This window comes from Rutilus rutilus (assembly GCF_951802725.1).
Source record: "Rutilus rutilus genome assembly, chromosome: 16".
Classification (NCBI taxonomy): Eukaryota; Metazoa; Chordata; class Actinopteri; order Cypriniformes; family Leuciscidae; genus Rutilus; species Rutilus rutilus.
In genome coordinates this window covers 35,358,295-35,502,473 of record NC_140224.1, presented here as the reverse complement: position 1 = coordinate 35,502,473, position 144,179 = coordinate 35,358,295, and the positions used below count along the sequence as shown (strand labels likewise).

At 38.5% G+C, this 144,179-nt stretch overlaps 8 protein-coding genes across 8 annotated transcripts; all 8 read left to right on the top strand.

The window, feature by feature from the left end:
• Positions 1 to 27,965: 27,965 nt before the first annotated feature.
• LOC311306293 (uncharacterized protein) lies at positions 27,966 to 38,717 on the top strand (the record flags this gene model as incomplete). Its single annotated transcript, XM_084434615.1, has 10 exons — positions 27,966 to 28,093; positions 32,921 to 32,944; positions 33,753 to 34,216; positions 34,774 to 35,169; positions 35,252 to 35,323; positions 35,586 to 35,978; positions 36,106 to 36,507; positions 36,601 to 36,690; positions 37,695 to 38,075; positions 38,152 to 38,717. 10 exons carry the CDS (start codon positions 27,966 to 27,968, stop codon positions 38,325 to 38,327), a joined length of 2,526 nt encoding a protein of 841 aa, XP_084290741.1. The 3' UTR covers positions 38,328 to 38,717.
• Positions 38,718 to 44,991: 6,274 nt separating this feature from the next.
• On the top strand, positions 44,992 to 93,794 carry LOC311306292 (uncharacterized protein; the record flags this gene model as incomplete). The annotated part of the gene is made up of 7 exons (XM_084434614.1): positions 44,992 to 44,995; positions 45,922 to 46,056; positions 47,969 to 48,382; positions 90,150 to 90,699; positions 91,032 to 91,354; positions 91,481 to 91,882; positions 93,787 to 93,794. 7 exons carry the CDS (start codon positions 44,992 to 44,994, stop codon positions 93,792 to 93,794), a joined length of 1,836 nt encoding a protein of 611 aa, XP_084290740.1.
• Positions 50,323 to 71,934, top strand: LOC311305925 (alpha-tectorin-like). The gene is made up of 27 exons (XM_084433960.1): positions 50,323 to 50,639; positions 50,737 to 50,826; positions 55,172 to 55,552; positions 55,628 to 55,711; positions 56,055 to 56,197; positions 56,380 to 56,658; positions 56,781 to 56,876; positions 56,961 to 57,114; positions 57,278 to 57,531; positions 58,333 to 58,479; positions 58,566 to 59,145; positions 59,265 to 59,848; positions 59,948 to 60,512; positions 60,621 to 61,225; positions 61,304 to 61,859; positions 62,028 to 62,233; positions 62,481 to 62,690; positions 63,204 to 63,392; positions 65,518 to 65,807; positions 66,305 to 66,576; positions 67,174 to 67,293; positions 67,415 to 67,599; positions 68,734 to 68,894; positions 69,063 to 69,308; positions 69,497 to 69,659; positions 70,868 to 70,970; positions 71,076 to 71,934. Exons 1-27 carry the CDS (start codon positions 50,342 to 50,344, stop codon positions 71,177 to 71,179), a joined length of 7,065 nt encoding a protein of 2,354 aa, XP_084290086.1. The 5' UTR covers positions 50,323 to 50,341; the 3' UTR covers positions 71,180 to 71,934.
• Positions 93,795 to 93,982: 188 nt separating the features above from the next.
• On the top strand, positions 93,983 to 100,180 carry LOC311306291 (uncharacterized protein; the record flags this gene model as incomplete). The annotated part of the gene is made up of 6 exons (XM_084434613.1): positions 93,983 to 94,373; positions 97,281 to 97,688; positions 98,185 to 98,640; positions 98,991 to 99,389; positions 99,557 to 99,958; positions 100,053 to 100,180. 6 exons carry the CDS (start codon positions 93,983 to 93,985, stop codon positions 100,178 to 100,180), a joined length of 2,184 nt encoding a protein of 727 aa, XP_084290739.1.
• A 1,175-nt stretch (positions 100,181 to 101,355) lies between these two features.
• On the top strand, positions 101,356 to 108,061 carry LOC311306290 (uncharacterized protein; the record flags this gene model as incomplete). Its single annotated transcript, XM_084434612.1, has 7 exons — positions 101,356 to 101,746; positions 105,161 to 105,571; positions 106,113 to 106,662; positions 106,775 to 106,803; positions 106,925 to 107,317; positions 107,444 to 107,845; positions 107,934 to 108,061. 7 exons carry the CDS (start codon positions 101,356 to 101,358, stop codon positions 108,059 to 108,061), a joined length of 2,304 nt encoding a protein of 767 aa, XP_084290738.1.
• Positions 108,062 to 109,959: 1,898 nt separating this feature from the next.
• LOC311306289 (uncharacterized protein) lies at positions 109,960 to 115,436 on the top strand (the record flags this gene model as incomplete). The annotated part of the gene is made up of 4 exons (XM_084434611.1): positions 109,960 to 110,350; positions 113,639 to 114,049; positions 114,582 to 115,133; positions 115,386 to 115,436. The coding sequence occupies 3 exons, from the start codon at positions 109,960 to 109,962 to the stop codon at positions 115,043 to 115,045; spliced, it is 1,266 nt and encodes a 421-aa protein (XP_084290737.1). The 3' UTR covers positions 115,046 to 115,133; positions 115,386 to 115,436.
• On the top strand, positions 115,313 to 119,332 carry LOC311306288 (uncharacterized protein; the record flags this gene model as incomplete). Its single annotated transcript, XM_084434610.1, has 3 exons — positions 115,313 to 115,784; positions 115,911 to 116,496; positions 118,952 to 119,332. 2 exons carry the CDS (start codon positions 115,313 to 115,315, stop codon positions 116,387 to 116,389), a joined length of 951 nt encoding a protein of 316 aa, XP_084290736.1. The 3' UTR covers positions 116,390 to 116,496; positions 118,952 to 119,332.
• A 98-nt stretch (positions 119,333 to 119,430) lies between these two features.
• Positions 119,431 to 133,943, top strand: LOC311305928 (alpha-tectorin-like). The gene is made up of 24 exons (XM_084433963.1): positions 119,431 to 119,509; positions 119,835 to 119,977; positions 120,919 to 121,197; positions 121,321 to 121,416; positions 121,501 to 121,654; positions 121,828 to 122,081; positions 122,187 to 122,333; positions 122,420 to 122,999; positions 123,121 to 123,704; positions 123,977 to 124,541; positions 124,657 to 125,261; positions 125,427 to 125,982; positions 126,725 to 126,930; positions 127,178 to 127,387; positions 127,895 to 128,083; positions 128,173 to 128,462; positions 129,299 to 129,570; positions 131,385 to 131,504; positions 131,603 to 131,787; positions 132,189 to 132,349; positions 132,721 to 132,966; positions 133,213 to 133,375; positions 133,545 to 133,647; positions 133,776 to 133,943. The coding sequence occupies exons 1-24, from the start codon at positions 119,494 to 119,496 to the stop codon at positions 133,883 to 133,885; spliced, it is 6,234 nt and encodes a 2,077-aa protein (XP_084290089.1). The 5' UTR covers positions 119,431 to 119,493; the 3' UTR covers positions 133,886 to 133,943.
• Positions 133,944 to 144,179: the final 10,236 nt, after the last annotated feature.

Below are 144,179 nucleotides of genomic sequence, written 5' to 3'. Positions count from 1 at the left end.
GATTTCCTAAAACCTCTAAAATGTGAAAAAATGACAGTGAACCTGACTATCAGGGTTGACTACACGAACAAAGAAATACACAGTTCTTCTCATGAGATGTTCATACTTTACTGTAGTTCAGAGGATGAAAAGTTCTTTATATCAGCGCCAAGTTAGAGCCAGATTTACTGTGTGTGAATTAAAACTTCTTAACTTTATACCTAATGCAATTAATACATTAACAAAAAACAAATAATTGATTTAATAATATTTAAAATACACTCCTGTTCATTAATTCATGCTTCATAATACATTGACTAACGTTAATTTATTCAGCTTGTGAAAAAATGTATAATATGCACAATTTAATACTAACCTGGATTTGCTGTAAACGCTGTTCACATAATGCATTAAACTCTTCCCATTTTGACAAGGGAGAATGTAAAATACATATTACATTTTTTTTTTTCTGATTGCTAACACACAATAACTGATACATTCACTATAGCAATTAATTAAATTCTTAAGACAACAACATTTCTCAAAACTATAAACACATTTCACTTGTTATCAAACACATTCCAATTTTTTCAACGTTTTCTGCAAAACTTTACACAAAAAGGCCCTTTTTTCACCATGGTTTAACCATGTTCACATTCAGAAGACAAAAGTACAGATTATAATTAACTCAAGCATTCACAATGTGAACTCAAATAACACAAATGTATCCATGCATAAACATTATAGAAAAAACTGATGATCAGAAGGTGAGAGAGAGCTGAAAAAAGTATTGGGAGGGGAGATTTATCTATCCATCTGTCCATCTATCCATCTATCCATCTATCCATCTGTCCATCTGTCCATCTATCCATCTATCCATCTGTCCATCTGTCCATCTGTCCATCTATCCATCTATCCATCTGTCCATCTGTCCATCTGTCCATCTATCCGTCTGTCTGTCTGTCTTCTGTAATGTTCAGATGAGGAATGTGGAACATTATTAAAGTGTCAAATTGTTTCTTCTCCGGTAAACCTGTGATTACAGTGTTCACTTCCTTAAACTTTCCAAGGCCAGAACCGATTCTTTACTTTCAATCAAATGATCAACCATGGGACGTGCATGTCTTATGAATGATGTTGTGTCAATTCAAACAATATATTAAATATACAGTAAACATTTATGACAATTATGAAATGTTCTCACTTTAGGAAAGTACCAGCTTTTGTCTGTTTGGCCTAATTTTATGTATTCTCTGCGGTCTTTGTAAATTAGTTTCCATGATTAGGATTTGTTGCTGTTTCTCATTGTCTTTTTCCTTCACTGTCGAGACCCAAATATTAGACACCCATTTGTCTAATGCTGATCTGCAAACGAGCATGCCGTTTCCCAGCTGTTTTAAAAGGCATTACAGTTTACTTTAGGGTTTAGCTTTGAGGTGGTAGTTGCTTTCAAAAAACATTTGAAATGTATGTTTTGCATTCCTGTTATGATCTTGTTAGTTTGCACAACTTGCAAACCTTGCCTTACTTGACCACTGCCTGCATCCTTCCAGATGTCTTAGGGATGAACTAAAGCTTTTAATGAGACCATTCTTTAAACTAATAATTAATTACCATCATTAAATTAACATGAATCTTTCCAGTGACCTTTGGATCACTCACTGTGTGTTTTAAGGTACTATTTTTGTACATTTGCTTTTGGAAAAACTGCTAAACCAATCAAACTGGCCCGTCATCATTCCATCTAGATTCACACCTATTCGATCACAGAGTGAAAGAATGTTTGTCTGAATGCAGGTGTACACAAGGAAACTGTCAGTTCAAATAACAAATATCTCAATGTCACATGAAAAAACTGGTTTAAGCTATTATTGAGAAATTACATCTAGTTCCAGTAAAGGTCCACCTACAGTTATTAAAGGCACTGATAAGATTGTGAGCGCTGCAGTTCAGCATCACTGTATTGAACTACTGAAGAGAGAATCTCATAGACCAGTCATCAATCTGAGTTTGCTCTGCAGCAGCATCTGACCTCAGGTAAAGTCACTTCTGTTTTATCCCTTTTGGTCACCAACTTTGGATGGATCTAAATTATTTTGTAAAGTTTGAATGTTTTCTATATTTTGTACAATTTGCCTTTAAGTATCTGTGAATTTTATAGTTGTTTTACTAATGTGCACAACAAAGAAAGAATAAAATACAACAAAATATAAGAAACATATTTCATGTGTGTGTATGTTGAATATGTGTGTGCAGGTGCCGTTCGTCACAATGAGGTTTCTGATCTCACTGTGTGTGTCACTGCTGCTGCTGATTAATGGTGAGTGCTTTATAATCTGTCTGTACAATTACTGAATATTATCACAATAATATATAATTATGCTTATATTGTGTTTTTAACAGGTGAAATAATCAATGGACAAACAACAGGTACAATAATTCTTTCACTTCATCCAATCTTCAGTTCATCATTTGTTTTCCATTACAAAACGTAGGAATAAAAGTAGTAGAAGTAATTAGGATGGTAAAAGTTTCTATTAATATAAAACTTCTCATATTATTTTAGCACAAATTGATATTCACATACTGTAAAATATAATTTTATTTTTTAACAGTAAAAGACTGCAAAAATGTGACAGTAAAAACTTGTTAATTGGTTAACACTAAGTTCCTGTACTATATGGGAAAACTGTATTTGATCTAACTTTACATTTTAGTAAATATTGTTAAATGTACCATTTTTAGAAATAAAAAGACCAATCTTCTTATAATTTACAGTGAAAAACTGTACACTAACATTCCCTAATTCATTTTTGAAATACTTCATTTTTGATGGTTTTAATTTTAATATTATGTTTCTTAGTAGTTTTTTTTTCTGATCAGTTATGTACATTTGGGTTTTATTTTACATATACTATGTTGTTAAATGCATGTTTATTGCATTATTTTAGTGTCATGTGTTGCCGTGATGGTGTTTTGTGTGTGTGTGTGTGTGTGTGTGTGTGTGTGTGTAAGACACTGCGTGCACCTTCTTTATTTTAGTATTTACCTCAGCTTGTGGAAAAGCTACTTGTGATGTTCTTTGATGCATCTTGTTGTTCTCTTTACCACCAGTGGTATTATGGTGGATGTCCATATATGCAATTTTTTCTCTTAAATTACAGTACTAAATTGTACAATTTACAGGTTTGCCATGGCCTCCCCTGTCTAGGGAAGCAACAAATAAAGAATTTAAATAAACTAAACAAATTTAACACTTCAGAGGCCCTGTCTCCCGTCCCAGCACTATTCAACAAAACTCAATCTTGCAAAATAAACCATAAAAATGATGGTAACATTTTAGAATAATGGTCATTAATAAGTAACTATGCAGGAAGTAATGCAGGACTAATGAGTAGTACTGCATTAACACTTTAGCTACTACTATTAACTTATAAACAAGCTTAACTAATCAGTAAATAATATCATAGTATTTAGGAGATAGTTCCTTATTGTGTAATCAATAATAACTTAATGAGACTAGCCTCATTAATAACTATTAACTAACTGACAATTTATAAGGAACATTATTGTGTGCCTGAGATGTAATCAGTCATCATTTTTACTCTGAATATAGTCATAAACTGCATTACTAACTCACTGACATTTTATAAGGAACATTATTGTGTGTCTGAGATGTAATCAGTCATCATTTTTACTCTGAATATAGTCATAAACTGCATTACTATAAACTGCAATACATAAATACATAAACTGCATTACTCAAATGTTACCTAGTGACTCTGCAGGAACTACTAGTCATCTGGACCATTATTTTAAAGTAAAAAAATATCAAAAAACATCTTTTCACTTTAAAATAATGGTCCAGATCACTAGTAGGTCCTGCAGAGTCACTAGGTAACACTTGAGTAATTTGAGATGCATTTTATGTCCACGTTGCGAGTAAAAAAAGACCATTGCTCAGATCTCAGACACATTAATGTTGTGATTAGTAATGAATTAGTAATTCTTTATCATTTATTGATTTACTGATTGAAAACGACACTCGGTTACTAACGTAACCTCGGTTCTCTCTAGAGAGGGAACGAGTGTTGCGTAAGTTTAGCTTATGCTACGGGAAAACTCCTTTTCTCGAGAATACTGAAGCAAAAAATTATCCTTAATTTTTAGAATGTAAAACGCATTTGCTGCAGCAGGCAGACATAGGCGAGGCAGCTCGCGCGCCTATTGGCTGCTCTGCGGCAACTGCTGCAACCTATCAGTGCGTCAGACATGACATCAGCGCCAATGAGAGGCTCGCCTCGCGCTGTCGTCATGGCCCGCCAAAAGGGGTGTGGCTTCAGCCAATAAAAACCCCTCGCCCAGGTTGCACAAGTGATTTCAGTTGACTGGAGGCGAAACCACAGTGCAGCACAAGCACGGCAGGCTACGCAACACTCGTTCCCTCTCTAGAGAGAACCAAGGTTACGTTAGTAACCGAGTGTCGTTCTCTTACTAGAGTACTCTCGTGTTGCGTAAGTTTAGCTTACGCTACAGGAACCCTATGTAAAGCACCGTGCGTGCTGAGTTTCCAACACTTATGTCCCAAGGGGCAGTAGCCCGGGGCTCATGTATAAGTGAAGTAATCGCAACGGCAGAATAGGGCGGGACGACTCGGTGTTATGAGATAGGTGCATACACGTATATACACAGTTAAGGCAGTATGACCACCTTAAAGGTGAACTAAGTAACTTTTTTACCTTAACCGAACAGCTTCGGAGTCATTGGAATAGTTATATGACTTTTTTCGGGTTGAATGGTGGTCGTCTCGCACCCCCCGAGCGTCTGTGAGCGGAAAAACCACCCTTGCAACTTTGGGCCGGCGGGGCGGCGGCCTCAGCGTCAGGAAGTATCGCGTGATATCAGGTCTCGCGATGTAACGAATTGCTTTACGGCACTGCACATGTATGAGTTCTTCACACTTTCGTCATGGCTGAACCGGTAAAAAAAGAAGCAGAAAGCTAGGAAAGGTTTGTCGTAGGACCAAAGAAAGCGGAAACAGCAGACTGACCGAGCAAGGAGTCAGACTCGAGTAAATATCGTTCTTGTTGATGGACTAGTAGACATCTTCAGAGGTTATGTGTGCCTGTTCGATGTCCGACGCTTTGTAACGCGTTTTGTCAGGCGGAAAATAGGGATAGCTGCTCACAGACTGGCTCACGGAGGCGATTGGCATCTCACAACTTGCCCTTTTTTCCCCAATCGAACTCGTGTAACTGTTTGTCACCCGTTCTACCGTCCACAGCTTTACTTGATAAACAAAAGTAGGATAAGAATGAGCATCAAACTGAAATAACACGCATACATGGGGTGTTCGAGGTGCACATACAATACAGACTGCCGACAGTTCAACAGGGCGCGCGCAGCTCTTAAAGGGGCCACACCTTATTTCCACTCATTACAGCTTAAATCCTACTGAACAGGTACCAGTATAGAGGGCGGAAGGGATCAGGCCGTGAGTGCAGAGACGGCTCTGCGCGAGTGGTATTTACGACAGTAATGTTAAATACAAGTACTCCACAGCGACTCTAGGGGTCGCTGTTTGACAAAAACGGAAAGCTGCATAGTGTGCCTTTAAACTGCATAAGCCCACAGGTCGTTGCAGCATATCAACAGTCTAATCAAACTGGGTTGGGCAGACAATGTTAATAGCATAATCAGACTGTCCATGCCCACGACGAGGCCATACCTCTAGTCGAGTGGGCCCTAACCCCCAAGGGGCAATCCAGGCCCTTGGACGCATCTACTATCCATCTGGACAGGGTCTGTTTCGAGACGGCTAGCCCCTTGACGCGGCCACCAAACGAAACGAAAAGCTGCTCTGTTTGCCTGTGACAGAGGGCTCTGTCACGATCGCGACAGCACTGTATTCACACATGCATATGATTCACTGTTCAACCGTTTGCATGTTTATCCTACCCTTGGGTGCACACTAGGGTCAGGTTAACGTTCCAGTTTAATACAAAACGCACTCATGACCACTCCATTACTACATCCTATCCTATATCCCTTAATAAACACACACAAACACCAGATAAGTTCAGCAATACATATTTATTGTACTTATCTGCACGTTATCTCGTCATTAGTTGTTTGTTTGTGTTGCGTCTTTGTCCATGTTACCGGAAGCAAATGGCAAACCCGCTCTGGTAACTGGACTGTCGTAAATGTTGTTTGTTTAGGGTTGAGTTAATTCATGTATGATAAGGAATGATGTTTATGTGCATATAGTATTTTATATATATATATATATATATATATATATATATATATATATATATATATATATTTAGGTGATGGATGTTATACAATGTGAATGTGTATATTGATGTTCTGACACTTATGTTATGTATATATAAAAATGTATGTAAAGCTATAATACTTACCTCTGTAAGAATGTGGATGACTCTATGTGGGTGGAGCTTCTGCTTTAAAAGCCAGCCTGGTTTGACTGTTCTGGGGATGGTAGTTGTGTGTACCGTAAAACTTCAAATAATAGCCCGGCTTTTATTTTCCCAAATCGCCGAACTGCACCGGCTTGTATTTGAGACAGGCGTCTATATGAGACAGGCCTTTAATTTAGTGTGTGTTGAGACTTCACCCTGTGCTGCAATATACATTTAGTTTTACATTCATTTACAGAAATCAGCTGGTTGAATGGAAACTGCTGATGTTATCAGATTTTCAGGTGATATTCTAAAATCATTCAGTAAACGGACGCTCTGAGGTAAAGTGAATTCAGACTGCAGACTTAGCAACGATTGTATTTGTACAGTACAATCATATAGTACAGACATGATCTTAATTCCATAATGTCCTTAAACATAACTATATTGCTGGCCATAAAATGACAAAGTGCGCGTCCGGTGCGGTGTGCGATACCTCGAGTGGTCATGAACGCGACGCGGCGCTTCTCGTCCGGTGTGCGATACCTCGGGTTGTCATGGACACGACGCGGCGCTTCTCGTCCGGTGCGATACCTCGAATAGTCATAGACGCGGCGCGGCACAGCGCTTCTCGTCCGGTGTGCGATACCTCGAGTTGTCATGGACGCGACGCGGCGCTTCTAGTCCGGTGTACCTCGAGTTGTCATAGACGCGACGCGGCGCGGCGCTAACTCTCTCTGCCTGCCTTGCTTGCGCTTACAGCTCCCGCCCAGATGCGCAGGGCTCTCTTGCGTGCGCAATCTGCACCATAGAACTGGCTTAAACCAACGATCTGACGGGTTTTAGAAGATTAAATACAACCCGAAACTAAAAAACAGACCGGGCCTCTATTAGAGACCGGCCTTTATTTATCCAAACCTGTACACACCAGGCGTGTAAAAGAGACAGGCGTCTATTTGGGACTCGGCTATTATTTGTAGTTGTACGGTACTTACCTTTCTGTAGAAGGATGTAACAGCCAAGGGCTGTCTGGATATTTTTATTTACCAGTATTAAATTATATTTTTATACCAGTTTCCCCATCTCGCCTATTTTTTTTATTTTATTATTATTTTGTATATATATATATTTTTTTCTCTTCAATAAAACAACTTGCAGAAGAAGTGCTATTGCGGCCTTGCCATTATTTTTTTGTGGGGGACCATTTTTCTATCACGCCTCATCACATTGCCTAAAGGCCTAAATCCTTAAAGCCCTTACTGGGCAAAGGAGGTTAACCCCAGCCTCACTGTCAGACGCAGGGAGGGCCGAGAGGGAAATAACTTGTCCTCTAAAAGGAGTCACAAGCACTTTTGGGATGTAACCGTGCCTTGATTTGAGGAAGGCCCAAATTCCAGGCACGTAGCGCTCACCAAGAGCACGAGCAGGTTGCCTACCCGTTTTAATGAGGCTAGTGCCAGCAGAAAAGCAGTTTTGAATGACAGGTATTTTAGCTCCACCACGTGTAATGGTTCGAATGGTCCACCTTTCATGGCCTCTAGTACCGTGGAAAGGTCCCACGCTGGAACCGAGGGTGGCCGAGGAGGATTCAGCCTCCTAGCACCCCTGAGAAAATGGATTATGAGGTCATTCTTTCCCAGCGACTGGCCATTTACAGGTTATGTAAATGCTGCTATGTCCGCCACATACACTTTGAGCGTGGATGGGGTTCTCCCGCTATCCAACAGCTCTTGTAGGAAAGAAAGCACCACCGTTACCTCACCATCCAGCGGGTTTAAGTCATGAGCTGAGCACCATTCAGCGAACACTGACCATTTGGACGCATAGAGCCGTCTAGTAGACGGCGCTCTAGCCTCTGTGATCATGTTCAGCACTCCCTCCGGGAGGTGAAATAGTGATAGTTGATCGCCCACACATGTAGGGCCCACAGCTCGGGGTATGGGTGCCAAATTGCACCCTGGGCCTGGGACAACAGGTTCTTCCTCAGCGGAATCGGCCATGGAGCTATGTTCCCCAGTTCCATCAGTTCTGGAAACCAGACTTGATTCTCCCATAGCAGAGCTACCAGGAGTATCGAGCATTTGCTCTCCCTGACTCGCTTGATTACCTGTGGTAACAAGGCAACCGGAGGAAATGCATAGAGAGGGCGTCTGGGCCAGTTTAGGGCCAGCGCATCTCTTTCTTTTGAAAAGAACATTGGGCAGCAAGCGTTGGTTTGCGACGCGAACAGGTCTACCTCTGCTCTGCCGAAAATGTCCCAGATGTTCCGCACCGTCAGGGGGTGCAGGGACCACTCCCCTGGGGAGAGTTTTTCCCTGGATAACATATCTGGGCCCACGTTCAGGACGCCCGGCACATGCGCCACTCTCAGCGAGCATAGATTGTGCTGGCCCCATATGAGGCGTTTTGCTATTGCAAGAAGGCTCCGGGACCTGAGGCCGCCCTGGCGATTTATGTAGGACACCAACGACGTGTTGTCCGTTCTGATCAGAACGTGGTGGTTCCTCAGTGTGGGGAGGAAGAACTGAAGGGCGTTTTCGACCGCTTTCATCTCTAGACAGTTTATGTGTAGACGCTTCTCCGCGTCTGACCACAGGCCCATTGAAGGTTTCCCTTCGTATAGGGCACCCCAACCCATGTTGGAAGCATCTGTCCAGACTACTTTGATTCGTGAAGCGATGCCCAGGTGGGCTCTCATCCACGGTTTCAGAGCTGCTACACATGTCTGATTCACCGTGAAACAAAGCAGACCTGATGTCCACGCTCGCGCTGGCACTCGCCATCTCAGCCACAGCTGAAAAGGGCGCATGTGCAGCAGACCCAGCTGCAGCACCGTCGAGGCTGAGGCCATGAAACCCATCATCCTCTGAGGGGGAGATTCTTCCCTACAGTGAATGTCGCTGCTAGGTGCTGGATCGCTGCCGTGCGTTCTCGTGTCAGGCGCGCCACCATAGAGCTGGAGTGCAACTCTATCCCCAGAAAAGATATTTCCTGGCTGGGGAATAGAATACTCTTGGCCCAGTTGACTCTGAGACCCAACTGTTCCAGATGGGTCAGCAGTAAAGCTTTGTGTAGCACCAGTTCCTCCTTTGACTGTGCTATAATTAGCCAGTCGTCCAGATAGTTCAGGACTCTCACGCCCCTTCGTCTGAGGGGCGCGAGCGCCGTGTCCATGCATTTCGTAAATTTACGAGGTGCTAAAGACAGGCCGAAGGGAAGGACGGTGTACTGATAAGCCTGGCCCTCGAAGGCAAATCTCAAGAACGGCCTGTGACGGGCTGCTATTTGGATCTGAAATATAGATATAAATATAAACCAGATATAAACCAGTCCCCCGGTCGGATTCGAGCATTTTGAACGAGCGCGTCATCAGCGCTTTGTTCAAACGTCTGAGATCTAGTTTAGGGACGGAGCCCGCCATCCTTCTTTGGTACTAAGAAGTAACGGCTGTAAAACCCCGACTCGCTCTCTGCCAAGGGGGCGGTTTCTACCGCCCCTTTCCTCAGCAAATTCACTATTTCGGTGCGAAGTAGGTGTGCTACTTCCTGATTCACCGAAGTTTCGACCCGGGCTGTAAAGCGCGGTGGTCTGCGAGCAAATTGTAGCGAGTAGCCCTGTTTCACTATCTTTAGCACCCATTTTGAAGCCCCTGGGATCCCTTCCCATGCTTTCGCATGAATGGCCAGGGGTAGAATGAAATCTGGGTTCACGTCGCTCGGATACGGGGACGCGGAGACCCGGCCATGATGACGTACTTCGTTCATCATGCTCATTTCGAATGGGGCAGACGGCACTGCATGCAGAGGCTCTGTAACTGGCACCCTGGCCATATAAACGGGGATATGCTTTATTACAGGCGCAGCTCTGTGGGCTCGCGGCTTTCCACAAAGTGTGTGCGCTGAGAGGCAGACACGCGATCTGCACTCAAGACACTGCCACCGCGAGCTGGGTTCATACGCTGAGGCGTTATGTGTGTGCGTAGCGCAAACACAGTCATATTCACAGGCAGGGGTGGGCGCTGTACAGCGGGCACATTTCCTACACTTAAAATATGAACGGCGTGAGCTTGTTTGACCGATATGGACCCTGTGGTGGTGTGAGACACTGCATGGGTAGTGCTTGTGTGTAGGGGTGAACACTGGGAAGTGGGCACTTCTCCTACACTTAGCGGTCGAGCGGCCTGAGCCAGCTTTATTGTTTTCGACCCTGGATGAGTGTGACACACAGAGAGGGTAGTGTTTGTGTGCAGGGTCCTACATTTAAAACACCTTCGGCCTGAGCCGGAATATGACCAGACATAATGCTCTTTTTGAGATTTATGTGGAACGGCGTTTGTGCGCTGGCGAGCGAGTTGAGGAACTGACTCGTTGGCTGCTGAATACACTCTTCGAGTCACCTCCGTTGAGGGAACTGAGAGAGCGGGTCGTGCTGATTTCGATGGCAGTCCGGCCGCGGCGGGACTTAACCATCGGCGCCTTCCTAGGGGGGCTAGGAAGACTTGGGAGGCTCAAAGCTCGGCGCAAGCTTGTGCCTGGGTCCCCGGGCGGGAGGTGGTCTGCGGCGGCTGGTAGAGCACGAGCGCTGACGTGTATCCCGAGGCTGGCAATGTTGCGAAGCAGGCGGAGGAGGCGGTGGGAGCGCTGTTTTCCGAGCGGGTGGCTGCTTCTTAGCGCGATCCACTGCGGAACTGGAGCGCCGCGGCAAAAAGTGTCTCATAGCCTGAGACGTTTTCTGTACCTCCGTGTATCGCTCCGCGAAGCCCTTCACCGAGGGACCAAAGAGACCGGCTGGTGAAACAGGGGCGTCCAGGAAGGTGGCGCGGTCAGCCTCAGACATGTCAGACAGTGTTAGCCACAGGTGACGCTCACTGATGGTGAGAGCGGCCATGTTGCGGCCGATAGCCTGGGTGGCGGCCTTAGTAGCTCTGAGAGCTAGGTCTATCGCGCTTCTCAGGTCCGTCACACCCTCCGCCGATGGGCCAGCCTCGTCCAGTGAACGGAGAAGGTTAGCCTGGTAAATCTGCAAAACGGCCATGGTATGCAGGGCGGATGCAGCCTGACCGGCAGCGGCGTAGGTGCGACCAATCAGCGTCAAAGTAGTCCGGCAGGCTTTGGTAGGCAGACTCAACTTGGACCGCCATCCCGCAGAGGGCGGACACAAGTGGGTTGCTACAGCTTCCTCAACAGGAGGAACGGAGAGATATCCCCTGTCCTTCGTGCCGTCAACCGCGGAGAGCGTCGAAGAGACAGAGGATCTCAGCCTGGCCGAAAACGGGGCTCCCCACGACCTGGAGAGCTCATAATGCAGCTCGGGGAGGAAGGGAGCGGGCCTCGAAACAGGTGCAGAGCGACGTCCTGGCAGGAAACAGCCATCCAACCTGTTAGGCCAGTCAAGGCCGAGGTCCTCCACGGCTTTTGTGAGGAGGTGGAGAAGCTCAGCGTTGACGGAAGCCCTCATGCTGGATTCCTGAGTTGACAGGGCGGGGTCAGGGATGGATCCCGACCAGTCCTCGCTCCCGGACGCCAGGATCAGACAGCTGTCGTCCTCCGCGACATCCCGCTCCATCTCTTCGGCCGCCGCTGCAGCGGGGCGTTGGCCGTCGAGGAATGAGACTATGCCTTTGCTCTTTTAGGTGAGAGAACGTGAGTGTCGCAGCGGCGAACACACACGGGGCAGTGAAAGGATATGAGCGCCGGATAGCGCAGCAGGTACGGCGGGCGAAGGCGGCGAATATCCAGCCGATGTCCTTGATTCGAGCTCGTCCCGCTGAGATGCTGTTCCACGGCGTTGCTTCTCACTCGAAGATTCAGCGAAGTCCTTCACTGAAAGGAGACGAAATCACTTGTGCAACCTGGTCAAGGGATTTTTATAGGCTGAAACCACACCCCTTTTGGCGGGCCATGATGACAGCGCGAGGCGAGCCTCTCATTGGCGCTGATGTCATGTCTGATGCACTGATAGGTTGCAGCAGTTGCCGCAGAGCAGCCAATAGGCGCGCGAGCTGCCTCGCCCATGTCTGCCTGCTGCAGCAAATGTGTTTTACAGTCTAAAAATTAAGGATAATTTTTTGCTTCAGTATTCTCGAGAAAAGGAGTTTTCCCGTAGCATAAGCTAAACTTACGCAACACGAGAGTACTCTCGTAAGAGAACTCAGCCAGCGTAGTTTCTCCAGAGCGGCTGCACGAGCCCTGGGCTGCGATCAGCCCCGACAAAAAGTTGCAAAACGTTTTTTGAACAGAAACAGTGGTGCGTTGAACACCCTGTTCTGATGACGCAAGAGTTGCATCTATGGCAGCTGAGAAGAATATTCTTTGTGTTCTTTCTGAAGAATTTTTGGAGCCTGATGAAAGGGGTATAAATACGTGTTTAATACTGCAAAATACGCTCAATGTTACAGTCAGTGCCATTGCTGTCCAGAATAGAGACAGAGCGCAACGCGTCATAATCTGAAGACCACGCCCACCGGGGGGGGGGAACAATCCAACCGTCTCAGCTGACTTTGCATTGCGAGAGGCTGCCTCCTCGTCATTTATGACTTATAACAAAAGACAGAAAAATGCCTAAAAGCTACTGTGTGACAAGGTGTACAGCAAACAAGCTAAAAAAACAGAAATACATTTTTATAAGCTTCCGAACCGTAAAAGCCAGCCTTTAAGGAGACAAAAGTGGAGACAGGCAATAAGACGTGAAGCATCAGCAGGAAGAATGGGTAAATTATGGGATCCTGACACTCAGTATGTCTACATGTGCAGTAAACATTTTGTCACTGGTAAGTCAAATATCCAAATGTCAGTTTTATATATTATATTTATGTAAGCTAAGCTGTAGCATTTTTTACAATATCATGTCGCGTTCCAGTGGGCGTAGTTCTCAGAGTAGTTCGAGAACTAGTTGCGCTCTGTCTCAATTGATCCACTTTTATGTCCTGAAACAACCGTTTTTTGGGGTCGACAGCTTATAAAAATTTATTTCTGGGTTATTTAGCTTGTTTGCTGTACACCTTACCTTACCTGTACACTCACATAGCAGCTTTTAGACATTGTTTTGTTTCTCTATAAAAGAGAACATCCCAATCGAGTGAAGGGATTTGTGGAAACTGTGGTTCCCTTTCGAGAACGTCCACTTCGTATTACGTAGCTATACGCAGAGGGAAAACTCCTTTTCTCGAGAATATTGAAGCCATTCATTTAAAAAGCAGTGCAGCTGCACAGCCAGCACAATGCAGAGCTGTCTAGCGCGCTGATTGGTTGGGATACGGTAACTGCACAAACCTATGGCGAAGCGTTGAGGAAGTGCAAACCTATCAGGACGCTTCCCGCGTCGCACGGACACGCTGAAGCTGCACTCACAAAAGGCGGCTGCTCTTTTTACTTCAGAGAGCGACACCGCCCCTCGTGCCCTCCTGTTTCCCGCCCCCCTCGAGCTGAGGAGGAAGAAACGGCGGGGTCAGAGGATGCCTGAGCATCTTGAGTTGAGCGAGCCCACGCCGGCTGTGTCCCCGTGTGCCTCGCTCACTCCAGAGAGAGATCCTTTGCCTGTCCTGTTCACGAAGACAGACCAGCGCCCCTCCATCGAAGTGGCCGGCCTTGTCTCGTTTGGGGGATCAGAGGAGGAACATGACGACAGCTTGTCATTGGCTGCATCAGAGAGCGAGGAGTGGCCGGGAGTCACAGACCCCGCCCCCCCCACTCAGTCAGATGCTGGCAGCGCCAAAGCGAGTGCGGACGCCAAACTTCTCCACGTCCTCACCAAGGCCATCGAAGACCTCAGCCTCGAGTGGTCTTCCCCAGAGGAGCCCACCAGGAGCCGCCCAGAGGTGCACAACGAGTTGACAAAGTCATGGCGCGCCCCCTACTCAGCCCGCCTGCACTCTTCAACCTCAGCCGTGCTGTCCACCATTGGCGGCGCTGAAGAGAGAGGGTATGAGAAGCTGCCCCCTCTAGAGGAAGCTGTGGCTATTAAGCTGCACTTCAGGTCTGTCGCTTCAGTCAAATTAACCTGATTTCCTATGGCGAAATGGACCACTTTATAGTGAGCAGCCACACCCATTCTGGCGCGCTTCAGCATCCTGATAGGTTCGCGCTTCCTCAACGCTTGGCCATAGGTTTGTGCAGTTACCGCAGCCCAGCCAATCAGCGCGCTAGACAGCTCTGCATTGTGCTGGCTGTGCAGCTGCTCTGCGTTTTAAATTAATGGCTTCAATATTCTCGAGAAAAGGAGTTTTCCCACTGCATATAGCTACACAATACTCGTTCCCTACTCTCAGGGAACCGAGGTTACGTTAGTAACCGAGTACGTTCCTAATTATTGTGAACCAACATTTGCCTCGCATTTCAGGATGAAAAGACAAACATTTCAGGTGAAGGATGATCACCTTCTTACCTCCGAGACTGTGTTATGATTTATATGACCTTATTATTTTTATTGTGAGTATTAGGCTTATCATTATTGCTGATCACTGTTGATATGCTATATTTTTATTATAAAACTCGACAAACATGATTGTCTTCTAATATCTTCAATTGTTGCGTATACCGAGCTGCAGCGGACACATTTGTAAACGACTTTACTTGGACCCATCGTGCAAGCTGTCTCTTTAATACTTAAATATTTACATGTTGCTGCTTCATGTTGCTGGTTTATATACATGTTGCTGCTGATTGGGCTGACATTTTTGACACACCCACCAAACAAGAGAAAATTTATCTCAAACCCCATTGCACACCGTTTCGAGGAAACATGTCTTTCAATCCAGAAATCGTAGCAAAAAGTTGTGCACTTTTTTTTTTTTTTTTTTTTTACAGAATTCAATATCAAGTTTTTGACAGATTTCTTTTACACATTTTCACTTTTGAATCACTTGAAACACAACTATAACTTAAATAAAAAAAAATCTTAAAAATAAAGGGCATCACAAACATATGTTAAATTCATTTAGCAGAGATACAGATCTTTTGGCTTTTTCGATTTTTTTTTTTTCTTTTACTTTACAGACTCTAAATACATTTTCAAAGGCTGCTTTAAAATGAGCAAACTTGGGTTTTGAGTTACTCCATTTAGTTTCATGAATATAACATTTTCCCAATAACAAAAACAAATCGAGAATATTGTATTGTCATGAATTCTATTTCTGCCAAAATTGTATCTCTATTCAGAAATCAGGGCACTTGGTGTAACACTGTAGGAAGTAAAGTCTCCAAACATTTGTTTTCAGATAAACTTGATTTAGGCTAATTAATGATAGGCCTAAATGCAGAAACCAATCGATTAGATCTCTTTTTGTTAATATCTCTTCTCCTCCATCTAAATTTGTTTGGGTTAATACGTTTCCCTCATTTGAGTAGGAACATTTTTGGGGAGGTCTTAGTCGGTATTGTGTAACAAATAAAACCAAAGAAGTGTCATTTAAAATTGCTCACAGAGTATATCCTGTGAAAGACACATTAGAGCGTTTTCATCTGAATATTGATTACAATTGCTGTTTTTGTAATTGTGAAAGAGAGTCTATTGTGCACTTGTTTTTTGAATGTCCCTGTTCTTCAGTCTTTTGGTATGAGATGTCTCAATTTCTAGGTGTTAAAATGATCTGCAACCTAGTATTAAATTTGTCATCTGTCTTACTTCATACAAATGAATATGACTTTTCTAAAAGAAAAATATAAGTTGCACACCGGTTTACATCACTGTACTAATCACTCTCTCTAAAAAGTATTGCATTACTTATTACTATTTACTTATATTTATTAGGCTACTATCACAACCTCAACCAGTCGAACAATATAAGGATAGACATGAAGAAATTTAAATTCTTTCAAATAAATAAAATTGCATAAATTATTCTTGAACTGACCAAAGTATCTGGGAGAAAGCTACATTAAAAACCGAATCATAAGAGAGAGAGAGACTCAAGAGCGCTGAATAACATCAGGTGTCACTACTCATCAGAGCGGAAACAAAGCAGACAAACAAACAGGCATACACAAAACAACATTATGATTAAGCATATTTTTAACGGAATAGAATTAGGAATTATACACAGATGATGATACATTGTGGAAAATAGAAAATGAAATATAGAATATATAACAGGAGTCCTTCAAAAAGCAATAACAGAGATAGAAAGATGGTCCATACATGGGTTTTAATTTGTCTGTTAGTAAATCAAACTGTATGGTTTTCTCAAGGAATAATATTCCTGAAAACATCAAATTATTTTTGTATGGGAATCCATTAGAAAGAGTGTCAGTATTTAAGTACTTAGGATTATGGTTTGATAGCAAATACACATGGAGAACACATTTAAATATGATAGAATATAAAAGCAAAAAAGTTATAAATTTGATGAGGGCTGTATCAGGATGTGGATGGGGTGCAGATAAAACAACAATGATTAATATATATAGAGGTATGCTAAGACCCATTTTTGATTATGGTTGTACAATATATAGAGCAGCAGCTAATTCAAACCTGAAAAAGTAGATTAGTTACTATGTACACATGTAGTTACCATGTAAGTTCACAGGTATTAGGGCTAATTAATATAAAGTAAGACCGTTAGGGGTAAATCTAAATAAGAATATAGAAATACATGAAAACAATAGTAAAGTATATATAGAGAAATACGTACAAGACAAATATTTTTCATATTTACAGACGGATCAAAGATACCAGAATCTGGGGTGACTGGTAGGAATATATATTCCAGAATTTGAAATAAGCATATTCAAAAGATTAGCAAATAATTTAGCAATATATACAGTAGAATTAGTCGCAAGAATGGTTGGACAGAAAATGTTAGACCAGATAAAGTAATTATTTGTTCACTCTATGTCAGCACTTAATAGTTTAGTATCAAATAAATCCATTAGAGAAGACATGTTAAACGATATGACATTAAATTTGTGAGAGAAGGGTATAAAGGATACACTTGTTAAAGGTTTAGTCAGTTTATCTAATACATCCCAATTTTACCACCTCAATATCTTCTCTTTCAGACAGACAGATGTTAGATGTTTACCTGTACTCTTGTTTTTGCCACCTCAGGGAATAAGTTATTTTTATAAGAGTCTTTTTTCTTTATTCCCTCAGAACCTACAACTTCCATCTCTGATCCATGCTATGATTATAACACTCTTGATGAATCCTGGAGAGACATACGGCAATACCAATTCTTTGGACATGATGACACCCTTGTTGAATGGAGTGGCTGGTATCGGCTGTATCTGAATGGAGAAAGTGCCCAGATGTCTGAGTGGTGTGTGAGTGATGCTGTATGTGGTGGTGAAACTGCACTGTATCTCAACGGTTCTCATCCAACACTTGAGGATGGAGTGGAGACCCGTGAAGTTGTGGGAACTAATGGATGGTGGTGGTGGTGGTATTCCAATCAGTGTGGCGCTTACAGTTCCACATCCATCCGAGTCAAAGCCTGTCCAGGAGATTATTACGTCTATGAATTGGTCAAACCCAACATATCAGCTCCAGCGCCTATGTACTGTGCAGGTACAATTTTAACCCTTTTCTTTGGGATAATTGTTATGATTATTTAATTCATTATAATGAGCTCTATCTGTTAGCTAATTTAACATTCATCTTTTGTTTTATAAAAATAAGCATGTTTTAACTAGTTATAATCAGTGGTGTGCAGTTCATTATCTATTCTGTATAGTAGGTTATGTTACAGATCAATAGCACCTAGATCTCTTTGTTACACAATTCCTCAAATCACACTTTGGGCCATTTGCTTAATAATTAATATGTATACTGTTTCTGAACACATCATAACATTACTCTACAGTCTCTTATTGCAGTCAAGTCTTTGTCAGAAAACTCTTATTTGCATAGCTTTTAGCAAATGTTTGCCAATGTTGCTCTGCCTCTACAGGCTGCTGTCAGCTACTGTAGACTTGCCCCATTTTGAGCCTGAAAGTACACAGCTGGTTAGAATATAATTGTTCAAAATTATGTAATTAACTGTCATAATAGGTTTTAGGATATAATACTCTTGTATATACAGTATAGGCAATATATTTAATAATACTTTTGCAAACTCCATGACAGTTGCTTTCCAAAGCATCAGCAGTGATCCCTGCTACAACTATGAGTCTCTGGATCGTCCCTGGAGAGCCAACAATGAAAGTGGAGATTTCATTTGTGATGAATCTTTCTCCTGGAATGGCTGGTATCGGCTTTTCTACTATGGAATGGACATCCGGATGTCAGAGACCTGTATTAGTTCATACACCTGTAACACAGACATCAATCTGTGGCTCAATGGTCCTCACCCTCAGATAGAGGATGGAGTGGTGACCAGGGAGGTCTGTGGAGGGACTTATTGGGGAAGCTGCTGTGGTTATAAGTCTAAACCCATCAGAGTGAAAGCGTGTCCAGGCAATTACTATGTCTATGAACTTGTGAATCCACAAGCATGGTGGTGTTCAGGATACTGCACAGGTACTGTGCTTTTCTCATTTATTTAAGTATTTCAAAACCTTTAAAATGATTTCTGTCATGACATGAATTCCCTTCTTTTTAGATGTCAACACTATTTCACTGCCAGTTTCCACTATAAGTCCAGATATATTCACTGGATCCAGCATCACCTTGAGTAAGCTGCAAATAATATATATGAACGAATATTTGAGTGTTATTGAAAATTATCTATTTTTTCCCCAATTAAAGATTTGCATTACAGTGTAAATGGCCATTTTATGCATAAACATTTCAGTCACATTGTGTATGAATGATTTAAGAATCTCATGATTATTACAGTGTTTGACTGATTCAGATTTTCACTTGTGAAGTTTCTCATTGTAATATAACTTGCTTGTTTTGGTCTCATCATCTCTCTCTAACAGATTATGATCCGTGTAATAACTACAACATGCTCGACAACTACTGGAGAAGCACACTCAATTACTGGTCTATGTTTGGATATATATCTGATCATGATGACACTCGTGTAGAATGGGATGGCTGGTATCAACTCTTCATTAATGGATCAAGTGCTCAGATGCCTGAGTGGTGTTTTAATTACATGTCATGTGGAGGTTATAGTTCTCTGTGGCTTGGTGACTCTCATCCTCAGCTAGAAGATGGAGTTGTTACTCGTGAAGTTTATGGTACTCACTATGATCAATGCAGTCACTACAGATCCGACCCAATCCAAGTCAAAGCTTGTCCTGGAAATTATTATGTCTACAGATTTACCAGGCCAACTCTTTCAATCCCAGCTCCTGTATATTGTGCAGGTATATTTATTCATCTTTATATCTGATGTGCTTATCATGATTTGTATTGGTTTGTATACATACAGTGGGTACGGAAAGTATTCAGACCCCCTTAAATTTTTCACTCTTTGTTATATTGCAGCCATTTGCTAAAATCATTTAAGTTCATTTTTTTTCTTCATTATTGTACACACAGCACCCCATATTGACAGAAAAACACAGAATTGTTGACATTTTTGCACATTTATTAAAAAAGAAAAACTGAAATATCACATGGTCCTAAGTATTCAATATGGGGTGCTGTGTGTACAATAATGAGGAAAAAAAAAAGAACTTAAATGATTTTAGCAAATGGCTGCAATATAACAAAGAGTGAAAAATTTAAGGGGGTCTGAATACTTTCCGTACCCACTGTATTATCATCTTGAATATAGTTAATCTTCAATATATAATGCTATCTTCCTACTTTTTCCTTAATAGTTCCTTTCTCCACCCCAAGTGTCGACCCCTGCTACAACTATACCAGTCTGGATGAGCCTTGGAGATCCACCAACAACTCTTACTATAACTATAACTACTATAGTATGTGTGATTTTAATGTGGAGTGGAATGGCTGGTACAGGATGTTCTACAATGGTGAAAATACTCAGATGCCAGAATCATGTGTAAATCAAGGCATGTGTGGCACTAGTGAACCACTGTCGCTCAGCGGCCCTCACCCACAGCTGGAAGATGGAGTGGTCACCCGTCAGGTCTGTGTCTCCTCATGGAGCGGCTGCTGTACTTACACATCCCACCCTATAAGAGTCAAAGCCTGTCCAGGAAATTACTATGTTTATGAGTTTGTCAAGCCAATGTTTTGTGGAGCTTACTGTGTTGGTGAGCACTTACTCGTATGATCTTCAATCATTTACTTTTCTGGATTTTAATAAAAAAATGATTGAAGTTGATTTAAAATGTTCCTAATACCAGAAGCCTCAAGTCAGTCCATCTCATCAGCGTCTACAACAACAGAGACGATCCCATCCATAGAATCCATTACTCCACCAATCACAACCACTGGTAAAGTCTGCATCTTTTTTGTTTTTATTAAACATGATCTCTTGAAATGTTCCTGTTGATGGAATTACGTAAATTCATAATAATTTCTGCAAAAAACACATTAGGAAGAAGCAATACAGCTCACAAATGAGTATGCAATCCAGACTCTATATATTAAAATGTAAACATAGAATGCAATTTTAGATAAAGTGAAGTACTGACACTTTATTAATAGTGAAAACTAAACCACCAGTGTTTCTCAAACTCAGTTACCCATGTTCACACACACCAACCATCAGAGACTGGGAATTACTGCATGTACACACACAAATATAAAAGAATCAGAGTGTAATTTGATGGCCTTTTAAACATTCATTCAATTTTATAGTGTAGTGTCGTTCTTTGTCTCAAAATTACTTGGGTATTACTATGGTTTTGGGTGATTTTTAGACCCCCTGGCTATCTTAGACTGACACTAGTTTGAGAAATACATGAAAAACTATGCAAAATGAACTAATTAGCAAATAATACATGCAAGTGTAATAAGCCATGAAATCAAGTATTTTTGCAGATTAGTTTCAATTTATGTTTTGTTTTTGACTGGGGAGGGAGTGTAAGCTCTTAAAGATGTTTTAAATCTGATTTTCAATCAGTCTATGTGTATTTATATAAATATAATTTGCAAATAAGTGTCAAAGCGTGTTTTGAAAGCATTGACTTCTTGAGGTCAAGTTGCTTGTAATCTTTGTGCTCAATTTGGCTGTTTTAACACTTGTTTTGTCAGCTAAATGAGAGGAGATGTTCTGAAAGTTCAAGACAAATTGTCTTCAGCTTTGAACTTAAAATGGGAATTTAAGTAAAGAGTGATCTGGAGATAACTATTTCATGACTACAAAAATGATACATAAAACAACATTCATTTATTAATTCATCAAAATGCATATTTGTAATATTTCCATAACAACAGCTCCCCCTGTTGACCCCTGCTACAACTACACTATCCTGGATGATTCATGGAGAGCCACCAACAATCAATATTCCTCTCAAATAATGTGTGACGCTTGGGTCAACTGGAACGGCTGGTACCGTCTCTTCATTCAGGGTCAGAGCGTTCAGATGCCAGACACATGTGTTGATGAGTTTAGTTGTGGCACTGCTGCTCCACTGTGGCTGAACGGAGGACATCCAACAGTTGAGGATGGAGTGGTCACTCGAGATGTCTGTGGTCACTGGAGCAATAACTGCTGCTATTTCCAATCCAATCCCATTAAAGTCAAAGCCTGTCCAGGAGATTATTATGTCTATGAGTTTGTGAGCCCAACTGATTGCTATTTGGCTTACTGTGCAGGTAAATATATTTACATGTGCACTTTGTTTATGTAAGAGATAATTGCTTTTTGTTTAATATTAATAATTTATTTCAGATTCAAGCAACATAAACACTACCACTACTACTGTCACGCCAGAGACAACCACAGATGAAACTACAACCATGGACACTACAACTGGTAATATAATATACAATGTTACACTCTGGAGGATTGATGTTTTGCATGAGCAGGAAGGAAGGGAGGGAGGAAGGGAGGGAGGGATGAACATAATTTTCCCTACAATTTGATTGGTTCTTCATAGACAAAACCTTCTGTTACTAGGTAGAAGCAAACTGTTTTAATGATTACTTCATAATCACAAGTTTTGAAACCTAGACATCTGTCTAGTTTAATTTCCCCTATTTGTTATTTATACACTCACACAACCAAAGTCACGAGTTTTGGGGAAACATACATTTAAAATTCAAAAGCATATGAATGTTGTTCCTGCAAGAAAAATAAATGTTAGATATGATTAATTAAAAAATCCATCACAGTATTGACACAGATTTCATGATTAGACTGCAGTTTTCAAGCTCTTTCTTTATTAATTAGGGCTGCAACTAACGATTATTACAACGGTCAATGATTAGCTCTTAACTGACTATTCCAACACATTTAAATGGACATATTGATTTTAGACTAACAAGTGATTTTTATACAAACTATAAAATGTGTCTTTTCATTGTGAGACTTTTTCTGTCGCATAATACTTAGTCATCATATTATTTTTCTTCATTTCTTAACATTTATATGAAAATCGCTTCTTCCAACCTCTATGACTTTCCCTCTTCTGCAGAAAGTTGTGAATTTTTGTAGCTTGCTTTTAATTTGTCACAGTCACTGGTTGCAGCACAAAGGAAAGTTGTCAGGGTCTTGATGCAGAAGTTTTTTTAATTAAACAAATGCATAACTTTACGAAACAGGAACAGAACAACCAACGTAACAATGACGAGGACAGACAAAGAACTGAACGAAACCCAGGGCTTAAATACACACCAAACAAGAGGAACGTACTCGGTTAATAACGTAACCTCGGTTCTCTCTAGAAGAGGGAACGAGTACTGCGTTTTTGTAAAAACGCTACGGGAAAAACTCTTTTTTCACGAAATACTGAAGCAAAAAATTATCCTTAATTTTCATACATGTAAAGCGCGTTGCGGCAGTGCTTAGCTATGGCGAGACGGCTTGCTCGCTCATTGGCTGCTCTGCAGCAACTGCATAAGCCTATCGAGCGAGGCCTGAGGTGACGTCAGGCCAATGAGGACGCTTCGCGCCCTCCTAGCCATTTCCCGCCGAGACGGGTGTGGCTAACCTCTATATAAGGAGCTCGAGAAGGCTGATTCACTTGATTTTCATCGCCGAAGCGAACCAGAGTGAACCGTACGCACGGCAGAGAACGCAGTACTCGTTCCCTCTTCTAGAGAGAACCGAGGTTACGTTAGTAACCGAGTACGTTCTCTTACAAGAGTCCTCTCGTACTGCGTTTTTGTAAAAACGCTACGGGAACCCCTTGTAAAACGCTGTGCGTGCTGGGATAAAGACACCGATCACTGGAAGCTAACCAGGTGTACAGTGCATAACCACCAGATAGACTCACAAAGAGTCTGGGATTAAGGGAGGGGAACCTTAATTCCCTATATTGCAGACGTAAAACATGACCTCACAGAGAGAGTCTAGAGACAAGAGGGGATTCCCTCTGCCCTTATATGGTTGCGTCAGCAGACGCGAATATGACATCACATAGACAGGGTGGGGGAACCTGAACTAAATGTGGGAAATGTGGGTCTTACACAGTTCTGCCCATAAGACAGTCGGCAGCGCGTTGCGCATGCGATTTCAGTGTTCTAGTTAGACAGCTGAATCGGCTTCACCGATAGTAGCTTAGCCTGCAAGGCGGGAACCTCTAGGTTGTAAAACCTAATAAATGTAGACGGCGAGGCCCAGCCCGCCGCCGTACATATATCCTGTAAGGAAATCCCGCTGGACCAAGCCCACGAGGAGGCAACGCCCCTCGTGGAGTGCGCTCTAACTCCCAACGGGCACTGGAGGCCCTTGACAGTATAAGCCAGAGCTATGGTGTCAACTATCCATCTGGATAAGCTCTGTTTCGAAACAGCCATTCCCTTGGAACGTCCACTGAACAAGACAAAGAGCTGCTCAGTCTGTCTGAAGACAGCAGAGCGGGACACGTAAGCTCTTAAAGCCCTAATGGGGCAAAGAAAACTTGAGTCCCCTTCCTCACTTGATCCCGGCAGGGCAGACAGGGAGATAACCTGAGCCCGAAACGGTGTGTTGAGGGACTTTGGCACATAGCCATGCTTAGGTTTGAGTTTGACTTTAGAGTCGTTAGGTCCAAACTCTAAGCACGCTGGGCTCACAGAGAGCGCGTGCAGGTCGCCTATGCGCTTCACCGAAGCGAGAGCCATCAAGAACACTGTTTTGAAAGACAAATGTTTGAGGCTAATAGATTGGATAGGCTCGAAAGGGGCACCTTTCATGGCCGCCAAAACCGTAGAAAGGTCCCACATAGGGACTGAAGGAGGTCTGGGAGCATTTAGCCTCCTAGCTCCCCTGAGGAAGCGGATGACTAAATCGTTCCTTCCTAGAGACTGCCCCAGCGTTGTTCCAGAGAACGCTGTAATAGCCGCCACATAAACTTTGAGCGTGGAAGGGGATCTGCCCTTATCCAACAGCTCCTGTAGGAAGGAGAGAACCTCCGTCACCTCACAATCGAGAGGTACACCAGCCGGAGAAAACCGACCACTTTGAGGCATAAAGCCGCCGAGTCGACGGCGCTCTGGCCTGAGTGATGGTATTTATCACTCCCTCTGCGAGGTCAACGGATAACCGTTGAGCGCCCACACGTGAAGGGACCACAGCTCCGGGTGTGGGTGCCAAATCGAGCCCCCGGCCTGCGAGAGGAGATCTCTCCTCAATGGCACTGGCCATGGAGCGATGTCTGCTAGCTGCATCAGGACTGGGAACCATGCTTGGTTCTTCCAGAACGGTGCTACAAGCAGCACTGAGCATTTTGTTTCCTTGACCCGCTCTAACACCTGTGGCAGGAGGGAGACGGGGGGAAAGGCATAAAGCGGGCAGCGCGGCCACATCTGGGACAGCGCGCTGTCGTTCTTGGAAAAGAACACAGGGCAATGAGCGTTTTCGCGGGACGCGAATAGGTCCACCTCCGCTCTGCCGAATCTTTCCCACAACAGCCGGACTGTTTGCGGGTGTAGGGACCATTCGCCCAGGGGAATGTTGTTCCTGGACAGTCTGTCTGGGCCCACATTCTGGAGCCCAGGCACATGCACTGCTCTCAGCGAGCGCAAATTGTGCTGAGCCCATATTAGGAGGCGTTTCGCCAGCCTGTACAGGGATGTGGATCTCAGACCGCCCTGGCGATTTATATAGGACACCACGGCCGTGTTGTCCGAACGGACTACGACGTGTTGGTCCTTGATTTGGGGACAAAAACGCGTTAGCGCAGTGTGCACTGCCAGCATTTCCAGGCAGTTGATGTGTTGGAGCTTTTCTCGTTTCGACCACAGGCCGAAGAACGGTCTGCCCTCGAGCAGCGCTCCCCATCCCGAGGTGGATGCGTCTGTCGACACCATCCTCACTCCCGAGGAAGTCCCCAGGCTTACACCTGATCGGTACCAGTCGCCCGCCAACCAAGGTATCAGGGCTGTCACACAGCTCTGATTGACCTTGAGACGTAACCGGCCGGACACCCACGCTCCGCGCGGTACTCGCGCTTTCAACCAGAACTGCAGAGGGCGCATGCGGAGCAAGCCCAGCTGAAGAACCGGTGATGCTGAGGCCATGAGACCTAGCATCCTTTGAAACGTCCTGAGCAGGGTAGTCGCGCCGCAGCGGAAAGATCTCGCCGCGCGCTGAATGTGCAGCACGCGCTGTGGCGACAGCCGCGCTGTCATAGACTGTGAGTCCAGAATGGTACCCAGAAACGAAATCGTTTGACTGGGGTTCAGTGAACTCTTCGTCCAATTGACCGTGATACCAAGATTCTCGAGGTGATCGAGTAAAATGGTTCTGTGCTCCACGAGCTGTGATCGTGATTGAGCTAGGATCAGCCAGTCGTCCAAATAGTTCAGCACTCGCATGCCTCTGAGTCTGAGAGGAGCGAGCGCTGCGTCCATGCATTTCGTAAATGTACGAGGTGCCAGGGACAAGCCGAACGGCAGGACTGTATACTGGTATGTCTGACCCTCGAAGGCGAATCTCAAGTATCGCCTGTGATGTGACGCTATCTGTATTTGAAAATACGCGTCCTTCAGATCTATTGACATGAACCAGTCTCCTCGGCGAACATGCGCGAGGATTTTCCTGGTCGTGAGCATTTTGAAACTGCGTTTCACTAATGCTTTGTTCAGCCGTCTTAGATCCAGTATGGGTCTGATACCACCGTCCTTTTTGGGGACTAGAAAGTATCTGCTGTATAGCCCCCCTTCGCTTTGAGCTAGGGGTACATGCTCTATCGCCCCTTTGCTTATCAGTTTTGATATTTCGGCGCGAAGTAGGTGTGCTACTTCTAAATTGACCGTAGTTTCGACGCGCGCTGTGAAGCGGGGAGGGCGTCGACAAAACTGTAGCGAGAAGCCTCTCTTTATAATGCCTAGCACCCAGTCCGAAACCCCTGGAAGCGCTGCCCATGCTTCTGCATTGCTGGCTAAGGGCTGGATGCGAAGCGCGCTCTGTTCGCCGTGCGACAGAGGTGCTTCGGGGTGCGATAACATAGGCGTTATGCCTGTGGCATTCGAGGCGGGGGGCGCGCTTATTACAGCGGGCAGAGCGCTCGTCCTCGACCTTACTACAGTGCTTAACTGAGTGAGGGAGGGCTGAGCGAGTCTCGCGGGACTCATGTCTGCAAGTAAATGTGGGCGGGAAGCGGGCACATTCACTGCTTTGGACGCGCTGCCTGCCTGAGCAGAGCGAGTGCGCACAGGTCTCGTTTTTACAGAGAGCCTGTGGTCTGTGAGACATAGTGTATGTGGGCACTGGGAAGTGGGCACTTTCACTATATTGGAAGCGCAATCGACCTGAGTCGATTTTATGTGCGCGAGCCCTAAGTGTAGGGCTGTGCTTGTGTGTAGGGATGGGCACTGAGGAGTGGGCATCGACACTACATTTATAGCACCATCGGCTGTGGCCGGGACACCAGAAAATACACTCTTTTCGGGATATATCTGGGTAGCCGTGAAAACGGCTTTTGTGTGCAGGCAAGCGGGCAACTGTGCGGGCTTGCGTCTTGCAGAAAACGCTGGAACAGTCGCAAGTCTTGGGACTGAAACAGCGGCGCGCTTGGGTGAGAGACCGGCCGCAACGGGACTCACACACCTGCGCTTTCCTAGGAGTGCTAGGACTTCTTCGGGGGTTCCGGATTTACCACAATCCTCGGCCGCGGCCCGCGCTGAGCGGGGCGTCGGCTGGTAGAGCGAGAGCGGGACCTAGAGCTGTGCTGCTGTCGCTGCTGTCGCTGCTGTGAAGATGTGGCAGAAGGCGGGGGCTGAGGCTGAGAACTCCGCGGAGTCTGTTTTTCACGACTCGCTGCAGAACCGGAGCGCTTCTGGAGGAAGTGCTTGAAGGCTTGAGACGCTTTCTGGGCTTCGGTAAATCTCTCCACGAACTCGGAGAGAGAAGAACCGAAAAGGCCAGCGGAAGACAGCGGGGCGTCGAGAAACGCGGTGCGCTCGGAATCAGCCATCTCCGTGAGCGTAAGCCATAGATGTCTCTCAGCAACAGTGGCGGAAGCCATACATCTTCCCATGGCTTGTGCAGCAGACTTGGTAGCGCGGAGTGTTAGATCCGAAGCGCTCCTCAAATCCGCGATGCAGATAGCTTCAGGTCCCATCTCATCCAACTTACGGAGGAGATCACCCTGGAATATCTGCAGCGTAGCCATGGTGTGTAGCGCTGACGCAGCCTGCCCAGCGGCGGAGAAAATTCGCGCAAGCAGCGTCGACGTCATGCGGCAGGCTTTAGAAGGCAACACCGGTTTAGTCCGCCGTCCAGCAGAGGGCGGGCAAAGGTGGGTCGCTATCGCCTGTTCCACCGGCGGAAGTGAAAGGTAGCCTCGGTCTTTTGCATTATCCAAGGAGGAAAATGCTGGCGACACAGACGAGCGCGTTCGCGCAGAGTAGGGCGCATTCCAAGCCTTCGCAACTTCTTCATGAAGCTCAGGAAGAAAAGGGGCGGGCTTAGATTCCGGAGATTCATTGGCCTGACGTCACCTCAGGCCTCGCTCGATAGGCTTATGCAGTTGCTGCAGAGCAGCCAATGAGCGAGCAAGCCGTCTCGCCATAGCTAAGCACTGCCGCAACGCGCTTTACATGTATGAAAATTAAGGATAATTTTTTGCTTCAGTATTTCGTGAAAAAAGAGTTTTTCCCGTAGCGTTTTTACAAAAACGCAGTACGAGAGGACTCTCGTAAGAGAACTAATGAGACACACCTGAACAGAACTAACTCAATCACTTAGTAACCATAGAAACCAACAGGTGGGGGACGAGGAAGATAAAAACAATAAACAGATTAGAAGAACAACAAAGAAACTCAAATATGAACAGAACAGAGAAACATTAAAAAAAAATGAAAACCTGATATTTTCTGATCTTTGTAATTTATTTTACAGAGCATTTGTTTTACAATATATACAGTATTACTGACTCAGGGATGATAATAATAAAAATATGATATAATTTAATTATTACAATTACTATTACTATTATTATAGCCTATTCTAATTGCTTGGCTTCCTAAAACCAGTGTAAATGTAATGGAGACACTATATCACAACTAAAAAGATGTTTGAGTCCACTTAAGTCCATGTATAAGTCAATGCAAAGACTTTTTACCGTTCCATTTGCCGTTCCTTATGGGTTTAAAAGGTCAGCTGCAAAGATAACTGTGTCTTTAGTAAATCCGGACAGTAGTTTTTAAGGCCAAAAGAGGGTTTGCACTAACGCAAGTTGTTAGTAAATCTGGCCCAGAACCTGTCCTTTCAACTATAGGCTACACTCTGATTTATTGGCTTTTTTTTATATTATTCAAACAAATGTAGAGAGAAGGGTGTACGTTTGTACAGTTAAAATTTGAAATCATAAGTGTGCTAAAACAGTCTATTGCTCTCTCTTGACCCATTTTGTTGGATAATTTAGTATTTAGGCAACAACAACAAAGAAACTTTAGGCAATGTCTCACTTCAACTTAGAGAAAATGGGCAGTTATACTGTAATAATAAATAGTTATTTCACACATAGAAGATCGTGGTTCAAGTAAATAAAATTTGAATCAGGATGGGACAATGGTTTTATAAGAGAATTTCCTAGAGAATCTCTAAAACACCAAGAGTGCAAAACAGACCAAAAAAAACAAAAAAAAAAACACACACTTATACACACAAAAACACACAAATGACGCGCTTGACTGTATTATAAAGTAAAACTGGCACTTCAAATTACCATTTAAACCAACCAAACAAACAAAAAACTTGGCAAAAATAGTCTTTGAGAATCTATTATTATATATTAAAATCAACAACCTGAAAAAAATAGGCACATATGTGCAAAAATCACTAGAATTCACAAGCCTTTCTACAGAGAGCTGTAAATCCATATAGTGGTTAAAATATGATATTGCACGATAATTATGCTCACTACATCCACCAGATGGCACCAATCTGACTTCAAAAATTGTTTTCTATAGGCCTAGTCTCTACTTTAACCTGAAATACAGCATTAATAATAATAAAAAAAATAAAAAATAATTCTATTATATTCAAAGGGAAAAAATGGATCATAATTATTGCATAAATATTAATTATTATTATAAAATTCTCTCAAAACACCAAAGAAAAAAAAAAGAAAAAATAATATTGAACAAAAATACATTTAATTGATTTTAGTAAAAAAAAAAAAGTATCTTAATCGCGCCCTCCCGGCCATTTTTGACCCATAGGTCCTGAGTGTGAGTCAAAAATGAGGAACCCCAGAGGGTTAAGTACTTTAAAAATGAATTACCTTTGTACTTTTACTAAAGTAATTTTGAACCTGAAATTTTTAATAGGCCTAATCATAATTTTACTGGAGTAATATTTCATTGGGGTATCTGTACTTTTACTCAAGTAGCCTACTTGATTTGTGTACTTCAACCACTCCACTGCAAAAACAAACTACTAGTGACTACTGTGTATGACTGTTCATTATAGTAACTTCATAGTTATTTTTCTTGAACCTTAATTAGTAGATAATTAATAGTAGTTCTTCAGGAGGTATGAGAGAATTCAATAGTTATTAACTAACTGTTACTTAACACAATCATAAAATTCCATTACATGCTGACTAGTTAACACATCTTCCTTAGTAGTTAACAGTAGTGACTTAAGTGTTAATGAAGAATTACCTATTAGTTCTTCAGTAATTTCTTATTAGTTATGCAGTAAGTGGGTCATTCTATGGACATGTCCATTTTTCTGTCCCAAGCCTTTACAGAAATATTACACTTGAGAAACACTTTAGAGTTACAATTTCTTTACATTTTAAAATAAAACAATGTTATTTGACCAATTACACATAAAAATCACACTGATGATATCACTTGACTTCATTCTTCCAAATTCCTGAATATCTATGAAGAAAGGCCCATAGTAAATCATCTGTCTCTTTTCAGTTATCAGAAATTGTGTCATGATTTATCTCATGATTTCATATGAAACTTTTAGTTGAACTGGTATGACTACTTTATTTATCTGGCAACCCTGCAGGCTTACACTGAAGTCTCACAGCAGCCAATCACAGCAGTGGGCGTTTACACTGAAGTCTCACAGCAGCCAATCACAGCAGTGGGCGTTTACACTGAAGTCTCACAGCAGACACGCCCCTTCAAACAGAGCGTTCAAATCAGAGGCTAAAATCAGGCTAGGAAAAATGCCTTTTATTTCTAAATTATAACAAATTTTGATCTAAAAAACATATTAACATTATAAGGGCACCCCAGGAAACATTCTAAAATAATAAAATAATCCATGCAAGGGCACCTTTAAAGGATTGCATCATAACTTGATAAAGTTTTCAAATATTTTTAATGTTATAGCAAAACATGTTTCCGCAAATGAACTAACATCATTCAAGCAATTTTAACAAACCTGATTAAAATAAATAAAACATAATCTCCTTATTTGTTGCATTATTATTATATTCTGTAAATCTGACTACATGTGCTGAAAAAAATAGAAATAATATTTCATAAAAACCTTTAATATTGCCAAAGAAGTAAAAAAAAAAAAAAAAGTACATGCGGTCTTTTAATAAATGCACAAACAATATAGAAAATCATTAAGCTGTCATTTACGTGTATTCATAAAGTCAAAGGGTAATCTAATAATGTGGTCTAAGTTTAAATGTTAGAAAAAGAAATACATTTTAAGACATCTTGCCATACCAAAAGTGCACGTTTCTGTAGAATGACTCAAGTAAGAAACAGTATTCTAAAGTGTTACCCATTATTGTTAACTCAAATAACTCATAACTCCTGTTTTCTGTCTATGATTTCCCTCTGTTGTTCAGGCTGAACAGATAACTGTATACTTGTCACGGGTGGTTGCAGGAAGTTAGTTAGAAGTTAGACTTGCTCTGGGAGAAAGCTACATTAAAAACCGAATCATAAAAAAGAGAGAGACTCAAGAGCGCTGATTAACATCAGGTGTCACTACTCATCAGAGCGGAAACAAAGTAGACAAACAAACAGGCATACACAAAACAACATTATGATTAAGCATATTTTTAATGGAATAGAATTAGGAATTATACGCAGATATATATGCATTGTCAAAAAAAGAAAGTGAAATATAGAATATATAACAGGAGTCCTTCAAAAAGCAATAACAGAGATAGAAAGATGGTCCATACATGGGTTTTAATTTGTCTGTTAGTAAATCAAACTGTATGGTTTTCTCAAGGAATAATATTCCTGAAAACATCAAATTATTTTTGTATGGGAATCCATTAGAAAGAGTGTCAGTATTTAAGTACTTAGGATTATGGTTTGATAGCAAATACACATGGAGAACACATATATGATAGAATATAAAAGCAAAAAAGTTATAAATTTGATGAGGGCTGTATCAGGATGTGGATGGGGTGCAGATAAAACAACAATGATTAATATATATAGAGGTATGCTAAGACCCATTTTTGATTATGGTTGTACAATATATAGAGCAGCAGCTAAATCAAACCTGAAAAATTGGATATAATACAAGCTAAAGCTTTAAGAGTATGTACCGGAGCACTTCGACATACTCCAGATAATACCTTAATGACAGCAACAGAAGAACTGCCACTAGATATAAGAAGAAACAAATTATCCCTGGCATATTGAAGTAGATTAGAAAGCAATAAACAAGAACATCAAACTAAGAGAGTACTAGAAGACTATAAAATAAATACAGGAAGGGATTTTGGATGGATAATAAAAGGTGAAGTAGATAAATATAAAGGTCCCACTTTATATTAAGTGGCCCTAATAACTGTGAACTTACATGGTAACTACATGTGAACATGTAACTACAGTGTAAGTACACATTGGTACACAGTATCTACAGCTGTAATATTTGTGTAACTACACATATGTAACAACCCACAGAATGGCATGTTTAAGTAAAAATGTGTAACAGGAATTATGTAACTACAATTTTGTAACAATAATTTGTATTTACAAAAGTTGTTCCACTTCCACATGCAATCTTAAATACTGCAGTTACTAGTTTGGATATACATTTATTTAATTTCAAACCATGTCAGTGTGTTAAAAGCAGATTTAGTTTCACAGTGGCAGAGTTTTTCTATTTTCTGTTTTAGGCAGTCTAAAGGACCCAGCTGCAGGTACACTAAAGTTTGACTAAAGAATCTGTTACACTGTTGACTGTAATGTGTATCAATAAACAATGTTTAGCTTTACAATAGTTTTCTCTTTTTGCAGTCCTCTATACTTTATTTACTGAGAAGTGATCAATGTTTAATACTTAGTAATTTCACCCATGCAATTGTTAAATTAATTTTAAGTGGGAAGTTCCTATGACATTATCATGTAATGACACTGATGGTACACAGCAATTACCTTAACAATCACACTTTATATTGAGTGGACAGTTCCTGAGAAGTTACCATGTAAGTACACTGGTATCACAAGGGGAAATTTTAGTTGTAATTCAACATCAGTCCTGCCAGTCATAAATACATGGTATACACATAGGAATCATCATCGTTTCCATAAAGTTTCAGTGTATTCCAAACTGGTAACTGCAGAATTTAAGACCGCTTGTGGAAGTGGAATAACTTGTGTACATACATATTGTTGTTACAAAATTGTAGTTACATAATTCATGTTACACATGTGTACTTACTGAAGTGAAAAAAGTGTTGTTACTTACACATATCATTCTGTGGGTTGTTACATATGTGTAGTTACACAAATATTACAGCTGTAGATACTATGTACCAATGTGTACTTACACTGTAGTTACATACTATGTACACATGCAGTTACCATGTAAGTTCACAGGTATTAGGGCTACTTAATATAAAGTAAAACCGTTAGGGGTAAATCTAAATTAGAATAGAAATACATGAAAACAATAGTAAATCATATATAGAGAAATACGTACAAGACAAATATTTTTTATATTTACAGACGGATCAAAGATGCTTTTTTCTTTATTCCCTCAGAACCTACAACTTCCATCTCTGATCCATGCTATGATTATAACACTCTTGATGAATATTGGAGAGACATACGGCAAAGCCAATATCAGTACTATGGATATGATGACACTCTTATTGAATGGAGTGGCTGGTATCGGCTGTATCTGAATGGAGAAAGTGCCCAGATGTCTGAGTGGTGTGTGAGTGATGTGGGATGTGGTGGTGAAACTGGACTGTATCTCAACGGTTCTCATCCAACACTTGAGGATGGAGTGGAGACCCGTGAAGTCGTGGGAACTACTTCATGGTGGTGGTGGGGCTGGTGGGGGTATTCCAGTCAGTGTGGCGCCTACAATTCCACATCCATCCGAGTCAAAGCCTGTCCAGGAGATTATTACGTCTATGAATTGGTCAAACCCAACATATCATCCCCTCGGCCTATGTACTGTGCAGGTACAATTTTAACCCTTTTCTTTGGGATATTTGTTATGATTATTTAATTCATTATAATGAGCTCCATCTTTTAGCTAATTTAACATTCATCTTTTGTTTTATAAAAATAAGCATGTTTTAACTAGTTATAATCAGTGGTGTGCAGTCCATTATCTATTCTGTATAGTAGGTTATGTTACAGATCAATAGCACCTAGATCTCTTTGTTACACAATTCCTCAAATCACACTTTAGGCCATTTGCTTAATAATTAATATGTATACTGTTTCTGAACACATCATAACATACTCTACAGTCTCTTATTGCAGTCAAGTCTTTGTCAGAAAACTCTTATTTGCATAGCTTTTAGCAAATTTTTGCCAATGTTGCTCTGCCTCTACAGGCTGCTGTCAGCTACTGTAGACTTGCCCCATTTTGAGCCTGAAAGTACACAGCTGGTTAGAATATAATTGTTCAAAATTATGTAATTAACTGTCATAATAGGTTTTAGGATATAATACTCTTGTATATACAGTATAGGCAATATATTTAATAATACTTTTGCAAACTCCATGACAGTTGCTTTCCAAAGCATCAGCAGTGATCCCTGCTACAACTATGAGTCTCTGGATCGTCCCTGGAGAGCCAACAATGAAAGTGGAGATTACATCTGTGATAACATTTTCTCCTGGAATGGCTGGTACCGGCTTTTCTACTATGGAATGGACATCCGGATGCCAGAGACCTGTGTTAGTTCATACACCTGTAACACAGACATCAATCTGTGGCTCAATGATCCTCACCCTCAGATAGAGGATGGAGTGGTGACCAGGGAGGTCTGTGGTGGTAATTATTATTGGGGAAGCTGCTGTGATTATAAGTCAAGACCCATCAGAGTGAAAGCGTGTCCAGGCAATTACTATGTCTATGAACTTGTAAATCCACAAGCATGGTGGTGTTCAGGATACTGCACAGGTACTGTGGTTTTCTCATTTATTCAAGTATTTCAAAACTTTTTAAATGATTTCTGTCATGACATGAATTTCCTTCTTTTTAGATGTCAACACTATTTCACTGCCAGTTTCCACTATAAGTCCAGATATATTCACTGGATCCAGCATCACCTTGAGTAAGCTGCAAATAATATATATGAACGAATATTTGAGTGTTCTTAAAATGATCAATTTTTCCCCCCAATTAAAGATTTGCATTAAAGTGAAAATGGCCATTTTTATGCATAAACATTTTCACTATTACACAGTCACATTGTGTATGAATGATTTAAGAATCTCATGATTATTACAGTGTTTCACTGATTCAGATTTGCACTTGTGAAGTTTCTCATTGAAATATAACTTGTTTGTTTTGGTCTCATCATCTCTCACTAACAGATTATGATCCGTGTAATAACTACAACATACTCGACAACTACTGGAGAAGCACACACAATTACTGGTCTAGTAATGGATTCATATCTGATCATGATGACACTCGTGTAGAATGGGATGGCTGGTATCAACTCTTCATTAATGGATCAAGTGCTCAGATGCCTGAGTGGTGTTTTTATTATATGTCATGTGGAGGTTATAGTTCTCTGTGGCTTGGTGACTCTCATCCGCGGCTAGAAGATGGAGTTGTTACTCGTGAAGTTTACGGTACTCAATATGATCAGTGCAGTCGCTACAGATCCGACCCGATCCAAGTCAAAGCTTGTCCTGGAAATTATTATGTCTACAGATTTACCAGGCCAACTCTTTCAATCCCAGCTCCTGTATATTGTGCAGGTATATTCATTATTCTTTATATTTGACGTTCTTATCATGATTTGTATTAGTTTGTATTCATATTATCATCTTGAATATATTTAATCTTCAATATATAATGCTCTCTTCCTATTTTTTTCCTTAATAGTGCCTTTCTCCACCCCAAGTGTCGATCCCTGCTATGACTATACCAGTCTGGATGAGCCTTGGAGATCCACCAACAACTCTTACTATAACTATAACTACTATAGTATGTGTGATTTTAACGTGGAGTGGAATGGCTGGTACAGGATGTTCTACAATGGTGAAAATGCTCAGATGCCAGAATCATGTGTAAATCAGTACATGTGTGGCACTTATAACCCACTGTCGCTCAGCGGCCCTCACCCACAGCTGGAAGATGGAGTGGTCACCCGTCAGGTCTGTCTCTCCTCATGGTGGGGCGGCTGCTGTACTTACACATCCCACCCTATAAGAGTCAAAGCCTGTCCGGGAAATTACTATGTTTATGAGTTTGTTAAGCCAATATTTTGTGGAGCTTACTGTGTTGGTGAGCACTTACTCGTATGATATTCAATAATTAACTTTTCTGGATTTTAATAAAAAAAATATTGAAGTTGATTTAAAATGTTCCTAATACCAGAAGCCTCAAGTCAGTCCAACTCATCAGCGTCTACAACAACAGAGACGATCCCATCCATAGAATCCATTACTCCACCAATCACAACCACTGGTAAAGTCTGCATCTTTTTTGTTTTTATTAAACATGATCTCTTGAAATGTTCCTGTTGATGGAATTACGTAAATTCATAATAATTTCTGCAAAAAACACATTAGGAAGAAGCAATACAGCTCACAAATGAGTATGCAATTCAGACTCTATATATTAAAATGTAAACATAGAATGCAATTTTAGATAAAGTGAAGTACTGACACTTTATTAATAGTGAAAACTAAACCACCAGTGTTTCTCAAACTCAGTTACCCATGTTCACACACACCAACCATCAGAGACAGGGAATTACTGCATGTACACACACAAATATAAAAGAATCAGTGTAATGTGATGGCCTTTTAAACATTCATTCAATTTTATAGTGTAGTGTCGTTCTTTGTCTCAATATTACTTGGGTATTACTATGGTTTTGGGTGATTTTTAGACCCCCTGGCTATCTTAGACTGACACTAGTTTGAGAAATACATGAAAAAATATGCAAAATGAACTAATTAGCAAATAATACATGCAAGTGTAATAAGCCATGAAATCAAGTATTTTTGCAGATTAGTTTCAATTTATGTTTTGTTTTTGACTGGGGAGGGAGTGTAAGCTCTTAAAGATGTTTTAAATCTGAAAGAACAATCTAAATCTGATTTTCAATCAGTCTACGTGTAGATCACCACTTGAATATTTATATAAATATATTTTGCAAATAAGTATCAAAGCGTGTTTTGAAAGCATTGACTTCTTGAGGTCAAGTTGCTTGTAATCTTTGTGCTCAATTTGGCTGTTTTAACACTTGTTTTGTCAGCTAAATGAGAGGAGATGTTCTGAAAGTTCAAGACAAATTGTCTTCAGCTTTGAACTTAAAATTCAAATAAAAAAGGGAATTTAAGTAAAGAGTGATCTGGAGATAACTATTTCATGACTACAAAAATGATACATAAAACAACATTCATTTATTAATTCAGTAAAATGCATATTTGTAATATTTCCATATTTCCAAATATTTCCAACAGCTCCCCCTGTTGACCCCTGCAACAACTACACTATCCTGGATGATTCATGGAGAGCCACCAACAATCAACATTCCTCTCAAATAATGTGTGACGCTTGGGTCAGCTGGAACGGCTGGTACCGTCTCTTCATTCAGGGTCAGAGCGTTCAGATGCCAGACACATGTGTTGATGAGTATAGTTGTGGCACTGATGCTCCACTGTGGCTGAACGGAGGACATCCAACAGTTGAGGATGGAGTGGTCACTCGAGATGTCTGCGGTCACTGGAGCAATAACTGCTGCTTTTTCCAATCCAATCCCATTAAAGTCAAAGCCTGTCCAGGAGATTATTATGTCTATGAGTTTGTGAGCCCAACTGGCTGCAGTTTGGCATATTGTGCAGGTAAATATATTTACATGTGCACTTTGTTTATGTAAGAGATAATTGCTTTTTGTTTAATATTAATAATTTATTTCAGATTCAAGCAACATAAACACTACCACTACTACTGTCACACCAGAGACAACCACAGATGAAACTACAACCATGGACACTACAACTGGTAATATAATATACAATGTTACACTCTGGAGGATTGTTGTTTTGCATGAGCAAATCAGATCTATGTTATGTGTTTGTAATGCATTTAAATAATTGACAGAAACAGGTCCATATGATTTTACAACTCTGTCTGAGGGGATAGAGAAAGGGAGGGGGAGGCCAATGCATAGCTGGAGACTAGTGCCTCCGTTGGTAAAAAAAAAAAAAAAAAAACCTAATCACCATCAAGTTTTTCATTTACAGTGATTAGGAGTGTTGAGAAAAGTAAGATGGCAGAGGAGGCTAGCCTCCCTAGATATATCGACCAATCAGGAAGGGATGGAGGGAGGAAGGGAGGGAGGGAGGGACGAACATAATTTCCCTACAATTTGATTGTTTCTTCATAGACAAACCCTTCTTTTACTAGGTAGAAACAAACTGTTTTAATGATTACTTCATAATCACAAGTTTTAAAGCCTAGACATCTGTCTAGTTTAATTTCCCCTATTTTTATTTATACACTCACACAACCAACGTCACGAGTTTTGGGCAAACAAGTCAAGTCAAGTCAAGTTAAGTCATCTTCATTTATATAGCTTATATGTAGATTGTTCCAAAGCGGCTTTACATTGATAAAAGGAAATTTAAGTAACAGAGATTGTTTCGGCTTTACAGCAGCTCTAGAATAAAGTTATTGTCCAGCTAAAGTTAGTTTGATTGATTCACTTCCGTCGCAACGATCATTAGTTATTAACTTAGGGGCCGCTAACACTACACCTTTTTAACAGAAAACTCTTAAGTACTTTCTGCGCACACTTCAAAAACGCGAACCAGTGAGAATGCCGATGGCGTGCACATGCGTATTACGAGTTCAGTCTATGGGTATGTGCATCTGAATATATGTGCGCAGGCGTGTAGTCCTTCGCTACAAATCGACCCTAAACATACTACTTGTCTGGCCTTAAAATTAATAATACAGAATTTGTAACACTTCCACGTAGTCACGCGAACTGGAATTATCCCGACAACGCTTTATCTCTAGAGAGGTAAAGGGAGGGAGGGAGGCCTTCACAGGGGAGAGACTAGAGACTGCGCTGTCGTCGTGTTCAGGCGCAGGTCCTTCATCAGATCTGGATACGGCCTGGATCCGGCAGACTGCGGTAAACCTCTGGATAAACAGAGAGACTAATATTAGCGTAGACGCCATTCTTCTTATGATGTAACGAGTACATCAGGATTTATGGGAAGTGTTCCCGGTTCCGGCTGACCTGATGCAGCCTAACATTGAATTATAGAAGTCTATAATGTGTTATGTGTATGCTAGGCCAAAGAGATGTGTTTTTAGTATAGCTTTGAACTGACAGAGTGTGTCTGCTTCCCGGACAATGTTAGGAAGACTGTACCAAAGTTTTGGTGCTAAATAGGAGAAGGATCTACCGCCAGCAGTCGATTTTGATATTCTAGGTATTATTAACTGACCAGAATTTTTAGATCGCAATAGACGTGAAGGACTATAATGCGTTAAGAGCTCGCTCAAGTACTGCGGAGCTAAACCATTTAGTGCTTTGTAAGTAATCAGCAATATTTTAAAATTAAACATACATTTAAAATTCAAAAGCATATGAATGTTGTTATTGCAAGAAAAATAAATGTTAGATATGATTAATTAAAAAATCCATCACAGTATTGACACAGATTTCATGATTAAATTGCAATTTTCAAGCTCTTTCTTTATTAATTAGGGCTGCAACTAACGATTATTACAATGGTCAATAATTATCTCTTAACTGACTATTCCAACACATTTGAATGGACATATTGCTTTTAGACTAACAAGTGGTTTTTATACAAACTATAAAATGTGTCTTTTCATTGTGAGGCTTTTTCTGTCACATAATACTTAGTCATCATATTTTTCTTCATTTCTTAACATTTATATGAAAATCGCTTCTTCCAACCTCTATGACTTTCCCTCTTCTGCGGAAAGTTGTGAATTTTTTAAGCTTGCTTTTAATTTGTCACAGTCACTGGTTGCAGCACAAAGGAAAGTTGTCAGGATCTTGATGCAGAAGTTTTTTTTGACCGAAACCCAGGGCTTAAATACACACCAAACAAGAGGAACTAATGAGACACACCTGAACAGAACTAACTCAATCACTTAGTAACCATAGAAACCACCAGATGGGGGACGAGGAAGATAGAAACAATAAACAGATTAAAAGAACAACAAAGAACCTCAAATATGAACAGAACAGAGAAACAGATAAAAAAAGAAATGAAAACCTGATATTTTCTGATCTTTGTAATTTATTTTACAGAGCATTTGTTTTACAATATATACAGTATTACTGACTCAGGGATGATAATAATAATAATATGATATAATTTAATTATTACAATTACTATTACTATTATTATAGCCTATTCTAATTGCTTGGCTTCCTAAACCCAGTGTAAATGTAATGGAGACACTATATCACAACTAAAAAGATGTTTGAGTCCACTTAAGTCCATATATAACTCAATGCAAAGACTTTTTACCGTTCCATTTGCCGTTCCTTATGGGTTTAAAAGGTCAGCTGCAAAGATAACTGTGTCTTTAGTGAATACGGACAGTAGTTTTTAAGGCCAAAAGAGGGTATATGCTAACACAAGTTGTTAGTAAATCTGGCCCAGAACCTGTCATTTCAACTATAGGCTACACTCTGCTTTATTGGCTTTTTTTTTCTATTATTCAAACAACTGTAGAGAGAAGGGTGTACGTTTGTACAGTTAAAATTTGAAATCATAAGTGTGCTAAACCAGTCTATTGCTCTCTCTTGACCCATTTTGTTGGATAATTTAGTATTTAGGCAACAACAACAAAGAAACTTTAGGCAATGTCTCACTTCAACTTAGAGAAAATGGGCAGTTATACTGTAATAATAAATAGTTATTTTTCCAATACCTTTCACACAAAGAAAGAAGAAAGAAGATCAAAGAGTGGTTCAAGTAAATACAAATTTAATCAGGATGGGACAATGGTTTTATAAGAGAATTTGGGTCCTTCATATTCACACAGGGCCCAACAGTAACATAAGTTCCAGGGAGCCCTCATAGTCCATGAGCCTTGTTTAAAAAGGCATTGTATAGGCTATGGGACACATATATACAAGCATAACATTTTTTTTAAAAATTTAAAACAAAAAATTTAGTTTTCTGAACCAAACTGGATCGCGCGGCCTTATTCAGATATAGTTGCAGACCACCTTCAGTAGCAGGTTGAAGTGTCCAAACCAGACTTGATGCGATAAGAAGGACCTGGCTACAGCCTGCAGATACCTACCCTGATTGGCTCGATCATTTTTCATAGGCATACATGATAGAAAATGTGTCCGTAGTCGGTGTAGGAATGAGTATTTCATTTTAAAAAAAAACTGGAAAAGCTATACAGTTTCACAAAGCCTTGTAGTGAGCCTACGTGTAGTGAGCCTATGTGAATTCACTCCCCTACAACAAACCAGAGCGTTATCCCACCAGCAGAGCTAGTTGATAGATTAAACTTTTGCTGTATCTGGTCGGCAAAACTACGAACACATCTTCCTTTTTTAAGAATGACTTAAGTGCCGTTCTTTGTTCTTTTCTCAAAGAAAAGCTTAACTCCAAGTCCTCCAGAGTCGCGGCCAAAGCCGATTCGAAAGTTTTCAAGTAGCAGGGAACCGTCGCAACTCTGCCGTCATTATGTTAAGCCCGCCCACCGACTCTATATATATACAATGTGATTGGCCGGACTAGAGTTTGGTTTTTCCAGCTCAAAAGCCAATGGAGAGTTGCTAGACCACCCTGGCTGCAAAATAAAATGTTCTGCCATAGGGTGCGTCTAGATTTCTAGGCTAGAATTACCACATACTTCTGACTCAGATCAAACTTACTGTAAAAAAACCCCACTATTAACGTTATCATCTAAACCTTTTTAAAATACATGACAATGACTCGTTTAGCCTATGATATCTTCCTTTATTTCAGATGAGAACATTTCTTAATACAGCATATATTTTATTTCGTTTTAACATGTACAATACTGCCTACATTTAAACTCGTTTAACAAACATTCTAGGATCAAAAGTTAAACCTTTAAAAGCAATTCAAGTGTAATCAACTGGTCTCTGTTCTCCCGTTTGCACGGTAGTGGTGCTGGATCTCTTGCGGGAGCTGGGCTCGTGTTCGGCGGGGAAACTGCTTAACTTCAGACCGCCGCCTGCGTTTCATTCATTACCGAAAGATGCTGTGACTGACTCCATAACCTGCCCATAAACAAACAGTGCACAGCTCTGACAAACGTCTGAAGTAATTATAGATTTAGTAGGCTATCTTTAGAAATAAAATAATTTGTTTTATGCAAGGGATAACGCAAAAAAGACCAATGCAACACTAGTTAGGTAACTGACATCACGTCTTTGTATGTTGCCTTGCATTAACCCTCTGGGGTCCTTCGTTTAACAGTCACACTCAGGACCTTCGGGTCCAAATGGACCCGGAGGGCGGGATTAATATATATATAATAAATCTTTTTTTTTTTTTTTTACTTGTTTTTTATAATATTTTTTCTTTTCTTTTTTGGTGTTTTGAGATAATTTTATGATTTTAATTAATATTTATTCAATAATTATGACCCATTTTTTCCCATTGAATATAATAGACATTTTGTATATATATATTTTTTTTTTAAAAATTTTTATTAAAAAAATGTGTGTGTGTGTGTGTGTGTTTTTTTTTGTACTCTTGATGTTTTAGAGATTCACCCCTTCACCGTTGAGTCCTTTTTTTCTGCATCCTGGCTGATTTGTAGATTGTATGCACAAAAAAATTCTGTGTTTTCATATTTTTGACAATTTCCCATTCATTTCCTATGGGGGTAATTTTTGACCAAAGAGCAGAAGTGTGACGTGCTTGGATCATGACCCCAATATTTTTTGTGTGTTCACATACCTAATACCATAAAAGTCAACAAGTTTCGGAAAATTCCGATGAAGCTGTGATTTTTAAAAATTCTAAACAGATTTTTGTAATCTGAATTTATTAGTGTGTATGTGTATAAAAGTGTGTTTGTGTGTGTGTGTGTGTGTGTGGATGTGTCTGTTTTGCACTCTTGATGTTTTATAGATTAACCCCTTCACTGTTGTGTGCTTTTTTTCTGGATCGTGGCTGATTTGTAGATTGTACGCACAAAAAAACTCTGCATTTTCACATTTTTGCCAATTTCCCATTCATTTCCTATGGCGGGTCCATTTGGACCCGAAGGTCCTGAGTGTGACTATTTTTTTTACAACCACTTAGACTATTCAAATCCTGTCCCCAATTTTTTTGGGTGTTCATATACCAAGTACCAACAAAGTCACCAAATCTCGGACCATTCCAATGAAGCTATGATTTTTAACATTTTTTTATTTAAACGCTTCGGGTCCATTTGGACCCGAAGGACCCCAGAGGGTTAAATAAAATGATTTACAGCACAGTAATGATTTTATAGATTAAATAAAACATAGAACAAACCTGTAGGCCTATTTCGCAGAAGAAATGCACCAAATCAGCAGTGCTGAGAACTCTCCAAATGCCCGCGCTCTTGCATCACCAAATCACTGTAAAATGTAGGCTTCCGCGATATTGCCGGAACTTGAATGATGAAAAATAAGTTTAAACTATATAAGTAAGAACCAAGTATAAAAATAAGGTGTAATGCACATTATGATAAGTTTTGCTAATGAAATAAAAAAGTTTGCTTATTTGTAGATCAATAGGTAAATGTCTGCACTTATCTTTCTTATTAGTGCTGAAGAATGACTAAAACTGGCTAGAAAAAAAACAAAAAACATTGATTAGTGCTTTTTACTTTTTAAGTACTTTAAAAATGAATTACCTTTGTACTTTTACTAAAGTAATTGTGAACCTGAAATTTTGAATAGGCCTAATCATAATTTTACTGGAGTAATATTTCATTGGGGTATCTGTACTTTTACTCAAGTACTTGATTTGTGTACTTTAACCACTCCACTGCAAAAAAAAACAAACAAACAAAAAAACAAGCAAACAAACAAACACATTATTGTAGTGACTACTGTGTATGACTGTTCATTAGTAGTAACTTCATAGTTATTTTTCTTGAACCTTAATTAGTAGATAATTAATAGTAGTTCTTCAGGAGGTATGAGAGAATTCAATAGTTATTAACTAACTGTTACTTAACACAATCATAAAATCCCATTACATGCTGACTAGTTAACACATCTTCCTTAGTAGTTAACAGTAGTGACTTAAGTGTTAATGAAGAATTACCTATTAGTTCTTCAGTAATTTCTTATTAGTTATGCAGTAAGTCTTCTATGGACATGTCCATTTTCTGTCCCAAGCCTTTACAGAAATATTACACTTGAAAAAACACTTTAGAGTTACAATTTCTTTACATTTTAAAATAAAACAATATGTTATTTGACCAATTACACATAAAAATCACACTGATGATATCACTTGTTCCAAATTCCTGAATATCTATGAAGAAAGGCCCATAGTAAATCCTCTGTCTCTTTTCAGTTATCAGAAATTGTCTCATGATTTATCTCATGATTTCATATGAAACTTTTAGTTGAACTGGTATGACTACTTTATTGTTAGGGAATTGTAAAAAAAGTTAGTATACCATGATTGACAACATGTGGTTTGATACCTTGCAGCAGCCATTTTGTAAAATGATTTTTTCATGAAAATTGTCACTGGTGTTACTGTCACTGGTGTCACCTTCCTTATGGGTAACACCAGTAATACTAGTGACTCCTATTTATAGATCAACTTTATTCAAAGCTATTCATTTAGATTGTATGCCAAATGTAACAATTTAGTCTCATTATAGTTGAAGAATAAGTATCTTTGGTCTTATGCATGTTATTGGTGATTCATTGTGTCACTGGTGTTACTGTGTTTTTTTTTTTTTCTGTCACATTAAATAAAATGTCACATGATAATAATTTTACATCCATTTAATTCTGCTACACTCAAAAGTTAAGATTTAAAGGATTGCATCATAACTTGATAAAGTTTTCAAATATTTTTATTGTTATAGCAAAACATGGTTCTGCAAATGAACTAACATCATTCAAGCATAATTTTAACAAACCTGATTAAAATAAATAAAACATAATCTCCTTATTTGTTGCATTATTATTTTTTTTCTGTAAATCTGACTACATGTGCTGAAAAAATTTGAAATAATATTTCATAAAAACCTTTAATATTGCCAAAGTAAAAAAAAAAAAAAAAAGAAAAAAAAAAGAAAAAGGCACATGCGGTCTTTAAATAAATGCACAAACAATATAGAAAATCATTAAGCTGTCATTTGTGTGTATTCATGAAGTCAAAGGGTAATCTAATAATGTGGTCTAAGTTTAAATGTTAGAAAAAGAAATGCATTTGAAGACATCTTGCCATACCAAAAGTGGACGTTTCTGTAGAATGACCCAAGTAAGAAACAGTATTCTAAAGTGTTACCCATTATTGTTAACTCAAATAACTCATAACTCCTGTTTTCTGTCTATGATTTCCCTCTGTTGTTCAGGCTGAATGAGTAACTGTATACTTGTCACGGGTGGTTGGGGGAAGTTAGTTAGAAGTTAGACTCGCTCGAGGGCTCAACTTCCGGGGGGATTGTGAGCACTGTCCTCTTATCCTCTGGCTCTAGCTCACTCGTCGCGGCGGGTGGTCTCTCAGTGTCTGCGGGGGGCTCTCACACATTCTCCGCGGTCGAAGGTGGTAACTTCAGCTCTGGGTCTGACTGGGTTCTGGATCGGGGTCCTACGCTCTCCAACTCAGTCTGGTGGTGTCTGTTATGGAAGCTTGTTTCCACCAATGAATAATAAATAAATAATAATAATTGCGACTTTTTATCTCACAATTCTGACTTTTTTTCTCACAATTGCGAGATATGAAGTCAGAATTGTGAGAAATAAAGTCGCAATTCTGAGAAATAAAGTCGCAATTGCGAGATATAAAGTCAGAATTGCGTGTTATAAAGTCGCAATTCTGAGAAATAAAGTCGCAATTGCGAGATTTAAAGTCAGAATTGCGTGCTATAAAGTCGCAATTCTGGGAAATAAAGTCGGAATTTTGCGAGATATAAAGTCGCAATTCTGAGAAATAAAGTCGCAATTGCGTGATATAAAGTCGCAATTCTGGGAAATAAAGTCGCAATTGCGAGATATAAAGTCGCAATTCTGGGAAATAAAGTCGCAATTGCGAGATATAAAGTCGCAATTCTGGGAAATAAAGTCGCAATTGCGAGATATAAAGTCGCAATTCTGAGAAATAAAGTCGCAATTGGGAGATATAAAGTCAGAATTGCACGATATAAAGTCACAATTGCGTGTTATAAAGTCAGAATTGTGAGATATAAACAATTCTGAGGTAAAAAAATATAATGTCATTATATCATTAAATATAATATAATGATATAATGTCGCAATTGCGAGAAAAAAAGTCCGAATTCTGACTTTATAACACGCAATTCTGACTTTATATCTCGCAATTCTGACTTTATTTCACGCAATTCTGACTTTATATCTCACAATTCTGACTTTATATCTCACAATTCTGACTTTATAACACGCAATTGCGACTTTATTTCATGCAATTCTGACTTTATATCTCGCAATTCTGAGAAATAAAGTCAGAATTGCGAGATGTAAACTCGCAATTGTGAGATAAAAAGTCGCAATTATCTTTTAAAATGTTTTATTTTGTGGCGGAAACAAGCTTCTATAGTCTGTAAGGTTGATGGGGTTGTGGAAGTTTCGCCCTGATCCAGAACAGGGTCTTTAGGGTTTCGTCGTTGAGCGCGCTGGTGACGGCAAGACGAAAAAAACGTAGCAGTGAAAGCATAAATTGCGCTCATTCTTCCGTATTTAGAGGTGCGGTCTTCTGTCACGGGTGGTTGCAGGAAGTCAGACGAAGATGAAGAATAAAGTCTACTAAAACGCACCAGGGTTCGATAGAATCAAGTCGAGTGTGAAACCAGACCAACACTGCGGGGGGCGCCGGGAACAATCGCGCTCGGGCTCGGACCGCAGCAAACAAACCCAGTGTGAAAGCAGCCTTAATGGAACCGGCGTGAAAAGGATAGGATAGTAGGAAATGTCATATATTACAAATATATTGAAAATAAAGAAAATATATATTTGGTCTTATCGAGGGAATGCGCTGAATGTAGTATTTAATCTGGATGGGAAAAAGCATGAAATATATGATTTTACAAACCCTTATTATTTGTCCTTTACATTTGTATTGTTATTTATTAATTTGCTTATTTTAAGTTTATTTTGAATTGTTCATACAGTAAGCATCACACTCTTTAATTATCTGATGATGATCTTGAATGTAGTTCCTTTATATGTTTTGTTTCAATGGGAAAATAATTGTACCTAAATTATTGAATTTCACATTAAGTTCCATAAAAGTATAACTTTGTCATTTCTATTTGGTGAAAACAAATATGAATACTGTTCCTAGAAATCACTCAGTCGAGATCAAGGGTCAATTATTTTTAAATGTGTGAAAGAAGGATATAAAGGATACACTTGTTGTAGGTTTAGTCAGTTTATTTAATTCATCCTCATTTTACCATCCCAATATGTTTTCTTTCATACAGACACAGATGTTAGATGTTCACCTGTACTCTTGTGTTTGACACCTCAGTGAATGAGTGAATGAGTCATTTCTCTTTATTCTCTCAGAACCTACAACTGATCCTTGCTATGATTATAACACTCTTGATGAATATTGGAGAGACATACGGCAAAGCCCATATCAGTACTATGGATATGATGACACTCTTGTTGAATGGAGTGGCTGGTATCGGCTGTATCTGAATGGAGAAAGTGCCCAGATGTCTGAGTGGTGTGTGAGTTATGTGGGATGTGGTGGTCAAACTGGACTGTATCTCAACGGTTCTCATCCAACACTTGAGGATGGAGTGGAGACCCGTGAAGTCGTGGGAAATAATGAATGGGGGTGGTGGTGGGGGTATTCCAATCAGTGTGGCGCCTACAGTTCCACATCCATCCGAGTCAAAGCCTGTCCAGGAGATTATTACGTCTATGAATTTGTCAGACCCATCATATCATCCCCCCAGCCTATGTACTGTGCAGGTACAATATTAAATCTTATCTTTATAATTTTTTATGTCAGTATGAAGTGTAAATGCTCTAGCTATTAGATAATTTAACATTCATCTTTTGTTTTATGAAAATAATCATGTTTTAACTAGTTATAATCAGTGGTGTGCAGTCCATTATCTATTCTGTATAGTAGGTTATGTTACAGAGCAATAACACCTAGATCTCTTTGTTACACAATTCCTCAAATTACACGTTATGCCATTTGTTCAATAATTAATATGTAAACTAAAAATGTATATGAAAACATTGTGATATTACTCCACAGTCCTCTTGTGCCTATCTGAAGTTAAGTTTTTTTCCTCAGATTAAAACTTTGCACAGCTTTTGTCGTGTAGACTTGCCCCATTTTAGCCTGACAGTACACCACTGGTTAGAATATAATTGCTCGAAATCATGTAATTAACCATCATAATTGGTCTTATGGTATAAAACTCTTATGCTCTTTAGGATGTAATATATTTTAACAGTACTTTTGCAAACTTCATGACAGTTGCTTTCCAAAGCATCAGCAGTGATCCCTGCTACAACTATGAGTCTCTGGATCGTCCCTGGAGAGCCAACAATGAAAGTGGAGATTACATTTGTGATGAACGTTTCTCCTGGAATGGCTGGTACCGGCTTTTCTACTATGGAATGGACATCCGGATGTCAGAGAGCTGTGTTAGTTCATACAGCTGTAACACAGAAGTCAATCTGTGGCTCAATGATCCTCACCCTCAGATAGAGGATGGAGTGGTGACCAGGGAGGTCTGTGGAGGGATTTATTGGGGAGGCTGCTGTGATTACAAGACAAAACCCATCAGAGTGAAAGCGTGTCCAGGCAATTACTATGTCTATGAACTTGTGAATCCACAATTCTGGTGGTGTGCAGGATACTGTACAGGTATTGTGCTTTTCTCATTTATTTAAGAATCTCAAACCTTTTTGTAAATGATTTCTGAATGACATGAATTCTTCCTTCTTTTTAGATGTCAACACTATTTCACAGGCAGTTTCCACTATAAGTCCAGATATAACCACTGGATCCAGCATCACCTTGAGTAAGCTGTAAATAATATGAACGAATATATAAGTGTTATAAAAAAAAATAAAAATAAGAATAATTCACTGAAAGATTTGCATTACAGTTTAAATTGAGATTTTTATGCATAAACATTTTCACTCTTACACAATCGCATTGTGTCTAAAATGGTTTATGAATCTCATGATTATTACAGTGTTTCACTGATTCATATTTGCACTTGTGAAGATCATCATTCTAATATAACTTGTTTGTGTTGGTCTCATCATCTCTCACTAACAGATTATGACCCGTGTAATAACTACAACATGCTCGACAACTACTGGAGAAGCACACTCAATTACTGGTCTAATTATGGATTCATATCTGATCATGATGACACTCGTGTAGAATGGGATGGCTGGTATCGACTCTTCATTAATGGATCAAGTGCTCAGATGCCTGAGTGGTGTTTTTATTACATGTCATGTGGAGGTTATAGTTCTCTGTGGCTTGGTGGCTCTCATCCTCGGCTAGAAGATGGAGTTGTTACTCGTGAAGTTTACGGCTCCCGTGATTATCAGTGCAGTCGCTACAGATCCGACCCGATCCAAGTCAAAACTTGTCCAGGAAATTATTATGTCTACAAATTTACCAGACCAACTCTTTCAATCCCAGATCCTGTATATTGTGCAGGTACATTCATTCATCTTTATATCTGACATGCTTGTCATGAATTATATTGATTTATATTCATATTATTCATTTGAATTTATTTAATCTGCAATATATAATGTTCTCTTTCTATTTTTTCCTTAATAGTGCCTTTCTCCACCCCAAGTGTCGACCCCTGCTACAACTATACCAGTCTGGACGAGCCTTGGAGAGCCACAGACAACTCTTACTATAATAACTATAACTACTATAGTATGTGTGATTATAATGTGGAGTGGAATGGCTGGTACAGGATGTTCTACAATGGTGAAAATGCTCAGATGCCAGAATCATGTGTAAATCAGTACATGTGTGGCACTTATGAACCACTGTCGCTCAGCGGTCCTCACCCACAGCTGGAAGATGGAGTGGTCACCCGTCAGGTCTGTGTCTCCTCATGGTGGAACGGCTGCTGTGACTACACATCCCACCCTATAAGAGTCAAAGCCTGTCCAGGAAATTACTATGTTTATGAGTTTGTCAAGCCAATGACTTGTGGAGCTTACTGTGTTGGTGAGCACTTTTATGATTTTCAGCCATTTACTTTTCTGGATATTGTTTGAAGTGAATTTAAATGATTGTTGTTAATATAAAATGTTCCTAATACCAGAAGCCTCAAGTCAGTCCAACTCATCAGCGTCTACAACAACAGAGACGATCCCATCCATAGAATCCATTACTCCACCAATCACAACCACTGGTAAAGTCTTGCTTCCTTCATAAACTCTCTTGAGCATCTTTTTGGACATGTATTTTTATTAAACGTGATCTCTTGAAATGTTCCTGTTTATCACATTAAGTAAATTCATAGCTAAATTAATTTCTGCAGAAAATATTTACAAAAATCACATTAGTAAAAAGCAATACAGCTCACAAATGATTATGCAAACTCTACTGTATATATTTAAATGTAAACAGAATGCATTTCTAGACAAAGTGATAGACAGTATCTCACAAAACTAGACCTGAATTACTCTGGCTTAAAGGGTTAGTTCACCCAGTAATGAAAATTCTGTCAGTAATTACTCTCCCTCATGTTGTTCCAATCCCGTAAGACTTTCGGGTAACGCTTTAGATTACAGCCCGGAAAGTACTGCGTAATTAAAATGAAAGTACAGTGTAACTTTCGGTAATTACAGTGTACCTATAAAGTACTTACGTGTAAGTATAGGGGAACAATATGTAAAGTCTTGGGAATAAAGGTGTAACAACCAGGAAAATACTGCGTTATTAAAACGAAATTTCAGTGTAACTTTCGGTAATTACAGTGTACCTATAAAGTGCATACGTGTAAGTATAGGGGAATAATATGTAAAGTTTTGGGAATAAAGGGGTAACAACCAGGAAAATAACAAATTATTTAGGCAAATTATTTAGACTAAGTATTTTAGAATCTTGGGAGCAATTTAGCGAGTACATACACTGCACCTTTTTGTAATAATAGTGTATAAAAATACATAAAGGCTTTTTTTAAATTACGGGGTACATATCAGTGCATTTATAGGCTAATTTGTTATTATTGCAAAGGTGCACTGATTAAGTTTCAAGGCAAGTAAAACTATTGCAACTTTTTTTTTTTTTAAATGCTGGGAAAATATACTCTTGTTCCATGTAGTTACAGGGTAAGTATGAAATTGCGGGCTGTAAATTAAAGTGGTGTTTCTTACCCTCTTGTTCCGTGTAGTTACAGGTTAAGTATGACATTGCGGGCTGTAAATTAAAGTGGTGTTTCTTACCCTCTTGTTCCGTGTAGTTACAGGTTAAGTATGACATTGCGGGCTGTAAATTAAAGTGGTGTTTCTTACCCTCTTGTTTCATGTAGTTACAGGGTAAGTACAATAAAAACACATGTACACACACACAATCTGATATCACTCGGAAAACTTTATTTGAAAAACAACTTATTTCAAAACGGATTTACAGCACTTTGTTTCTCTTGCTTGGTTTCCTCCTCATCTTGTTCCTCTTCTTCTGAAGTGAAACGATAAGCGTTTGTAAGAAAAATACCAAATATTTAAAATTTTTAAACTGTAGACTATCGCTTCCGACCAACTGTCACCTGCGCGTTCATGAGAGGGTTGAGAGAAAGTATAAATACAAGTTGTCCGCGTCCGAGCTGTGCGCAGCTGTCGTGTACGCGTCCAAACTGGAGTATAACAGAGGCTTAAAGCGTGACGTAAGCGCACCGAAAAACCAATGTTGAATTATTATTATTTTTTTTATGTTTTTATTATTGCTCACAACAAAATACAAACAATAACAGATAATAATAATGAAAAACAAACCATGCAGAAGAACAGAGACACCAGTTCTCGCGCACGTTTCACATCAAACTCCCGCGAGAATGCAATGAACGCTAAGCTTCACCAAACGCGAAGCCATTCAAGCCGCCCCTATGAAGCCGACTCTCATGCACTCGCTGGTGAAAGTTGGTCGGTAGCGAAAAGATGAGTAAATTATGAGAACATTTCTGGGTGTACTGTATTTTCTTTTAATACATAATACAGAATAGAAAAAGACTCCTTAAGATTAGGCTAATCAGTGGAACGATAGAAAAAGAAGAGGAGGACCAAGAGGAGGAGGAAGCCATGCAAGAGAAACAAAAAAGGACAAAACATGCTACTCTATGTCAGGACTTTAGAATTTGAAATGAAAAGTTGATTTAAAAAAAATGATAATAAATTAAATAAATAAGAAGTGTAATATGTTGTAAATCTGTTTTGAAATAAGTTGTTTTTCAAATAAAGGTTTTCCAAGTGATGTCAGATTGTGTGTGTACATGTGTTTTTATTGTACTTACCCTGTAACTACATGAAACAAGAGGGTAAGAAGCACCACTTTAATTTACAGCCCGCAATGTCATACTTACCCTGTAACTACATGAAATAAGAGGGTAAGAAACACCACTTTAATTTACAGCCCGCAATGTCATACTTACCCTGTAACTACATGGAACAAGAGGGTAAGAAGCACCACTTTAATTTACAGCCCGCAATGTCATACTTACCCTGTAACTACATGAAATAAGAGGGTAAGAAGCACCACTTTAATTTACAGCCCGCAATGTCATACTTACCCTGTAACTACATGAAATAAGAGGGTAAGAAGCACCACTTTAATTTACAGCCCGCAATGTCATACTTACCCTGTAACTACATGAAATAAGAGGGTAAGAAGCACCACTTTAATTTACAGCCCGCAATGTCATACTTACCCTGTAACTACATGGAATACTTACAGTCTAAATAATTTGCCTAAATAATACATGTGTTTTTATTGTACTTACCCTGTAACTACATGAAACAAGAGGGTAAGAAGCACCACTTTAATTTACAGCCCGCAATGTCATACTTACCCTGTAACTACATGGAATACTTACAGTCTAAATAATTTGCCTAAATAATTTGTTATTTTCCTGGTTGTTACCCCTTTATTCCCAAAACTTTACATATTATTCCTCTATACTTACACGTACGCACTTTATAGGTACACTGTAATTACCGAAAGTTACACTGTAATTTCGTTTTAATAACGCAGTATTTTCCTGGTTGTTACACCTTTATTCCCAAGACTTTACATATTGTTCCCCTATACTTACACGTAAGTACTTTATAGGTACACTGTAATTACCGAAAGTTACACTGTACTTTCATTTTAATTACGCAGTACTTTCCGGGCTGTAATCTAAAGCGTTACCGACTTTCGTTCATCTTCGGAACACAAATTAGACATCGTTAAAATAAGCCAAGTGACTACAGTGGCTCAACCTTAAGTTTATCAAGCAACGAGAATACTTTTTGTGCGCAAAAACCCCCAAAGATAACGACTTTATTCAACTCTTCATTTTCTTCTGGGTGGGCCTGAGTGAGTTCACGTAGTGTAACAGCGCAGCGCTTCTGGGTTGTACGTCAGAACGTACTCGGTTACTAACAGAACGTAGGCTCACTATTGGCCAGCATCACACACATGACCAGTGTTGGCCAGTAGTGAGCCTACGTTCTGACGTACAACCCAGAAGCGCTGCGCTGTTACACTACGTGAACTCACTCAGGCTCACACAGAAGAAAATGAAGAGATGAATAGTTGAACAACATGAGGGAGAGTAATTACTGATAGAATTTTCATTTTTGGGTGAACTAACCCTTTAAAGTTAATCAAAGAACAAAGATCATTGCTCACTGCTCTTGACTAAATAACTTTTGTAGCTTTAATAAGGATTAGTCTATATTTAATTTATAATTTATGCAATGCAGACTGTTTGATAACTTTATTCAATTTCTGTAAATGTCCTATCTGTTAGACAGGTAGGAAGGGCAGAGGTAAATAAGACATTTATTATTGGTTTATGTGAGGATTGTTTTAAGTTCACTTAAATAAAAATTTGTCTTTTTTTTTTTAAGCCTAATAATTGTAAAACAAAACTGGTTGCTTTCAATTACACTGTTGAATGGCTGTAATTCAATATAACTTGGAGATTAACTGTGGAATTATTACATTATAAAATATGTAAAAAATGTATAAAAACATAAGTGTTTTTAATCGTGATTAATCACAGAAAAAAATGTGATTAATCTAGTTATTTTTTTAATCCATTAACAGCACTTATGGCTAAAAAAAAAAAAATATAGCACTTTATAAGTGCTGTCAATTGATAAAATAAATAAAAATAAAACGTTTTAAAGTTGAAAGAACAAACAAAATTTTCATTTTCAATCAAGAGTCTGCAGACCACCACCACGTGAGAATGATGTTTTTGCAAATAAGTGGAAAAGAGTGTTTTGAAATCACTGACTTCTTGAAGTCCATTTGCTTGTAATACTCAGATTTGGCTGTTTTTATCTCGTTTTGTCAGCTAGATAAAAGAAGTTGTTCTGAAAGCTCACGACAAATTGTCTTCAGCTTCAGCTTAAAATGTAAATGAAACAGTGAGCTTAAGTAAAGAGAGTAAACTGTTTCATAACATAACCACTACAAAAAATACACATAAAAAACATTAATTTATTCATTCCGCAAAATATATATTTTTAATATTTCCATGACAACAGCTCCCCCTGTTGACCCCTGCTACAACTACAATATCCTGGATGATTCATGGAGAGCCACCAACAATCAACATTCCTCTCAAATAATGTGTGACACTTGGGTCAGCTGGAACGGCTGGTACCGTCTCTTCATTCAGGATCAGAGCGTTCAGATGCCAGACACATGTGTTGATGAGTATAGTTGTGGCACTCATGCTCCACTGTGGCTGAACGGAGGACATCCAACAGTTGAGGATGGTGTGGTCACTCGAGATGTCTGCGGTCACTGGAGCAATAACTGCTGCGCTTTTCAGTCCAATCCCATTAAAGTCAAAGCCTGTCCAGGAGATTATTATGTCTATGAGTTTGTGAGCCCAACTGCCTGCAGTTTGGCATATTGTGCAGGTAAATATATTCACATGTGTTTATGTAAGAGATAATTTGTTTCTTTTTTAATCTAATAATTATAATTTATTTCAGATTCAAGCAACATAAACACTACCACTACTACTGTCACGCCAGAGACAACCACAACAGAAACTACAACCATGGACACTACGACTGGTAATATGATGTATTGTGTTACAATATGGAGGATTATTGATTGGCATCAGCAAATCAGATTAATGTTATGGGTTTGTGATGCATGTAAATAATTTTAAATAATTTATAAAGCTATATAGGATATTATATTATATTATGTTATCATATTAAAGTGATTCAGCCATAGGCAAGAGGTCAAAGGTAATCACAGCCATGCAGATTTAGGTCATAATGCTGTATCAGATGTATTTCATTATGCATAGATTGCAAATATTATGATGGGAACATTAAGGTAAATGAAATTTAAAAATGATGACTATGGTATTACTAATAAATGTTCAATACTGTTTTGTTTTTCTCTCAGACAATGGCATCAATATTACGAGCCGATTTTATCCATTTGGAACTGGAGACTCAGTAAATGGACGCATTGATGATGGAAGTTCATCTGTTATATACCTCCAGCAGCCATTTATATTTTTTGGGCAAACATACAACCAAATTTATGTAAGTCAATCTGATATGAAAGGATATTGGATTATGAGTGTCTAATACATATGTCTATAAACTCTCTTTGAGAAAAGGTAAATGGGAAAATGACCATCACTGCTGTTTAAAATACTGTTGCAAATAATTTTGCATATTTTATAAGTATCCTCCACATGATAATAATACCTCTTCTATTTCAGGTTAACAACAATGGACACTTGACTTTTGACGGGGCATGGTCCAGCTACTCTTCATACCAGTTCCCAGCTTATGGAGGGAAAGACCTCATTGCTCCATTCTGGACAGATATTGACAACCGTTGGAATGGTGTTATCTCATATCAACAGTACACCTCTGGCAGTGTCCTTACACAGGCGACCCAAGACATAAACCAATACTTCCCTGACTTGAGTTTCTCTGCTTCATGGGTCTTTGTTGCAACATGGGATAGAGTTGCATACTTCTCCAATTCAGGAACAGTAAGTAGAACAATTTGATACCATGGAGACCGTCATGTGCCCATTTAAAAATAAAAATCGTATCCAACATGTTTTCTTGCTTCACTAAAATTTTTTTATTATTATTATTTGTCTTTTTTAAGGAAACATCATTTCAAGTGGTTTTGATTACAAATGGCCATCTCTCATTTGTTGTAATGAACTACGGTGCAATCGCTCCAACTCAACGATATGTACAGGTAGGCACAAGATGACATTGATATGATGTATTGAACTGTTTATTACTAAATAATCAGAAATCTGAATGTCTTCCTTATCATTAGGCTGGTTATGACACCATCGACTCAAGTCACCATTTCTCAATTACTGGATCACTCCAGAATGACATCACAAGCCTACCATACAGCAGCAATGTCAATGTGCCAGGCAGATGGGCCTTCAGAACAGATCATGGAACACGTGGTTGTCAATTTAATGGTAAAACTGCTTTTCTGATTGCATGAAATATTTGCTAATTTCTGGAAGACTATGAATGACTTATTCAAATGTAATTATATCATGCTAGTGAGCCATAGGTGAAGCCTTCCAGTTTTGGTGCACATTACTTTTGGTGTTTACATCCATAAACTCTTTGTTATAGGTTTTCCAGTGCAGCTGGGAGACTCCTTCTGGAGTGATTCCACCTGTCAGCAGAGATGCTCCTGCACCAGAAGTGGCATCCAGTGCAGCTTTGAGTCCTGTACTTATTCCCAAGCTTGTCGTCCAGCTGCTTTCCAATACTCTTGTCAGAACATTCAGAGACAAACATGCACCATCTCGGGTGATCCTCACTACTACACCTTTGACAATCAGATATTTCACTTTCAAGGAACCTGCACATATGTTCTGTCAGAGGTTAGTAATGGTAGCCTAGAAATCTAGACGCACCCTAGCGGCAGCAAAATGTATTTTGCAGCCAGGGCAGTCTAGCAACTCTCCTTTGACTTTCGAGCTGCACAAACCTAAATTGGGTCAGGCCAATCACATCGTGTATAGAGTAGGCGGGGCGGGCTTAGCATAATGACGACAGAGAATGGCGGCTGCTGCTGGAGAACGTTCTGGTTTTATGAGACGCCGTCTAGGGCTTAAATCAAACTTCATTCACGCACACATATATGAAACGCTTGCATACACATATACTAAGTAGTACTAACAGTAACACACGAGACGCGCGGAACTCTCCGCACACATACTCATCTGAGTTTGTGTGTGTGTTCGTGTCTCAGATGAGTATGTGCGTCTCGTGTGTGTAGAGTTTGCGTGTGTGTGCGTGAGCGACTTGTGTGACGTTGTGCATTTCATATGTATTAGTTTGAGCATTCAGCAGTGTACATGTATGTGTGACTACTTAGTATATGTGTATGCAAGCGTTTCATATATGTGTGCGTGAATGAAGTTTGATTTAAGCCCTAGACGGCGCCTCATACTGGTTGGTTGAAGCGCTGTCCTATTGCGTGCAGAGGGAATTTGAAAGACAGCCGTTTATCCCGCCCCACGGATTGAGCCGTGTCTATGGAGAGTTGCCAGACCCAACATCTTGATGTAGGTCTGGCTTGCCAGGCTATAGTAATGGTGCTATGGGTTTCCATTTATTGTAGAACAGAATAAAAAAAAAAAAAAATCTTTTACTTATTCTGAATTTTTGTCATTGTTTAGGCTTGTGGAAATGGTTTGCCGTACTATCGCATTGAGGGGAAAAATGAGCATCGGGGTAGTACTCATGTGTCATGGACTCGGATGGTCAGAGTATTTGTCTATAATGAAGAAATTGAATTGGTCAAAGATCACTATTATGAGGCAAAGGTAATAATCACTGTATTGCTGTAGTGTTGAGTTGAGTTCAGCCATCCATCCATCTTCCTAATTTCTTTTTTATCAACATTGTCAAGGTTAATGGGACCTTTCTAGCAACACCATTCACCCTCCACAATGGATCCATCCAAGTCTATCAGTCAGGGTTTTCCTTGGCCATCAGCACAGATTTTGGTCTCCTAGTGACCTATGATGCATATAGCTATGTCACCATCTCTGTACCTTATGACTACCAGAATGCCACATGTGGTCTGTGTGGGAACTATAACCTACATCCTGGAGATGACTTCCGTTCAGTCTCTGGAGAGATCTTGAGCTCAGATGTTGATTTTGCCAACTCTTGGAAGGTAGAGGGGGACACCGATCCTGAATGCCATGATGTCAGGTGCACAGGTCTCGCTTGTGCGGTTTGTACCAGCAGTGAAATGAGCCTTTACAGTGACACAAATCACTGTGGAATCCTGGGAGATGTTTCGGGGCCTTTTGCATCTTGCCATTCTGTGTTTTCACCACAGACCTACATAGAGAACTGTGTCTATGATCTTTGCTTAGGAGGAGGTTACCAGCCTATTCTTTGCCAGGCTCTCAATGTGTATTCTGCTCAATGCCAACAGCAGGGTGTACAACTTGGACAGTGGAGACAACCAGGCTTTTGTGGTAAGTGCCATCTTTATTATAAGTAAGTCTGGCAATCAGCTTAATATAACTGAAATATTTGTGCAAAGTAAAAAATCCAGAGTTTGATGCATATTCTTATTTCTGCTTTCCATTTCCAGAAATCTTATGCCCTGAGCGCAGTCATTTTGAGTCTCATGGAACAAGCTGCCCTGCAACTTGCAGTAACCCAGCTGCCCCAATATACTGCCCCTTGCCCAATCAAGAGAGCTGTATTTGTGATGATGGGTACATCCTCAGTGCTGGACAATGTGTGCCTGAAGTGAACTGTGGTTGCACATTTGAGGGCTTCTATTACTCTGAAGGACAGTCAGTAGTGTTGGACGAGGACTGTGGGAGACAATGTGTTTGCAGTAGAAGGTCAATGGTCTGCTATCAGCACCAGTGTGGTCCAGCAGAGGTGTGTGGACTCCATAATGGTGTGAGGGGCTGCCGACCCATCAGTTATGCTACCTGTTCGGTTGAAGGCCTGGGTTCATACCACACATTTGATGGACAAACTTTCAGATACCCAGGAGCTTGTGGACTGACCCTTGCAAGAGTGATGGGGCCATCCCAGCTACCATACTTTGTTTTGACAGTGGAGAAAGTACCCAGAGGCCTTCAAGACTTTTCCAGGTTCCTGAATTTTGAGGCAGGAGGAACTCATGTTTCCATTGAATTGGGAGAAGGTAGCAATGTACAGGTTAGCTAAAGAATCTTAGCATGTCATTTATTTGGAGCAGTTTAACTAAATTATTTAAAACTAATATGCTAGATCAATTAACTTTTATATTGTCCTCAGGTGGATGGACAGATGGTTGGCCTTCCCATCAGTGTTGGTTCCAGTCAGATCCACATCTATCACAGTAGTGTGAAGGGTTTTGTGTTGGAGACAAACTTTGGAGTGACCGTTAGAGCTGACTGGCCGCACATTGTCCGAATCACGGCTCCAACCACTTACAACGGTACACTTGGAGGTCTGTGTGGGAACTTAAATGGAAACACTAATGATGAATTCTACAGCCCAGATGGGGTCCTGCTGGATGACTCCCAGCTATTTGCAGATAGTTGGCGTGACGGATCCCTATCAACCCACTGTGAGGACCCAGCTGACATTTGGGAACCAGGACTTTATCAGAACAGAAGCGAGTTCAGTGAACTCTGCAGCATCATGGCAATGAACGATGGACCATTTGCTGAGTGCAGAAGAACACTAGACCCTTGGCAGCGGATTGAAGACTGCATTCAGATGCTGGAGCGGACGGAGGGTGCCAGGGAGGCTCTATGTGAAGCCCTGCGAGGGTACACACTACACTGCCAACAGAATGGCATTGCAGTTGGAGAGTGGAGGACCATCACCCACTGCGGTTAGTATCTTGTGATGTGATAAGATTTCAGAATTAAAAGTATATATCTTCTTCAAAATTCTGATCATTCATTGCCTTTTCCATCCCGTTTTGTTTTAATTATCCCAGATCCCAACTGTCCAGCAAATACCCATTTTGAACTGTGTGGCACATCCTGTCCTGCGTCCTGCCCTAGCCTCTCGTTTCCCTTCCAGTGCGCTCTGCCATGCCAGGGGGGATGCCAGTGCAATGATGGACTAGTGCTGGATGGAGATCACTGTGTTCCCCCCACTGGTTGCGGCTGCCACTATCATGGCCGCTATCGGCAGCCTGGAGAGCAGTTCTGGCATGGTGAAGAGTGCCAGTTCCAGTGTGTCTGTGATGGAATCACTGGAAATGTCCGTTGCACACCATCATCTTGCAGTGACCAAGAAATCTGCAGTGTGGTGGAGGGGGAGTATGCCTGCCATCCTCGTCCACATGGTAGCTGTTATGCTGCTGGAGATCCACATTATAAGTCCTTTGATGGAACCTACTTTGACTTTCAAGGCACATGCCGATATGTGCTGGCCACAGTATGTAATGATACTCGTGGACTACCACACTTCCAAGTGGAAGCAAGAAATGAAGCATGGAATGGATGGCCTGTGTCAATAACTGTTGAAGTTTTTGTCAATGTCTCTGGGCATCTTGTTCACATGTCACAGGATATGAACGGTTATTCTTCTGTTAAGGTAAGCAAGTCCACTGTAATCAATGTAATTATTGATAAGAATGGTTGAATAAACAAGCTCAACTTTTTCTTCAATTAGGTTGATGAAGAGATCAGAAACCTCCCTGTCTATCTTGACTCTGGTCGAGTGTCTGTCTACTCCACAGGACAGTTTGTCTATGTCTCAACTGACTTTGGTTTCAGTGTCGTTTATGGTGGTTCCTGGGTGGTAAACATTGTTGTGCCAGCAGACTACAGTGGAATTATGTGTGGCATCTGTGGTAACTTTAATGGCCACCCGGAGGATGACTTCCTCACTCCTTCAGGTGCTCTGGCACCTTCAGCAGATAAGTTTGGGGCAGAATGGATGGTTGAAGATGACATGTCATGCAATCATGGCTGTGGGGACCATTGTCCTTTGTGCCAAGATGAGAGCACAACTCAAGCCTTGTGTGGGATCATCAGAGACAATCAGGGCCCCTTTAGCTTCTGTCATGGTTCTGTAGATCCACAAGCCTACTTTGATAACTGTGTGTTTGATGTGTGCATCTCTGGGAACCATAACGATGTTTTGTGTCGCTCTGTCCAATCCTATGTGAGTGCTTGTCAATCTGTCAATGCCATGGTCTACCCCTGGAGAGAACTTGCATCGTGTGGTAAGTGACTGAAGATGTGGATGAGATTTTTAAAAAGACCAGTGCAATTAAACTAAATGTTTATTTATTTCCCTTATTCAAGGTGTTTTCATTTAATCTCAAATATTTTATACATATTATTAGTAACATTTATGTTTCATGTACATACTTTTGTTGTTACATTGCCAGTCATGGACTGCTCATCAAACATCCCAAACAGTCATTATGAGGTGTGTGGAACAGACTGTGGCCACACGTGCGCCAGCAGCATCGATGCTAGTTGTGAACACACATGCTCAGAAGGTTGTTTCTGTGATGAGGGATTTGTGAGGAGTGGAGGACTCTGTGTACCAGTGGAACAATGTGGCTGCTTATATGATGGATTCTACTATCATGTGAGGATTAAAACATCATGTTTTTATGTTAAGACTTATTATACAGGGCACTGGATAAGGGCAACATACATCAGCTCAAACAACTGTGGTATTGCCATGGTACAAAGATGGTATCATCATAATACTTGCGTTTACATTCACTCCTAAAAACTACATGGTGATACCATGATTTATTTATTTTTGTAAAAATACTCACTGATATTATGTTATGGAAATGTAAAGTTTGTTGTCATTGTTGATTTTGTAGATTGGTGACCAGTTCTGGGATTCAACATGCTCCCAACGCTGTCAGTGTTTTGCTCCAAATGATCTACGCTGCACTGCATCTTTCTGCCCAGCGGCCATGGAGTGTGCGGTCAGAAATGGACGTCGTGACTGCTTCAGTCCAATGTCCACATGCACAGTCTGGGGCGACCCCCACTACATCACCTTTGATGGGGCTGTGGCCCACTTTCAGGTATAAACTGGTAAACTGCTGTTTTTTGCAGACAATTACCTTAACTGTTGTTTTGTGTCCCAGTAGACAAATTAAAAAACTAACAAAAAAAAAGGTTATTCTAAGGATGGTTATTGGTTTTAGAGTATCTAAACAGGGTTGGATTTTAAATGGACTTCATAAATCGAAGAATATTCATATATTTATGAATTTATGCAATGTCTTACAAGATATTTATGTAAATAAAGTGAAAGAAATAATGAAGACTATGGCCTGGTTTCACAGACAAGGCTTAGATTAAGCCAGAATTAGGCTTTAGTTTAATTAGGACATTTAAGTAGCTTTTATAAACTTGCCTTAGAAAAAAACATTAGTGTGTGTATCTTGAGTCAAAACAATGACACTGACATATTTTATGAAATGTCAGTGCAAGTTGCTTTCAGTTAAAACAGCTCAAACATGCATTTAGTCTGGGACTAGGCTTAAGCCTTGTCTGTGAAACCGGAGGTAAGTGTATTGTGTTAATCTTACCAGGGCACGTGTTCGTATGAGATTGCCCAGACCTGTGGTAATGTTACGGACAGTGATCTGCAGTTCCGTGTGGTGGCCACCAACAGGCACCGGGGGAACATGGTGGTGTCATTTGTGTCTGCAGTGGATGTTTGGTTGTCTCAGCATGAACAACATATGCACATCAGTATTGGGCAGAACAGGAGAGTAAAGGTAAGTTACACTTTAAACGTACACTATGTAATTTTTTTTTGCCGCTAGGGGTCGCTAACCTCTTACAATAACAAAGGCGTAGTTTGATGACGCAACACTTGCTAAGAATTATGGATCTTGTCGTCAACGTCAAGCCGACCAATCTAATAATGTTTATGGATGAGTAAATACATCGATGTTTTTATCATGACTGTGATATGAAGCAGTTCGGGATTGCTAAAAGACCGCTATCAGCTCCACACGCGACACGAGTCCCGCGGATATAAAAGGAATATGGACATTTCATTCTACCGAACTACACGCAAGTGCAGAATTACTACTTACAGGTCAGTTTATTAGACAAATTAAACTTGTTAGGTAACGCAGCGCAGTGTTTCCCCTACCATTATATAAGGGGGGCGCCCCGCCCTCCTAACGGCTCCCCCCGCCCCCCTTGGAGGTCAAGTAAATTTGATTTGATTTTCTTTATAGCGACAGATTACAATTTGTTATTTTATAAAAAAAAACCCTAAATGGCCCTTAAGTAATATGTTATTTATCTTATTTCCACGATGGCATGTCTTTTCTGTCTGTGTTTACAATTATCCCAATGAGTGCGCACACTCACACACAAACAAACACTTGCGTCACATACAGTTGAGCACTAGCGGACAGAGAGCGCGCGGCTGGAAATGTGTCGCTGAACTGAAGATGGCAACACTCGCTCTACTGCGAGTAGCAGCCGGAGTAGCTCTCCTGCTCCAAGTCTAACGCCCGTTTCACATATATTTCGTTTGCGGTGAGTATTTTTTTTCCGTACCCATGTTAACAGAGCTTTCACACTGCACGAGGATGCAGTCCGTCGATGATCGATCTGTTCCAGTTGCGGTGCGTATACAGCAGTGCAGAGATCGTTTCTGCACCGAGTCTATTTCTGCTGTGCTGCAAACGCTGAATTAAAGTGACAGCGCATGTTTCGTGGTCAAAATGAACACCACCGATTGACCTGAAAATGTAGTAATTTCACCATAAGTGCGATTAATTAAATAAAATGTAGTAATCTCACCATAAATTTATTTAATTAATTACTACTTTTTTTCACTTTAAGACTGAGTTAAAGCAAGGAAAACTACAATTTACCTCAACAAGGCGACATAATGAACAACACTCGTCTTGTTCGTGGAGGTGGAAAAACAAGTTCTTTGTGACATGCAAGATTTATTGTATTAAAATTTAAATACAAAAGATTTTAATATAAGTACATGGTTAAATATTTTACCACTTGCTTGAGCAACTTAATATATAATTATATAGCAGTAATGTATTGAATAATACATTGTTTAAATTGTGTTTACGTGAACGCGCGTTCACAGCAGTGGTGCGTCTGACAGGATTATTCTCTCCAATAAATGCATCATAGAAATAAAAACTTCTCATAAAAAAAGCCCATTTAAAATTTATATATATATTGGTTAGTATTTATAAATCTTTTTTTAGTTGTTAGTTAAAAAATAAAACTATTTAAGCTCTGGTCCATTAATATTAACAAATACTTCTATACATTTAACAAAGGTTATTTGCAAAAGTCAATTTTAAAAAGATTTAAATATGTTTATTTATTTTTTTAAAGAGATATCTTATGTTAACATTTTTTAACTTTTACAAACCATTACCCTCCCTGTCAACTATGTGACAGATAGATAGATAGATAGATAGATAGATAGATAGATAGATAGATAGATAGATAGATAGATAGATAGATAGATAGATAGATAGATAGATAGATAGAGATAGATAGATAGATAGCGTCTGTGTCAATTTTCCCCACTGCTATGGCAGTACGAACGGAAACCAGGGATAATGCGGATATGATGCCATTGACGGCAACAAAACGGAAATAAAGAAACGGGACTAATTAAACGTGTCTTCGAATTAAATTACAAATTTCTCCTAGTTTGAAAGTTGTTGGAAACAGTCGGGATAATGTAAGTACACAACTAAAAAAAAAATATAAGATAGATATAGTGATTTGTGCTATTTTTAAAGCAAAAAAGTTACATATTGTACCTTTAATTGATGCCAATATAAATACATATTTCACTTTTTGTCTCTTTTCTTATGTTGAAATTTTCTGATTCTCCTCCAGGTTGATGGAAATGCTATTGACACACCAGTCTATCAAATCAATGATCTTGTAGAGGTACATGAGGATCAGGGATTTGTAATTCTAAATGCATTCAATGAATTCATTGTCCATTTTGATGGACATAGCAGCCTTCTAGTCAGAGTGAGTGAAAGATTCTCTGGATCTCTATGTGGAATGTGTGGAAATTTCAATGGTAACCCTGCGGATGACAAAGTGCTGCCCAGTGGAGAACTCGCTTCTGATGACATTTCCTTTGGCCACAGCTGGAAATCAGACACCAGCATTCCAGGGTAAGAACCGCAAGACTTTAGGACTGTCATTTTTACCTGGTTGTTTGTGATCCAAAAATGTGTCTCAGGTTTGTTTTGATGGAGTGGTGGACAGGGAAATAGTTTAATGTGATTTGTGGAGTTCTTGCAGCTCAAACAATAGGGCATGGCACTATCAATGCAAGGCCATCATTTGATTCCCAGGGAATAGATGAACTGATAAAATGTATGTCTTGAAAGCAATGTAAATCATTTGCTATTAAAGCCTCTATCGAATGCATGGAGTGAAATGTAATTATTTGCTGCTGACAGAATGAAACACTGCATACATTTAACATTTGCATTTACAAATAAAGAGATAGAGAGAATGGCTTCCAAATATTTATTTCATGCTAATGTTCAATTTTACTACTTTTATTTTGTTTACTTTTAGTATTGTGTTGAGTTCTCAAATTAAAATCTCTCTGATGAAATAGTATAAGCATATAATTGACCTGAAGTTTCCTTGTATTCTTCAGCTGTGGTGCCAGAGACCAGACCGGTAATGTTGATGAGTGTCCACACAGGCAGAGGTATTCTGATCTCTGTAGTATCATCACCAACACCACTGGCCCCTTCCAGAACTGCCATCTTCATGTTGACCCGGCACCTTACTTCTACTCTTGTGTGTATGATCTGTGTCTCTACACACGTGCAAATGGCATGCTATGTTCAGCTGTTGAGGCCTATGAGACAGCTTGTGCCATCTTGGAGACACAGATCCCAGAATGGCGCTCGGGTCTCCGGTGCGGTAAGTCAAAATCACATTTCAGCACAGATTATTTTGTGATTTTTGTCACCAGCGTTGGGGGGTCTATAGGATTCAAGTTTGCTGTTACTGTTTTTAGAGAAACTGGTTCCAAATTATTCAGAGGATGAATGAGTTGATTTTGATCTAACCTTTAACTGATTTTTCTAAACTAATAGAAAAGAATGACAATTTAAAAACAAGATTAATTGACTAACTGACTATGATTTTAATAGCTATGATTTTAAAAAATAGCAGCACTACCATTAGGCTATTTTTTAGCAATGCTACTGCCCAAAACTGCATGTCACAATGAGCCAGCAGTACCGATATTGGACTTGGCAATGTAACCGTTGCTACACATTAACCCCCCCCCCAAATGTAATTATTATGGTCAGGTGGATGGAAAGTGTACTATCTGTGGATCTCAGAGGAAATTATTAAAAATTAAATGACCCATTGATTCCACTAGAAAGAATAATTTATTAACTTGAGGAAGACAGAGCAATGTTCAGGGGACCAGAATTTTAAGCTCTGATTCTGTTAACATGACTCAGTGTCTTTGTGTTGTAGTTCATCTATCTGTGCTTTTCCTCTTAGATGTGAGAGATCGCTGTTCTGAACTCAGCTGCTCTGAGGATGAATGGTGTGGGAAGAAAAATGGTGTTTATGGCTGTTTATGTAACGATGACCAACCCAGACCACAACCTAACTCTTTTGGTTGGTATCATTCAACAAAAAAACAAATATAAATATATATATATATTTTTTTTTTCGTCATTAGTTGCCTTTTTCTTTTTTAACAATTCTGACAATCTTTTGTCTTTTTATCCCCTCTCAGAGTTCTCAGAAACCTGTGAAAGCAGCTCTGGCTCCATATCTGTGTCTCGCTGTCAGCTCTTTGAGGCTGGTTTTCCAGCTGATGTCTTACACCTCAATGATCCCAGCTGCAAAGGAACGGTCCGGAATGGCAGAGTGGAATTCCATTTTGATAACGATGAACACATCTGTGGTACAAATCTTCTGGTAGGTTTAACTATGTATAATCTATTCAGTACACAATCTAAATATTTGTAGTGTCTGATAGAACCAACAGAAGTTTATCTGACCACTTGGGGAATCTCTTTTAGACTTTGAGAAGTCTGTAGAAAGGTCTGTAAGGGCACTGAATAATCAATCTGTAACAACCAAAGGAAGGTCCCAAACAGACCTCCCTATAGACTTCTCAAAGTCTCAAAGAGATTCAAAGGGGAAGGATACAGTACACCACAACATATACACCACATAATGCCACAAAAGACACTGGAACTTATGCCCACATTCTTCACAATTAATTTGCCGTTGACATACATTTTGGGCTTTGTAGTTTTTAATGATATGTATGATGTTGAGTTACAAAACAAAAAGGTTTCTATTTACTCCAAGTGCATAGCTCGGCAGAGGCTGTTTACACTAATGGTCCTTGCACACTGAGTCCGAATTTTTCGTATGCTTTTTTTCGTGTTCGTGATTCGGTGGCTCTGAATTGTCAAAACACCATTCAAAATGCTTGCTACAGATGCGAAAACACAGAAAATCGAACCTGATCCGAATTATTTTATGACGGATGAAAGTTTTGAAGACAGTGTGCAAGCGTGATTGACAAAACATTTATTTGTATTTATTTTTTAACGTGCGAAAATTTCGGATGCGAATTTTGCACTCAGTGTGCAAGGGCCTTAACTCCACCCAGGTCTTTAATTGGCCTATAATTTAAATTGGATATTGTGTCTTCGCGTTGATCCGACAGGCTGAGACATTGACTCGACACGTGCAGCTCTTATTACCACACTCAAAACCATGGCTCCCTTCCTGGACCTTCGAGGACCTTTACTGATCAGCAGATTCAATATGATAGGGTCAGGGGAAGGTGTAGTGTGGGCTTTAGGGACAGAGACAAGTAATGTCCCAGTAAGGTAGCATCATTAATAATTATTACTACAATACCCTAAGATTCAAATAGTAAATGCCACTATTTGCACGAAGTATAAATAGCATCTAACTACTTTTTTTTACTTAGTGCAAAGAAAATACTGCTGTAGTGCAAATGACTGCTGCCTTTTTAAATACCTTGAATTCAATTTAGGCTAAAATACAAAATGTTATATTTGTTGTCCACAGGCTAACAGCACCCACTTCATCTATGATAACTTTATTCTGGGGACACCGAGGTCAGAAGATCTCATCATCAGCAGAGAGAAAATCCTGAAGCTTTCTTTCAGCTGTGCTTATCCTCAATCACAAACACTTTCCATGAATGTGGAAATCAACCCACTGGAGAGGTGCGAGTCAAATACAAATTCTGGTTTCAGCAACACTACTGTTATTAAAGGAGTAGTTTACCAAAACTGAATATTGTGTGTTTGTGTTTAATATATGCTACTCCTAAAGCAGAATTTTACCCATAAAACAAAGAGGTTTTAACACAGATATATCCATTATTTCAACAGCATTGTGAACAAGACTCTTCCCGCTGGTGAAGGCAGATATCTGGTCCGGATGATTCCATATGAGGATGATGAGTTTACCCGGCCCTTCACTGGTAGTGTGGATGCAGAGCTCAACCAGGAGATGCATGTGGAAGTTCGTGTTGAGGGGGTCGACAGCCGCCAGTTTGCCCTGGTGATGGACACGTGTTGGGCTACACCTGTGAATGATCCTGATTACAGCCTCCGCTGGGATCTCATCCTTTCAGAGTAAAGCAGGGCTTCTTTCTATTTTTTTAAGCCTTTAGCTTTTACTCAATGTAACATTTGAATAAATAATCATTTAACTTTTAGCATAGCCTTACATGCTTTGTCTTTCAGTATTTCAGAACTAAAGCATGAGATCATTTGAAACAGTTTTTTTCTGAAACAGAATTTGTCATTATCAATATTCTCAGGTGTCCCAATCCACATGACGACACAGTGAAGCTGCTGCAGAACGGCGTCTCGACATCCAGCCGTTTCTCCTTCAGGATGTTTATCTTCACTGCAAACTCCACTAAGCTTTACCTGCACTGTGCTGTTCACCTTTGCCTTCTGTCAAGCAATCGCTGCTCAATGGTGAGTTTACAAAACCTCTCATAGCTCATAAATTTGTGATACATTTTCAAGAGTAGCTTTAGTACTGTAGTTGTGAAATAATTTTTCAATGTATGTGCTGAACATCAATCTAATAGCCAATGTCCCTGTCTGTGTATATATATGGAGTATCTATAGTAACATTTGATGGGTAAATGTAAAGGTTTATGAATCTGCAGTTTATAAACCCTTATTGATCAAACTCTAATATAAATAAGGTTGGTATATTTTAAGGTTTAGGGCCAGATTTACTAAACAGGTCAAATAAGTGTGAGACACACTAAAGAACACGGATGCAGTCAGTTAATTTACATAATAACCAATGCAATCTATTCAGAGGAGTGAAGATTTGTGTAGGGGTGCAAAAAAGCAGAGCCACTGATATGTCAAAATGACAATACATTACATCTTCCCTCCTAAGTATGAAACAAGAATGCAAACATAATCACTTTACATACATATGCAGATATTGTAAACATTATATACATACAGCTGTTTACTTTAACTCTGGAATTTGCATAAAACTTGCACATCCAAATAATAATAAAGAAACATTAGCACATATTGTATGCAACTTAGTCAATGACACAATCTATCTCAACAATGAACTGGTGTAACTAGGAAGGAGAGGTTACTAGCACCTCACTTCCACAAGGTGTCTTTACTACGCCTTTCCTTGACTACAAGCAGAGCCTGTCAGGAGGCTTCACAACTCTGCCTTGTCTAGTAGTGCACTGCCCAGTTATTAAAGTCTGCTTAGCAGCCCTGAGTTCTGTAGGTGATGTTTGGGATGAACTAGGATGATCCCAGCGATCTTGGGGTGATCGAACTGTGATGATGCCATTCTTTCCTTTTTATCTGTTCTTGACAGACTTCTGACACCATGATGACACAGAGCTTCAGTACACAGCCATGCTCATACTTTTTACCTAATAGATAGATGCCGTGCACATACAAAGTAGGAGGGGACATAGGTACAACTACAGAGGCCAGAGCGTCACTTAAAAAAACGTCAAAATGACAATAAATTAGAAATGTCAAACGAGGTTTTGTGCTGGCTCTATCTGTTAGTAAATCTGGACCTTAATGTTCAAGGCTGCCCTCTTCTGGAGACATTGTGCTCTCCTTTATCTTGTTGTTCAGTGATATTTAACAGGGATTCACACAGATTTTGCTCTTTTCTCTATTAGAACTGTGCCTCTGGACACCACCGGAGAGAGGGCAGGTCTCTGGACTTCCATGACAGTGCTTCCATATCCATGGGTCCTCTGGTGTTGTCTGCAGGGAACACAGGTGAACATTTAATTTATTTTAATCATTTGTAAATAAAGGTTTCTGTTGGTGTATATTGTGAATACATTATATTTCACTGCATTTCATTATATCCCCTGTTCACAGATAAGTGGGTCCCAGAACAAGTGAAGGTATCTGAGGCTTCTTGTCTGTGTGGTTCTCTGATGCTGATACTTGTTCCTCTGATGAGTGTCCTGACACACTTTTAGCTTAATCCCACAACATTTTACATGCATATTGTTTAATGCCATTTTAATTGGCCACACTGGTTTTGGGTTTCTAAATGTTTCTTTATTTCATACCTGTTATTTGATGTAGCATAATAGATTTATTGTTCAATAATTTGCATGAATTGTTACTACATTAATACATAGATCAAAAGTGCCTAATGTTACTGAATGAAATGTCGACCCAGGACGAGCTATAGGACTGTGAAGCTTTGGAAGTGTTGATGGACTCGATCTACTCCATCTACGTTTTGATTCCGATCCAGATTCTGTCTTTGACAAAAACGTGATTTTCTTTTTGTTTAAAATGCAAAGTTTCTTCTTCTTCTTCTTCTTCTACTTCTTCTTCATCTTCTTTTTAAAGCAGAGGGTCTGTTCTTTCCTTTGATATATTGCATGTTCAGACATTCATGCAACAAAATATTCTTTGTTTGAGTTTATTTGACATAAAAAGTAGCAATACAACTGCGTTGCGCATTATTGCTCAAGGATAACACAATAAAGTTGCATTCATTTATTTCCATTGTGGTCCTTGATTTTAGAGAGTAATTCTCATTTATTTTCTTTAAAAATGTTTAATATTTTATTCAGGTAATTATTATAAGGCATGTATGAAAAGGGTCTTAATGATCCAAAAGGTAAATAAGAAAAAGAAAAAAGAAGAAAAAAAATGGATGGTTGGCCTTTTCCTTTTGTATTTTTTTTTCTTTCAGTAAAAGTATGAGAATGTTTAATGATCATAGTGCTATCTTTTTACTACTATCTTTGCAATCGTTTTACTTATTTTCTATTGTGAAGTTATGACAATATGCAAGAGAATATGCATGAGAAGAGTCTTGCTATTTTACTTTTAATTCTAAAGGCTTTGAAGAATTGTTCAGTTGAATTGTTCTTTCCAGAAAGCAAGATGTGGTGAAGTTCAGTCAGTGTTCAGATTACAATTTTATTTTATTTTATTGTACTAGTTTTTTAGTTATAGAAGGTGAAGAGAAAATGAAGTTAAAGAGCCAGTAGGACAGAGAGCAAGTTCACATTCAGGCAGTCCTCTGACACTGTCCTCGATCGAGAGCGTAATATTAATAACTGTTATTGTTATTAATACCATTGTGAATGTGTTTCTATTATTAAATATGTTTGGATTTGACAAAATATTACAGATCATATACTTAGACGATATCTACATTTGAGCATAAACAATAAGCAGTATGCCAGTAGTCAATAACCATATTGTGTGATTCAGATTGCAAATTCCTATCAAACATGTTAAGATAAATATATGAGCTATTATACATGTATGATAAAGTAGAAAGTAAGATAAAGTATTAACTGCTTTTATATGTAGTTTTAACCTATGAAAGGTATTGATTGTGTTCCAGTTGGTCTCTAAGGGTTAACATGCTGAACATGTGAAAGACTCTTTGGCCTGGTGTGTCATGCTGTATTCAGGCCCACATTAAGAACAGCCATATTTTTAACACAAATATAGAATGTATTGTATCTACAGTATACAAATCATGAAAATATTCCAGGTTACAACATATTAAAAGCATAAATGCATTAACACCAAATATGAGGTCAAAGCAAACAGGTTTCCAGAACAGCAACAACATTTGCGCATACAGTGCTATGCATAAGTTTAGACACCCATGCTAAAGTTGACTAAAAAAAAGGAATAAAAAAATCATCTTTTGGAAATTGAACTTAATGCCTTAATTAAAAAAAATAGGAAAAATCCAACCTTTAAGGACACCAATTTTCTTTGTGAATGAATAATGTATCGTAAATAAATGTTCTTCCTTAAAATACAGGGTGCATAAGTTTGGACACCCCTATGTTAAATTCCCATAGAGGCAGGCAGATTTTTATTTTTAAAGGCCAGTTACTTCATGGATCCAGGATACTATGCATCCTGATAAAGTTCCCTTGGCCTTTGGAATTAAAATAGCCCCACATCATCACATAACCTTCACCATACCTAGAGATTGGCATGGTTTTATTTCAGTTAGCCTAATAGCTGGTTTGATTTGCATTGAGAGATGATCTTATGAAAAGTACAAAGACTTTTGCACAGTACTGTGTGTCATATATATATATATATATATATATATATACATATATAAAGTTCTTAATTCTCCTTTGTAGTTTTCCTAATGAAAAGTTGCCATAGTTACGGCATAGAATCCGGAGTTTAAATGTAAGTTCAAGACACAGCTAAAAACCAAGCTCCTCATTACCATGGTTTAATGGGTTCTATGGAAACAACAACAATACTAATAATAAACTATAGTATTTGTAATTAAAAACATCTTAAACACTATAAAACAACCTCTATAAAAGTGACTTGTTTGCCCTAATATTACCCAATATTTAATGTAAAACTAATAATGTTAATATTAACAATAAATAACGTAATGTCATACTTCTACACCTTTAGTAGCTGCATGGTAATTTCTGTGTGTATTGAAAAGCTTGTAATTATGTTGTACAGTTGACCTCAAAACTTTCACAGTTTACATGGAGCTGTTTGATCTGGTTTCGGCTAGTTTTACCACAGAGCAACTAGTTTAGCCGGTATATTCAGTATAACAGGTTTTTAAAGGGCACCTATTATGACTCTTTTCACAAGATGTAAAATAAGTCTCTGATGTCCCCAAAGTGTGTATGTGAAGTTTTAGCTCAAAATACCCAACAGATCATTTTTTACAGCATGTTTAAATTGTCATTTTTGGGGGCTCAGAAAAACGCGCTGTTTTAGTGTGTATCCCCAGAGAATGTCTAATAAGGCGAGAAGTTTCACTCTCAGCAAAGAGTATAGAAGCCCAAGAGGCGAAACTCTGTTGTGTTATGGGTAACAGTCTGTAGATGGCGCTGCGGAGGCGAATCCGCCATTATGGACTGAAAGCTGCTGGAATCGTTAGCGCCAGTCAATGGCAAAATCCATTTTAGTATGTGTTAATAGTTCATGTGTGCACTGCTAGATTGCACATCTTTTTTGTACCTTTCCGCCTGTAATAGGACATTCATAGTTTTTTTTTTTCTTGCCATTGAAACGTTCACTGTGTAAAATATTAACTGTCTTTAGAAATGTTCATTTATAATTTTTTTTTTTTCCAAATCATATATATGGTGATGTTTACTAATTTCAAAATCAACATTTGAATAAATATCTTATTACTTATATCTAATTACTGTGTATCTGCCTATAGACAAGCGAACATATATTATTTCATGAATTTCTGTTAGTCATATAACAAGGAAAATGCATAATAGAACATAAATATTGATAGATTAAAGTTTTGCAGTAATTTTATAATTGTATCTTTGCAAACCGTAAGTGGTAGGCTAATGAAGCCGATTCGGTGGGGATACCCTTACTAAAAAGTACTAAGGAATCTTATAGTATTTTGGGACAAAATAAATGTTTTTTATTATTATTGTTTTCATATTTATAGTATTTTGGGACAAAATATTATAGTAATCTTATAGGAATACTATAGTAATTTGGGACAAAAATATTATAGAGAGGCTATACAGAACATCACAGAAGTATGTTATGTTCTGTAATACCTCTATAATATCCTAGAGCCGCTATAGTATTTCTATAGTAGTCTTATAGTACTTCTATAGTAATATTTTGTCCCAAAATACTATTTTCCTAACCAACACATATACGTATATTTTCTGTCATTTAACGTCATTTAACGTCGGTCATCCTCATTAATGTATTTTAAATTGGTTTCATATTTAGATATGACGGGCAGAAAAAATTAAGCTATGTTAAGTTTTTGTTATTTTAAGTTTTTCAGTGCCATTGACTCCCTTTATTTTTCGGCGTTTTCCTTCAGTTTTCAGTCCATAATGGCGGCCGCGCCGTCAAGTCATGGGGGCAACTGTTGCTATGGGGCGTTCTATTGAGTTTCGCCTCTTGGGCTTCTATACTCTTTGCTCTCAGTACACTTCCGGCTTCTGAACTGGTTGCAGTTCCTCTCTGATTCCATATGAGGGCGCTCACAGGACGAGTGCAGAATGAATGGAGGTCTATGGCGCTATACCAATAAAAATCCACTTTTCTCAGGATATAATTTTTTGTCTAGTAATTTGAATGTTGTATTAGAAAGGAGATGCAAAGAAATTACACATTGCTGGGTGTTAGATTTTTTAGAGTCACTTATTTGCTTTAAAAAGTATTTTAAAGTGTCAATGACGTCATACACATGTACGACCAGAGATACTGCTTCACGGCAATCCTTCAGTCACTTTGGTGCTTTCGCGCTCTGCACTTTCTTTTCTCTCGAGGCATCGACAACACAGCTGATACAGGGAAACACACGTGCTAGAAGAGTTTTTGTTTTGTTTGTTTCTGGTCCCGCTTCGGATGTCACGATGCCATCAAGCGGTATCTCTGGTCGTAATCAGTCCTTCACTGACCAATCAGCGTTCATTAGCAGAATGCTAGCGTGTTATGGGCAACAACAACTCAACCTGTAAGAAATCAAAAGGACATAAGTACTCGTTCATTCAACTTTCGACCTATAACCCATGTTGAACTTGCAAAATCGACAATCAAATCTGAGATTTCTCAACTGCAATCGGGTGAAAGAGACAAATTTAGCCGTCTAGCCCCATTGACTCCCATTCATTTTGCACTCATGGCGATCGCTCCCAGTGGAACTCTGGTGGTACTACAACCAAAATTCGGTACAATAGGACTTAAAGGAGTCATAACCTGCAAATTTCACTTTTCTACAAGAATCAATGTATGTTATGATTGCATAATGATTATACACTGGCCAGGAAGCCGATATTTAAAAGTGAAGCGTTTGTTTACCTCAGGGTTTGTAAAATAGCCCACGTGCACGCGCACTAAAAAGACGGCACTTGTTGACGTCAAGACGGGGCAGGATATACCATATATGGACACCGCAGCAGGAAGCCCGCCCTTCCCCTCTCACCCTCATATTCAGTTCAGTCGCGAAAGATGGAGAAACCGAGTGCACACGTGAGTTGCTCTGTGGTTGACTGCCAGAAACAACATGCAAATGTGTTTTCTATACCAAAAACGGACCAAACTATCAGGGACCAGTGGATAAAATTCATTTTTAATGACGCTGTCCCAGCAACACTTTCAACTGGCTTATTGTTCGGGTGTCTGCGCTAAACATTTTACGCTGGAATCATTCACAAATTTGGCCAATATCAGGCGAAGTTGGCCACGAAGCTCCGTTTGAAAAAAGGTGCCATTCCAACCATCCGGGACTTGCCTGAAATTGAAACGGTAAGACTGTTTTTATTGCTCTACTGTGTGTAACAAACAGCAGCAAACTACTAATGCGGCTATATATGTAACGTTAGCTTCGAGGTAAACACGGGGAATGGACTCTACGAATGCTAGCCATAATCTTTCCACTTTGTTTTACACTACAGTAGTGATGGTACAGGAGTCCATGCTCAGTGTCTAAAACTTTAACTGAAAATGATACAGCTATATTTTCATCGAATTGTATATTATATAACTATGACAACATATCATTGTATTGATTTTTTTTATAGAATAGATAAGGATAGATAAATAAAACAAACAGTCAAGTAATAAGAAACTTATAGAAAAACATCATGTTGTCTGTAGAAGAAAAATATTAAATGTCTAAAAAACCAGAACGTGAAACAAGGCAAAAACACCACATGATAGCAAACGTTGATCTCAATAACCACTGTAAGCTGATAAAAAAATTCGACTACATCTCCGTTAATGTAATCTACATTAAATAAAAGGTAAACCGAGAAATTAGCAACAAATGTTTTAGCTCGTTAGTCAAAATGATTGTCTTTACCATTCAGAGACATCTTGATGTAGACGTCCTTCCAACAACTCTACATCTTCCCTTTCCAGCTCAGAGTCTGGCTCAAACATATACGTTTGAATTCCGTTGGTCGCGACCAGGTCGGGTTCATTGACAACTTGCGCCATGATGTCAGTTTGTAATGATGCTGAAGTTACCTGCGGTGTCAACCCCCCTCCTTCCTGCAACCAATCAACGCGCCCCTCATTTGCATTATTAAAATGACCGTCCACGTCAGCCAAAACATCGCATCAGATCTCGCGAGACAATAATGCCTTCAGAAATAAAGGTTTTAGGAGCTCTGTTTTTATTTTTTTTCCACTCTTCTTTTTTAGAAGGGCATGAAAGACTATAATACAGCAGTAGGTATCCAAATTAAGACTAGGTTATGACTCCTTTAATAGGGAGTGGGCAGGCTCTCCGTAGACGGGCTCTGGTATCCCTTTAAATGCAAATAAGCTGCTGCTGCATGGCACAGGGGGCGGAGCTTCACGAGCTCGCGCTTCAGTCAGGACAATCTCATCTGATAATATCAGAACAGAAACTCTCAGTTGCGGTGTTCATTTCGACTCGGAGTCGGACAATAATGCCTACAGAGCCAGAGAATATATGCTGTATGGAGATACAGGTATAGGTAGTTTATATAGTTTACTTTAATTATGGTTATAACTTATTTGTCATCTGCTTTTATCCACTATTAATACAAGCCTGCTGTAGCAGACCCTGTCCGAATGATGACCAAAATATACTGATATAGCCTACTGAAATATACTGAGTTCAGTGAAGTTTATTGTACATCACACAAAAGATGAAGCGTTAGTTTTACTCCAGAGAATCACAGTAAGAGCTGAATAAACACAGTATAAGAAGTGAGCATTAAAGTCTTATCCATAAACTCTCTCTCTCACCCTTTCATTATCATCAACATACACAGCGAAGTACACAAAACCCTCATTACAACTAACAGTAAACAAATATATACACACCTTTTCAGTGGGTGCTTAATAAACTGGTAAACCTTATATCCGTAAAATGACTGGATGAGCTGTCATAAAGTGCGCGCTCTCACTTTCATTTCTGCCGTGGTCAGTAACGTTAGTCCTGTCGCTCTGAAGACCGTAAGCTGGATCACAAACAGTACAGATCCATCCTCGAGTAACAACGAGAGTAAATGAAGACTGCTATGTTCATTCTTACATCCAACAACAAACACCTCAATCGCTTAGGAGACATTCTTGTCTACAGTTGCTCAAGCGTCGAAACAATGGCGGTCTCTGTGTCCAGCTCACTCAGGGCGGGTCTATGCTCAAACTGCAGTGTCAATCAACAGTCGTGGGAGGGGCCTGTGCAAAGTGACGTCACATTGGCCCGAATCTGAGAACAGCTTGTTCTGAGACAGTGCTTATGATTTATGGGGATTATAAAAAAAGCACTGGGTGGATTTTTATCATTATAGGGTGGTTGTGTGCACACACTGCCAACACACATTTATGTTCAAACACCATGCGAAAGTGAATTTTGCATAATAGGTGCCCTTTAAATGTGTCAGATATACATTTGCTTATCTTTCATTACATCCATTTACCTTAGGCATACAAAAGCTTATGATGAACATTTGGGTCAAATTAGTATCCATTTTATTTCAATGAGATGCTAATCAGAGATTGTTTAGGGAATAATTAGATACTATTCATCCTCTTCAGTGCGTCTCTATAACACTTTTATACATGAGGTTTGAGCTTCACTGAGAGCCAGTATACGATCAGCTCCTAATAATGTTCAGGTTTCATGCTGTACATTCATACATTTCATTCTGTTTGTCTTTATTGATGGTTAGATAATCTCGTCATAATTTTTAACGCTTTTACTTTTCATCACATGATCTACTGCATTCTTATGACTGATTTTAACATGATTATTTTGCCAATTTGTAATAACATGTAGAAACTGCAATCATCATATTTGTCGTTGTGTGATAATGCAAAATAAAATAAAAAGACTGTTGCAGTGGTGACAGTCACGTACTGTAAGCAGTTTGAGGGATTCTCGATCAACTGCATTTGCAACAATTACTGGAAAAATCCACTTTGGAGACTTGATAACAATCATTCATTGTCTGGAATCCGTCCTGTTGGTTCAGAGCCTAAAAGCTCTGAAATGTGTAAAAATGAGAGTAAACCTGAATATCAGGTTAGGAAACACACAGTACTTCTCATGAGATGCTCATACTTTACTGTAGTTCAGAGGATGAAATGTTCTTTATATCAGTGCCAGATTTACTGTGTGAATTCAAGCTTTTCGTGATCCCCATTTTGACAAGGGAGTATGCAAATGACATAATAATGTCATGACGAATTAATCAAACCTTACTGTTCAATTCTTTACCAAAAACTCTCGACATACATATACAAAGCATTGCACATTTGATAACTGGTAAGAATAGAGAGCCAAATCAACATGGTGAGACATCTAGTTTAAATATTACTGCTTATTTAGGCCTAACTATATGTGTAAATGTGTATACAAATACACACGATTGTACATATGTACATTTACAAAGGGGACACACTGTCAGGACACATTAAAGTGTGTCACAGGCTTCTTTGAATGATGTTGAAGTCTTTGTGCACGTGAGGAATTGTTGCTCCTCCGGGTAAACGGAGAACATAATGTTCACTTCCTTAAATTCTTTAAGAGCAAAGGCTAGAGTTACAGGTCTTATGAAGGGCACCGTCAATGCGAAAACTATATATAAAACATATAGGCCTATGTATATGACATGTTCTCATTTAGGAAAGTACCAGCTTTTGTCTGTTTGGCCTTATTTTATGTATTCTCTGCGGTCTTTGTAAATCAAGTTCCATGATTAGGATTTGTTGCTGTTTCTCATTGTTTTTTCCATTAATTGTCGATACCCAAATATTAGATATCGATTTGCCTAATTGATTTGCAAACTAGCATCCCGTTTCCCAGCTGTTTTAAAAGGCATTACAGTTTACTTTAGGGTTTAGCTTTGAGGTGTTAGTTGCTTTCAAAAAACATTTGAAATGTATTTCTGCATTTCTGTTATGATCTTGTTAGTTTGCACAACTTACAAACCTTGCCTTACTTGACCACTGCCTGCATCCTTCCAGATGTCTTAGGGATGAACTCTAAAGCTTTTAATGTGATCATTGATTATTTAAACTAATAATTAATTACCATTATTAAAATAATTAATGATTTTTTTTCTTGTGACACTTGGATCACTCACTGTGTGTTTTAAAGTACCATTTTTGTACATTTACTAAGTACTGAACTAATCAAACTGACCCATCGTTATTCCATCTAGATTCACATCTATGTGAACAAAGAGTGAAAGAATGTCTTTCTGAATACAGGCGTACACAAGGAAACTATCCGTTAAAATAACAAATCTCTTGATGTCAAATGAAAAATTAAAAACTGGTTTAAGCTATTGTTATCTAGTTCCAGTAATGATCCTCCCACAGTTATTAAAGGCACTGATAAGATTGTGAGCGCTGCAGTTCAGCATCACTGTATTGAACTACTGAAGAGAGAATCTCATAGACCAGTCATCAATCTGAGTTTGCTCTGCAGCAGCATCTGACCTCAGGTAAAGTCACTTCTGTTTTATTCCTTTAGGCTCTAATGAGTTTGGCTATTTCTTATATTATGTAAAATTAGTGTGTTATTTAAATATTTAAGTGAATGTTATAGTTCTTTTACAAATGTGCACAACAAAGAAAGAATAAAATACAACAACATATAAGAACCATATTTCATGTGTGTATGTTGTATATGTGTGTGTGTGTGTGTGTGTGTGTGTGTGTGCGCAGGTGCAGTTCGTCACAATGAGGTTTCTGATCTCACTGTGTGTGTCGCTGCTGCTGATTGATGGTGAGTGTTTTATAATCTGTCATATAAAATTACTGAATTATTTTCTCAATAATAAACAATTGTTCTTATATTGTATTTTTAACAGGTGAAATAACCACTGGACAAACAACAGGTACAATAATTCTTTCACTCCATCCAATCTTCAATTCATCCTTTGTTTTTCATTAAAAATGTTGAAATAAATGTAGTAGAAATAATTAATATGATAAAACAGTTTTCCTATTGATATAAAACCTTCTCATGTTTTAGCACTTTCTTACACATCGATTTTAACAGGAGAATCCAAAAGAAAAGAAAAAAAGTTTATTTGGAGTCACAGGAGATTTTTACAAAATGTATTTATATATATATATATATATATATATATACACATTTATATATAATTATTTATATATATATATATATATATTTTTTTTTTCTTTTTTTTTTTTTTTTTTACTTTATGTATTATTAAATATACACTGCAGTTCTATTGTAACATACAAGTTTTGAGACAAAACCCCCAAGCCAGGCACATTGTGTTTGGAATTTGTGACATTTATGAACTGCACAAATCTCAAACACTTGCTTGTTTTGCGTTCAGTCATTATAGCGAAACAAAGCCCTCGCAACACACTCATGTCATTTCCATCCAAATGCATTAAATAAATAAATAAATAAATAAATAAATAAATAAATAAATAAATAAATAAATGTCTGACAATCTTTATATCTCACAATTGTGACTTTGTTTCAAATGTTTTATCTCACCTACTGTGCAGGTAAATATATTTACATGTGTCCTCTGTATATGTAAGAGTTATTTTTTCTTTTATGTAATAGTCTATTCTCTCTCTCTTTTTTTTTTTTTTAGTTGAAAGTACTACTGTTATACCAGAGACAGCCACAACCCAAACCACGGAAACTACAACGACTGGTAATAAAATATGCCATATTAGTCTGGAAGATTATGTATTTATTTAGGAGGCTTAATATGTCATATAAAATCTATGGTAGCCTAAATTAAATAGGAAATTAAATATAAAATGCCATGTGTTACAGTTGCATTTTATTTTGCATTTGTAACATATTCCAATACTACAATTTGATATGTATATATATACACACACACACAAATAAATATATATATATATATATATATATACAAATAAAAAAGTATATACAGTATATATAATATATATATATATATATATATATATATATATATATATATATATATATATATATATATATACGGTAGTTTGCCGCCGAGGGGAAGCCATTCTCAGGGATTTTTTTTAAATTAATAATAATAATAAATAATACAAATTGCATAGTGAGACATCTAGTTTAAATATTACTGCTTATTTATGTACACACATATACTCATGTACATATATCCGCTTACAGAGGGGACACACTGTCAGGACACATTAAAGTGCGTCACATAGGCTTCTTTGAATGATAATGAGCTTCTTGTGTAATGTGCAGGTGAGGAATTTGGAACAATTCTGAAGAGTGTAACAGTAAACTCGTGAATATAATAATGTTCACTTCCTTAAACTCTTCAGAGTTGCTTGTCTTATGATCGGTGTTTATGAACTGCACAAATCTCAATCACTTGCTTGTTTTGCGTTCAGTCATTATAGCGAAACAAAGCCCTCGCAACACACTCATAGTATGGAAGTAAAATAATGCCAAATGTTCTTGAAACAAAAAAGCCTGTTGAATTGCACTACTTGTAAAAATAGGCATTGCATTAACCCTGCTTGCATTTTAATGCATTGTATTTTTAGAGCTTGCATTTTTATGGGCTGAAATTCAGCATGGTTGAATATTTAAGCTGTGAATATTTCAATTCAAAACAGTTTCATTATAAAAAATCCAATAATCCATATTCACCTTTCATATTTCACTTCCAAAATATTCAAACTGTTTAAAAATAAAATGCAATTTTCGGTCCATTTTATTTCGCTTTGCAAATTTGCTTCCACAAATTCAGTGGTTAAAATTCGACAATAAATTCAACATTGACATCCAGGAACTGCAGGAAAAGCAGTAGATTACCGAGCATACTCTCCATCTGCTGTTAGTCGATCTCACCAGCAGGAGGTGCAAAAGCGTGTGTTGTTGATGAAGACCAGCAACAGTTAGAGCAAGCCATTCATTCATAAAACCAAAGCCCATCTACGGAAAGCCTGTTCACTCCAACGCCCTATTAAGTCCTATTGGTTGTAGTTCCAATCAGAGTTCCACTGGGGGCGATCGCCCATGAGTGCAAAATGAATGGGAGTCAATGGGGCTAGACGGCTAATTTTGTCTCTTTCACCCGATTGTCGTTGAAAAATCTCAGATTTGATTGTAGATTTTGCAAGTTCAACATGGGTTATAGGTCGAAAGTTGAATGAACGAGTACTTATGTCCTTTCGATTTCTTACAGGTTGAGTTGTTGTTGCCCATAACACGCTAGCATTCTGCTAATGAACGCTGATTGGTCAGTGAAGGACTGATTACGACCAGAGATACCGCTTGATGGCATCGTGGCATCCGAAGCGGGACCAGAAACAAACAAAACAAAAACTCATCTAGCACGTGTATTTCCCTGTGTCAGCTGTGTTGTCGATGCCTCGAGAGAAAAGAAAGTGCAGAGCGCGAAAGCACCAAAGTGACTGAAGGATTGCCGTGAAGCAGTATCTCTGGTCGTACGATGTGTATGACGTCATTGACATTTTGAAAGACTTTTTAAAGCAAATAAGTGACTCTAAAAAATCTAACACCCAGCAATGTGTAATTTCTTTGCATCCCCTTTCGAAAACAACATTCAAATTACTAGACAAAAACTTATATCCTGAGAAAAGTGGATTTTGAGGGGTATAGCGCCATAGACCTCCATTCATTCTGCACTCGTCCTGTGAGCGCCCTCATATGGAACAAGAGTGGAACTGCAACCGGAAGTTTCCCCTCATTAGACTTTCTCTGATAAAACTCATTTACAGCAATGTAAGTGTAGGCTATTTGTGATTATTATGACGGCTGTTTTATGTTAAATTCAGTGTCCTCACGGTTACTTTTCCTGTGTAGCCTACATGCATCTTTCTCTACCGTGAACGAGATTATAATGTTATTCCCCGATGCGGATGTACAGATCCAATGTTACATTTTTGAGGTTGACATAAATTTCTCTTGGTTGTTTAGTTGCCTTAACTTTATATTGTGGCGATGTGCCTCATGCAGGCTATTAGGGTTTCCCTCAATACTTCAGGATTCCCCTGCTGGACATATAAAACGCTTAACGTAGCTTAATGGACTAATTACAGTGATATAAAAGACCAAACTCGCAGGCAAGCAGATGGACTCAGAATAACGCGCAAAGTTTAATGCTGAGCGTTTCCCAGTGACAGACTGGCATAAAGTTGGCTTGACATTGGACATTCGCACATTTAGGGACCGTCTCTAAAGTGTAAACGACATTGGTATACACGTTTCTAACTTCAATAGCATTTGAATAGAACGACTTACAGTCATAAAACCAACAGTAAAGTGTTCATGTAGTTGTCAGGCATAATGTGCACCCTTTGGATTTTTAATATTTATTCAAATAAATTGAAGTTTGCTATTGAAGTTAGAAACGTGTATGCCAATGTTGTATGCAACTTTAGAGACGGTCCCTAAAAGTGCGAATGTCCAATGTCAAGCCAATTTTACATTTAGTCATTTAGCAGACGCTTTTATCCAAAGCAATTTACAGTTAAACTAACAATAGGAGGACAACAATATGCAAGTGCTATGACTCTTCCCAGTTTAAGCTAATGCAGTACACGTAGGCATACTATATATATATACTATAGAGTGAGAGAGGAAGAGAAGAGAAGAGAAGAGAAGAGAAGAGAAGAGAAGAGAAGAGAAGAGAAGAGAAGAGAAGAGAAGAGAAGAGAAGAGAAAGTGTTAGCATTGATCAAGTGTTGATTTTATGCCAGTATTTCACGAAACGCTCAGCATGAAACTTTGCACGTTAAAGGGATAGTTCACCCAAAAATGAAAATTCTGTCATCATTTACTCACCCTCAAGTTGTTCCAAACCTGTATGAGTTTCTTTGTTCTGCTGAACACAAAGGAAGATATTTGGAAGAACGTTTGTAATCAACAGATCTCGGTCCCCATTGACTACCATTCAGTAGTAGGACAAATATATACTATGGTAGTCAATGGGGACCGAGATCTGTTTGGTTACAAACATTCTTCCAAATATCTTCCTTTGTGTTCAGCAGAACAAAGAAACTCGTACAGGTTTGGAACAACTTGAGGGTGAGTATACAATGATAGAATTTTCATTTTTGGGTGAACTATCCCTTTAAGTTCATATTGCTTGCCTGTAGCCTATAGTAGCCTACATCCACAATAAGGTGCGAGTTTGGTCTTTTATATCACTGTATTAGTCCATTAAGCTACGTTAAGCGTTTTGTCTCGACGAAAGGGGAATCCTTGAGTATGATGAGGTATTGAGGGAAACCGATTATAATCCTGTTCATGGTAGAGATAGCTGATAACATGTAGGCTACACAGGGAAAGTAACAATGAAGTTATTGAATGAAACATAAACACAACTTTTGTGTCTTTATCATCTTTTCCGCATATGACACAGATAATCATTTTCATTTTATGAATGAATGGCTTGCTCTAACTGTTGCTTGTCTTCGTCAACAACACGCGCTTTTGCACCTCCTGCTGGTGAGGTCGACTAACAGCAGATGGAGAGTATGCTCGGTAATCTACTGCTTTTCCTGCAGTTCCTGGATGTCAATGTTGAATTTACTGTCGAATTTGAACCACTGAATTTGTGGAAGCGAATTTGCAAAGCGAAATAAAATGGACCGAAAATTGCCTGTTGAATATTATAGGTTGTATTTTTAAACAGTTTGACTATTTTGGAAGTGAAATATGAATGGTGAATATGGATTATTGAATTTTTAATGATGAAAATGTGTTTGAAATGTTTTGAATTGAAATATTCACAGCTTAAATATTCAACCATGTTGAATTTCAGCCCATAAAAATGCAAGCCCTAAAAATACAATGCATTAAAATGCAAGCATGGTTAATGCAATGCATATTTTTTTTTCAAGTAGTGCAATTCAACAGGCTTTTGGCATTATTTTACTTCCATACTCATGTCATTTCCATCCAAATGCAATAAATAAATAAATAAATAAATAAATAAATAAATAAATAAATAAATAAATAAATAAATAAATAAATAAATAAATGTCTGACAATCTTTATATCTCACAATTGTGACTTTGTTTCATATGCAGCCGAGGGGAAGCCATTCCCAGTGATTTTTTTTATTAATAATAATAAAAAATAATACAAATTGCATAGTGAGACATCTAGTTTAAATATTACTGCTTATTTATGTACACACATATACACATGTACATATATCCGCTTACAGAGGGGACACACTGTCAGGACACATTAAAGTGCGTCACATAGGCTTCTTTGAATGATAATGAGCTTCTTGTGTAATGTGCAGGTGAGGAATTTGGAACAATTCTGAAGAGTGTAACAGTAAACTCGTGAATATAATAATGTTCACTTCCTTTAACTGTTCAGAGTTGCATGTCTTATGATCGGTGTTGTCAATGCAAGCAATATATAAAACATATAGACTTACATATATGACATATGCAACATGTTCTCGCTTTAGGGAAGGACCAACATTTGTCTGTTAGCCTAATTTTATGTATTCTTTGCGATCTTCCTAAATCACGTTCCATGGCTAGCATTTGTTGCAGTTTCTCTCTCTCTTTCTCTCTCTCTCTTTTTTCTTCATTGTTGGTACCCAAATATTAGACACCCATTTGCTTAATGCTAATCTGCAACGTAAGGAACAATCTGGGCTGCGTTCCCAAAAGCACCGTTAGTAAACTATGGTGGCAAGTTCAGCTGTTGCCAACACAATTCAACAATTCAGTGTTTCCTGAAACCACAGTTCCAACGAACATTCGCAAACAGCATTGCAAGGTTGAATGGTTGGAATTAAAGCTCTTGACACGTGGTTGGAAGTATAGTTTCTTACTAGTATGACATTTAGAAAGAGATCAATACTGAGCAAAATAAGCGAGCTAACATGCAGTACAATCTGTATCTTTCATTATACGTATACAAATTTCATTCTACTTTCTTTAGTTTGTCAAGAGAATGAAAGCGCCATTTTTGAAGATTGATCATGTGCTCTAGTAAGCCGGGGACCCCCGAGTATAACGTAAGAGGGATCCCATGATTGAGTCAAACATCTAGAAATAATTAAGCAAAATAACAGGTATTCCTCAGATACTGTGTTGATACTATTCACGAGTTACGTCGTTGTTCTGGAAATGCTCCTCTGGCTGAGAATCACTGAAGAAAGCAGGTATCCACATTGGAAAGTTTGCTATATAAACGCAATAAAAAGCATTTCCAAAATTGGGTACTATGAGATGACACTGTTCTACATTAAAAGGACATTTAAAATTGTAAAAGCATTAAAAAATGACTAACAGACCATAAATAACCTCAAAAGCTCAATTATTTCTGCAGCAATATTATAGACGTGTTAAATATCACTGTAGTGATATATGTCTGTATTATGTAACATATGTTGCCTTGATCAAAATTGTTCATTAACTGGAACATTAACTGATAATATTTGTGTGTATATATGAGTTATTTACATTATTTACTTGAAAGACAATATATATATTGTATTTATTAACCTGCTTTAGAAACATTCAAGTAAACACAGCTAATAGGGATTAGAAGTGAAAAAGGTAGACAATTACATTTTAAAGCATCCATGTGAAAACAAACCTGGAAAGAGACGTGATGATTTAGGGAGGAAAACGAGAAATTCTTAGTGCATTCCAGTAAATTATTCATGGGATAAATCATAAATTAAATGGAGAGAGCAGACCACAAATGTGCAGGATATGTTGTATTTTGTCATACTATTACAGCGGAATACAAAGAAAAAAATAATCAGGAGGAAAAGAAAGCAGTGATTGAAAAGAGTTTTTGACATAAATATTCTTGTTGTAAGCTACCACATCACATTAAAATACCAAGTGTTAAGTTATTCTGCTGATGTTTGAAAATAGAACATGAAGAAAATTTGACAGCTCATTCAGTAAAATTGACAGATATAAGGATTATTTGTAGCGGCTTACAGTGCGTGTCCACTGGCACTGAACGAGCGGAGCGAGCGTTTTCAATTTATTTCTATGGAAGTCCAGGTTTTTGGGATTGACAGCGGACCGGAGAAAGCGTTGAAAGCGGCCGAGAGCGTCAAAAGGTTGAGCCGTTACAAAAAGACGCTTGACGCAAAGCATCAATTTGTAAACAAAATGTTTTACACACTAAATCCAGCATACACTCTCAATAGAGACACAACCCGAACCTCACAGTGATTGGCTGCCGACCGCGTTGTTCGCTTGATATTTGCATACGTCGGCCCAACCTTTTGACGCTCTCGACCACTCTCAACTTTCTCCAGTCCGCTGTCAATCCCACAATGCACTGCGCGAGCGTGAAACTCGACTTCCAATGTAATGAATTGAAAGCGCTCGCTCCGCTCCGTTACATGTTGTATAAAACATATGGTGTTCAATGGGAAATTTAATAGGGAATGTCATATATCACAAATATATATATATATATATATATGTACTGAATGTACAGTAGTTTGCGGTCTGGATGGGAGAAAGTGTGAAATATATGATTTTACAATGCTTTATTTTTCCTTTACAATTGACAGTTATTTATATGATTTTACAAACTCTTATTTTTACTTTACATTTGTACTGTTATATATTCATTTGTTTATTTTAAGTTTTATTTAAAATTTTTCATACAGTACAGCATCACAATCTGTAATTATCTGAGGATGATCTTAAATGTTGTTCCCCTTTTGTATATTTTGTTTCAATGGGGAAATAATCGTATTTAAATATTTGAATCTCACTTTTGTCATCAAAGTTCCAACACTAAGTTTAACATTGTTATTCAAGTGGGTGAAAATAAAGATACAGTTCCTTAACACTCAATTATGATCAAGGTGGCAGCTCTTTTTTAATTAGTGAGAGAGGGATATAAAGGATACTCTTGTTGTAGGTTTAGTCAGTTCAATAATAATAATCCATTTTCAGTTTACCATCCCAATATCTTCTCTTTCATACAGACACAGATGTTAGATGTTTACCTGTACTCTTGTGTTTGACACATCAGTGAATGAGTCTTTTTTCTTTATTTTCTCAGAACCTACAACTGATCCTTGCTATGATTATAACACTCTTGATGAATCCTGGAGAGACATACGGCAAAACCAAGATCAGTACTATGGATATGACGACACTCTTGTTGAATGGAGAGGCTGGTATCGGCTGTATCTGAATGGAGAAAGTGCCCAGATGTCTGAGTGGTGTGTGACTGATGTGAGATGTGGTGGTCAAACTGGACTGTATCTCAGCGGTTCTCATCCAACACTTGAGGATGGAGTGGAGACCCGTGAAGTCGTGGGAACTAATGTGTGGTGGTGGGGGTATTCCCGTGAGTGTGGCGCCTACAGTTCCACATCCATCCGAGTCAAAGCCTGTTCAGGAGATTATTACGTCTATGAATTTGTCAAACCCATCATATCATCCCCCCAGCCTATGTACTGTGCAGGTACAATATTAACCCTTGTCTCTGGGATTTTTGTTAGGATTTTTTATTTCACTATAATGAGTAAACGCTCTATATATTAGATAATTTAACATACATTTTTTGTTTTATGAAAATAATCATGTTTTAACTAGTTATAATCAGTGGTGTGCAGTCCATTATCTATTATGTATAGTATGTTTGTTACAGATCAATAGCACCTAGATCACTTTGTTACACAATTACTCAAATTACACGTTACGCCATTTGTTCAATAACTAATATGTATACTGTATATGAACGTATCATAATTTTACTCTACAGTCCTCTTGTGCCTATCTGCAGTCAAGTTTTTGTTTCAGAAAGAATCTTATTTTCATATATTTTTTATATATAGTCCCTGTTGCTTCTGCAGGCTGCTGTCAGTACTGTAGACTTGCCTCACTTTGAGCCTGAAAGTACACTACTTGTTAGAATATAATTGCTATAATATAGTTAGAATATAATTGCAAGTTAGTATATATATACAACTAATACTTTTGCAAACTCCATGACAGTTGTTTTCCAAAGCATCAGCAGTGATCCCTGCTACAACTATGAGTCTCTGGATCGTCCCTGGAGAGCCAACAATGAAAGTGGAGATTACATTTGTGATGAACGTTTCTCCTGGAATGGCTGGTATCGGCTTTTCTACTATGGAATGGACATCCGGATGTCAGAGACCTGTGTTAGTTCATTCACCTGTAACACATACTATAATCTGTGGCTCAATGATCCTCACCCTCAGATAGAGGATGGAGTGGTGACCAGGGAGGTCTGTGGTGGGACTTATTGGGGAAGCTGCTGTGATTATAAGTCTAAACCCATCAGAGTGAAAGCGTGTCCAGGCAATTACTATGTCTATGAACTTGTGAATCAAGCATGGTGGTGTTCAGGATACTGCACAGGTACTGTGCTTTCCTATAATTTATTTAAATATTTCAAACCTTTTTTTTCTTTTTTTTTTCTGCATGACATGAATTCCCTTCTTTTTAGATGTCAACACTATTTCACAGGCGGTTTCCACTATAAGTCCAGATATATTCACTGGATCCAGCATCACCTTGAGTAAGTTGTAAATAATATATATGAACGAATACATGAGTGTTATTAAAAATTAAATAAAAAAAATTCAATGAAAGATTTGCATTTCAGTTTAAATGGAAATGTTTATGCATAAACATTTTTACTATTACACAGTCACATTGTGTATGAATGGTTTATGAATCTCATGATTATTACAGTGTTTGACTGGTTCAGATTTGCTCTTGTGAAGTTTCTCATTGAAATATAACTTGCTTGTTTTGGTCTCATCATCTCTCAATAACAGATTATGACCCGTGTAATAACTACAACATACTCGACAACTACTGGAGAAGCACACACAATTACTGGTCTAGTTATGGATTCATATCTGATCATGATGACACTCGTGTAGAATGGGATGGCTGGTATCGACTCTTCATTAATGGATCAAGTGCTCAGATGCCTGAGTGGTGTTTTTATTACATGTCATGTGGAGGTTATATTTCTCTGTGGCTTGGTGGCTCTCATCCTCGGCTAGAAGATGGAGTTGTTACTCGTGAAATTTATGGCACTCGCAATGATCAGTGCAGTCGCTACAGATCTGACCCGATCCAAGTCAAAGCTTGTCCTGGAAGTTATTATGTCTACAAATTTACCAGACCAACTCTTTCAATCCCAGCTCCTGTATATTGTGCAGGTATATTTATTCATCTTTATATTTGATGTGCTTGTCATGAATTGTATTGGTTTGAATTCATATTATCATCTTGAATATATTTAATTTTCAATATATAATGCTCTCTTCCTACTTTTTCCTTAATAGTGCCTTTCTCCACCCCAAGTGTCGATCCCTGCTACAACTATACTAGTCTAGATGAGCCTTGGAGAGCCACAGATAACTACTACTATAATAACTATAACTACTATGGCATGTGTGATTATAATGTGGAGTGGAATGGCTGGTACAGGATGTTCTACAATGGTGAAAATACTCAGATGCCAGAATCATGTGTAAATCAGTACACATGTGGCACTTATGAACCACTGTCGCTCAGCGGCCCTCACCCACAGCTGGAAGATGGAGTGGTCACCCGTCAGGTCTGTCTCTCCTCATGGAATGGCTGCTGTACTTACACATCCCACCCTATAAGAGTCAAAGCCTGTCCAGGAAATTACTATGTTTATGAGTTTGTCAAGCCAATATTTTGTGGAGCTTACTGTACTGGTGAGGATTTACTTCCTCATTCTTTAATTTTTTTTCTGAATTTTGTTTGAAAATTATTGATGTTGATATAAAATGTTCCTACTACCAGAAGCCTCAACTCAGTCCATCTCATCAGCGTCTACAACAACAGAGACGATCCCATCTATAGAATCCATGACTCCACCAATCACAACCACTGGTAAAGTATTGTCTTGCTTCCTTAATAAACTCTCTTGAGCATCTTTTTGGACATGCATTTTCTCTGAAACATGAATTATTGAATTGTTGAATCATTATTGAACATTGAAATGTTCCTGATTATCACATTAAGCAAATGCATTATAATTTCTACAGAGAAAGATAATTTAAAAAAAATCACATTAACAAGAAGTAATACAGCTCACAAATGACTATGCATTTCAAACTCTTAAAATGGAAACAAAGAATGCATTACTAGGCAAAGTGAAGTACTGAAGTGCTGTAAATAGTGAAAACTAAACCACCAGAGTTTCTCAAACACATTTTGTAGTTTTTCCAAACCTGTATGAATTTATTTTATCTGCTGAACACAATAAAAAAAAAATATATATATATATATATTTGTAACCAAACATTTGTGAGGCACCATTGAAAAATTGTATTTATTTCCCATAGTATGGAAATCAATGGTGACCTAAAACTGTTTGTTGACAAAAATTCTTCAAAATATCTTTGTATTCAGCAAAAGAAAGAAATTTATAGAGGTTGGGAAAAACTTGAGTGCGAGTTTATGATGACAAAATCTTCATTTACGGCTCGGCTCGCTTTACTTTGGCTGGGTTTGCTTTTCCACTGCAGTTTAGTACCGCTATAAAGTGGGTGGGATTATAGACTGATCGTTATAGTTGCACCAAATCCAATGAGGCTGGTAGTGACGATTCTCTCTGACCAATCAGTGATCTGCAGTTTTAAAGGGATACTCCACCGTCTTTTCATATTAAACTGTGTTATTCCCTTAACTAAGACGAGCTGATACATACCTCTCTCGTCTCGGCGATCTGGCGCGCGGCGAAACTTTGATAGCACTTAGTTTAGCCCAGTTCATTCATTAGGGACCAAACAGAGATGAAGTTAGAAGCGACCAAACACCTCCACGTTTTCCCTATTTAAATACAGTTACACGAGTAGTTACACGACCAAGTATGATGACACAAAATAAAACATGGCACTTTTCTAAGCGGGTAAAAAGGATAACTTAACTATAATGTATGGCGGAATAGCACTTGAAGTTGGGAGCACTTCGACTCTGCGCAGTAAAAAGTCATGTTGGTTCTAATGACAGAAGTGAGATGGAGAGGATTTTTCAGGAGTGACATTTTACTGCGCAGAGTCGAAGTGCTCCCAACTTCAAGTGCTATTCCGCCATACATTATAGTTAAGTTATCCTTTTTACCCGCTTAGAAAAGTGCCACGTTTTATTTTGTGTCATCATACTTGGTCGTGTAACTACTCGTGTAACTGTATTTAAATAGGGAAAACGTGGAGGTGTTTGGTCGCTTCTAACTTCATCTCTGTTTGGTCCCTAATGAATGAACTGGGCTAAACTAAGTGCTATCAAAGCGTCGCTGCGCACCAGAGCGATTGAGTGCATGCACTGAGACGAGAGAGGTATGTATCAACTCATCTTAGTTAAGGGAATAACATAGTTTAATATGAAAAAAACGGTGGAGTATTCCTTTAACACGTCACATTTTAGTATCGTACGCTCGCTTGGAACCTCAAATGAGGCGTTACTAAAAAAAGTACCAGGTACTAGGTGTTGTACACAGTGGAAAACCCCCCAAAAGTGAGCCCTACCGAACCGTACCATGCAGTGGAAAAGTGACATTTGGGCTCAATTTGCAAAGGGACTCAAGTTCAGCTGTTTTTAACACTTGTTTTGTCAGCTAAATGAGTGGAGATGTTCTGAAAGCTCATGACAAATTGTCTTCAGCTTTGAACTTAAAACACAAATGAAACAGAGAGCTTAAGTAAAGATCATTCTGGAGACGACGTTTTCATAGCTCAACTACAATTTTTTTTTTTTTTTTTATCACATCATCCATTTATTAATTCAGCAAAATGTATATTTGTAATGTTTCCATGACAACAGCTCCCCCTGTTGACCCCTGCTACAACTACAATGTCCTGGATGATTCATGGAGAGCCACCAACAATCAACATTCCTCTCAAATAATGTGTGACACTTGGGTCAGCTGGAACGGCTGGTACCGTCTCTTCATTCAGGGTCAGAGCGTTCAGATGCCAGACACATGTGTTGATGAGTATAGTTGTGGCACTGATGCTCCACTGTGGCTGAACGGAGGACATCCATCAGTTGAGGATGGAGTGGTCACTCGAGATGTCTGCGGTCACTGGAGCAATAACTGCTGCTTTTTCCAGTCCAATCCCATTAAAGTCAAAGCCTGTCCAGGAGATTATTATGTCTATGAGTTTGTGAGCCCAACTGCCTGCAGTTTGGTATACTGTGCAGGTAAATATATTTACATGTGCCCTTCGTGCATTTAAGAAATATATATATATTTTTTTTTGTATGTAATATTTATCATTTATTTCAGATTCAAGCAACATAAACACTACCACTACTACTGTCACGCCAGAGACAACCACAGATGAAACTACAACCATGGACACTACGACTGGTAATAAAATGTATTATGTTACAATCTGGAGGATTATTGTTTGGCATAAGCAAATCAGATCAATGTTGTGTTTGTGATGCATGTAAATAATTTAAAATAATTTATAAAGACTGTAACAAGGTCAGTTGTTATGGGAAGAAGGAGGCGGGAACCAGCGACCATTCAAACATATCTAACATACCCACGCGACTGCGCCTATATGTCTGTATTTTGTAACTTATGTTGCCTTGATAAAAAAATGTTCATTAACTGGAACACTGATAATATTTCAAAGTGATTTACATTATTTCGACAGACAGTAATTGTATTTATTAACCTGCTTTAGAAACATTCCAGTAAACATAGCTAATAGAGATTTGAAGTGAAAAAGGGAGACAATTACATTTTAAAGCATCCATGTGAAAACAAACCTGGAAAAAGAAGTGAGGATTTAGGGAGGAAAACGAGAGATTCTTAGTGCATTCCAGTGAATTATTCATGTGATAAATCGTAAATTAAATGGAGAGAGCAGACCACAAATGTGCAGGATATGTTGTATTTTTTCATAGTGTTACAGCGGAATACAAAGAAAAAAGGAAATAATCAGGAGAATACAGTGACTGAAAAGAGCTTTTGTCATAAATATTCTTGTTATACTGTAACAATCAGCCTAATCGGCTGAGTAACATGAGCTAAAACTGGGGTCAGATTAAACTGAGAGAGTTTTGGAAGCGTTTTAAAAGATGAGACGACAACAGAAATAAAGTGAATAAATTAAGTATTTAATACTTAATTTACTTAAGTGAAAAAAAACGTAAAAAACTTAAGTGATAATCCAATGAAAAGTGATTGGGTTTGCTGGAATGGTAAGTCCTTAAAAGAAACTCCTCGATCCAGCTTTGGTCGTCTTGACAGAGCCCTCATTTGTTTGCCATGCTGCTTCCTTTATGCTGGCTATTTCCTGTTTCCTGTCATGTGATCAGTCACATGACAGGCAGACCCAGTATGGTTTACACACATTAAAACAGATAAGAGGAATAAAATGGACAAAAATCATGACTAAACAACATGTAATCCTATTAAAGCTAATATGCATATAATCATCATAATATATAGAGTGGTTAAAACATGTGTCATGTGTGACAGTGTCACAATACCACGTCACATTAAAATACCAAGCGTTACGTTATTCTCCTGATGTCTGAAAATAGAACATGAAGAAAATTGTACAGCTCATTCAGTCAAATTGACAGATAAATATTATTCGTAGCTCAACCTTATAATGTGTTTCAGTCTTTTTGAACTTCCCCGAACCTGAAGTGGCTCCCACAATCTAAAACGCAGTAGACTCGATAGGAAAAAGGTGGATATATGCTATGCTTGTAGATAATGAGATAATCAGAGGTAATGATGAACAGATGAAATGGGCAGAGTAACAGGTGGGATGATCAATGATAGACAGCAGAACAGTAACACCAGACTTAAACAGAAACACAGGATATTATAGTAGACCTGACAGCATACCGTGTATTTAAAATTTGAAAGAAAATTACATTATTTATGAGTGTACACTAATATTAAAACACCATTTTTAATAAGCTACTGTGTATTTCATTGTTTCAAAGGGATAAAAGGATGTATTGTTTTAACTTACAACAAGATTATGCATTTGAAGCTTAAAGCAAATATTTTTATCCAGACTGACTTTTACACATAGTACTTTTAATAAAATGTATTACTTTTAGAAATGAAATGCCTCCTGTAGAAAAACAGTGGGTTACACTTTATTTTACAGTGTCCTTGTTACACGTTACATGTAGTTACTGTAGTAATAACTATAAATTATGTATAATTACATGCAACTAACCCTAAACCAAACCCTAATTCTAATCCTAACCCTATAGTAAGTGCGTATAGGTAATTATTATTACTCAGTAATTAAATGCATAATTACACTGTAACACAGGCACCTTAAAATAAAGTGTGACCAAACAGTGTTGGCATAATTAATCTCAGTCAAATATTTTGTATAACCTAGTGGGAATAAACAAGTAAACACAAGTGTTTTCCAATTCAGGGATATTCTAGAACAATTTCTGGAATGTATCAATGGGAGGCTTAACATGTTGTATAAAACAAATGGGTGTCAATGAAAAAATTTATAGGGAATTTCATATATAAAAAAATAAATAAAATAAATAAATTGAGGACATGAATTAAGGAAATTACAGTAGTTTGTGGTCTGAATGGGAAAAGCGTGAAATATATGATTTTACAAACCCTTATTTTTACTTTACATTTGTACTGTTAAATATTCATTTGTTTATTTTAAGTTTTATTTTAATTTTTTCATACAGTACAGCATCACAATCTGTAATTATCTGAGGATGATCTTAAATGTTGTTCCCCTTTTGTATATTTTGTTTCAATGGGAAAATAATAATTGTATTTAAATATTTGAATCTCACATTTGTCATCAAAGTTCCAACACTAAGTTCAACATTGTTATTCAAGTGGGTGAAAATAAAGATACAGTTCCTTAACACTCAATTATGATCAAGGTGGCAGCTCTTTTTTAATTAGTGAGAGAGGGGTATAAAGGATACACTTGTTGTAGGTTTAGTCAGTTTATCTAATAATCCATTTTCAGTTTACCATCCCAATATCTTCTCTTTCAGACAGACACAGATGTTAGAGGTTTACCTGTACTCTTGTGTTTGACACCTCAGTGAATGAGTCTTTTTTCTTTATTCTCTCAGAACCTACAACTGATCCATGCTATGATTATAACACTCTTGATGAATATTGGAGAGAGATACGGCAAAACCAATATCTGTACTATGGATATGATGACACCCTTGTTGAATGGAGTGGCTGGTATCGGCTGTATCTGAATGGAGAAAGTGCCCAGATGTCTGAGTGGTGTGTGAGTTATGCTGGATGTGGTGGAGAAACTGGACTGTATCTCAACGGTTCTCATCCAACACTTGAGGATGGAGTGGAGACCCGTGAAGTCGTGGGAACTAATCCATGGTGGTGGCAGTATTCCCATGAGTGTGGCGCATACAATTCCACATCCATCCGAGTCAAAGCCTGTCCAGGAGATTATTACGTCTATGAATTTGTCAAACCCATCATATCATCCCCTCGGCCTATGTACTGTGCAGGTACAATATTAACTCTTGTCTCTGGGCTTTTTGTTATGATTTTTTATAATGAGTGTAAACGCTTTATATATTAGATCATTTAACATAATTTTTTGTTTTATGAAAATAATCATGTTTTAACAAGTTATAATCAGTGGTGTGCAGTCCATTACCCATTCTGTATAGTAGGTTATGTTACAGATCAATAGCACCTAGATCTCTTTGTTACACAATTACTCAAATTACACGTTATGCCATTTGTTCAATAATTAATATGTATACTGTACATGAACGTATCATAATATTACTCTACAGTCCTCTTGTGCCTATCTGCAGTCAAGTTTTTGTATATGTAGCCCCTTGTTGCTTCTGTAGGCTGCTGTCAGTACTGTAGACTTGCCTCACTTTGAGCCTGAAAGTACACTACTTGTTAGAATATAATTGCTATGATATAGTTAGAATATAATTGCAAGTTAGTATATATATACAATTAATACTTTTGCAAACACCATGACAGTTGCTTTCCAAAGCATCAGCAGTGATCCCTGCTACAACTATGAGTCTCTGGATCGTCCCTGGAGAGCCAACAATGAAAGTGGAGATTACATTTGTGATGAACTTTTCTCCTGGAATGGCTGGTATCGGCTTTTCTACTATGGAATGGACATCCGGATGCCAGAGACCTGTGCTAGTTCTTACACCTGTAACACATACTTCAATCTGTGGCTCAATGATCCTCACCCTCAGATAGAGGATGGAGTGGTGACCAGGGAGGTCTGTGGAGGGACTTATTCGGGAAGCTGCTGTAAATACAAGACAATTCCCATCAGAGTGAAAGCGTGTCCAGGCAATTACTATGTCTATGAACTTGTGAATCCACTATTCTGGTGTTCAGGATACTGTACAGGTACTGTACTTTTCTCATTTATTCAAGTATTTCAAACCTTTTTTTTTTTTTTTTTTTTTTTTTTTTGCATGACATGAATTTCCTTCTTTTTAGATGTCAACACTATTTCACAGGCGGTTTCCACTATAAGTCCAGATATATTCACTGGATCCAGCATCACCTTGAGTAAGTTGTAAATAATATATATGAACAAATACGTGAGTGTTATTAAAAATTATCATTTTTTTCAATGAATTGCATTACAGTTTAAATGGAAATATTTATGCTTAAACATTTTCACTATTACACAGTCGCATTGTGTGTGAATGGTTTATGAATCTCATGATTATTACAGTGTTTGACTGGTTCGGATTTGCTCTTGTGAAGTTCCTTGTTGAAATATATAACTTGTTTGTTTTGGTCTCATCATCTCTCAGTAACAGATTATGACCCGTGTAATAACTACAACATACTCGACAACTACTGGAGAAGCACACTCAATTACTGGTCTAGTAATGGATACATATCTGATCATGATGACACTCGTGTAGAATGGGATGGCTGGTATCGACTCTTCATTAATGGATCAAGTGCTCAGATGCCTGAGTGGTGTTTTAATTACATGTCATGTGGAGGTTATAGTTCTCTGTGGCTTGGTGACTCTCATCCTCGGCTAGAAGATGGAGTTGTTAGTCGTGAAGTTTACGGCTCCCGTAATGATCAGTGCAATCGCCACAGATCCGACCCGATCCAAGTCAAAGCTTGTCCCGGAAATTATTATGTCTACAAATTTACCAGGCCGACTCTTTCAATCCCATATCCTGTATATTGTGCAGGTATATTCGTTCATCTTTATATTTGATGTGCTTATCATGAATTGTATTGGTTTGAATTCATATTATCAACTTGAATATATTTAATCTTCAATATATAAAAATATATCTTTCTTTCACTTTCACTTTCACTTTCATATAATGCTTTCTTTCTCCTTTTTCCTTAATAGTGCCTTTCTCCACCCCAAGTGTCGACCCCTGCTACAGCTATACCAGTCTGGATGAGCCTTGGAGAGCCACAGACAACCCTTACTATAATAACTATAACTCCTATAGTATGTGTGATTATAATGTGGAGTGGAATGGCTGGTACAGGATGTTCTACAATGGTGAAAATACTCAGATGCCAGAATCATGTGTAAATCAGTACATGTGTGGCACTTATTACCCACTGTCGCTCAGCGGCCCTCACCCACAGCTGGAAAATGGAGTGGTCACCCGTCAGGTCTGTGTCTCCTCATGGAATGGCTGCTGTACTTACACATCCCACCCTATAAGAGTCAAAGCCTGTCCAGGAAATTACTATGTTTATGAGTTTGTCAAGCCAATATTTTGTGGCGCTTACTGTACAGGTGAGCATTTACTTATACAATCCTCATTCTTTAATGTTTTTCTGGATTTTGTTTGAAAATTATTGATGTTGATATAAAATGTTCCTAATACCAGATGCCTCAAACCAGTCCATCTCATCAGCGGCTACAACAACAGAGACGATCCCATCCATAGAATCCATGACTCCACCAATCACCACCACTGGTAAAGTATTGTGTTGCTTCTTTAATAAACTCTCTTGAGCATCTTTTTGGACATGGATTACATGGATTATTGAATTGTTGAATCATTATTGAACATTGAAATGTTCCTGATTATCACATTAAGCAAACGCATTATAATTTCTACAGAAAAAGATAAAAAAAAAAAAACACATTAACAAGAAGTAATACAGCTCACAAATGATTATGCAATTCAAACTCTTAAAATGGAAACAAAGAATGCATTTCTAGGCAAAGTGAAGTACTGAAGTGTTGTAAACAGTGAAACTAAACCACCAGAGTTTCTCAAGCACATTTTGTAACACTAAACTTATTTTTTAACCCCAAAACCCTAAAGTTGTTCCAAACCTGTATGAATTTCTTTTATCTGCTGAACACAATAGAATAAATATTTGTAACCAAACAGTTGAGCGGCACAATTGATTTCCATTGTATTTTTCCCCATACTATGGAAATCAATGGTGGCCCAAAACTGTTTGTTAACAAACATTCTTCAAAATATCTTCTTTTGTGTTCAGCAGAAGAAAGAAATTCATAGAAGTTGGGAACAACTCGAGTTGTTGATGACAAAATTGGAGTGCGAGTTTATGATGACAAAATCTTCATTTTAGGATAAATCTTCATTTACGGCTCGGCTCGCTTTACTTTGGCTGGGTTTGCTTTTCCACTGCAGTTTAGTACCGCTATAAAGTGGGTGGGATTATAGACTGATTGTTATAGTTGCACCAAATCCAATGATGCTGTTAGTGACGATTCTCTCTGACCAATCAGTGATCTGCAGTTTTAACACGTCACACACTTTTACACATTTTAGTATCGTACGGCTCGCTTGGAACCTCAAATGAGGTGGTAGTAAAAAAAAAAAAGGTACTAGGTGTTGTACGCAGTGGAAAAAAACCCAAAAGTGAGCCCTACCGAGCCTACCATGCAGTGGAAAAGTGCCATTTGGGCTCAATTGCAAAGGGACTCAAGTTCAGCTGTTTTTAACACTTGTTTTGTCAGCTAAATGAGTGGAGATGTTCTGAAAGCTCACAAAAAATTGTCTTCAGCTTTGAATTTAAAACACAAATGAAACAGGGAGCTTAAGGAAAGATCGTTCTGGAGACAACGTTTTCATAGCTCAACTACTAAAAAAATAAAAATGTATCACACCATCCATTTATTTATTCAGCAAAATGTGTGTTTTTAATATTTCCATGACAACAGCTCCCCCTGTTGACCCCTGCTACAACTACAATGTCCTGGATGATTCATGGAGAGCCACCAACAATCAACATTCCTCTCAAATAATGTGTGACACTTGGGTCAGCTGGAACGGCTGGTACCGTCTCTTCATTCAGGATCAGAGCGTTCAGATGCCAGACACATGTGTTGATGAGTATAGTTGTGGCACTCATGCTCCACTGTGGCTGAAAGGAGGACATCCAACAGTTGAGGATGGAGTGGTCACTCGAGATGTCTGCGGTCACTGGAGCAATAACTGCTGCTATTTCCAATCCAATCCCATTAAAGTCAAAGCCTGTCCAGGAGATTATTATGTCTATGAGTTTGTGAGCCCAACTACCTGCAGTTTGGTATACTGTGCAGGTAAATATATTTACATGTGCCCTTTGTTTATGTAAGACATAATTGCTATTTATGTAATATTTATCATTTATTTCAGATTCAAGCAACATAAACACTACCACTGTCACGCCGGAGACAACCACAGCAGAAACTACAACCATGGACACTGCGACTGGTAATATAATGTATTATGTTACAATCTGGAGGATTATTGTTTGGCATAAGCAAATCAGATCCATGTTGTGTTTGTGATGCATGTACTGTAACTAATTTAAAAGAATTTACAAAACCAAATAGGCTATTAAATTATGAGCTATATTAAGGATGATTCAGCCATAGGCACAATGTCAAAGGTAATCATAGCCATGCTGATATACTGCTGCTATGCTGTATCATATGTATTTAAATAGAATACAAATATTATGATGGGGTAAATTAAACTGAAAGATGTCTATGACATTACTAATACTGTTTTTTTTGTTGTTGTTTTTTTTTTGTTTTTTGAGAATTACTGAAGAAAGCAGTATCCGCAAGTCCCATGACGCTTTGTGTGCAACAATCTTAACTGTAAACAATCAGTGAAACTTTTGCTGTATAAATGCAATAAAAAGCATTTCCAAAACTGGGTACTATGAGATGACACTATTCTACATAAAAAGGACATTTAAAAGTGTAAAAACATTAACAAATGACTACCAGACCATAAATAACCTGAAAAGCTCAATTATTTCCGCAGCAATATTACAGACATGTTAAATATCACTGTAGTGATATATGTCTGTATTATGTAACATATGTTGCCTTGATCAAAATTGTTCATTAACTGGAACACTGATAATATTTCTAAGTGATTTACATTATTTTGACAGACAGTAATTGTATTTATTAACCTGCTTTAGAAACATTCCAGTAAACACAACTAATAGAGATTAGAAGTGAAAAAGGGAGACAATTACATTTTAAAGCATCCATGTGAAAACAAACCTGGAAAAAGAAGTGAGGATTTAGGGAGGAAACCGAGAGATTCTTAGTGCATTCCAGTGAATTATCCATGTGATAAATCGTAAATTAAATGGAGAGAGTAGACCACAAATGTGCAGGATATGTTGTATTTTTTCATAGTGTTACACCGGAATACAAAGAAAAAAGAAAATAATCAGGAGAATACAGTGACTGAAAAGAGCTTTTGTCATAAATATTCTTGTTATACTGTAACAATCGGCCTAATCGGATGAGTTACATGAGCTAAAACTGGGGTCAGATTAAACAGAGAGTTTTGGAAGCATTTTAAAAGATGAGACGACAACAGAAATAAAGTGAATAAATTAAGTGTATTTACAATTTCGACAAGGAACTTAAAACAACATAATACAACAAGAAGCCTTAGGCTGTTAAAAGCATAGAGTCCATTGGTTCCATCCCATAAAACAGTCCTTAAGAGTCCTCACGTGCTGTAAGTCCCAATGTGTAAGTCTCCACCGGTGTATATACAATCCAACTGTAGTGATAATCCAATGAAAAGTGAAGTGGTTTGCTGGAATGTTAAGTCCTTAAAAGAAACTCCTCCTTCCAGCTTTGGTCATCTTGACCATCTTGACAGAGCCCTCATTTCTTTGAGATGCTGCTTCCTTTATGCTGGCTATTTCCTGTTTTCTGTCATGTGATCAATCACATGACAGGCAGACCCAGTATGGTTTACACACATTAAAACAGATAAGAGGAATAAAATGGACAAAAATGACTAAGACAACATGTAAACCAATTAAAACTGTAATATACATATAATCATCATAATATGGTTAAAACGTGTCATGTGTGACAGTGTCATAATACCACGTCACATTAAAATACCAAGCGTTACGTTATTCTCCTGATGTCTGAAAATAGAACATGAAGAAAATTGTACAGCTCATTCAGTCAAATTGACAGATAAATATTATTCGTAGCTCAACCTTATCATTTGTTTCAGTCTTTTTGAACTTCCCCGAACCTGAAGTGGCTCCCACAATCTAAAACGCAGTAGACTCGATAGGAAAAAGGTGGATATATGCTATGCTTGTAGATAATGAGATAATCAGAGGTAATGATGAACAGATGAAATGGGCGGAGTAACAGGTGGGATGATCAATGATAGACAGCAGAACAGTAACACCAGACTTAAACAGAAACACAGGATATTATAGTAGACCTGACAGCATACTGTGTATTTAAAATTTGAAAGAAAATTACATTATTTATTAGTGTGCACTAATATTAAAACACCATTTTTAATAAGCTACTGTATTTCATTGTTTCAAAGGGATAAAAGGATGTATTGTTTTAACTTACAAAAAGATTATGCATTTGAAGCTTAAAGCAGATATTTTTATCCAGACTGACTTTTACACATAGTACTTTTAATAAAATGTATTACTTTTAGAAATGAAATGCCTCCTGTAGAAAAACAGTGGGTTACACTTTATTTTACAGTGTCCTTGTTACACGTTACATGTAGTTACTGTAGTAATAACTATAAATTATGTATAATTACATGCAACTAACCCTAAACCAAACCCTAATTCTAATCCTAACCCTATAGTAAGTACATATAGGTAATTATTATTACTCAGTAATTAAATGCATAATTACACTGTAACACAGGCACCTTAAAATAAAGTGTGACCAAACAGTGTTGGCATAATTAATCTCAGTCAAATATTTTGTATAACCTAGTGGGAATAAACAAGTAAACACAAGTGTTTTCCAATTCAGGGATATTCTAGAACAATTTCTGGAATGTATCAATGGGAGGCTTAACATGTTGTATAAAACATATGGGTGTCAATGAAAAAAATAATAGGGAATTTCATATATTACAAATATTTTGAAAAAAAAAAAAAAATTGAGGACATGAATTAAGGAAATTACAGTAGTTTGTGGTCTGAATGGGAAAAAGCGTGAAATATATGATTTTACAAACCCTTAATTTTACTTTACATTTGTACTGTTAAATATTCATTTGTTTATTTTAAGTTTTATTTTAAATTTTTCATACAGTACAGCATCACAATCTGTAATTATCTGAGGATGATCTTAAATGTTGTTCCCCTTTTGTATATTTTGTTTCAATGGGGAAATAATCGTATTTAAATATTTGAATCTCACATTTGTCATCAAAGTTCCAACACTAAGTTTAACATTGTTATTCAAGTGGGTGAAAATAAAGATACAGTTCCTTAACACTCAATTATGATCAAGGTGGCAGCTCTTTTTTAATTAGTGAGAGAGGGGTATAAAGGATACACCTGTTGTAGGTTTAGTCAGTTTATCTAATAATCCATTTTCAGTTTACCATCCCAATATCTTCTCTTTCAGACAGACACAGATGTTAGATGTTTAACTGTACTCTTGTGTTTGACACCTCAGTGAATGAGTCTTTTCTCTTTATTCTCTCAGAACCTACAACTGATCCTTGCTATAATTATAACACTCTTGATGAATATTGGAGAGACATACGGCAAAGCCCATATCAGTACTCTGGACATGATGACACTCTTGTTGAATGGAGTGGCTGGTATCGGCTGTATCTGAATGGAGAAAGTGCCCAGATGTCTGAGTGGTGTGTGAGTAATGTGGGATGTGGCGGTCAAACTGGACTGTATCTCAACGGTTCTCATCCAACACTTGAGGATGGAGTGGAGACCCGTGAAGTTGTGGGAACTAATGCATGGGGGTGGTGGGGGTATTCCCATGAGTGTGGCGCCTACAGTTCCACATCCATCCGAGTCAAAGCCTGTCCAGGAGATTATTACGTCTATGAATTTGTCAAACCCATCATATCACCCCCCCAGCCTGTGTACTGTGCAGGTACAATTTTAACCCTTGTCTCTGGGATTTTTGTTAGGATTTTTTATTTCACTATAATGAGTAAACGCTCTATATATTAGATAATTTAACATAAATTTTTTGTTTTATGAAAATAATCATGTTTTAACTAGTTATAATCAGTGGTGTGCAGTCCATTACCCATTCTGTATAGTAGGTTATGTTACAGATCAATAGCACCTAGATCTCTTTGTTACACAATTCCTCAAATTACACGTTACGCCATTTGTTCAATAACTAATATGTATACTGTATATGAACGTATCATAATATTACTCTACAGTCCTCTTGTGCCTATCTGCAGTCAAGTGTTTGTCTCAGAAAGAATCTTATTTTCATATATTTTTTATATATAGTCCCTGTTGCTTCTGCAGGCTGCTGTCAGTACTGTTGACTTGCCTCACTTTGAGCCTGAAAGTACACTACTTGTTAGAATATAATTGCTATAATATAGTTAGAATATAATGCAAGTTAGTATATATATATATATATACAACTAATAATTTTGCAAACTCCATGACAGTTGCTTTCCAAAGCATCAGCAGTGATCCCTGCTACAACTATGAGTCTCTGGATCGTCCCTGGAGAGCCAACAATGAAAGTGGAGATTACATTTGTGATGAACTTTTCTCCTGGAATGGCTGGTACCGGCTTTTCTACTATGGAATGGACATCCGGATTCCAGAGACCTGTGTTAGTTCATTCACCTGTAACACATACTATAATCTGTGGCTCAGTGATCCTCACCCTCAGATAGAGGATGGAGTGGTGACCAGGGAGGTCTGTGGTGGTGGTTATTGGGGAAGCTGCTGTGGTTATAAGTCTAAACCCATCAGAGTGAAAGCGTGTCCAGGCAATTACTATGTCTATGAACTTGTGAATCCAGTATGGGGGTGTTCAGGATACTGCACAGGTACTGTGCTTTCCTATAATTTATTTAAATATTTCAAACCTTTTTTTTTCTTTTTTTTTCTGCATGACATGAATTCCCTTCTTTTTAGATGTCAACACTATTTCACTGCCAGTTTCCACTATAAGTCCAGATATATTCACTGGATCCAGCATCACCTTGAGTAAGTTGTAAATAATATATATGAACGAATACATGAGTGTTATTAAAAATTAAATAAAAAAAATTCAATGAAAGATTTGCATTTCAGTTTAAATGGAAATGTTTATGCATAGACATTTTTACTATTACACAGTCACATTGTGTATGAATGGTTTATGAATCTCATGATTATTACAGTGTTTGACTGGTTCAGATTTGCTCTTGTGAAGTTTCTCATTGAAATATAACTTGCTTGTTTTGGTCTCATCATCTCTCACTAACAGATTATGACCCGTGTAATAACTACAACATGCTCGACAACTACTGGAGAAGCACACACAATTACTGGTCTAGTTATGGATTCATATCTGATCATGATGACACTCGTGTAGAATGGGATGGCTGGTATCGACTCTTCATTAATGGATCAAGTGCTCAGATGCCTGAGTGGTGTTTTTATTACATGTCATGTGGAGGTTATAGTTCTCTGTGGCTTGGTGACTCTCATCCTCGGCTAGAAGATGGAGTTGTTACTCGTGAAATTTATGGCACTCGCAATGATCAGTGCAGTCGCTACAGATCTGACCCGATCCAAGTCAAAGCTTGTCCTGGAAGTTATTATGTCTACAAATTTACCAGACCAACTCTTTCAATCCCAGCTCCTGTATATTGTGCAGGTATATTTATTCATCTTTATATTTGATATGCTTGTCATGAATTGTATTGGTTTGAATTCATATTATCATCTTGAATATATTTAATCTTCAATATATAATGCTGTCTTCCTACTTTTTCCTTAATAGTGCCTTTCTCCACCCCAAGTGTCGATCCCTGCTACAACTATACTAGTCTAGATGAGCCTTGGAGAGCCACAGATAACTACTACTATAATAACTATAACTACTATGGCATGTGTGATTATAATGTGGAGTGGAATGGCTGGTACAGGATGTTCTACAATGGTGAAAATACTCAGATGCCAGAATCATGTGTAAATCAAGGCATGTGTGGCACTTATGAACCACTGTCGCTCAGCGGCCCTCACCCACAGCTGGAAGATGGAGTGGTCACCCGTCAGGTCTGTGTCTCCTCATGGAATGGCTGCTGTACTTACACATCCCACCCTATAAGAGTCAAAGCCTGTCCAGGAAATTACTATGTTTATGAGTTTGTCAAGCCAATATTTTGTGGAGCTTACTGTACTGGTGAGGATTTACTTCCTCATTCTTTAATTTTTTTTCTGGATTTTGTTTGAAAATTATTGATGTTGATATAAAATGTTCCTACTACCAGAAGCCTCAACTCAGTCCATCTCATCAGCGTCTACAACAACAGAGATGATCCCATCTTTAGAATCCATGACTCCACCTATCACCACCACTGGTAAAGTATTGTCTTGCTTCCTTAATAAACTCTCTTGAGCATCTTTTTGGACATGCATTTTCTCTGAAACATGAATTATTGAATTGTTGAATCATTATTGAACATTGAAATGTTCCTGATTATCACATTAAGCAAATGCATTATAATTTCTACAGAGAAAGATAATTTAAAAAAAATCACATTAACAAGAAGTAATACAGCTCACAAATGACTATGCATTTCAAACTCTTAAAATGGAAACAAAGAATGCATTACTAGGCAAAGTGAAGTACTGAAGTGCTGTAAATAGTGAAAACTAAACCACCAGAGTTTCTCAAACACATTTTGTAGTTTTTCCAAACCTGTATGAATTTATTTTATCTGCTGAACACAATAAAAAAAAAATATATATATATATATATATTTGTAACCAAACATTTGTGAGGCACCATTGAAAAATTGTATTTTTTTCCCATAGTATGGAAATCAATGGTGACCTAAAACTGTTTGTTGACAAAAATTCTTCAAAATATCTTTGTATTCAGCAAAAGAAAGAAATTTATAGAGGTTGGGAAAAACTTGAGTGCGAGTTTATGATGACAAAATCTTCATTTACGGCTCGGCTCGCTTTACTTTGGCTGGGTTTGCTTTTCCACTGCAGTTTAGTACCGCTATAAAGTGGGTGGGATTATAGACTGATCGTTATAGTTGCACCAAATCCAATGAGGCTGGTAGTGACGATTCTCTCTGACCAATCAGTGATCTGCAGTTTTAAAGGGATACTCCACCGTCTTTTCATATTAAACTATGTTATTCCCTTAACTAAGATGAGTTGATACATACCTCTCTCGTCTCAGTGCATGCACTCAATCGCTCTGGTGCGCAGCGACACTTTGATAGCACTTAGTTTAGCCCAGTTCATTCATTAGGGACCAAACAGAGATGAAGTTAGAAGCGACCAAACACCTCCACGTTTTCCCTATTTAAATACAGTTACACGAGTAGTTACACGACCAAGTATGATGACACAAAATAAAACATGGCGCTTTTCTAAGCGGGTAAAAAGGATAACTTAACTATAATGTATGGCGGAATAGCACTTGAAGTTGGGAGCACTTCGACTCTGCGCAGTAAAAAGTCATGTTGGTTCTAATGACAGAAGTGAGAGGGAGAGGATTTTTCAGGAGTGACTTTTTACTGCGCAGAGTCGAAGTGCTCCCAACTTCAAGTGCTATTCCGCCATACATTATAGTTAAGTTATCCTTTTTACCCGCTTAGAAAAGTGCCACGTTTTATTTTGTGTCATCATACTTGGTCGTGTAGCTACTCGTGTAACTGTATTTAAATAGGGAAAACGTGGAGGTGTTTGGTCGCTTCTAACTTCATCTCTGTTTGGTCCCTAATGAATGAACTGGGCTAAACTAAGTGCTATCAAAGTGTCGCTGCGCACCAGAGCGATTGAGTGCATGCACTGAGACGAGAGAGGTATGTATCAACTCATCTTAGTTAAGGGAATAACATAGTTTAATATGAAAAAAACGGTGGAGTATTCCTTTAACACGTCACATTTTAGTATCGTACGCTCGCTTGGAACCTCAAATGAGGCGTTACTAAAAAAAGTACCAGGTACTAGGTGTTGTACACAGTGGAAAACCCCCCAAAAGTGAGCCCTACCGAACCGTACCATGCAGTGGAAAAGTGACATTTGGGCTCAATTTGCAAAGGGACTCAAGTTCAGCTGTTTTTAACACTTGTTTTGTCAGCTAAATGAGTGGAGATGTTCTGAAAGCTCATGACAAATTGTCTTCAGCTTTGAACTTAAAACACAAATGGAACAGAGAGCTTAAGTAAAGATCATTCTGGAGACGACGTTTTCATAGCTCAACTACAAAAAAAATGTTTTTTTATCACATCATCCATTTATTAATTCAGCAAAATGTATATTTGTAATGTTTCCATGACAACAGCTCCCCCTGTTGACCCCTGCTACAACTACAATGTCCTGGATGATTCATGGAGAGCCACCAACAATCAACATTCCTCTCAAATAATGTGTGACACTTGGGTCAGCTGGAACGGCTGGTACCGTCTCTTCATTCAGGATCAGAGCGTTCAGATGCCAGACACATGTGTTGATGAGTATAGTTGTGGCACTCATGCTCCATTGTGGCTGAACGGAGGACATCCAACAGTTGAGGATGGAGTGGTCACTCGAGATGTCTGCGGTCACTGGGGCAATAACTGCTGCTATTTCCAATCCAATCCCATTAAAGTCAAAGCCTGTCCAGGAGATTATTATGTCTATGAGTTTGTGAGCCCAACTACCTGCAGTTTGGTATACTGTGCAGGTAAATATATTTACATGTGCCCTTTGTTTATGTAAGACATAATTGCTATTTATGTAATATTTATCATTTATTTCAGATTCAAGCAACATAAACACTACCACTGTCACGCCGGAGACAACCACAGCAGAAACTACAACCATGGACACTACGACTGGTAATATAATGTATTATGTTACAATCTGGAGGATTATTGTTTGGCATAAGCAAATCAGATCCATGTTGTGTTTGTGATGCATGTACTGTAACTAATTTAAAAGAATTTACAAAACCAAATAGGCTATTAAATTATGAGCTATATTAAGGATGATTCAGCCATAGGCACAATGTCAAATGTAATCATAGCCATGCTGATATACTGCTGCTATGCTGTATCATATGTATTTAAATAGAATACAAATATTATGATGGGGTAAATTAAACTGAAAGATGTCTATGACATTACTAATACTGTTTTTTTTGTTGTTGTTTTTTTTGTTTTTTGAGAATTACTGAAGAAAGCAGTATCCGCAAGTCCCATGACGCTTTGTGTGCAACAATCTTAACTGTAAACAATCAGTGAAACTTTTGCTGTTTAAATGCAATAAAAAGCATTTCCAAAATTGGGTACTATGAGATGACACTATTCTACATAAAAAGGACATTTAAAAGTGTAAAAACATTAACAAATGACTAACAGACCATAAATAACCTCAAAAGCTCAATTATTTCCGCAGCAATATTACAGACATGTTAAATATCACTGTAGTGATATATGTCTGTATTATGTAACATTTGTTGCCTTGATCAAAATTGTTCATTAACTGGAACACTGATAATATTTCAAAGTGATTTACATTATTTTGACAGACAGTAATTGTATTTATTAACCTGCTTTAGAAACATTCCAGTAAACATAGCTAATAGAGATTAGAAGTGAAAAAGGGAGACAATTAGCCTACATTTTAAAGCATCCACGTGAAAACAAACCTGGAAAAAGAAGTGAGGATTTAGGGAGGAAAACGAGAGATTCTTAGTGCATTCCAGTGAATTATCCATGTGATAAATCGTAAATTAAATGGAGAGAGCAGACCACAAATGTGCAGGATATGTTGTATTTTTTCATAGTGTTACACCGGAATACAAAGAAAAAAGAAAATAATCAGGAGAATACAGTGACTGAAAAGAGCTTTTGTCATAAATATTCTTGTTATACTGTAACAAACGGCCTAATCGGATGAGTAACATGAGCTAAAACTGGGGTCAGATTAAACTGAGAGAGTTTTGGAAGTGTTTTAAAAGATGAGATGACAACAGAAATAAAGTGAATAAAATAAGTATTTAATACTTAATTTACTTAAGTGAAAAAAAACGTAAAAAAGTGATAATCCAATGAAAAGTGATGGGTTTGCTGGAATGGTAAGTCCTTAAAAGAAACTCCTCGATCCAGCTTTGGTCGTCTTGACAGAGCCCTCATTTCTTTGCCATGCTGCTTCCTTTATGCTGGCTATTTCCTGTTTCCTGTCATGTGATCAGTCACATGACAGGCAGACCCAGTATGGTTTACACACATTAAAACAGATAAGAGGAATAAAATGGACAAAAATCATGACTAAAACAACATGTAAACCTATTAAAGCTCTAATATGCATAAAATCATCATAATATATAGAGTGGTTAAAACATGTGTCATGTGTGACAGTGTCACAATACCACGTCACATTAAAATACCAAGCGTTACGTTATTCTCCTGATGTCTGAAAATAGAACATGAAGAAAATTGTACAGCTCATTCAGTCAAATTGACAGATAAATATTATTCATAGCTCAACCTTATAATGTGTTTCAGTCTTTTTGAACTTCCCCGAACCTGAAGTGGCTCCCACAATCTAAAACGCAGTAGACTCGATAGGAAAAAGGTGGATATATGCTATGCTTGTAGATAATGAGATAATCAGAGGTAATGATGACCAGATGAAATGGGCAGAGTAACAGGTGGGATGATCAATGATAGACAGCAGAACAGTAACACCAGACTTAAACAGAAACACAGGATATTATAGTAGACCTGACAGCATACCGTGTATTTAAAATTTGAAAGAAAATTACATTATTTATGAGTGTACACTATTATTAAAACACCATTTTTAATAAGCTACTGTGTATTTCATTGTTTCAAAGGGATAAAAGGATGTATTGTTTTAACTTACAAAAAGATTATGCATTTGAAGCTTAAAGCAGATATTTTTATCCAGACTGACTTTTACACATAGTACTTTTAATAAAATGTATTACTTTTAGAAATGAAATGTCTCCTGTAGAAAAACAGTGGGTTACACTTTATTTTACAGTGTCCTTGTTACACGTTACATGTAGTTACTGTAGTAATAACTATAAATTATGTATAATTACATGCAACTAACCCTAAACCAAACCCTAATTCTAATCCTAACCCTATAGTAAGTACATATAGGTAATTATTATTACTCAGTAATTAAATGCATAATTACACTGTAACACAGGCACCTTAAAATAAAGTGTGACCAAACAGTGTTGGCATAATTAATCTCAATCAAATATTTTGTATAACCTAGTGGGAATAAACAAGTAGACACAAGTGTTTTCCGATTCAGGGATATTCTAGAACAATTTCTGGAATGTATCAATGGGAGGCTTAACATGTTGTATAAAACAAATGGGTGTCAATGAAAAAATTAATAGGGAATTTCATATATAAAAAAAATAAATAAAAAATAAATTGAGGACATGAATTAAGGAAATTACAGTAGTTTGTGGTCTGAATGGGAAAAAGCGTGAAATATATGATTTTACAAACCCTTATTTTTACTTTACATTTGTACTGTTATATATTCATTTGTTTATTTTAAGTTTTATTTTAAATTTTTCATACAGTACAGCATCACAATCTGTAATTATCTGAGGATGATCTTAAATGTTGTTCCCCTTTTGTATATTTTGTTTCAATGGGGAAATAATCGTATTTGAATATTTTAATCTCACATTTGTCATCAAAGTTCCAACACTAAGTTTAACATTGTTATTCAAGTGGGTGAAAATAAAGATACAGTTCCTTAACACTCAATTATGATCAAGGTGGCAGCTCTTTTTTAATTAGTGAGAGAGGGGTATAAAGGATACACTTGTTGTAGGTTTAGTCAGTTTATCTGATAATCCATTTTCAGTTTACCATCCCAATATCTTCTCTTTCAGACAGACACAGATGTTAGATGTTTACCTGTACTCTTGTGTTTGACACATCAGTGAATGAGTCTTTTCTCTTTATTCTCTCAGAACCTACAACTGATCCGTGCTATGATTATAACACTCTTGATGAATATTGGAGAGACATACGACAAAACCCATATCAGTACTCTGGACATGATGACACTCTTGTTGAATGGAGTGGCTGGTATCGGCTGTATCTGAATGGAGAAAGTGCCCAGATGTCTGAGTGGTGTGTGAGTAATGTGGGATGTGGCGGTCAAACTGGACTGTATCTCAACGGTTCTCATCCAACACTTGAGGATGGAGTGGAGACCTGTGAAGTCGTGGGAACTAATGCATGGGGGTGGTGGGGGTATTCCAATCAGTGTGGCGCCTACAGTTCCACATCCATCCGAGTCAAAGCCTGTCCAGGAGATTATTACGTCTATGAATTTGTCAAACCCATCATATCACCCCCCCAGCCTGTGTACTGTGCAGGTACAATATTAACCCTTGTCTCTGGGATTTGTGTTAGGATTTTTTATTTCACTATAATGAGTAAACGCTCTACATTAGATAATTTAACATACATCTTTTGTTTTATGAAAATAATCATGTTTTAACTAGTTATAATCAGTGGTGTGCAGTCCATTATCTATTATGTATAGTAGGTTATGTTACAGATCAATAGCACCTAGATCTCTTTGTTACACAATTCCTCAAATTACACGTTATGCCATTTGTTCAATAACTAATATGTATACTGTATATGAACGTATCATAATATTACTCTACAGTCCTCTTGTGCCTATCTGCAGTCAAGTGTTTGTCTCAGAAAGAATCTTATTTTCATATATTTTTTATATGTAGCCCCTGTTGCTTCTGCAGGCTGCTGTCAGTACTGTCGACTTGCCTCACTTTGAGCCTGAAAGTACACTACTTGTTAGAATATAATTGTTATAATATAGTTAGAATATAATTGCAAGTTAGTATATATATACAACTAATACTTTTGCAAACTCCATGACAGTTGCTTTCCAAAGCATCAGCAGTGATCCCTGCTACAACTACGAGTCTCTGGATCGTCCCTGGAGAGCCAACAATGAAAGTGGAGATTACATCTGTGATAACATTTTCTCCTGGAATGGCTGGTACCGGCTTTTCTACTATGGAATGGACATCCGGATGTCAGAGACCTGTGTTAGTTCATTCACCTGTAACACAGACATCAATCTGTGGCTCAATGATCCTCACCCTCAGATAGAGGATGGAGTGGTGACCAGGAAGGTCTGTGGAGGGACTTATTGGGGAAGCTGCTGTGATTACAAGTCAAGACCCATCAGAGTGAAAGCGTGTCCAGGCAATTACTATGTCTATGAACTTGTGAATCCACAAATCTGGTGGTGTTCAGGATACTGTACAGGTACTGTACTTTCCTATAATTTATTTAAATATTTCAAACCTTTTTTTTCTTTTTTTTTCTGCATGACATGAATTTCCTTCTTTTTAGATGTCAACACTATTTCACAGGCGGTTTCCACTATAAGTCCAGATATATTCACTGGATCCAGCATCACCTTGAGTAAGTTGTAAATAATATGAACGAATACATGAGTGTTATTAAAATAATCTTTTCTTTTTTTTTCAATGAAAGATTTGCATTTCAGTTTAAATGGAAATGTTTATGCATACACATTTTTACTATTACACAGTCACATTGTGTATGAATGGTTTATAAATCTCATTATTACAGTGTTTGACATGGTTCAGATGTGCTCTTTTGAAGTTTCTCATTGTAATATAACTTGGTTGTTTTGGTCTCATCATCTCTCAGTAACAGATTATGACCCGTGTAATAACTACAACATACTCGACAACTACTGGAGAAGCACACACAATTACTGGTCTAGTTATGGATTCATATCTGATCATGATGACACTCGTGTAGAATGGGATGGCTGGTATCGACTCTTCATTGATGAATCAAGTGCTCAGATGCCTGAGTGGTGTATGACTTACATGTCATGTGGAGGTTATATTTCTCTGTGGCTTGGTGACTCTCATCCACGGCTAGAAGATGGAGTTGTTACTCGTGAAATTTACGGCACTCGCAATGAACAGTGCAGTCGCTACAGATCTGACCCGATCCAAGTCAAAGCTTGTCCTGGAAGTTATTATGTCTACAAATTTACCAGACCAACTCTTTCAATCCCAGCTCCTGTATATTGTGCAGGTATATTTATTCATCTTTATATTTGATGTGCTTGTCATGAATTGTATTGGTTTGAATTCATATTATCATCTTGAATATATTTAATTTTCAATATATAATGCTCTCTTCCTACTTTTTCCTTAATAGTGCCTTTCTCCACCCCAAGTGTCGATCCCTGCTATGACTATACTAGTCTAGATGAGCCTTGGAGAGCCACAGATAACTACTACTATAATAACTATAACTACTATGGCATGTGTGATTATAATGTGGAGTGGAATGGCTGGTACAGGATGTTCTACAATGGTGAAAATACTCAGATGCCAGAATCATGTGTAAATCAAGGCATGTGTGGCACTTATGAACCACTGTCGCTCAACGGCTCTCACCCAATGCTGGAAGATGGAGTGGTCACCCGTCAGGTCTGTCTCTCCTCAGGGAGTGGCTGCTGTTCTTTCACATCCCACCCTATAAGAGTCAAAGCCTGTCCAGGAAATTACTATGTTTATGAGTTTGTCAAGCCAATATTTTGTGGCGCTTACTGTACTGGTGAGCATTTACTTATACAATCCTCATTCTTTAATTTTTTTCTGGATTTTGTTTTAAAATTATTGATGTTGATATAAAATGTTCCTACTACCAGAAGCCTCAAACCAGTCCATGTCATCAGCGTCTACAACAACAGAGATGATCCCATCTATAGAATCCATGACTCCACCAATCACCACCACTGGTAAAGTATTGTCTTGCTTCCTTCATAAACTCTCTTGAGCATATTTTTTGGACATGCATTTTTTCTGAAACATGGATTATTGAATTGTTGAATCATTATTGAACATTAAAATGTTCCTGATTATCACATTAAGAAAATGCATTATAATTTTATTACATTAACATTAACAAGAAGTAATACAGCTCACAAATGAGCAATTCAAACTCTTAAAATGGAAACAAAGAATGCATTTTTAGGCAAAGTGAAGTACTTACAGTAAGTGTTGTAAATAGTGAAAACTAAACCAGTTTCTCAAACACATTTTATAACCCTAAACTTATTTTTTAACTCCAAGACCCTAAAGTTGTTCCAAACCTGTATGAATTTATTTTATCTGCTGAACACAATAAAGAAAATACAATTTTTAATTTTTGTAACCAAACAGTTGTGAGGCACCATTGAAAATAGTATTTATTTCCCATAGTATGGAAATCAAAGGTGACCTAAAACTGTTTGTTGACAAAAATTATTCAAAATATCTTTGTATTCAGCAAAAGAAAGAAATTCATAGAGGTTGGGAAAAACTTGAGTGCGAGTTTATGATGACAAAATCTTCATTTACGGCTCGGCTCGCTTTACTTTGGCTGGGTTTGCTTTTCCACTGCAGTTTAGTACCGCTATAAAGTGGGTGGGATTATAGACTGATCGTTATAGTTTCACCAAATCCAATGAGGCTGTTAGTGACGATTCTCTCTGACCAATCAGTGATCTGCAGTTTTAAAGGGATACTCCGCCGTCTTTTCATATTAAACTGTGTTATTCCCTTAACTAAGACGAGTTGATACATACCTCTCTCGTCTCAGTTTACTGCGCAGAGTCGAAGTGCTCCCAACTTCAAGTGCTATTCCGCCATACATTATAGTTATCCTTTTTACCCGCTTAGAAAAGCGCCACGTTTTATTTTGTGTCATCATACTTGGTCGTGTAACTACTCGTGTAACTGTATTTAAATAGGGAAAACGTGGAGGTGTTTGGTCACTTCTAACTTCATCTCTGTTTGGTCCCTAATGAATGAACTGGGCTAAACTAAGTGCTATCAAAGTGTCGCCGTGCACCAGAGCGATTGAGTGCACGCACTGAGACGAGAGAGGTATGTATCAACTCATCTTAGTTAAGGGAATAACATAGTTTAATATGAAAAAAACGGTGGAGTATTCCTTTAACACGTCACATTTTAGTATCGTACGCTCGCTTGGAACCTCAAATGAGGCGTTACTAAAAAAGTACCAGGTACTAGGTGTTGTACACAGTGGAGTGCACGCCATAGACTGTAAAAAAAGATGGACGATGCCCCTTCGCTCTCTGCCATTGATGAGAACTGAAGCCTCCAGAGTCCCGATATGGCGCTGACATATTGGAACTTGAGTCTGCGCAGTAGCGATCTCGGGACCAGACCTGCGCAGTAGTGAGCAGGAAGTAAAGCCGCGAAATCAACGCTCCGCCCTCACTCTTGCAGAATGCACTCAGGGAGAGTGGATTCTGCACACTTTTTAAAAAATTGATTGCAGTACGACAAGAGGCTTGTTAAAATAAAGTAAATACAATCTCCTCAGTCCTCCGAAGATCCCGAAAAAAATGTCCGTTGGTGCTTCAGTGACTACTTCTCTCAAGAACCTGTCAATCACAGCTGTCAATCATGACCTTACACCACCGCATCACGTAACTAACTAAAAAACAACTTATTTTTGAAACAGACACTTGAACTTACATCAGCGTGATAAAAACGACAGCAAATGAAAGAAACCACCTTTGGAAAAAAGATATTTGAAGTGTAATTTAATTGTTTAGTTGGTCTCACGTCCCGTTGAATAACATGGGGAGGCGGGGCTTATGAGGCGGGGTCCTATACTAGGACCAGTCACCGGGGGGCGATCGAGACGTTTTGGCTTCACTTTTCAGGGCTTGTGCGGCACGCTTGGTGCACGCACTGAGACGAGAGAGGTATGTATCAACTCATCTTAGTTAAGGGAATAACATAGTTTAATATGAAAAAACGGTATCCCTTTAACACTTCACATTTTAGTATTGTACGGCTCGCTTGGAACCTCAAATGAGGTGTTACTAAAAAAAGTACCAGGTACTAGGTGTTGTACACAGTGGAAAACCCCCAAAAGTGAGCCCTACAGAGCCGTACCATGCAGTGGAAAAGTGACATTTGGGCTCAATTTGCAAAGGGACTCAAGTTCAGCTGTTTTTAACACTTGTTTTGTCAGCTAAATGAGTGGAGATGTTCTGAAAGCTCATGACAAATTGTCTTCAGCTTTGAACTTAAAACACAAATGAAACAGAGAGCTTAAGTAAAGATCATTCTGGAGACAACGTTTTCATAGCTCAACTACTAAAAAAATGTTTTTTATCACATCATCCATTTATTTATTCAGCAAAATGTATATTTGTAATGTTTCCATGACAACAGCTCCCCCTGTTGACCCCTGCTACAACTACAATGTCCTGGATGATTCATGGAGAGCCACCAACAATCAACATTCCTCTCAAATAATGTGTGACTCTGCGGTCAGCTGGAACGGCTGGTACCGTCTCTTCATTCAGGGTCAGAGCGTTCAGATGCCAGACACATGTGTTGATGAGTTTAGTTGTGGCACTCATGCTCCACTGTGGCTGAACGGAGGACATCCAACAGTTGAGGATGGAGTGGTCACTCGAGATGTCTGCGGTCACTGGAGCAATAACTGCTGCTTGTTCCAGTCCAATCCCATTAAAGTCAAAGCCTGTCCAGGAGATTATTATGTCTATGAGTTTGTGAGCCCAACTGGCTGCAGTTTGGCATATTGTGCAGGTAAATATATTCACATGTGCACTTTGTTTATGTAAGAGATAATTGCTTTTTTTGTTTAATATTAATAATTTATTTCAGATTCAAGCAACATAAACACTACCACTACTACTGTCACGCCAGAGACAACCACAACCGAAACTACAACAACAGAAACTACAACCATGGACACTACGACTGGTAATATAATATATTATTTTTCAATCAGGAGGATTTTTGTTTGGCATGAGAAAATCAGATCCATGTTATGTGTTTGTGATGCATGTAAATAATTTAAAATAATTTATAAAGCCATATAGGCAAATATATTATGAGCCATATTAAAGGGATTCAGCCATAGGCACAAGGCCACTGGAAATCACAGCCATGCTGATATATGGCCACAATAATGTATAATATGCATTTCATTATGCTGAGAATACAAATATTATTATAATCATTCACTAAGGTAAATGAAATTGAAATGATGCACATTTTCAATGCTGTTTTTTTATTTTATTTTTAGACAATGGCATCAATATTACGAGCCGATTTTATCCATTTGGAACTGGAGACTCAGTAAATGGACGCATTGATGATGGGAGTTCATCAGTCATATACCTCCAGCAGCCATTTATATTTTTTGGGCAAACATACAACCAAATTTATGTAAGTCAATCTGATATGAGAGGATATTGGATTATGAGTGTCTATAACCTATGTCTATAAACAGGGGTGCATGTGTGGTAAAAATAAACAATGCGCATCAGAAAATGTAAAAAGAAGTACTTTTGAGTACCAACATTTTTGGGAACAGGGACACGTTTACTTACTGAAGTAGGATTTTTCTCTATCTCTGGTAAGATAGCAATCATTATGATAAGTGTTTTCATTAATTATTAGGGGTGCAACTTGTCAATCTACATATTCAAACAATTAAAAAGTGGAAGAAGAGGAAAAAAATCGGGACTTGCACATTGTTATCTGAGCGCACAGCCTCACACACCCGTAGCGAGCGAGAGAGAGAGAGAGAGAGAGACATGCATCAGACAGTGCTCAGAAACCAAATTGATTCCTCTTTCGCATTTTTTTGCGCTTGAACAGATACATAGACACAAAATAATGTCAAAAAACCCATCTGGACAAGAATTCTCTCGATTATGTCATAAGTTGACTGTTGAGAAAGAAACTGGATGTGTGTCAGTATATTCGGTCCATGTATTCGGTCTTAAAGTGACAGCAGCCTAATGTTCCTGCTGTTGTCTGTGTCATTAATGTTAATAAAATAAAATAAAAACATCATCATCATCTACCATATTCGAGAGAAAAGAAGATAGTGAGGAGAGCAGTCAGGAGGAAAGTGATGACAACAGCTTGTAGGATAAGTGTGCCGTGTAAAGTGTGAGTACCCAGCAGCATCTCCACCAGGTGCTCCCTAGAAAACCAGACCAATAAAGTTATGTGCACCCCTGTATATAAACATTGCACTCTTTGAGAAAAAGTAAATGGGAAAAAATTACCATTCACTGCAGTTTAAATAACTGTTACGAGCAATGTAGCATCTTTTTTTAAGAATCCTGCAACTGATAATCAGACCTCTTCTATTTCAGGTTAACAACAATGGACACTTGACTTTTGACGGGGCATGGTACAGCTACTCTCCATACCAGTTCCCAGCTTATGGAGGCAAAGACGTCATTGCTCCATTCTGGACAGATATTGACAACAGTAGGAATGGTGTTATCTCATATCAACAGTACACCTCTGGCAGTGTCCTTACACAGGCGACCCAAGACATAAACCAATACTTCCCTGACTTGAGTTTCTCTGCTTCATGGGTCTTTGTTGTGACATGGGATAGAGTTGCATACTACTACAATTCAGGAACAGTAAGTAGAACAATTTGGTACCGTGGAGATCGTCATGTGCCCATTTAAAAAGAAAAATCGGTATACCACGTCTTCTTGCTTCACAAAAAAAAAAAAAATTATTATTATTTGTCTTTTTTTAAGGAAACATCTTTCCAAGTGGTTTTGATTTCAAATGGCCATCTCTCATTTGTTGTAATGAACTACGGTGCAATCGCTCCAACTCAACGATATGTACAGGTAGGCACAAGATGACATTGATATGATGTATTGAACTTTTTATGACTAAATAATCAGACATCTGAATGTCTTCCTTATCATTAGGCTGGTTATGACACCATCGACTCAAGTCACCATTTCTCAATTACTGGATCACTCCAGAATGACATCACAAGCCTACCATACAGCAGCAATGTCAATGTGCCAGGCAGATGGGCCTTCAGAACAGATCATGGAACACGTGGTTGTCAATTTAATGGTAAAACTGCTTTTCTGATTGCATGAAATATTTTGCTAATTTCTGGAAGACTATGAATGACTTAGACTTAGACTATGAATGATATGTAATGATATCATGCTAGTGAGCCATAGGTGAAGCCTTCCAGTAATTACACACTTTTGGTGTTTATATCAATAAACTCTTTGTTATAGGTTTTCCAGTGCAGCTGGGAGACTCCTTCTGGAGTGATTCCACATGTCAGCAGAGATGCTCCTGCACCAGAAGTGGCATCCAGTGCAGCTTTGAGTCCTGTACTTATTCCCAAGCTTGTCGTCCAGCTGCTTTCCAATACTCTTGTCAGAACGTTCAGAGACAAACATGTACCATCTCGGGTGATCCTCACTACTACACCTTTGACAATCAGATATTTCACTTTCAAGGAACCTGCACATATGTTCTGTCAGAGGTTAGTCATTTTAGTAATGTTGCTATGACTTTCTATTTACTTTCTATTTATTGTAGAAGAGATTGTACAGTCCTTTACTGATTTTGAATTTGTATTATTGTTTAGGCTTGTGGAAATGGTTTGCCGTACTATCGCATTGAGGGGAAAAATGAGCATCGGGGTAGTACTCATGTGTCATGGACTCGGATGGTCAGAGTATTTGTCTATAATGAAGAAATTGAATTGGTCAAAGATCACTATTATGAGGCAAAGGTAATAATCACTGTATTGCTGTAGTGTTGAGTTGAGTTCAGCCATCCATCCATCTTCCTAATTTCTTTTTTGTCAACATTGTCAAGGTTAATGGGACCTTTCTAGCAACACCATTCACCCTCCACAATGGATCCATCCAAGTCTATCAGTCAGGGTTTTCCTTGGCCATCAGCACAGATTTTGGTCTCCTAGTGACCTATGATGCATATAGCTATGTCACCATCTCTGTTCCTTATGACTACCAGAATGCCACATGTGGTCTGTGTGGGAACTATAACCTACATCCTGAAGATGACTTCCGTTCAGTCTCTGGGGAGATCTTGAGCTCAGATGTTGACTTTGCCAACTCTTGGAAGGTAGAGGGGGACACAGATCCTGAATGCCATGATGTCAGGTGCACAGGTCTCGCTTGTGCGGTTTGTACCAGCAGTGAAATGAGCCTTTACAGTGACACAAATCACTGTGGAATCCTGGGAGATGTTTCGGGGCCTTTTGCATCTTGCCATTCTGTGTTTTCACCACAGACCTACATAGAGAACTGTGTCTATGATCTTTGCTTAGGAGGAGGTTACCAGCCTATTCTGTGCCAGGCTCTCAATGTGTATTCTGCTCAATGCCAACAGCAGGGTGTACAACTTGGACAGTGGAGACAGCCAGGCTTTTGTGGTAAGTGCCTTATGTTTTTATTATAAGTAAATTTGGCATTCAGCTTAATGTAACTGAAATATGTGCAAGGTAAAAGATCCAGAGTTTGATGCATATTTGTATTTCTGGCCTCCATTTTCAGAAATCATATGCCCTGAGCACAGTCATTTTGAGTCCAATGGAATAAGCTGTCCTGCAACTTGCAGTAACCCAGCTGCCCCAATATACTGCCCCTTGCCCAATCAAGAGAGCTGTATTTGTGATGATGGGTACATCCTCAGTGCTGGACAATGTGTGCCTGAAGTGAACTGTGGCTGCACATTTGAGGGCTTCTATTACTCTGAAGGACAGTCAGTAGTGTTGGACGAGGACTGTGGGAGACAATGTGTTTGCAGTAGAAGGTCAATGGTCTGCTATCAGCACCAGTGTGGTCCAGCAGAGGTGTGTGGACTCCATAATGGTGTGAGGGGCTGCCGACCCATCAGTTATGCTACCTGTTCGGTTGAAGGCCTGGGTTCATACCATACATTTGATGGACAAACTTTCAGATACCCAGGAGCTTGTGGACTGACCCTTGCAAGAGTGATGGGGCCATCCCAACTTCCATACTTTGTTTTGACAGTGGAGAAAGTACCCAGAGGCCTTCAAGACTTTTCCAGGTTCCTAAATTTTGAGGCAGGAGGAACTCATGTTTCCATTGAATTGGGAGAAGGTAGCAATGTACAGGTTAGCTAAAAATCAATTTTCTCTTTTCATGTATTAAGAACAGTAACATTAGTTAATTCATTAGTTAACATGAACTAACAATGAAAAATACTTCTAAAAAATGTATGAATCTTAGGTGATGTTAATTTCAACATGTACTAAAATTATTAAAATTTTAAGCTTTATCTGTTAGTATTATTTAATTCACTTGAGCTAACAAACTAAAAATGAACAGTAAAAAAGAACTTTATTGCAAAGTGTTACCTATCAATTTACTTGTATACTCTCCTCAGGTGGATGGACAGATGGTTGGCCTTCCCATCAGTGTTGGCTCCAGTCAGATCCACATCTATCACAGTAGTGTGAGGGGTTTCGTGTTGGAGACAAACTTTGGAGTGACCATTAGAGCTGACTGGCCGCACATTGTCCGAATCACGGCTCCAACCACTTACAATGGTACACTTGGAGGTCTGTGTGGGAACTTGAATGGAAACACTGATGATGAATTCTACAGCCCAGATGGTGTCCTGCTGGATGACTCCCAGCTATTTGCAGATAGTTGGCGTGACGGATCCCTGTCAGCCCACTGTGAGGACCCAGCTGACATTTGGGAACCAGGACTTTATCAGAACAGAAGCGAGTTCAGTGAGCTCTGCAACATCATGGCAATGAACGATGGACCATTTGCTGAGTGCAGAAGAACACTAGACCCTTGGCAGCGGATTGAAGACTGCATTCAGATGCTGGAGCAGACGGAGGGTGCCAGGGAGGCTCTATGTGAAGCCCTGCGAGGGTACACACTACACTGCCAACACAATGGCATTGCAGTTGGAGAGTGGAGGAGTATTACCCACTGTGGTTAGTATCTTTATAAAGTGATAGAGATAAAGTGAAAGAATAAAAAGTATATATCTTCTTCAAAATTCTGATCATTCATTGCCTTTGCCATCCCGTTTTGTTTTAATTATCCTAGATCCCAACTGTCCAGCAAATACCCATTTTGAACTGTGTGGCACATCCTGTCCTGCGTCCTGCCCTAGCCTCTCGTTTCCCTTCCAGTGCGCTCTGCCATGCCAGGGGGGATGTCAGTGCAATGATGGACTAGTGCTGGATGGAGATCGCTGTGTTCCCCCCACTGGTTGCGGCTGCCGCTATCATGGCCGCTATCGGCAGCCTGGAGAGCAGTTCTGGCATGGTGAAGAATGCCAGTTCCAGTGTGTCTGTGATGGAATCACTGGTAATGTCCGTTGCACACCATCATCTTGCAGTGACCAAGAAATCTGCAGTGTGGTGGAGGGGGAGTATGCCTGCCATCCTCATCCACATGGTAGCTGTTATGCTTCTGGAGATCCCCATTATATCTCCTTTGATAGAACCTACTTTGACTTTCAAGGCACATGCCGATATGTGCTGGCCACAGTATGTAATGATACTCGTGGACTACCACACTTCCAAGTGGAAGCAAGAAATGAAGCATGGAATGGATGGCCTGTGTCAATAACTGTTGAAGTTTTTGTCAATGTCTCTGGGCATCTTGTGCACATGTCACAGGACATGAATGGTTATTCTGCTGTTAAGGTAAGCAAGTCCCACTTACAGTATTTTGCCATTGAGTATACGTGAAAAACTTTAATTGTTTAATTGTTGTAATTAAATTGTTTCATTGTTGTAATTAAATTGTTTCATTGTTGTAATTATTGATAAGAATGTTTGGGTTAACAAGCTCAACTTTTTTTCAATTAGGTTGATGAAGAGATCAGAAACCTCCCTGTCTATCTTGACTCTGGTCGAGTATCTGTCTACTCCACAGGACAGTTTGTCTATGTCTCCACTGACTTTGGTTTCAGTGTTGTTTATGGTGGTTCCTGGGAGGTCAACATTGTTGTGCCAGCAGACTACAGTGGAATTATGTGTGGCATCTGTGGTAACTTTAATGGCCACCCGGAGGATGACTTCCTCACTCCTTCAGGTGCTCTGGCACCTTCAGCAGATAAGTTTGGGGCAGAATGGATGGTTGAAGATGACATGTCATGCAATCATGGCTGTGGGGACCATTGTCCTTTGTGCCAAGATGAGAGCACAACTCAAGCCTTGTGTGGGATCATCAGAGACACTCAGGGTCCCTTTAGCTTCTGCCATGGATCTGTAGATCCGCAGGCCTATTTTGATAACTGTGTGTTTGATGTGTGCATCTCCGGGAACAGTAATGAAGTTTTGTGTCGCTCTGTCCAATCCTATGTGAGTGCTTGTCAGTCTGTCAATGCCATGGTCTACCCCTGGAGAGAACTTGCATTGTGTGGTAAGTGACTGGAGATGTGGCTGAGATACAGTTTGTAAAAAGACCAGTGCAAATAGGGGCCATTCACATATCGCGTCTAAGAAACCGTGGAAAGTGTTTCCAAATCGCTTGCGCTCCCGTGGTGTCTGTCGTTGCTATGAAACCATGAACTGCGCTCTCCACAACGACCAGGGAGTTTAGTAATGGATTTCCATCACTGAAAAACGCTGTAGCTCTGCTACAAGATTTATTTATGGAGAAGAGAAAAAAACCTGTGGTGTTTGGGTGCACTCCATCCTTCAAAAACGTAAAAACCAATGAGAGAATTCACCAGCTTTCAATGTTGTTATGGAAAGGGTGAAGCTGATTGGTTGGTTCTAGTCACATGACCCGCGGTGCGCTTGTGGCATTCTGAAAAGTTGAGATGATTTTATCCCAGGAAAAAACGAGTGCGCCGCACCACATGCGCGTCGCAACCGCATCACTTCCATTATGACATTTGAAATACATTTGAAATAACCAATTTGAGCGCACAAAAGACGCTATATGTGAATGGCCCCTTAAACTACATTTTAATTTATTGTCCTATTATTAGTTTAACTTCTTCTATTGTTCTCATTTGTAAATTGCTTTGGATTAAAGCATCTGCTAAATGAATTCATGAAAAAAATGTGTTTTAATTTAATCTCAAATATTTAATGTTGTGCATATATATTAATAGCATTTATGTTTCATATAAATACTTTTGTTGTTACATTGCCAGTCATGGACTGCTCATCAAACATCCCAAACAGTCATTATGAGGTGTGTGGAACAGACTGTGGCCACACGTGCGCCAGCAGCATCGATGCTAGTTGTGAACACACATGCTCAGAAGGTTGTTTCTGTGATGAGGGATTTGTGAGGAGTGGAGGACTCTGTGTACCAGTGGAACAATGTGGCTGCTTATATGATGGATTCTACTATCATGTGAGGATTAAAACATCATGTTTTTATGTTAAGACTTATCATACAGGACAATGGATAAGGGCAACATACATCAGCTCAAACAACTGTGGTATTGCCATGGTACAAAGATGGTATCATCATAATACTTGCGTTTACATTCACTCCTAAAAACTACATGGTGATACCATGATTTATTTATTTTTGTAAAAATACTCACTGATATTATGTTATGGAAATGTAAAGTTTGTTGTCATTGTTGATTTTGTAGATTGGTGACCAGTTCTGGGATTCAACATGCTCCCAACGCTGTCAGTGTTTTGCTCCAAATGATCTACGCTGCACTGCATCTTTCTGCCCAGCGGCCATGGAGTGTGCGGTCAGAAATGGACGTCGTGACTGCTTCAGTCCAATGTCCACATGCACAGTCTGGGGCGACCCCCACTACATCACCTTTGATGGGGCTGTGGCCCACTTTCAGGTATAAACTGGTAAACTGCTGTTTTTTGCAGACAATTACCTTAACTGTTGTTTTGTGTCCCAGTAGACAAATCAAACAAAAAAAAGGTTATTCTAAGGATGGTTATTGGTTTTAGAATATCTAAACAGGGTTGGATTTTAAATGGATTTAATACATCGAAGAATATTCATATATTTATGAATGTATGCAATGTCTTGCAAGATATTTATGGAAGGAAAGTGAAATAAACAATGAAGACTATGGCCTGGTTTCACAGACAAGGCTTAGATTAAACCAGAATTAGGCTTTAGTTTAATTAGGACATTTAAGTAGCTTTTATAAACTTGCCTTAGAAAAAAAAACATTAATGTGTGTATCTTGAGTCAAAACAATGACACTGACATATTTTATGAAATGTCAGTGCAAGTTGCTTTCAGTTAAAACAGCTCAAACATGCATTTAGTCTGGGACTAGGCTTAAGCTTTGTCTGTGAAACCGGAGGTAAGTGTATTGTGTTAATCTTACCAGGGCACGTGTTCGTATGAGATTGCCCAGACCTGTGGTAATGTTACGGACAGTGATCTGCAGTTCCGTGTGGTGGCCACCAACAGGCACCGGGGGAACATGGTGGTGTCATTTGTGTCTGCAGTGGATGTTTGGTTGTCTCAGCATGAACAACATATGCACATCAGTATTGGCCAGAACAGGAGAGTAAAGGTAAGTTACACTTTAATTGATGCCAATGTAAATACATATTTCACTTTATTTCTCTTTTCTCATGTTGAAATTTTCTGATTCTCCTACAGGTTGATGGAAATGCTATTGACACACTGGCTTATCAAATCAATGATCTTGTAGAGGTACATGAGGATCAGGGATTTGTAATTCTAAATGCATTTAATGAATTCATTGTCCATTTTGATGGACATAGCAGCCTTCTAGTCAGAGTGAGTGAAAGATTCTCTGGATCTCTATGTGGAATGTGTGGAAATTTCAATGGTAATCCTGCGGATGACAAAGTGCTGCCCAGTGGAGAACTCGCTTCTGATGACGTTTCCTTTGGCCACAGCTGGAAATCAGACACCAGCATTCCAGGGTAAGAACCGCAAGACTTTAAATTTGTGACAAAAATGAGTCTCAGGTTTGTTTTGATAGAGTGTTGGACAGGGAAAATGGCAAGGCACTGTCAAGACAAGACCATGGGTTTGATTCCCAGAGAATACATGAACTGATACAATTTATTGAATGCAATACACTCACTTTGTATAAAAGAGTCTAGCAAATGCAGAAAAGTAAATGGAGTGACAGAATGAAACACTGCATAAATGTATTTGCATAAATGCATTAAATGGTTTATTATTGACTGGCTCATGTTCCGGCTGAACAAAGAAGCCTTTCTGTATGGGTTTTGCATGCTTTCCTTGTGTCAGGGAGGGTTTCCAATGGCTTGCAGGTTAGGTCAGTTGGATGCACTATATTTCCAATAAAGTCTGAGTGTCCCAACCACTAAGGTTACACAAGCTACTGCACTCTCAGTGCCGTTCAGGGTAACATCAGTTAAGGACTTTTAAAGGATTATGTATCCGGTGTAAATGCTGTGCTGAATAACTCTGTGGATGACTCCGCTCTGCCAACCCTTGAGTGGGAGAAACCAAAATAGAGAGAGAGTGAGAGATTGGCCTCCAAATGTTGATTTCATGCTAATGTTCAATTTGTTTAATGTTAAACTTCTTTACTTTTGTTTGCTTTTAATATTTTGTTGAGTCACCACTCTATTTCCAATGTAATGCCATAACAAGTTGAGAAGCACTGCTTTAGTTTAAAATATTCATGAATAGGAAATTATGTTTGTTGTTCACCTGTAAACCCTTTCTTTATCCAAATGATGAAATAGTATAGGCAACTGACCTGAAGTTTCCTTGTATTCTTCAGCTGTGGTGCCAGAGACCAGACCGGTAATGTTGATGAGTGTCCACACAGGCAGAGGTATTCTGATCTCTGTAGTATTATCACCAACACCACTGGCCCCTTCCAGAACTGCCATCTTCATGTTGACCCGGCACCTTACTTCTACTCTTGTGTGTATGATCTGTGTCTCTACACACGTGCCAATGGCATGCTATGTTCAGCTGTTGAGGCCTATGAGACAGCTTGTGCCATCTTGGAGACACAGATCCCAGAATGGCGCTCAGGTCTCCGGTGTGGTAAGTCAAAATCACTTTTCAGCACAGATTTTTTTGTCACCAGTGTTACTAAAAATGTAGGCAGCTGAACTAAACTAAGAGCTAACCTTTAGAGAAAGAGGCCATTAGGCAGACTTAGACTGGGTTCAAAGTATTCGTTGCTACACATTTCACATGCAGAGAACTTTGAGAACATTTATATGGAAATCTTAAAGGTAAAGTAACAGCCCCCCAGCAATTTAATTCTTATGGCCAGGTGGATGGAAAATGAATGTGAAAAACCCTGACTATCACCATCTTTTTTGGATCTCAATGGGAAAATTATTAAAAATAAAATGACCCATTTAATTCACTAGAGAAAAATACCTTGAGGAATAAAGAGCAATAATCATTCAGGGGACTAGAATGTTAAGCTCTGTTTCTGTAAGGACCATCCATTGGCCCAACGACGGAATCCAATGGTGGGCGAAGGAATAATGCGTGCATGTCTTTTCAGCGCTCCAGTCAAATTCACTTAATTTATTGGAATTTAGTTTCAATATTACTTTAGCTCTACGCTTAATCTTACTCCAATTTCAATGATAATAAAATTTAGATTGTGTTTCTGATTAGAAAATAGTCATAAATATTGATTATGAATTAATTTAGATCTTTGATTATTCTGAGTATCCCATACTTTCAATTATTAATTCATTAAGGGACCCGATGCCGCACAGAGTCACACGCCCCGGGTTTACGTGGATCTCCCGGACACAGCCTCACCAGTCTGATCTTGGTCAGAGGGTGCAGGGTTTGCTAATACCTCTTAAGTCGGTTGCCTACTGCTCACTCATACAAAAAAAGTGTAGTTTATTTAGCCACTTCCGTACAACTTGCCAAGTCAGAGATAGGCAGAAATCAAAAGGTCTTCAGATGACGTGCCTACTGCTCCGTTCATATGAGCCTTTAGTTTGACCAATCCTGGACACAGAGCTGCGGTAGCGCCAGCCTCCTCACAATCTACTAAAATAATGATTTCAGAAAACGTCAGAATAAATCAAGATGTAACATTTATTTGTCAGGTAAAAATGTATCATGCCAATTACACAAATAAATGATTAAAAGCCAGTTCAGAACTAATAAATACATGGCATCATTTACTCAAAGATGACTCTGAAAGTAAGCAATGCATTCCTGACAGAGACACACAGTGATGTGTGAGTGCTTTCCAACAGGAAAACACTGTATGGGGGATGATCCTGGTAAAGGGTCCCAAAGATTGCTCTGTCACCTCGCCTTAAATACCCAGACCAGAACAAAAGGGTTATACACATATTGTTTAGAGTTGTTTTGGGTCAATTCATGTACCCCAGGGGGTAGCACCTGGTTTCTTGAGATATCTTGAAGAGACATCACCCAGAGAGGAGAACAGGATTCTCCTAAGGTCTCAATCTTTCTCATTAAACCAATGACTGCAATGAAATTAAGACCATTTTACCAATCGCACTTAAACATTTAAAATGATACCAAACATGAAAAGGAAAAACAATAGATTCATAAGATACATCATATGTGATATAGACATTCTTAGTGAACTTTTGGTGACTTGACTCGCGAGAAGAGGAGGAGAGGGGGATGCAGAGATAAGGAAGAAGAAAAGTTTGGACAGGCTAAGTCACACTCAATAATGCAGGTCTGTCCTGTGCTCTGTCTTTGTTATCTTTTGTCCAGGGTGCGTTTTATGGCTTTATTGCAGGGTGAGCTTTGTCTTAGCAGGAAAATCAGTCCTTACAATCCTGTTAACATGACTCAGTGTCTTTGTGTTGTATTTCATCTATCTGTGCTTTTCCTCTTAGATGTGAGAGATCGCTGTTCTGAACTCAACTGCTCTGAGGATGAATGGTGTGGGAAGAAAAATGGTGTTTACGGCTGTTTATGTAACGATGACCAACCCAGACCACAACCTAACTCTTTTGGTTCGTATCATTCAAAAAAAAAAAAAAAAACGTAATTTGTTACCTTTTATATATATATAATTCTGACAATCTTTTGCCTCTTTTTTTTTTCAACTCAGAGTTCTCAGAAACCTGTGAAAGCAGCTCTGGCTCCATATCTGTGTCTCGCTGTCAGCTCTTTGAGGCTGGTTTTCCAGCTGATGTCTTACACCTCAATGATCCCAGCTGCAAAGGAACGGTCCGGAATGGCAGAGTGGAATTCCATTTTGATAACGATGAACACATCTGTGGTACAAATCTTATGGTAGGTTTAAATATGTATAATCTATTCAATACACAATCTAAATATTTGTAGTGCCTGTGCCTGATATAACCAGAATAGTTTGCCCTCTTGGGGAATCTCTATGAGACTTTGAGAAGTCTGTAGAAAGGTCTGTAAGGATACTGAATAATCAATCTGTAACAACCAAAGGAAGGTCCCAAACAGACCTCCCTAAAGACTTCTCAAAGTCTCAAAGAGATTCAGAGGGGAAGTTTACACAACACCATGCCACAAAAGAAACTGGAACTTCTCCACCATTAATACGTAACCCATCATAATTTTACTTGACTGATGAAACCTTTTAGCTTTATATATATATATATATATATATACTTTGAATTCAGTTTAGACTAAATTACAAATGTTTTCTTTGTTGTCCACAGGCTAACAGCACCCACTTCATCTATAATAACTTTATTCTGGGGACACCGAGGTCAGAAGATCTCATCATCAGCAGAGAGAAAATCCTGAAGCTTTCTTTCAGCTGTGCTTATCCTCAATCACAAACACTTTCCATGAATGTGGAAATCAACCCACTGGAGAGGTGCGAGTCAAACAGCACTATTTTTTAAAAGGCGTAGTTCACTAAAAACAGAAATTTTGTTTGTTAATATTTGTTCCAAGGAACACACACATTTTCCTGGTCATATCTTTCAATGCAGTTAATCCCCATGGGGAATTTCAAGCTTAAGAAAGGTAAAAAAATAAAATAATAAAATAAAATAAAAAGGTCCATATATCTCCTGAACTATATTCCAAATCTTTTTCGGTGAACTAATCCTTTTAGCAGAAGAATAAATACATTTAAAAAGTAAATATATGGTTATATTCTCAAAACTAAGCATATCTATTTTAAACATAATTTTATCCATAAACATAATAGTTTTAACACAGATCTATCCATTATTTCATCAGCATTGTGAACAAGACTCTTCCCGCTGGTGAAGGCAGATATCTGGTCCGGATGATTCCATATGAGGATGATGAGTTTACCCGGCCCTTCACTGGTCGTGTGGATGCAGAGCTCAACCAGGAGATGCATGTGGAAGTTCGTGTTGAGGGGGTCGACAGCCGCCAGTTTGCCCTGGTGATGGACACGTGTTGGGCTACACCTGTGAATGATCCTGATTACAGCCTCCGCTGGGATCTCATCCTTTCAGAGTAAAGCAGGGATTTAAAAAAATTCTTTTAAGCTTAGCCTTTACTCATTGTAAAATTTTTACTGAATAAATAATAATCATATCACCTTTAGGATTACATTACATGTCACATGTCTTTCAGTTTTTCAGGACTAAAGGAAAGTATTAAATTTTTGAACATGGAATGCAAACATGTGATGTTTTACAGGAGATCACACTGTATTGACTGTCTCCAAAAGAAAGAATTTATCATTATTGATATTCTCAGGTGTCCCAATCCACATGACGACACAGTGGAGCTGCTGCAGAACGGCGTCTCGACATCCAGCCGTTTCTCCTTCAGGATGTTTATCTTCACTGCAAACTCCACTAAGCTTTACCTGCACTGTGCTGTTCACCTTTGCCTTCTGTCAAGCAATCGCTGCTCAACGGTGAGTTTAGTGTGCACTAATCGTGTGTCAGATTGTTCTGGTTCCTTCAGAAGACTGAAAATCTGTTTTTGGCATTATATCGCCATCTAGAGTGAAGTAGTCTGTGCGTATGCTGTAAGACACTGTTGAAGACTGTAAAAAACTCATCACATCCATTTTCAATCTTTAGAACTGTTCTTCTGGACACCGGCGGAGAGAGGGCAGGTCTCTCGACTTCCATGACAGCGTTTCCATATCCCTGGGTCCTCTGGTTTGGTCTGAACGGAGCTCAGGTAAACGTTAAATTTAATAACCTTAATGCTTTTTTTACTTATGTCAAATTTCTGTAAGATTTAATCCATATTTATTTAATTTTTTTGCAACTTTACCATGCACTGAACCATGTCTTGTCCCCCTTCAGACATACTGATCCCAGAAAAAGTGCAAGTGTCCAGGGCACCAGGCCTGTGTGGTTCCTTGATCATTTTGATGGTTTCACTCCTTAGTGCCTACACTTTGTTGTATGTTTAGACATACAATTACCTTTGAATTCTTTGATTATACATTTCAAAAAATGTTGTTTGTCATATCTGATTTGTACACTGTACATTGGATTAGGAACAATTGACATTGAACTTATAAATTGTTCTGCTTTGACTTGTATTTGCACCTAATAATAATGAGGACCCTTAAGTTTATGATGATAACTTTCTCTGTCTAATATGGTAAAATTAGAATTAATTTGATTGCTTCTTTCTTTATTTTCAATTGTACTTAAAATACTTAAAATATATTTTAAATACTCTATATATTTACTGCAACAAATGCTTTCAGCTAATAACTGTGTATTATGAGGGGAAAAATGCTTCCTTCCTAAATAAAAATATTTTTTTGAAATCCTCATCCAGACTGTGATTATGTGAAACTGTCCGGTCCCTGTGTAATTTTATGATAGTATTAGGCTGTCTTGTCCTTCGACTGCTTCTAAGGACATGGATTTAAAGGTCTAATATTTATGTATAATGTATTAACATTATCATATCTCTGTGTGTGTTTTGCTTAAAATATAGGAAAATACATGTAGCCTGCATACTTAAAATTAAGTTAGAACAGTAAATAAACACAAACCGAATAAAAATAGGATTTGTGCTTTTGTTACTTTTGATAGGAAACAAAGTCTCGGCTTACAAATTCGGTCAGTTTTATTACAAATTCAAACAACTTACCAAAAAAAGAACTTTAGATAGGATTTTTTCCTAAATGCACTATATTAGGTCTACATAGCATTTACTTAACCTGTACTTCACTTAAAGGTGCACTGTGGTGATGTTGCGAATTGAAACCAACAGAAGTTATGGTGCAGACAGGAAGTGATGTCGTCGTCTGAGACAGCAGAGAGTAGCCAGTTAAGCAATAATGTTTCTTCACAAAGATTAAGAAATTATGTTTACTTAATTATTCAGTAAAACAATATGTTATTGCTACTCGTTCATTATTGTGTCAGTGTTTTATTCGTTCACTTTAGCTAGCTTCTTTGCACGAAGAACAACATAGTAACGAAACGCACTCTGAAGTAGTTTGTCCGTTAAGGGCTATTGGCTAATGTCAGCGCAAAATGGCTATTTCAATATAAGGGGACCTGTGGTGTATGTAGATAGAAATGGCTCATTCTAAGGTAATAAAAACATAACGGTCCATTATGGTCTTTATACACCACTGAAAACATAGTTATGTATATGATATTACATTTCTGTCAACAGATCCTAAATATTACACAATGCATCTTTAAAGGCACTGTGGAAATAAATATTTAATATGCAAGCTTATTGCATTGCATATAGTCAGGCATGCTGATTTAGTATAGGCCATGCATTCCGGACTATATTCAATGCAATAAGCTTGCTTATTTAATATTTAATTCCACAGTGCTTTAAAAGGTGCATTGTGTCATATTTAAGAGGATCTGTTGACAGAAATACAATATAAAAAATAAAAAATAAAATTAAACAAGTCAACTGCAGTTATGAAGCAGACTACTAGGTAGATTATATTATTAACTCGTGTTTTCACTGATATACGGTAGGGGGCGCTATTACACAACTTCTGAAAGAGTACAGAATCTCCTGATTAAAGGGGTCATGAACTGAGAATTCAAATTTTCCTTGATCTTTTGACAGTTGAGAGTTTATTATACTATAAAAAAAATACCCTGTAGCCCAAGTTTTAAAACTCAAAACTTCCCTGTTATTACAAAAACTGCTTTTATTGAAACCATGGCCAGAAAATGACAAGATCTAAAAAGAGCAGACTTTACGTCACGGGGCAGCGAAAGCCTAGCCTGGTCCTACCAGATTCTCGTACATTTCATTTGTACAGAGAGTCTGGCCACTCTCCATTGATAAGCGTTAACTTCCTTGAAGGCGGGTACTCTGTTGAAGTTTAAAACTATTCACTAGTTGCGTTAATAGAATGTTGCCGACATCCGGTTTGATTCCGGTAAGCCATCCCACTTCCGCTCGCCTCATTCCTGAAAATGGCGTTGTTTTATACGAGAAGCCAGCTACCTAAGTTTACCATCAGTGACTTGCACCGAATTACTAACTCCTTTTCATCTGCTCCCAGGAGTAAATGAGAGAAGGGGTTCAAAATGTACATTTCACAATTCATCGACAACTATGAAGGTACTTCTTTTTTTTTTTTTTACTGTGTCATATCTTGCAGAGTTGGTAGACTACCGCTGACTAGAACTAGGGCTGGGCTAGCAGTAGCTTGATGTTAAAGGGTTACTTCAGGATTTAGCATTAAGCTTTGTATTAGTAGAAAACCTGTAGTATTTTCGAATTACCATGCTTTCCACCCTCATATCCCCCTGAGACAAGATATTTATGTATTTTTTGTCTGGAAAAAATCCTCCGATGACGCAAAAATCGTCATTTTGCGTCATCGGAGGATTTTCTGGACAGAGGCTAAAGACTACAGCCAGTAGATGGCGTTGTTCCGCATGTTTTCAGCCCGCCCATACAGGGTGGGATCTCACTCACAGAATGTACACAGTGTCAGCCGTCTTTCTTTGGAAGCTAAGCTAGCAGGCTCTTGTTCTGTGGAGAAAGCTGAATAGTAGGAGAAAGCTGAGTAAGTAACCATCCTCCTTTTCCCGGACTTGTCTGGCGGGCGAGATCGTTCAAAATGTCCGGGATTCAGCTTTTGCTTTCTGCGGTCGCTATTCCTTGTTTACATGCACACCTTTTGTTTCAATCTAACTGAATTCATTCTGATTGGTGAATTTGAATGTAGTGTTTACATGAACGCTAAACAAGTGATCGGTTGATGTGCGTTTTACCATTGCTAAGAAAAATTCCCGCTCCTCCGTGAGAGATGCGCGACCGGCGCGTCTTAGTAATGACACCACCGGCCTCGCGCTGTTCTCCCGCGGCCGTCAGCCTCGTCCTGCTCGCCACAGTAAACATGATGAATGGCGACTGTAGAACACAAAAGCCGAATCCCGGACATTTTGGACGATCGCTAAATCCCTCGCAAACTCATCACGTAGGCTAGCTTTGTTGTTTTCATCTGCGCACTCTTACCGGTAGGCGTGGCCTCCTAAGGCAGCGAAGCAAGTGCATTCTGGGAGTTGTTGTCTTTCATCCACATAAGCCAAAAATACTTTTTCTGGCTTTTCTCAGTCTAGAAAGCTCCAAATTCAAAAATTTCTTCACATTTCTTCTACTTAAATGACCTATTTTAAATACACATTCATCTTCCCAGAGGTGAAGTACCCCTTTAAGTTTCCTCAGCTAACTAAATCATCTATGGGAATTACAGGTTTCCCTTTAGGGTTGGCCATATCTCACATGATTATAGTAGATAGTTTTACCCTGTCACTTTCGTTTACATTTACACCTCTTTTTAGTCCGATTGAAAGTCAATCCGTTCACAAGATCCTAACGTAACTAATTTCCCGCTTGATTGGAATATCGTATCAAATAGATGTGGACATACACACACTACCTCTATCAATGGGGTTAAGAAATGGATGTTTGATCGGACCCCATTGGGTTAAAAGTGAGAAGGTATCATGTCATGTCTCGTCTACATTAAAAAGCCATTTTGCCTGTGATGTGCTTAGCTGTAAGTGCCTATCCTTTAACACCATGTTGGAGCAATCTTGCCATATCACTTTTGAGTGATTGTGCCTTGTAATTATTCCTAAACAGTCTTGATGCGTCACTTAAATGATAATCAATGTGATGTTATCCCTAACTCAGTGTCAGGCACAGGGAGAGTCAGTGTGCGAGCTATGTGCCACAGGTCCCTGAAGAAAAAGGAGAGACCTCACAACTTGAGAGTAGGATATAGTTCACATCACATTATACTGCACTTGCTAGGATTAAGGTTTGTTATGCGTGACGTGAGTAGTAACTTTTTCTTCTGTTTTCTTCCTAGATTGTCCTCAAAGACTCCTCCCCAGTGCAGCTGTATGAGACGGTGTGCTCGTGTTCTGCTGGCAAGGCACTCCTTTTTCAAACGGCGATCTACTCTCAGCTCCGCCTCCTTGCTGTGACCCCAGCTGGCACAAGCCAAGGACTATGGTAATTTTCAGAGCATTATTATTATCAGTAGACACATGTTCAGGGTGTAGTTTGTCACCACGTCCATCAGTGCTGATGTCCCGCTGGTCGAGTCAGCTTTGGGCAAAGTTCAGGAGGGCAGCCTGATATCTTACCAGCAGCCAGTGCCAGTCAGCGCATCACGTTACTCCACACTGGAGCTCCTCCACGCCCTCCTCTGCCCTTGGATGGCTACAGTTAGGAGCCCACTTGTTGCCAGTTTGTGTGCAGTCTCCACCAGCAACTGCATCTGCAATCTCTACAGACCAACTTGGAAATGGCAAGGGGAATAGAAGTGGCAACAAGGTGTAGCAATACAGATATTTTTCTGTACTGCCCCTTTAAGTACTTTCATTTTTCTATCACGTCCTCCCAAAAAAACTATACTCTGGCAGGATTGGAGGAGAAGAAATTAACAACAGAAATGAGTATAGGGGCATGGTTTTAAAGAGTATAGTGGCGGTCATGTTCAACTGAAGAGTGTGCGCTACTTTCCCGTTGGAGGCAGTCATTGCGGGTGGATTTCATGAGAAAAGTGCGTGTTTTTCGGGGGGCTTCGTGGAGAGGAGGTAGTGCTGTTTGGTTAGCCTCTCGCTAGCGGATGTGTCCTTTGGCCTTTCTCAAGTTTTAAATCGGATTGGAGTTTTTGCATCGTTTCTGTTGAGACATTCAGATGGTAGAGTCAGAATTTGGCGTAAACAGAATGAGAACATGGATCCATCATGCCTTGTTACCACTGTGCAGGCTGGTGGTGGTGGTGTAATGGTGTGGGGGATGTTTTCTTGGCACACTTTAGGCCCCTTAGTGCCAATTGGGCATCGTTTAAATGCCACGGCCTACCTGAGCATTGTTTCTGACCATGTCCATCCCTTTATGACCACCATGTACCCATCCTCTGATGGCTACTTCCAGCAGGATAATGCACCATGTCACAAAGCTCGAATCATTTCAAATTGGTTTCTTGAACATGACAATGAGTTAACTGTACTAAAATGGTCCCCACAGTCACCAGATCTCAACCCAATAGAGCATCTTTCGGATGTGGTGGAACGGGAGCTTCGTGCCCTGGATGTGCATCCCACAAATCTCCATCAACTGCAAGATGCTATCCTATCAATATGGGCCAACATTTCTAAAGAATGCTTTCAGCACCTTGTTGAATCAATGCCACATAGAATTAAGGCAGTTCTGAAGGCGAAATGGGGTCAAACACAGTATTAGTATGGTGTTCCTAATAATCCTTTAGGTGAGTGTAGTTATCATTACAAACCTACACAAGGTGCCTTTTGTTTATGTAATGTATACAGTTTTCATTACAACCCTATACAAGGTGCCTTTTGATGATGTATACAGTTTTCATTACAAACTTATACAAGGTGCCTTGTTATTGTTAAGCGTTCAGCTCAAAGACAGATGCCGCTCTTTCTGTGTGCAGTTAAATGTTAACAGTTCTCTACAAACCAGTACTGACTTAAGTCATACAGTTGTGTATGTACAAACATAACTAAAATATACATGCCTGTAGCATACTTGTGCATATAGTTATCACTACAAACCTATACATAGTGCCTTATGTTACAGTTTTTCTCGATTAAACACGTTTCTTGAAACTATGCCTCGTATTCTCAAAACTGTAAACACAAATCCATAACATCTCACCCAGTTCCCCAAACATCCTATTTTCAGGTCAAAATGAAGCTCTACACTCAAAACCATTCACTCTTGCTGAAAAACCAAACTTTGCCATTAGACAAGACACACAAGCCCTCAAAATCACACACACTACAACATAGTCTAACACACTGGTGCAATAAATTCAAAACAACATTTCCAAAACTGGTAAGTTATGTTGCTTGTGGTTCCCCCCCTCACAAACATTGGCACATTTTTATTCATTCATGTACTACACAGTACAACACACCAAAAGCAACATAACTTACCAATTTTGTAAATGTTGTTTTGAATTTATTGCACCAGTGTGTAAGACTATGTTGTAGTGTGTGTGTTTGTGACGGCTTGTGTGTGATGTCTGAGGGCAAAGTTTGGTTTTCAGCAAGAGTGAATGGTTTTGAGTTGGGTGAGACGTTATGGATTTGTGTTTACTGGTTTGAGCATACGAGGCATAGTTTCAAGAAATGTGTTTAAGCTTTTATTAAGAGAAAAAAAAAAAAAAAAATTGTCAGTGTAACAGAGACTCAACCTGAGTGGAAATGTTTAATTTCTAGATTCCCTGATGTGTGGCCAAAAGACATATATAAACAAAGATCTTTCATTTCTGGCAAAGTCTTAAGCTGGGCTAGAGTTAAAAGATAGTAGAAGACTGAAACTATTTTACAAGTTTGTGAAAATGCAGTTACCAGTCTTGAATGACCAAGAGTCTCTCTCTCTCTCTCTCTCTCTCTCTCTTAAAAATAGAGACAGAGATGTTAAAGAAATGATTGCCATTCAGGGGGCAATTTGTAGTTAAATGTTTTTAAAAGTAAAACTGAATGACTTTAAAGAGGGCTTTAAAATAATATTACAAATCTTAATGATAGAAGTGACATATTTGACTAATTTATTCTATGACCAGTAACCTTTTTGTCTCATCTTATATATTGCTGCTTTGAGTATGTCGAATGGATTTTAGTGATTAAATACTTCTGTTATTAACCTGTCTCCATGTTTTAACACTGTTAGGCAACTTAATGGATGGTGTCTCTTGAATGCACATTTCCTAAGCTCAAGAAAACACCTGATTCTGTTGAAGAAAACAATAGGAAAAAGCGGTTACCGGTGTACACGAGGTGATTTCTCAATGACGGGTAAGATCCTCTTTGGCCAAACAGGGGGCAACCTAAGGCAGGGGGTCACGGCCGCCACTGGGCATCTACCCTGATGGAAGGTGTTTTATGTGAGATGGGTATGAGTATGAGAGTGGAGCGGATGACTGTGTAGGGCTACAAACAAGGACCCATACAGTATGTCCATGGGTCCTCTGGTGTTGTCTGCAGGGAACACAGGTGAACATTTAATTTATCTTAATCATTTGTAAATAAAGGTTTCTGTTGGTTTCTATTGTGAATACTGTACATTACATTTCACTGCATTGCATTATATTCCCTGTTCACAGGTCCCAGAACAAGTGAAGGTATCTGAGGCTTCTTGTCTGTGTGGTTCTCTGATGCTGATACTTGTTCCTCTGACGAGTGTCCTGACACACTTTTAGTTTAGTACCACAACATTTTACATGCATATTGTTTAATGCCATTTTAATTGGCCACAAAAGTAAGTGTTTGGCTCACGTAACCCTCTCATTAGAATCAAAATGTTTTAACATTTGCAATGTATTTGGATGCTAAACTATTCTTTATTATAGGCTTTGTACTTCACTCACATTCCAATATCGACGGAAAAAAACATCCTCTTCACACGTGCAAAAATGTGCTTGGAAACATCAGAGCACTGCTTACTGTGAATTGTACGAATTGTAGCCTACTACTGACTATTTAAACAGAGCAGTGTACTAGTTGTGAAATTATTTTTCAATGTGTTGAATATCAATTTAATAGCCAATGTCCCTCTCTGTCTGTTTTTCTGTCTGTGTGTGTAATATATATATATATATATATATATATATATATATATATATATATATATATATATATATATATATATATACATATACACACTACAGGCCAAAAGTTTGGACACATTACTATTTTTAATGTTTTTGAAGTTTCTTCTGCTCATCAAGCCTGCATTTATTTTGATCAAAAATACAGAAAAAAAAATAATAATATTGTGATATATTATTACAATTTAAAATAATTGGTTTTCAATTTATTATACTTTAAATGCTCATGTATTTCTGTGATGCAAAGCTGAATTTTCAGGATCATTACTCCAGTCTATCACATGATCCTTTAGAAATCATTCTAATATTCTGATTTATTATGAGTGTTGGAAACAGTTCTGCTGCCTAATATATTTGATGAATAAAAGGTTAAAAATAACTGCATTTATTCAAATAAATAAATAATAATAATAATAATAATATAAATATTCTTTACTATCACTTTTTATCAATTTAACACATCCTTGCTGAATAAAAGTATTGATTTATTTCAAAAAATGAAAGAAAAAAATTACTGACTCTAAATTATAGTGTATATTGTTGTTACAAAAGATTTATATTTTTAAAACATTTGCTTCTTTTTTTATATTTTAATTTAAATTTTTTAAATTTTTATTCATCAAATTATCCTAAAAAAATTATCACAGGTTATGAAAAAATATTAGGCAGCAGAACTGTTTCCAACTTTGATAATGAATCAGAATATTAGAATGATTTCTAAAGGATCATGTGATAGACTGGAGTAATGATCCTGAAAATTCAGCTTTGCATCACAGAAATAAATGATAATTTAAAGTATAATAAATTGAAAACCAATTATTTAAAATTGTAATAATATATCACAATATTACTTTTTTTTTTCTGTATTTTTGATCAAATAAATGCAGGCTTGATGAGCAGAAGGAACTTCTTTCAAAAACATAAAAAATAGTAATGTGTCCAAACTTTTGGCCTGTAGTGTACATATATGGAGTATCTATAGTCAAATTTGATGGGTAAATGCAAAGGTTTATGAATCTGCATAACCCTTATTGATCAAACACTAATAAATAAGGTTGGTATATTTTAAGGTTTAGGGCCAGATTTACTAAACAGGTCAAATAAGTGTGAGACACACTAAAGAACACGGATGCAGTCAGTTCATTTACATAATAACCAATGCAATCTATACAAAATTGTGTGAAAATTTGTGTAGGGCTACAAACAAGCAGATCCACTGATAATCAGGCACGTGCAATCTAACAACACGGGTGCAAAATGGGTTAAGACATGCTTTTTTGGAGCAGTAAATAATGGAGTAAATACCAATAAATTGACTAGCACAAACTTTAGTAAATCACATTACATGATTCATTATAGTACTCTCCTCCCATACATTTTGTGTCTGAAAGATAAACCCCTACAAATGCATATGCAAAAAAGTCAGCAGCAAAAATATCAGTGTCTACATCCTTTCATCACTAATTCTTCACTGCGAGTCTTTGGTAAATCCTGACAGTATTTTTTTTTTTTTATGTTGTAAAATAATGCTTCTGACACAGAGCTTCAGTACACAGCCATGCTCATACTTTTGACTAAATACATACTGCCAAGCACATAGAAAGTAGGAGAGGACATAGGTACAACTACAGAGGCCAGAGCGTCACTTAAAGAAACGTCAAAATGACAATACATTACATCTTCCCTCCTAAGTATGAAACAAGAATGCAGACATAATCACTTTACATACATATGCAGATATTGCACACATTAAACACTGCTGTTTACTTTAACTCTGGAATTTGCATAAAACTTGCATATCCAAATAATAATAAAGAAACATTAGCACATATTGTATGCAACTTAGTCAATGACACAATCTATCTCAACAATGAACTGGTGTAACTAGGAAGGAGAGGTTACTAGCACATCACTTCCACAAGGTGTCTTTACCACACTTTTCCTTACAAGCAGAGCCTGTCAGGAGGCTTCACAACTCTGCCTTGTCTAGTAGTGCACTGCCCAGTTATTAAAGTCTGCTTAGCAGCCCTGAGTTCTGTAGGTGATGTTTGGGATGAACTAGGATGATCCCAGCGATCTTGGGGTGATCGAACTGTGATTATGCCATTCTTTACTTTTTATCTGTTCTTGACAGACTTCTGACACCATGATGACACAGAGCTTCAGTACACAGCCATGCTCATACTTTTTACTTAATAGATACTGCACATACAAAGTAGGAGGGGACATAGGTACAACTACAGAGGCCAGAGCGTCACTTAAAAAAACGTCAAAATGACAATAAATTAGAAATGTCAAACGAGGTTTTGTGCTGGCTCTATCTGTTAGTAAATCTGGTCCTTAATGTTCAAGGCTGCCCTCTTCTGGAGACATTGTGCTCTCCTTTATCTTGTTGTTCAGTGATATTTAACAGAGATTCACAGCTGGATTTTGCTCTTTTCTCTATTAGGACTGTGCCTCTGGACACCAGCGGAGAGAGGGCAGGTCTCTGGACTTCCATGACAGTGCTTCCATATCCATGGGTCCTCTGGTGTTGTCTGAAGGGAACACAGGTGATTTTAATCATTCGTAAATAAAGGTTTCTATGTAAATACATTATATT

Bases quoted from the DNA above. Each gene is read 5' to 3' on its own strand.
- LOC311305928 (XM_084433963.1), top strand. The intron at 121,198-121,320 runs GTAAGTAGAACA...TCTTTTTTTAAG, and splicing joins ACTACTACAATTCAGGAACA to GAAACATCTTTCCAAGTGGT. The intron at 122,334-122,419 runs GTAATAATCACT...AACATTGTCAAG, and splicing joins ATCACTATTATGAGGCAAAG to GTTAATGGGACCTTTCTAGC.
- LOC311305925 (XM_084433960.1), top strand. From the start codon at position 50,342: ATGTGTGATTATAATGTGGAGTGGAATGGCTGGTACAGGATGTTCTAC. The intron at 50,640-50,736 runs GTGAGCACTTTT...TCCTAATACCAG, and splicing joins TTGTGGAGCTTACTGTGTTG to AAGCCTCAAGTCAGTCCAAC. The intron at 67,294-67,414 runs GTTGGTATCATT...ATCCCCTCTCAG, and splicing joins ACCACAACCTAACTCTTTTG to AGTTCTCAGAAACCTGTGAA.